Genomic DNA, 144,179 nt, shown 5'->3' with positions numbered 1-144,179 from the left:
AACACAACCAGATTAGATTTCGATAGATAGTGTGCCTATGCTGCTCTAACAACACAATGCCAAAAGAAAATAACTTTACAACCAGCAAAATCTACACTCTAATTCCTAATTTTATTCAATGTATTTATGCGAAGGCCCACAAGAATCGCTCTAAAATTTTCTTTGGATATCATGCACATGTTTGAGAAGAGTGTTGCCTCATTATCACTAGGTGGGTGATTGAGCCCGTCAACTCCTCCAAGCAGCAAGCTTGATTCATCAAATGGAAATGTCTTAGCATGGAAGAAGAAGAACCATTGCCCGGTTTTTCACCTTAAAAAACAACAATCAGTGCAAGCTGGCATTTTGAAGTAAAAGTAATTGCTAAATTACTCTTTTATCTTTTTTTTTTTTGGTAGAATAAATTACTCTTTTATCAATTACAAAAGACAAAGGAAAGGAAAGGTATCTCTTGGAACTTCCATTACTTTTAAACAACAGAAAAACAGAGAGCAGAACGAAGACGAAGAAACATAAACTTCATTAAAAAACCGATTCCAAAACGGCACTGATGATGCCGAAAATCTCACCAGTGAGTTGCACGACGCGTGTACGCTCAAAAACAACACCTGCACAACAAAAAGAAAAGGACCTCACAGAGAGCACCGGTGTGGTGCCGGCCAAATACCCTCCGAAGGTCAAGTTAGAACTTCTTTCAACTCTAGAGTGCTAGAAGGGGTTAATTATGCGTACCTCGGCTCATGAGGGTATTGGGGCTTTTATAGTAGTAGAGGGTAGATCTTCTTCCTTGGAGTAGAAGTCTTTTCCTTATAGGAATCCTTATGCGCGTAGATTGCGGAATCCTTTCCTTATAGGACTCTGATACTGGGCGTGGAACACAAGTAATTTCCCTAAGACCCATGCGTGGTGACCAAGTTATGGTCTTTATGGAACCGTCAGCCTTTCAGCCGTCAGCCTGTACTTCCCTTCAGCTAAGTTACCGTCAGCCTTTATGCTTTGTTCAGTAACCTAGGGGCTTCAAATTACCGTCAGTTGGATTTGGGGAACTTCAGCCCGTCAGTATGCATTTCATGACGTTTATCTTTCGTCACGTCTTGACCCGTCAGCCAGAACAGAAGCTGACGGGTTAAGTTCATGGTAATAATTCTTCCATATCAGCTGCCCCTACTCCATATCTCCGTCGGCTTTACCTGACGGGTTATGGAGTTTGCATTCGTCGCTTCCTGCCACTGATTTAGAACCAGAATCATTACTGTTGACACTTTTAGCATTAATTGCTAGNCTCCATTGTTGACTTGAGACTTACTCATCCAGCAGTAAAGATGAGTGTCACAGAAAAACTTTCCTTCGTTATCCTTAACGAAAACTCGTTAAAGTCCCGTCCAGTAGCTTTAAGGCAAAGAGACCATGGTCTTCCACCCAAACATTTGTGCCCTCATTGTCCACCCCAGGTAATCCATGGCTCAAAATGTGCAACCTCATATAAAACATACTAACTTGACATCAATGGGAGAGTTAACAGAGCAATTACTAAACTAACGTTAATTTAGGCAAAGTAAAAGAAAAGGAAGCAGAAGGAAGAAGACCAAAATGCATTTCAAAACAGAAGTAGCAGATGAATCCATGGGATTGGTATCGCAAGCTGGGTTATAACTTATAGGATGCCGATTCCGTAAAGGCATGGAGAATGTGAGGACCTAGCCATGGTGTGCAAAGAGTGGGAAGATAGATGCGAATAGAGGCATCACAGCAGTTGAGATGAGGCGGAGGATAGATGCGATGGTCTGGCGTTAGCCATGGTGTGCAAAGAGTGGGAAGACTTGGCTCGGCGGCAAATCTTGAGTTTCAGCATCCAATACCCAAAAAATTTAAGTTTACTTGACATCTTTTGTGTTGCAATGGGCCTTTCAAAATATCTTTACAAAATTGCAAGAATTTAAACCAAGTTTATTAGAGGTGATGAAACTAACATATGTATGAAATCAAGGGCGCAATTTACAAGTTTGTATCTTGTCCTTGCTATATGCCAAACAGATCTGGTATAAATTTACCACAGTTATCACAACTGAATCAAGGTTCAACATTCAACTTGACTAATGGCCTTACAGTCACCTGCATTATAGGCCCAGGATTCAACCAATTGTGTTATGTGTATAAAAGGTTTGATAAAATGCTAATAAGAGCATGTGCTATGAAATTGGATATTGTGTGTTTGCTGTTTGACAAAATGTCAAAGTCGCCCATTACTGATAAATGTCAAAGTCACCCATTACTGATCAAGGCGATCGCCTTAAGCCATGAAAAAGGCACTAAGGCGAGAGCCTCAAGTTTTTTTTTTTTTTTTTTAATAAAAGTTTGTTGTGAAACCTATTTTTAGATTATTAATTTCAAAAGGCATGTTAAAACTTACTGTTAGTTAAATTAATTTACGAATTTTTTTGTAGGACTTTTTGTTGTATAGAAGCTTGTTGTAAAACTTATTATTAGAACTAACTATAGAGCCAAAGCATGTTAATCCTTTTTTGAAATAATTGATTGACCCAAACCATGTTCACTAGTCAAAGCTTTAAAAACTACTTTTAATAAAATAACTAATACATATATATATATATATATATATAATAAAAGTAGGTGCTTGTCTTTTCTCATTATGTAAGGGAACAAAAATGTACCAATAGAACTAAATGGACCAAATTTGACAGAAGAGGACAAACAGAACTAAATGGACCAAATAGTCAAAGCCTTAAAAACTACTCCTTCAAAGTCAAAGAACGTGCATTATTGCAGTTAAAATAAGTCTCCGTTAGTGCAATAGTTATTTTCCGATTTTATATATATATATATATACGTATATATTTAAAAAAGTAATCATACCCTCTTTTTTCACAATAATTAAGTCCCGCACGAGTCTTGGTTTTGCTTACTGGATCACCCCTGTTTCTTGTTTCACCTCCGCCTTTCTTGTTTTTTGAAGGTTGAAATAATGAACTCAAAGCCAACCATTCAAATCCATCTTGTATTCAAGAAACAATTCAATTCCCAGATTAAAAAAATCTGGAACATTTTGAAGGAAAATGGCATAGGGTCAGATAAGCTTGCCACTTGGAACCATGATCCTTTTGTGACGGTGGCTTGCATCCCAGCTCCCGGAGTTCCACACCTGGGTCTCGTTTGTGAGACTCCTGAAATCTTTCAAGAACTTGCGTATACTACGAAACGATTCTCGGTATGCTTCAATAAAGGAAAATGTACATTCTACAATGAATCCACTGTTGAACTATCATTTTCTTGTATAAGTTCCAAAGAACTCGTACGATTTCAGAATTGACTACATAAGCATTTAGAGAAACTGATGTACCAACGAGGTAGAAGTATGATACAAGGCTTTGACATGGAATCTTGGACTCCATTATGTCCAGTAGCACGAGGGGTAGAGAATGAAGACATTACAAAAGCATGGAGCCTCATATCTTCAGATTTAGACTTACCAATCATTGCTAATGCAGTTGGATTCAGAGAAGTAATGTTCATTCCCAAAGATGAACGTTACGAGGAATTAAGTTTTCATCAATTTTCCGGGCATGATGGTATCTTTCTTTCCTTTTTCTTTTTCTTTTTCTTTATTATCTTGCTTCAGATTCCTCACATTTTAACATTATATTGCAGATTCCACGAATTCCTGCAACTGTACCATAGTTTGAAAACCTATTATGGGGAGCCTGGTCTTTGGATGTAATCTCTTTTTGGCTCTTTACATCTGCCTCTCAGGTTTTTTACCTTCGTTGTTTTTTGTGTTGTCACATAACATTTTTTTACGAGTGTTTGAGCTATATACAATTGATTGAATTCTTATTGATTGAATTCTTTGGGAGATTTTTGGAGGGGAGTTTATGTATTCATATTGACTATTGAGGAGATTTGTTTAATTGTATTGGATTGGATTAACAATAGCTATCTTTTTCTTTCACATTTCTCTGTTTATGCCTCTCTTTCACATTTCTTTCACGTAATTGTTTATAATACATATTCAAGTAGTATAGAATTAATGTGGAAGCGACTCACCGCATATTAGTCCTGTCAGGGTAAGAGTGAATGGGAAACCTATTTGTTGAAATTAAAGAATGTCAAGAGAATTGTAGTGAGCGGAAACAAATGAAAAAGAGAGAACATAAAAAAATTACGTGATTTGGCCTAGCCATTTATGTTCATGCCTTCATGATTACATTTTATTTTATAGGTGTTGTAAATGTCATGTGGAGTCATAAACGTGCACGAAAGGCACGACCATACCTGAGCATGAACTGAAAGTTGAGTTTGTGTCAAAACTAACGGCTAATGTGATTGCTTCTTCCATGTATAATAATCTAGTGAAATCAGACTATTGGCCATTTGGCCTTTGTTCTCAGTAGTATATGCCCTCTCTTTGTTAGGGAAATAAAAAATCTCTGGCCTTTGTGGTGTAGCCATATTGTACTGTTGACTTAGCTTTTATATATGACTTTTATTAATAAATGTCTCAATGGCACAAGTTATGCACATTTTGAGAAGCACATATAACTTCCTTGAATTTTGAATTATTAACATATCCTACTCGCACATGTGACCGCAAAAATGAGATGTGGTGCGATTATGATTTTGGCTAAACTCTAAACCGTATCATACCGTACTGCACATGTGACCGCAAAAATAAGGTGCAGTGCACTTATGGTTTTAGCTAAACCACACCGCAAAGTGCGGTGCTAAAAATAGCCTAAAACCACACCACGAACACCTCTACTTCTATATGTTGGTAAATTAAGTATTTTCAATAAATAAAGAAATTTGGATGTCAAGCATTTAACATGTTATGGGTGTAACATGGATTTTAATATTGGTAAAGCTCCTAATGCCTGACTCACAACTAATTAGTTAAAGCACAATTTTGAATCCATGATTTTTATTTCCTATTTTAGCTTATGAGCTTCAGGGTTTTCTTAGTTAATTTAGGAAATAAAATTTATTAGACTTAGGTGATCAATCCCACTAATGGTTGGTGATGACTCTAAAAATGAATATAATTAAGGAAGTTCACTCGCACACACTCTACAGCTTTGTTCTCTAGTAGAAGACCTACTTGGAGGCTATGTGGATAGCATTATGATTCTCACAGAACATGTCCATAGGGTTCTTTGTGATTGAAATCCCAGTTTAATTAAGTCAGAGAGATCCAACTCATACAAGTTCACTAATGGTCGATGCCACTGCACAATACTCGGCTTCAGCATTAGATCTAGTCCTTATTATTGAAATAGAAAGGGCCTACTTTTTGTTTTTCAAGGGACAAAATTATCCTATGGTGGATTTTCTATCAGAGGGAAAGCCTGCATTAATACCTTCCTTCAGGTTTAAGAGATAGGGGCGGGGAGTCTATACCACTAGCACTCCACGAGTGGATTAGTTGAGTGACTGAGCTGAGATTCTTATCACCCTACTGTTGCACATATGTTACACTTTTTGCATCGCCAAGTAAAAAACCCAACAATGTGCAGGCAAAATCCAAGACAATTAGCATTACAGATGACAATCAATGCTAATAGTAATACTAATACCTAAGATACACACTTGGTAATGCAAAGATAAAAAAGGAATCAGCAAATAACCATAAAATATAAATATGAATATGATTATGATTATGATTTTATATCCATAGAAATAGTAATATAAATAAATATAGACAAATCATTATACACAAATGGAAGCAAACGATCCATAAGTAGATGACATTCTATGAGAGGGAAGATATCGGAGTCGGCCACCACAGGTGCACCAAGGTGAAAACATCGAATAAATTGCGGTAAGAAATAAAACGATTACGAATTCTTGGCATGAATGGCTTATCATAGACCACCTCCAATGTTTTTCTCCGCATGTCGCATGATATAACCATTAGTTGTTGTACATTATTACCTTGCACCCAAAATTTGAGAAAGTTAATAATCAAATAGACGACGTCCCTGTCGTTTGGATGATAAGCTACTAACATTGGACAATAATCACCATTTATGTATTCTCTGAGCCGAGGATATTTTTCCAAAACCATCTCATCAAAATGCATCTCGTGCTCCAAGCACCATTTACCTCCTCCATTATCATCATAGTCTTTGAGCTCCCAAAGGCGTAAAATCATTTGTGGATTCTTCAAAATTTGACATATCCTCAAGCAACCGTGACACGCTCCTAGTGGATTTTTTGAAATTCGACATCGACGGAGGCAATCAGCATACACTCCATGACATTCAATACTGTGGTATGGATCCAACTTTATAGGGTGCTCAAAGAAACGATAGCATTCACGGCTATATGGATCGAACCAGATAAGGCGTCCACAACTATTATCCCACCAAAAAAGCAAATTCTTATAAGGAACACCACGACGGCCAAAGTCACCTGGACACAACACCATTGACTCGCTCCATTCACCCATTTCAGATATGAATGTCTCTACTTTAATTTCCCTTTCCTTTGACTCTGCATCGTATGGGGGAATGTATACCACCCTATAATTGAGGGTGTCATTATTGTCATAACGGCATATGAACCCGACCCGGTAATCAATACCAAATAAAGGTACAGGAGGGAGTACCACCCATTGCTTAGTAATTGGATTTGCCACATAAAATGTCAATTGAAATGGAGGCTTAAACTCGCTACTGCTGCATAAGAGCAAGTCATTACACGAAGCTTCAACAATGAAAACACTCTTATTGTTGCTGTTGTGTACTGGATTTGGCGTTGCTATGAAATTTGATGATTTAAAGGATTTGAATTCGGGTTTATTGAGAGATAAGAAGAGATCACAATTTCTCTGGATGAGCAAGGTAAAGGGCGGATGTGGATGCATTGAAGAGCAGTGGCTATTAAAGTGGTTAGCAAAATAGGAAGTAGAGATTAAATAGAACCAGCGACTTGAGACGGACTTACATTGAAATACCGACCTTAAAGGTAGCCGAATCAGAATTTCCACTAATACACTGTCATGAAGATCATCTAGAGAAAGAGTTGTTGTTTTTATGCCTTGGTCCAACAGATTGGACCTCTTACTGTGCCTCTTACTGTGTAGAAGAGGCCAAGGCAACAGAGCTGCCCATAACTCTTTGATGCATGGCATCAAATCCATGGCAATATCAGTCAGAGAGCTGAAGAGGAAGCAAGATTTTTTTTTTGTTAACTCAATTTACACACCACGTTAATTATTTATACAAGAGAAAAAGAGAATTCAGAGGTAAATCTAAACCAAAGCGGGATTGGAATAAAATATATATATAGAGTTAGAAGTTGATGCAGATGCAAAATCTTCTATTAAATAAGAGTTGTTTGTATTTTGGAGTCCTTGTTTTTAGTCGGTGGTCCTATTTTTTATGCTTTTGAAACGTTGGTAGATTTGTATAAATTTGAGAAGTTCTTTAGAAATAAAACACTGAAAATTATCTAATTACAAACACCGATGGGTTTAGGATTTCTTGCAAGAAAAACCCTATTACGTTTTTTAAAATTTATTATTATTATATATCATACTATATTATATATAATAAAAGTTAGGCTTAGACGCCGTAGTTGTGTTACATGGCTTTACCAAATTGCAGAAATTTTATTAATATTTTAGAGTTTTAAAAAACTAAAAAGGAATAGTATACTAGCAAAACTCTAATTCATTCTTATATTAAGTAGCTTATCTCAAAAAAAAAAAACTATCATTAAGTAGTTTACCTAAGAAAAAAAAAAACTACTTCACGTTAGTTTATCTCCAAAAAAATAAAATAAAATAAAAAAAAATAAAATAAAACTATCACCGTGACTCTAATTCATTCTTATCATTAAGTAGTTTATCTTAAAAAAAAAAAAAAAATGCTTTATGTCTAAAGTAACTGTATCTCTAAAAAAAAAAAAAATTCTAATAACAATCTAGCTTAACACAATTTATGCCCTTAAAGTTTGGATCAGTGAGAATTACAGTATGTATGGGATGGATATGCAATTCACGGGCCGTGTGCAATTCAACTTTATGCAACAATAACTAAGGTTATAAAAGCACACATTTCCAGTTTCGACACAAAAGCAAAAGTGCCAAACCTCAAAACATTCAAATAGCGTTTTCATAATCTTATTCCAATTCTACAAACTCTTCAACTTCCTCTCTCTTTCCCCAAACAACAAGAAGAAGAAGAACATAAGAAAATTACAGGGCGAAAATCTAAAGAAAGCTGTAAGCAAGGTTTCTGTGTATTCCTTGGCTGCTTTTGGATTCTTCAATAACACGTTAGGCCTTTATTACTATTCTGGTTTTTCGTTATCTGTTTTGAAAACTCTTCCCTTAAAAGTTTAAAATAGCTAAGGTTGTTTTTTGTGGTTTAGAAAAATGGAGGAGAATATTGGTCACAAACAAACTATCAAAACCGAACCCACCGCACCATCGAATGATGATTGCAGAGCTCAACTTACACCTACTATTAGACACAAAATTGTCAATAAATTGTAATTTTCTTCCTTCACACTAAATTTCTTATTTTTATTTTCATATTTAATTTCTTACTTTTTATTCTCAGTCTTTTTTTATAATCCAAAAAAAGAAAAAAAAAAGTAACTGATGAATATTTATTTATTTGTCGTTCTATCAAAATTCAAATATATTGCATTCAATAAGAGTGTGATTGCCTAGGCTTCATTTATTTATTTATTTTCTTTATACTTTTAAAAGTATCTTTTTTATTTAGGCCAAAAATGATTTTAGTACTTCACTAAAGTTTAAAGCTATTGTTTTAGTTCCTAAAAAACTTAAAAAGTGATTGATATTAATTACGATTTATTTTTAGTCCCTATGGAGCATTTTTATTTTGACCAGGTCCTCTAAGGGCTTAAACATAATCACTCTAAACTTTACTGACTAATCATGTATTTAAGCCATTAATTGATAAACATGTGTGTGTTTAAGAATTGATGTATAATTGTGTTTGTGTCATATTTGTATGGTTCATGATATAGGTCTCATTGTGTGGGGTCTTACAAATAGCAACACTCTTTATAGATTTTATGGAATCTCTCCCAANGGAGGTGAGGAGAAAAGGTCAGGGCCTTCTTGTTATGAGCGACCTTGTGAGTTTTATCATGGCAGAAGGTTTATGTTTGGAGTTGTTTGCGATGACGGCGTGGCTGATCTGGATGCGGAGAAACAAGCTAAGAACGAATGATAATCCGCTGCCATGCTCCAGGATTGTCTACTCTACCTCGGCTCTGTTGGCTGAATTTCAGCAAGGAAAACAGAGCTCGGTGGGAAGAATCAATTCCAATCTGGTGCGGTGGCAACCTCCGTCTGGATCTTCTGTCAAAGCTAACTTCGACGGAGCGGTGTTTGGTGGGGATCAAGAAGCGGGTATTGGTGTAGTCATTCGCAACAATGAAGGGCAGGTGTTGGCGGCGCTGTCGGAGAAGGTGCGGATGCCAGTATCGGTGGAAATTCTTGAGATGTTGGCGGCTAGGAAGGCTGTTATTTTTGCCAGGGACCTCGGTTTCAGCCAGATGTGTTTTGAAGGCGACTCTGAGCTTGTGGTGAAGTCCTTACAGTCGAGTTTGGTTTCAAATGCTTTGGTTGGCATTTAGTAAAAGACATTATGTCTATAAGGGGCACTTTCTGTCCTCAAATATCATCCATGTAAGGCGGCAAGGCAACAATGTTGCCCATGCTCTAGCTAGGGATGCTTGTCTTTCTTTTCCTTTAAGGGTTTGGATGGAGGAAGTCCCTCCAAATATCTCCTGTTTTGTTGTAAAAGATTTGCCTTAGTTTAATGCAGTTTGCTCTCCCCGAGTTAGGGGGTTCCTCAAAAAAAAAAAAAAAAACTAATAACGTTGACTATCGACTTCCTCTCTCTCTTGCCTGAACAACAACAAGAAGAAGAACAGAAGAAAAATTACAGGGCGAAAATCTAAAGAAAACTGTAAGCAAGGTTTCTGTGTATTCCTTGGCTGCTTTTGGATTCTTCAATAACACGTTAGGTCTTTATTACTATTCTGGTTTTCCGTTTTTTGTTTTGAAAACTCTTCCCTTAAAAGTTTAAAATAGCTAAGGTTGTTTTTTGGTAGTTTAGAAAAATGGAGGAGAATATTGGTCACAAACAAACTATCAAAACCGAACCCACCACACAATCGAACGATGATTGCAGGGCTCAACTTATGCCTTCTATTAGACACAAAATTGTCAATAAATTGTAATTTTCTTCCTTCACACTAAATTTCTTATTTTTATTTTCATATTTAATTTCTCAATCTTTATTCTCAGTCTTTTTTTTTTAATCCAAAAAAGAAAAAAAAAAAGTAACTGATGAATGTTTATTTATTTGTTGTTTTGTCAAAATTCAAATATATTGCATTCAATAAGAGTGTGATTGCCTGGGCTTCATTTATTTATTTATTTTCTTTATACTTTTAAAATTATATTTTTTATTTAGGCCAAAAATGATTTTAGTACTTCACTAAAGTTTAAAGCTATTGTTTTTAGTTCCTAAAAAACTAAAAAGTGATTGATATTAATTACGATTTATTTTTAGTACCTACAGAGCATTTTTAGTTTGACCACGACATCTAAGGCTTAAACATAATCACTCTAAACTTTACTGAATAATCATGTATTTAAGCCATCAATTGATAAACATGTGTGTGTTTAAGAATTGATGTATAATTGTGTCTGTGTCATATTTGTATGGTTCATGATATAGGTCTCATTGTGTGGGGTCTTACAAATAGCAACACTCTTTATAGATTTTATCGAATCACTCCCATTTTATCCATAATCTTTTGTATTTCATTTAGTTATTAATAATCTACATTATTAATAAAGTTTATGACTCATGAAAGAAAATGATGTTTTAGGTGTAATTTAAGACTTAAAATAGTAACATACTCTTAATTAATACTTTTAAAAGAACAAATTTGGACGAGTGAATCATTTGTTTACTCTAATTTTTTTTTCCATCAAATTGAATAGGTTTTGTGTATTTTTTGCCTTTTGTTTAACCTAATTTTCTTAAGTTTTATCCAATTTATATGGTTGTGATTTGAGAATCAATCATTAAATATGCTTAGACATTTTTGTTTTTTTTTGTTTTTGTTTTTGTTTTTGTGTGTGTGTGTGTGTGTGTTATGACATGGGTTCAATGGTGAAACATTACTTTCATCCTCGCAATTTCGATTTAGAGAACAATCCTCTTTTTAGCTTATTATTAAGCACATATTAATATAAATTTGATATTAAATTGTTCGTTAAATTTGATGACTTTTATCAATCATTAAATTTTATATTATTTTGTATATCATTAATTTTAATAACAGTACTTTTTTTTTTTTTAGCTGTGAGAACTATTACGGATTGCATACTTATATTACAGGTACTCATTTTTTTATGATCGAAGTTTCATTGGATGCACCCTACCCTAAAGATATGTGCTACCCCTTCCCCCAAATCTCAAGAAATTAACATTTAGCTATAAAAATTAAAAAAAAAATAAATAAATAAATAAAACACACACACACACACACACTTCCTATATATGAAAATATATATATATATATATATTTTTTTTTCTGGTCCGTTCACTTTTTTTTTTTTTTTTTTTTTTTTACACTTCAAAATAAAGAAGTAATTCATTTGTAAAAAATAAAAATATTAATTCATTTTTCCAACAGAAAAAGGAAATCCATACTTTAGTCCTTAAATAAACATGCAAATTAGAATTAGAGGGAATTAGTGGAGAAAGAAACAAAACTTTGGCCATAGTGTTTGTTGTTTCGAATTTTGATTTTAGGAGATGGGGTGTGACTTGTGAGATTGTTTTGGAAGATCAAGATGGCACAGTTGGGAATAGAAATTATTATATATATATAATTTTTCACGTCAGTATAATATTTAAATAAATTATCATTTTATTTAAATAAAAGTCTTTTTGTTTAGTTCAAACTTAACAAGGAGTGAAACTCTATCTCTCTAACAAATCCAACTTAAACTCAAACTCTTCATTTTTTTTTTTAACCAAAATTATTTTTGTTTAATCCAAATTTAACAAAGAGTAAAACTCTATCTATTTAACAAGTCTAACTTAAATTTTTACGTCAGCACAATATTTAAATAAAATTATTTTTGTTTCGTCCAAACTTAATAAGGAGTGAAACTCTATCTCTTTAACAAGTCCAACTTAAACTCACACTCATCATTATCATTTTTTTTTAAACAAAATTATTTTTGTTTAATCAAAACTTAATAATGAGTGAAACTTGATAGGCCAAAAACGTATTGACCCATTGTGATTAAATTAATTAATTAATTAGCCAAGTTATTAATTCATCAATTATTCAACATGCAAACGCATGGTAGCACAAACAAATCACCAATAAACTAATTATACAGCATAAAATAAATAACACAGTGATTTGTTTACGAATGGGGAAAACCTGACGGCAAAAGCCCCACCGGGTGATTTTCAAGTCATCACTCCCGAAACTCCACTATTATCACAACAAGCGGTTACAAGTAAAGGAATCCCAAGTACCTTACCAATATACAATTGAACCCTTACCCCAATACCCAATTGGACTTGTTCTGTAGTGACAATTTTCCCTTTTAATGCACGGCTCCCAAGTACATGACTAACCAATGCGCGGATCCTAGTACACGACTTCAATCACCAACTAGAGAAAGTTTATTGGCTGCAAAGTTCTTCAGTTCATCCACGATGAAGATCAAGAAAATGTTTGGTTACAAAACCCAAAGGTGCACATACATAGCAGCTTCTTTGGAAGAGATAAACTAGGACAAAGCTTTGTCTCCGATCACAATTTGCTTGAACAGAGTTTGCTCAATGTTTGTGCAACTTGTGAACACTTTGACGGCCCTTAAAACAATCCTTTTATATGTCTAGGGTTAGGAGAAAAGAAAACCCAAAGACACATCCACAGATCCCAAGAAATCAAATCAGAAATTCTGATTTTATAAACCTCGACATATAGAAGCTGTTGAGATAACTGTCGAGTTACGGGCAAAACAGCTTCCTTAAATCTCGACACATGCTAGCTGTCGGGCTTTAGTAACTTTGCACTTTTAGCTTGTTTTCTTGAGCAGACTTGAAGGCTTCAACACTTGATCTTGAAACATGATTTCTTGAAGTATTTTAACACATCCTAGATCTACCCAAATACAAGTAAAGTGCGTTTTGTCAAAGAATTAGCCAATTACATAAAAGAATGACATATGTTCTTAACAAGTGAACCACGTATGTCCTAACAAAACTCTATCTCTCTAATAAGTCCAACTTAAACTCAAATTCAAACGTTGATAATTTATATAAAAACAAAAATTTTAATAAGACTAAAAAAAAAACAAAGAGAGAGAGAGAGAAGGATTCCTGTTAGGAATCTCTTTTCCCTCCTCAAAATCTTAGCAATTACCCTCCTTAAAACCCTAAACTTAACTTCACTTTAGGATTTTTTTTAAAAAAATAAAATAAAAACAAAGACTAACTTAAAAAATAAAAATGCAAGCAATTTGATTCAACTTTCTTTTTCGATTAATGAATTTTATGTCGAATTTGTTTATATTGTTATTATTAATGAATTTTATCTCTTATGTCAATTTTTTATTTGCTTTCATATGTGCTTGAGATTTTTTTTCTATCTTATTTTTTTGTTATGTTTAGAATTGATTTTCTTTTGAGTATTTGGGTTAATATTCTTATTTATATTGACATTGTTTTCGTGGGTTTGGTTTTTGGGTTTAAAATTCTACTAATTATTTTTTTATATTATATATGGTAGATAAAGCATCTCTATTTTTTTGGAAAAAAATCAAAATTGCAACCCTATGTCTTTCAGCGTACGGAATGATAAATTTTTATTTGGTATGTTATACATAAATTTGTTGAATTTGGTTTGGTTTTGAAGTAGAATTTGGGGATTCTATAAATTTTGAAATTTTAAGTCTTGGGGTTTTTGGTATTTGCGTCTTAGTAGGTTGATCTTAATTTTTCACCTTAAATGCTTTTTATTTAGATTCATGTGATTTTTTGTTTTCTTATTAAAAACTCTGATATTTGGTTGATTAATTATTTGTTTGGATTCAACATAAAAGACAATAAAATTAGGTATTATAATTTTGATGTTGTTCCATATTTTGAATTTTCTATATTGTTATTACTACGAGAAAGTCATATTGCTACTCAAATTTGAAACTTGGTGTGTCTTTCTCATATTATGGTCTTTGTTTATATATTTGCAGTTTATATTAGTTTTGAGTGTATGTGTGTATATAACAATTGAGAGTTTTGCTTTATTAATTTAAGAATTGTAAATTACTTTGTAGGTTTCGAAAACTATGCACTTGCAACTCAATAACGTTCAATGTTAAACAACACTTATAAACTATGAAAAAGTATAGAAGTTAAATATTCTATCATTTTTTTTTTTCAGAGTCAATAGCTTTTTTGTGCATCGCACGGGTTAGCGACTAGTCTATATATATATATATATATATGGTTAAACGACGATTTCATTAAAATCAAAACATTACATCTAGCTCAGTACATAGTCTGTTAAAGAAAACACTAATACAATCATCCTCCAAAGCCTTAGCTAAGTCCACAGGCGGACTTGAAAACAAAATGTACTCTAGTTCTTGTTCAGCCCCTAGTCTAGCCATCAGATCAACGCATCGGCTAGCCTGGCGGTAGCAGTGCTTCAACTGAACTTGCTGAAATTTGGTCATCAAGTGCCTACAATCTTCCAAAATAGGAGATATTATATGATTTACATAGGCTAAATTCCTCTAAAGTTTGAACAACTTTTTTTTTCTTTTTGAGAAGAAAAAAAAAAAAGTTTGAACAACTAGCATATATATGAGATGTATATCTGGGCTCAATGCACCCTGATCTGTTATGCAATAATAGATGTTAATTGTCTCTGCCTGTGATAGACCAAATCTTTTAAGCCAATTTTTATATGTTTTCTTGTATAATTTGGCTGCAATATACGTTTCTCTGCTTAGATTAGGGGTACAAATTTTCTGAATTTTCTTCAAGAATGTGTTATACTCTGGTTTATTCATAGATCTATGCTTTGGTTTTTTTTTTTTTTAATTTTTTTTTTTTTAATGTTCTCCACACAATTGGAAGTCACATGTTAGAATTGAATCCCAACAGTGGATCAGGATCTACCCTTGGATTGGCTTCAAGATGGAGCAGATATTCAAAATATTTATATTGGCATTTGAAGTAGCTAATACAATAGCCAAAAGTGCAACCTTAAAGTTTATAAAATAAAATAAAAGAGTGCAACCTTAAAATGTAAACAAGGAATTTCTTAACAAAAGAATCTAATTGAAAATTCATAATTTAGATATAATTAGCATCTTATCCCAAATTAATAATTCAAATATAATTAGCATCTTGAGGGCTTTATGTAAAGGATTAGGACAATACTTAACCTAAATTTTTAGTCCTACGGATTTGGCCAAATTATGTCATACTAAATACTAGCTCACTAATCCTATAAAAAATAAAAAATTATTAGCTCACTATTTAACTAATTACACCACTTACGACAGGTGAATATTCAAAAAGAAATCATCTAAATTGCTTGTCTAAGTAAACAATCAGTAGTGTCCTTCAAAAAAATCAGCTTCCTAAAGTCACAAATTTAAAAATGACTACTGTTGCTCAGCTAGAATTGAATCTACTCTAAATTATACCTAAGAAAGAAATTATAGAGAAGTGGTTTTTCCACATTTAATGACATTTTCAGGAATCCGAGCTTCATCTTGTATAGGAATGGTTGATGTGTCATCTTGTCCAATTCCTTTGACTCGTATGTACAGCTCTTGCCCGAGATACCAATTCTCTGCATTTTGTGATCTAAGATTCCACATTCCTTCATTGTCCAACTTCACCAATATTGTTGTCCATGCAAGCGGATATACCTGTGCAATTTTCACAATTAAATCAACTGAGAAGTAAGAAGATGATTCACAATTGTTACACATAACTTGCATAATTATAGGATGTCAGTTGCCAAACCTGGATTGTGGAGCGAGAAACAGAATCGAATAAATTATATAATTCCTTCTTACTCTCATCCCATGTTCCAAACCCCATGCTACAAATTAGATAAACAAATTTTCACTATATCAGAATAGAATCACAATTTAGGTGTAATGATCTATCAACCACTACCTAAGTAGTTTGAATCATATAAAAATGTAGGATATGAGTTTCTAACATTATTAGTTATCATGGATGATATCTCATTTCTAATCTCATTAACCATGAAACACCTACTAATGAAAAAGATGCAAAAGACTCATCCCCCATTTGGCATGAACCATAATTCTTTCCATTTCAAATGAGGAGAGTCCATTCCATTGCCCCCAGCAAAAAAAAAAAAAAACTAAAACCCTATTCACTCGAAATGACACAACCCCCCTTGCCAACCTCCATTCACACTGTTATAGACATTGCATTTTGTACCCCTTACAACTCGCGCCCCCGTTCTCCAATGATGTTGGAATTCTAAAGCCCAAGGTTGGTTTAGGGCCCAATTAGATAGAAATTGACTTAAGGAAGTGTTTTTGGAAAAATATAACTCTTTTTGGACTAATTAAGCTTCTTTTTTTTTGGGAAAGTAAAAACTACAGAAGCCCTAGGGCATGCGTACGCATACATGTGTATGTGCAAGCATGCTCAAGCTCTGCGTGCGCATGCTTTATGCATGCGTACACATACACGGGCAAATGTGCGCATGCTAGGGTTCTAGAAACCAAAAAGGAAAGGTTTTCTACATTAAATCTTGGCTTGGAATGAATCCCACATCGTATGGGAGCCACCCCAAACCCCTATTTTTGACTATATAAAGCCTAAAATGGTAGATTTTCAAAGGAGGACGAATTTTGAAGGAAAACACACAAGATTCACTAGAAAATAGTGAATCAAAGAGGGAGTTTTCCATAAAACACCCTTAAGTCAATATTTTTCTAATTGAGACCTTTTCTATTCTTGATATTCGAGTTTCAAAGATTTACTAACTGATTTTAGTTTGGCTGTGACTAGATTGACTGAGGGAAACGGTCAAAATTAAGCTTAGGACCCTTTGTTTGGAGTTAAAGGTTTTAAGCTTCGCCTTTGTTTTCCTCTTGTTTTAATTCTTGGTTTATGTGTTTTATATGCTCTAATATGTTTGTTTGGTTTAGGTTTATTTCTCTTTTCTATATTAAGCATGTAGATTTTAGCCTCTGTTTGTTAGTGTTTCTGTTTTCTAGGTTAGGGCTTAGGGCGTGTATGCATGTGCATGCTTATTGCATACGTAAGCATACACGGGAATATGTGCGCATGCTAAGGTTCTAGAAACCAGAAAGGAAAGGTTTTCTGCATTAAATCTTGGTTTGGAACGAATCCCACATCGTCTGGGATCCACCCCAAATCCCTATTTTTGACTATATAAAGCCTGAAATGGTAGATTTTCAAAGGAGGACAAATTTTGAAAGAAAACACACAAGATTCACTAGAAAATAGTGAATCAAAGAGGGAGTTTTCCACAAAACACCCTCAAGTTAATATTTTTTCTAATTGAGATATTTTCTAGTCTTGATCTTCGAGTTTCAAAGATTTACTAACTGATTTTGATTTGGTTGTGACTAGATTGACTGAGGGGAATGATCAAAATTAAGCTAAGGAGCCTTTGTTTGGAGGTAAAGGTTCTAAGCTTCATGTTTGTTTTCCTCTTTTTTTAATTCTTGGTTTATGTGTTTTATATGTTTTTATATACTCTAATATGTTTGTTTAGTTTAGGTTTATTTCTCTTTTTCTGTATTAAGCATGTTAGGTTGTTAGATTTTACCTTTTATTTGTTAGTGTTTCTATTTTCTAGGTTAGGGTTTAGGGTGTGTATGCGTGTACATGCTTATTGCATACGTACGCATACTAGAAGTATGTGCATGCATACAACTAGGCTGCGCACACATGCCCTATGTATGTGCACGCATACTCGTGCTCAAAAACCCTAATTCGAGCCTTTTTACTTTTGTTTCCTTGTTTTGTTTATACAATATGCCTCTGTCTAAGTTGTTTTTCTTATCTTTAAGCCTCTGTTTCTCTATTTTACTTTGCTTTGTTTGTTTACCCCTTTGATGCTAGTTAGGATTTTGATCGATTGATTACCATGAACATGGATATAATATGAACATGCATTGATGCATTGGTGCTGTGATGCAATGAGGTAAATGATGCATCGCTTTTGAATATGATCTTGCCTTGGGGATGAACATGAACATGTTTGTTTGACTACCATCTCTTTGATGTTTAGGTAAAGTAACATGTTTGTTTGATTCTGCCATGCTGTGTTTTAGCCCTTGGAAATAAGTGTTTAAATGCCATGATAGATGAATGCTAAGTTTTGGGATGATTATGTCATGTTTGTATGTCTTAGATGCATGCTAGGGTATGTGTGAGTTAGAATAACGATTTTGAGCTTGCCTTTAATGGGATTAAGATGTGGAACACAATGAGTGGAAGCTGACCCACAGGTCGGGTAGGGTCAGGTGCCTAACACCTTCTCATCCCATACCTAAACTCCAAACACGTGCTTTGATAATAAATTAGTCTTTCCACGAAGGGTGTTAATATATGGTTCCTAGACCAAATCTAGGTGATGACTCCAATTTTCTCCACCATGGTCCACCCTAGGCCAAGGCATACCCCCCAATGGCCACGGGCACTTACACCCACAATTGTCAACCAAACTCAAAACCCCAATCTTGTTAATTCCTCCAACAAAACCTAAAAACCTTCAACACCTTTCATAAAACCCAAAACCCAAAATGAACCTAAAATCCCTATCAAACACACCACCTAAAACCAAAAATAATTGGCTCAGCTGGCAAGGTTTGGACGCTTCGTGCAACACACTTAGGTTCGAGTCCCGCTACCAGCAGGATTCCGTTGGTGGGTAAACTTGGTGGGGGGTGTACTCACAAATGTGAGGTGACTCCTACATAGGCTGGTACGGCGTGGTCTGTCTGCAATGTCCTCGCCTTACCCACCCCACTGCCACCTGGCTCCCTGCCCGGGGGTAAAAATATAACCATAAAACCCCCCATTTTTAGCTTCTAAAAAAAAAAAAAACCAAAAATAATTGTTAAACCCAACTCTACAATTTGCAAAATAATATTACATTTAAATGAAAAACCATTAAAATCTCTCTCTTATTTTCTCTCATTGTACATAGATGGGCACCTAAAACAAGAACCCCTGTTCACTAATAACGTACAATCAAAAGACAAGATTGAAAGGGGACTCAGGCAATTGGTAATATCTTGCCCAACCTTAGCTTTTCGCTGATTGACTTAATCACTATGTAACCAATCTAGGAATTGGTTTGTCTCTATGTTCTTTGATACATAGAAATCAAGGTAGTCAATTCCATACCAATGGTATTGTGAGGATCCCATTATTTTACTAAAACTTAGGCTAAACCTAATGAGTCTTGGAAATCCTTGGCGATGTGTTGTGTGTGTGAGTGTTTGGAGTCACCACTTATTATGTTATGGAAAAATAAGAAAACCACGAATGAAATTACATCTTTATTGATATTGAATCGAATTATGCAAGAGACCACACCCCTGGCCTGTTTTGGTGTTGGGCCAAACCCACGTGAATGGGTGGAGTCGAGTTATTGTTTCTCAAAATGGAGGTTCGACTGATTATATTTTTTTCCTTTAGATTAAGGGTTTTACAATGGAGTCGCCACTTATTTAATTATTGAAAAAGGTAAGAAAACTATAATTGAAAAATTCATCATTTTATTGATTTGATAATGAATGTACATTGATCATAGAAAATTACATGACTTTGATCCTAGATACAATCTAAGATAAAGTACATTACTTTATTTCTTAGTTACAATATAGAGATTGAAAATTATATAGATAAGCATTTAATCTGCTAACCCTTGATCTAAGCTCGGAGGCTATGTTATAAGATGAGAAGGTGTTAGGCACCCACCTTACTCAATGAAACTGGTCTTCTAGACTATGGTGACCAACATTTATATCATATCATTCAATACATCATCAATCAATTTGCATGTTGAATTTAATATGTATGCATGTGATAATCCCTAATTCCATTTATTAATCATTGCATTTCGATTGAAACATAAATTCTAGTGAATGTGTGTGGATGGTAATATCCTAGATTCAAGGATTTGAGAGAATTATGAAACTAACATGTTTTTCATATTTTGGATGTGGATTTAAGATCAAAGCTAGTGTTATGCATGAACATGTGATGAACAATCAAGAATATGTGAAGAACGCATATAAACATTTAAGAATATCAAGAACATTCAAACATATACAAAGAAATTAAATAATCACCAGCATGCTTTAATCTTAAATTCTCATCATAGCAACATAAAAAAACAAATTAGGGAAAGAAATTATACTTGCATGCAAGATCCACACGATGGAGAAGGAAGCTCTTGGTGGAGGTCCTAAGGGTAGAATAGAGAAGAAGAACTAGGAGAGGAAGAGTAAGTTTTAGTTAATACTTTGAGTCTCAGGAAGACCAAGATATGACAAGACTACTCTACTTCATTAGAACTCAAAAGGGGAGAAGAGAGGGTGTTTCTATGTGCCTTGGAATGAAGGAGGGGGGGGGAGGGTTTATATAGTAACGGTGGAGAAAATATGAATGAAATGACATTTAATGAAGGTTGATAAAGGATAAAAGAGAATCATAAACCTAAACCCTATTTTAGTATTTAGAGAAAACTGGTGCATTAAATTTGGAGGTTGGTGGGAGTGATGAGCAAGCAAAATGACTAAGAATTTTGTTTTTCTCGTAGCTCTTGTAACAGCTGCAGAGCCAAATTCAAAAAATCATATCTTACTTAATTCTGATCTGAATTATCTTGTTCTTTTGCTCAAATTGAAGCCCCAGATGTCTGGTTTAAGGAAAAATTAATCTCACTCACAAATTCAAAATATTTTGAGAGATAGCAACGAAATGGTGAGCAGAGATTATTTGTCAGAAAACAGTTTCAGCATAATTAACATTAATATGCCCCAAATTAGTTTCCAATTAACATTAATAGGCTCGAATCACTTCCATTTTAAACTTAATAAATTCCAAATTTACGCCAATTAAAAAGATAATTACACAAATTACTTATTTGAATAATTAATGTTTGATTATCTAATTAATCAAGTATGTGCAACCTTACCATAAGATGTAGTCCTCTCCAATCAAATTATGACACGTCATTAATTTCAAATTGATTATAATTATAACCAATTGGAATTGTTTATAATCACATATAGTCGAACTCAATTTGTGATAGTGCATCTTAGCCATTAAAACTTGATTTGATGATAACTTTCAATCTGATGATCTGATTAAGGCTTAGGACTAGTCAATTTGATTGTTACAATATCAAGATCATTTTGACGAAACAAAATTAAGGATCTATTTTCAAGGTGAAATTACCTTTTTGACCCCCCGTGTGAGGCTAAATGTGGGTTGCAAAATGGAGTGTCAACAAATTGCATTAATAGATCAAAAGAAATAAATAATTACATGGCTTTGGCCATAGATAAAATCTAAGAAAAACAAAAATTGCATTGATTTTGATCCTAGTTACATTATAACAAAATAGAAAATTACATGGCTTTGTTTCCTAGTTACAATCTAAAAAATAAAAATAAAAAATGATAAGGAATTGGTCTTCAAACTAGATATTCAAATCTAGAGGCAAGCTTGTTATGTACCTAATTTACTCAACATGTTACAATGCATGATATGCATGAATATATATATATATATATATAATCATTTCATGTCGCCAATCAACGTGTTTTGATATATATTATTATTTGTATAAGGCCAGAATACCTTTTTGATCTATATATGTTGGCCCTATTTTCAATTTGGTACTCAAGTTTTCACAACTTTCATTTTAGTCCTTATTTAAACTTCTTGTCATTTTGGTCTCTACCATTATCTCACTTACAAAAAACGCTTGATATAAAAACCTTAATTATCATTAGCCATGTAGGAGTTTTCCATAAGTGAGATGATGACATGTACCAAAATGACAACAAGTTTAAAAATTTAAGAACCAAAATGAAAGCAGTGAAACTTAATAATCAAATTGAAAATATGGCCAAACTACATAAATAATAATAGAATAAAAAATCTTTGTATATTATAGTGGTTGGTGTGTTATACCTGCATGCATTATCCCTAGCCCCTTCAAAGTTCAAACAGCTTGATGACAAACTTGAAGGTGATATAAACTCCTAACAATTGTAGACATTCTTATTTATGAATCTTCCACTTGATTGCTAGAGGTAGAGGGAGTTGTGCATGTGGGTGTTTTGTGAAATGTCGCATGTTGTGCTGTAGCTTTGCTTGATGTGATGTCTTGAAGTATTTGATGCATTCTTATCTATGCAAATGTGTTTAAAGGCTTAATAGTAGATGATACAAGAGCAACCATATGTATCCTCTAAGCCTTTTTTTCTCTCAAAATTTTTACAACACCTCACTACTCTCAATTTTTAATAGCTCTATTGCTGCAAAAAATTAGAATTTTCAAATTCTACCGTTATTTATCAAGGGGGAATGGAATAGATAACATTAATTTCTACTCTATCATTTCACTCTAGGAGTTTTGAACTTGTTTTTATATTTAAACGCATTCAAATTTGGTTTCAAACTGATAAGATACACCAAAACTTTGAATTTGTCCGCAATCAAGACATGAGTGCCGATTGGCTTTTGGGTCTAGAGCACCTTTTTGCTCAAACTTTGTTTGTCCTTTTGGCAGGTTTTTACTTGATTTTCTGATTTGTTTAAGGATAATTCCGTGTTTTTTTCTAGATATTTTGAAGCCATTAAATGATAAGAACATTATCTTAATGATCATATCTTCTAATCTCCAATTTTTCCTTCTCCTGTTTGAAATATCAAAATCTAGGGCTTTATATCATAATTTTTTATTATTATTTTAATTGCGTTATTGTCTTAAAAATAAATCAATGAGATTTTGACATGAAATTAATTCTAATTAATTTAATTAAGTATCCATCAAAATTAATCATCCATAATCACATGGTTTATGCCTTAGCGTCTTAGAATGCATATTAACCATTAAATTTTGATGTGGCTTGATCTCGTGATTGGATCGTTCGATTGACATGTTCTTTATGTCGTTTTGATCATGGTGAACTCAATTTTATTTTAGAGTGAAATTCATGTCTGTCAAATGGTTTGAATGACATTTTTACTCTTGTGATTATTTTAAAATGATAATTTTACCCATGATGGATTCCTTGGTTGCAAAATAGGATGTCTACATGAATATATCATACTGACCATTAAATTGGTACCAGTACTTCTAAAGTATGTAATAGCTATATTAGGGATTTTTTAGCTGTTTAGGTTGGTATAAATAAATAAATTAAAAATTAAAAATTCTATAAAATACACTATTTAAGCTAATATATTGAGTTAACATACTTAGGCTAACATTTGGACTTATAAGATTTATGGATTTTAAATTATATTTTTATAAACATATAATTAATAACTTGTGTTTATTTAGAAAAAAATAACTTGTATTTTTATTTGACGTAATTTGTTTTAATTGGATCCACGGTAAAGATTGTGGGTGTATTTGATACGTAACATCTGGTATGAATGAAAAGTTACTATGATTTTTTTAGTAAAGTTTTGCTAAGGACCAAAATTTCACAAGAAAACCCATTCCATGAAAAGTAAGGAAAGACCATGGGTCTTAACAAAAGAATGCCTAATTCATGAAGTGAAGAAGGACCATAAAGGCCCAAAGTCCCAAAAAGAAAGAAAAAAAAGAAAAGAAATAATAATAATAATAATAATAAAGAAAAAAGAAGAGGATCTCGGTCAGGTCATAGGACGTGCAGCAAGGATCCCAGTCAAAGGATATGTAGCAAGAAGAGTAGCAAGGCCCTAGGACCTTGATATGTCTTTTTGAAGCCTTGAGAAGAGGACCTTGGCTGACACATGAGAAAACCAAGATGTATGCAAAAAGCCATTAAAAATCTAGCAAAAGACCAGGTATTATCTTTGTAACCCATGGTCCAAGCCCGTGGGATCCCGAGTGAATGGTAAGGGAGAAATGGTTTGGTTGGTAGGGGAGTAATTTCTGGTGAAAGGAGGATCCCAAAAGTTTCCCTTGGTTCATATATTTGCTTGGAATGCATAAACCAATAGAAAAACTCAGTTTCCCCATGTGCATGACACGTCCCCACAATTTCCTCTCAATTGTCACTTTTAATTAAAGCTGTCAAACATTGCATTGAGTAGCCCACCCACTCATTTGACTTTCCAATAAGGAATCTTTCATTTATAGCTTAAGCCAAATGCCCATTTTGAGTTATAATTGCCTAAATAAGCTAAACATCTACCCAATGTACTTTTTTAGGTTCCAAAGGACATGGTTTTACCCAACAGACCAAGGGCGTCCTCGCTTGGGGTAACAAACCATGTTCACTATAAAAGGAACACTAAGGCATAGCAGGGGGGGGGGGGAGAAAAAAAGGGATTCAGGGGAAGAGTTCAAAGGTTCAAACCATATATTCTTAGAGCTTTAAAAGCCCAACAAGGGAGGGTAAAGAAAAGAGAGACAAAACAAGAGAGACCCAAGGAGTAGGAATTCGTCCCATATCCTTGAGATTATTCGAAATATCACTTAGCCTCCAAAGAAACATATGCTAAAAAACATGCACACATCAGATATCACTATCTTCCACAAAATCCTTCTCACCTAACTATCTTAGAAGGTAATGCCCAAGTAAAGCCACTTGGACTTAAGTTCCAAATCCCACAAGTCTTGTGCAAAAGCACTAAGTCTGTGAGAATTAGGGTTAGGATCCTCATGGTTGACTCATTCTCATGAAATTCATTTACATATATATATATATATTAAAATGTATATCCTAATCTAAGAAATTAACAATTATTTGAAGATATGTGTATTGTATAATGTGTTCTAATGTAGGACCTATAGAGGTAAAGGGAAAGGATAAAACTCTATTGCATAATAAGCATGAAGAAATATCATATAGTTCAGAGAATCAGCATTATGGGATTACAGGTCTAGTATGTTCGGGGTACCACGACAGCACGCCTAGGGTACCAAGAGAATGAACTCTTTTAGATGTTTATATAATAAAAGATAAGTCTTAAATATTCTATTTCAATCTCTTTCTCATTGTGAATATTATAAATAATTATTTTACTTGTTTCGTAAGAGTAAATGGCCATTTTATGACACCAAAACACTTATAATGATATTTTATTACTTAGGAGGAATCACATTTTTGCTTTGAAGAGCTTTATGTGACTTGCGCACAACTTGGTTTGTAATCAACTCCGTTTAGTTACGATAAACCAAGCTTAGTTCACCAAACAACAAGTAAAGAGCTCAGGATCTTTGTTACTACTTGGGCTTGGGTACTATCTAAAAAAAGAACCCTCACAAGTTTATAGTGTGCTTTTATGTTAAAATCAAATTCTCTCTTAGGTGTGTGTTTGTTTCTTAAAAAAAGAAAAGAAAAAAATGACGGTTTTAAAATGGATCTTAAAAGTCTTGACTTTAGATATAGAAATTCAAAATTTTAAAAGTTAATGGACAAAAATCAAAATGACACTCAAACTTTAGGGGAGAAATTACGATTTGAGTCTAAATAAAATATCCCAAAGAGTGGGGTATCTATGAGCCCTGCTGCTTGCAAGGCTGTAAAACCGGGGATGACCGCCAATGAGATACAAACAAACGTAACATAAAGTTAACGCTGTTCCCAATCCTAGTATTCTCCTCTCATCACGGACACAGCTCATTCTCACGTTCGCATTCTTTGTTGGTTTCTTTTGAAATACTACAGTACTTAAATAAACAAAACAAAACAAAAATAATAACTCAGCGAGGAGAGGAGGTGTTGTAGAAAAGAAAAGAGAGATGGGAGGCAGAGGGGAAGACAGAGAGGAGGGTGAAGGAGTAATGGCTACTGACTTTTTCTGGTCGTACACAGATGAACCCCACGCTAGCAGGCGCCGCCAGATTCTCTCTCAGTACCCTCAGATCAAGGATCTTTTTGGTCCTGACCCCTTTGCTCTCTTCAAGGTTCTTCTTCTTCTTCTACATTCCATTTCCATTTGCTTCATGTTTCAATATTCGTTGCTACCTGCATTGTAAATTCTTTTTTCTCTAAGCTTTCTACTTTTTCCTTCAATTTGGACTTCTGGGTTTTCTTTTTTTGCAATCCTGTTTATCAGCTTTGTGCTTGTTTACAATTTTATTTGATGGGTTTTTGTGAGATTTTATTGTTAGCGAATTTATGGTTGGTGGCACTTTCCAAGTTTCATAATGATTGGTGTACTTTTTGGCATCTGCCATGGATCTGTTTTAATTCAAATAATTTCTGGTTCACGCTAACCAATGGATTGCCAATATTTCGCTTTTTTTTTTTCTTTTTTTTTTTAAACGAATATTAAATTCTAGATTGGGACTTTGATTCATGTAGTAGAAGATATGTTAAAACTATAGAATTTTGCTGTTTTGCATTTTGGTTTTCCTTCATTATGTTAATCTCATAGTCATTATTTCCTTTAAGCCAATGAATGCGGTCTCAAAGAATTCTCGTATGTGGAGTGTGAGGTTGTGAGTTCAAAACCCATCCGATGCGTGTGTAACTTGTCAACTGAAACTACTATTTCATCTTGTCTATAAAAACATTCTATTAGGTATTTTCCCTCTATTGAGTTTAGTATTTAGATTTGAGTTTTCTGTGTCAATGTCTGTCTTTTGTTTATAGTGATTCTGGAATCCACCAAATTATGATAATTTGTAATGGGTTTCATGAGATCTCCATAATATAAGTGCTCTGTGTGTGCATATTTTATAGTTTATTCTTTTTCTTCTGAGGAGCAAAAAAGTCAATCTGCTCTTTTGTGCCTAGTTAGACTCCTGCACCTCTCTCATTTACTTGCACTGGAAGTTTCTTATTGTAGTTTGATAGATGTTTTTATTCTAGATGTGGTACTTAAGAGTAATCTTAACAAGTAGCACTTTAGAATAAATGAGTGATTTGGAACTGAGAAGCTTTTCTCATACGGTTTGAGAAGGGTAATCGTCTATTTATGAGTATGTTTGGCTTAAAAATGGTAATATTATTGAAAATGTTACCTACGCATTCATCTAAGTGTTCTGTTATGTCTTTGAAGCTGTGTAGAAATTTATGAGCTACTTGACGAGCAAAAGGCTGGTTTTTAGTATCGTTAAAATTTTACAACATTCTTTCCTGCGCACACCCTCTTAACCCCAACAATTATGCAGAAAGAAACATGAAGTAGCGAGATTATTGAAAATTTGTTGAACGTCAATAGGATGTTCGACAGTGTTTTTAATTACTGGATATCAAAATTGGTTTATTTGCATTGAAGGCAATTTCAAAAATATATGAAAATCCCTATGAAAGAGATGATGATCGCATTCGGAACCTTTTTTATTTGGTTAACTACACAATTAAGAGAGCCTGTAGTAATTTGCTATTTTTCAGTGGTGAATTTATATAGTGATTATTTTACTTTAAAGTGTATTCAGTCTTACAATACCATATCAGCTATTTTATTACGTTCATGCCCTTGTAATTGTGGTGTTGCAGATTGCTGTGGTTGTTTTGCTTCAGCTATGGACGGCAACTTTGCTCCAGAATGCTGGTTGGCTGAAGATACTGGCAATAGCCTACTTCTTTGGCTCTTTTCTCAACCACAACCTCTTCTTGGCCATCCATGAGCTCAGCCACAATCTTGCCTTCTCAACCCCAGTATACAACCGTTGGCTTGGGATTTTTGCTAACCTCCCTATTGGTGTACCCATGTCTGTCACCTTTCAAAAATATCACCTTGAGCATCATCGGTTCCAAGGTGTAGATGGCATTGATATGGACATTCCAAGTCACACTGAAGCTCATCTTGTGACAAATGTTATTTCCAAAAGCATATGGGTCATTTTGCAACTCTTCTTCTATGCTCTCCGGCCTCTATTTCTGAAACCAAAGCCTCCTGGTTGTTGGGAGTTCATCAACACATTTATTCAGATATCCCTAGATGCATTTATGGTTTACTTTTGGGGCTGGAAATCTTTTGCCTATTTGATCCTTTCCACATTTGTTGGGGGTGGGATGCACCCAATGGCTGGTCACTTCATTTCGGAGCATTATGTCTTCAACCCAGAGCAGGAGACATATTCTTACTATGGCCCTCTGAATCTTATGACATGGAATGTGGGGTACCACAACGAGCACCATGATTTCCCTAGAATTCCTGGGAACAAGCTGTATAAGGTGAAGGAGATTGCACCCGAGTATTATGAAGGTTTAGATTCATATAAATCTTGGAGCCAGGTTATTTATATGTATGTTATGGACCGAACAGTTGGGCCTTTTAGCCGAATGAAGAGGAAGGTAAAGAAAAATGAATAGGTGTTTTCATTTTTATTACCTGTTCCATATTTTTTATCCTCTTTCCCTGGATTGGTAATGGTAATTACCTTTGTAATTCGCTATGTATTTGTAACATTTTTGAAGAGGGCTTTAGTTTTAGGCTAAAAGAGTAGTTGTTTGTTCATTCATTAACAATTCAGAAGAACATCTGTTTACTGATTTATGCCTTTAAGATGTGGGGTATATCTATATTGATAATAATATCTATAGTAATTTCTCTCTCTCTCTCTCTCTCTCTCTCTCTCTCTCTCTCTCTCTCTCTCAGTCTCCAATAGGAGAAGCAAAATGATGACCATCATATACTTTGTTGATTTAAGGTTAGCAATATAGAGGACATGAGCCTGATTTGGTAGGCACATGCTTACTAAGCATGAGCCACATATGATAGACAATATTTATTACTGTTCCTGAAACATGGATGTGGTGTTTTAAATATCTAATTTGAGAAAAAAAATTCTTAAAAAACTCTCTTCAGGAGACTTTTAAGAACAGAAATCGTGTTTCCAGGNTCATGCACACAGCACGCACACGCACACACAAACACAGAACTTGTGAGTTTCTTACTCGTATACTTGGCACTAAGTAAGCTTTAGTGTGCAGTTTCATTCTTTTGCTTTTGTATGTAAAGTGCTCCTTTCAATTCTTGCAATCTAGAATTTGTTCTGACTGGAAAATTGAAATCCAAGCAAAATTTATGGTGGCAATTTTTTGGCTCAATTAATACATGTTTGCATATAATCTGGAGTCCTAAAGATGTAGCTGATGCAGGCAAAATAAATTACTTGAGATCTCTGTATTTCAGAGGTTTCTGGTTTGGTTGTGTTATGATATAACATAAGTATCAATAATTAAATTTAAAGGGGTTCATTCAACAAGCCTCCTGTTGTTTTAATATTTCACAAAATTAAAAACATTTTCTACATAAACATCCCAGATGTATCAAAAGGAAAATAAACAAACTTGGGAGTGTGAAATCAATGGCTTAACATGTAAGTGTTCTTTATACATAGTCAAGTAGATGCTCCAGGCGATCAAATCTTGATATTTTCTTACGTCAGAGTCTTATAGCTTGATCAATTCCACACCTTAATTATACCATCAAACTCAAATGCTCACTAAAGGAGATAAGGCCACCAGTGTCCAAAATGGCAGTTGCATCTGTCATATGCTAATTTTGTGAAAATTTGACACTGCTCTTCTTACTTTGCCTGAGAAGGAAATCAAATTGAAGGGGAAAAAAATCATGTGCCTGTAGAGGAAACTCAGAAGTAAGCTATGGATTATTGAATTTGAGAAATAAAACTTACATTCCAGGTGTCACTTTTGGAGGAAAACCGAGGGTCAGCTATGACATTAACATATGGTGGTGGTTGAACTTTATTATTTATAAGTGGAAGCCTCTCGGAGCATAATCCTCATCACTGTCATAATTAAAATAGGATTTTTGGTTTGGCCCAAGAGTTCTTAGAACCAAGGATAATAGAATCGAAAATCCCTGCAGGTAAAACCATCATTAAGGAAATATTTACTTTTTGTATAAATCAGCTTGGAAGCACTACCCAGAATTTTTTTTTTAACAAGCTAGCATGGATGATGACACATAGAAACTATGGAATTTGCAAGTTGGTATGGTTGTCATATTTAGCCACTACAACTACCTTATTCTGTTAACAGTTTTATAGGATGAATCAACTACTACACCAAAAACCAGCTTAACAAATTAAGCCTATTGAAATGGTCTCTTTTTTTTTTTCTTTCTTTGATTGGCCTAAATGAGTGTAATTCTGGAAATAAATTTCTGTACAATAAGCACAGTGGACTTTGATCTTTTTTAAACCTTTAAATTAAAGCCAACTGTTCAGTCTGACTTTCAATCAACACAATCACAGATTCGATTAAAATACTTGTGAGATGAACTACTCTATTTTAGTTTAGAGATCATTAATTTTGGAGCCAATATCTTCATTTCATAAATTATTATAAAATTTGGTTAAACTTTGCATTTCCATTTTTTTTAAAGGGTCAAATTCAGAATTCGCATATCAGAAACTTATATCCTTATGTCACTGTCTAACTTTTTCAATAAACGGTCCAAATTTATTTATTTTCTCTTAACAAATACATTAAACTAAAATATATTTGTGCTCCTACTTAAGAAACTGGAACCTTTTTTTTTTTTTCACTAACACATTTAAACTCAAAATTACCTAAATTCAAAAAAAAAAAAAAAAACTCAAAATTACCTGGGCTAAGAGGATTAACAAGCATATCCATTTGAAGATATCAAAGTTTGATTTCACAAAATCCTCAAAATCTCGGAATCTTCCAGTTGGATCCTCAGGTAAATCCTGATGTAAGTTTCAAGATAAGAACCAAGTAACATGTTAAATATATGGGAAAGTGAAATTGGATAGAAAATAGGGAAAAATAAATTAAGGTAACATCACCTTTTCCCAGTTGGAATTTAGGAGTATATCTGCTGCCATTGCAGTCTCCAATAGGAGAAGCAAAATGATGACCATCATATACTTTGTTGATTTAAGGTTAGCAATATAGAGGACATGAGCCTGATTTGTTTTAAGAACAGAAATCGTGTTTCCAGGAACATGGACACATTAATGAAAACAACCTGAAAAACTGGCCAGAGTTATACTCATAATTATTAAATACATTTCTAAAAACTGCTTGAAAAGGATACACAGGAAAGGCAACAACCATGGACACTATCAGCAGCAAAATGACCTAGGCAAGTTATCACGCCTAAGATAACACCAGTCCCCAGAAAAGTGTATATAAACCTGCAATTGTTCAAAAATAACTGTCACCAATGTTGTGTTGAGTAGAAATAAATCTTATCAAATAGATAATCATTAGGATTTCCAGAATTTAACCACGTCAAAAACAAAAAACAAAAAAAAAAAACTTAAAAACAAATCCTAGGAATCTTATGTATCATCATCCTTTAGGAAGAGGCTGAAGCTCCTAGGAGCTAGCAGAGTGAGTTGTTTTCTTACTTGGCAATTGGCTTAAACAACCCACATCTTTCTTCTTAGAAACATGGTTAAAACTAGTCTACATTTTTTTCTTCTTCTTATTTTACAACTTACAAGCCCATATAGGCTTTAATTCATCATGAAGAACTAACTGTTGTAGAAGTAAAATCTTCAAACTAAACTAGGTCCACAAGCAGCAAGCAAGAATTTTCTAATGCTAGAGGGCCAAGCTACCATTTAGCAAGATTTAATCAAGTACTGATTAATCATAATCAGGCAAACGCAAACACAAACTGAAAGAACTCTAATATGATAAAGAGCTTACCATGGACCTGTAGAATTAAAATCAACATATGGGGATCCGTCAGTGTCTCTCTGCCAAACTCTAATCATCCACAAGCCATAAAAAATCATTGCAATTCCAAGTAAACCCATCATGGAATTGACAAATTTCAGCAATGATCGTAGGCAAGTACTTGCAATTCTTCCCATTATCCGAGCCAATTTTCTAGACAGTTTAAAAGAAGTGAAAATCCCAGTAATGCAGTCAATCCTCAAGTCATAAGAGACTTAGCTGACTCAAGATATGGGAAGCAAAGACAAGATATGTCTTCTTGATTAATATTGCTATTCAATTCTTTAAAGGTGTAAGATATTCCACATGACAAATGTGGTACGTTCATCAGGTAGCATGGGATGAAATATTGGTCGTGTTTGCCTTTGGGAGAGGGTTAAATTTTGAGATCATAATCACTTTTTATAAAAAGACAAAACCAAAATCTCCACAAAAACTGAGCCTCAACTGTTGAATTTCTTTCTTAATCAGCGCGGATGTCCCTGGCTACTACATTGAAACAATAAACCTGATACAAAATGTTGACAATTTTGTTTTTGTTTTTTGTTTTTTTTTTTGTTTTAATCAACTCTTGACATGCAAATGGGTTGTTGGGATCGGTGGATAATAAAATTAATGCCACGACACAAACACAACATTTTTCACAACGATTAACATAGACCGATATAATTGAGCCAACATTACTTTCACATAAGTCCATTATTTCTTCTATAAAAATTTAAAAAAATTAAAAAAAAAGTCTATTATTGACATGATTTTTAACGTGCACAAATCACAATAAATCATATTAATTGTGAAAAAAGAAAATTCCCGAGATAATTGTGAAAAATATAGGTTAACCGTAAAACTTTTTCTTTTTGAAAAAAAATTACGCACTTAGATTTCTTAGTGTAATGAAAGTTAATATTGGACTCGTATTAAAATAGATGTTGCTCAAATCAACAGTTTAACAAATTGCAAAAAGGACTGAAATATTATAGGCATAACACTGCTCATGTCGAAATATTCTTTGTTCAAAAAAGTTATTGCCACAAAGTGTGCAAATCATAAGAGCCAAAGCATAATGGAGATGAGAAATTTCGTAGAAACTGTCTCTGTGTCTTTTTATAAGGTTGGCCTGATAAGCTTCCCGTACTTAGCGATAGTGATTTGACATCTCAATCTGTCTTGACGTCGAGAGAAATTTCCTCCCTTTTCACTTTGGTCGGGGTGGAAAGAATTCAATTCAAAGCTAATTGAGGCATTGAAAATTTGGAAAGATGTTGGGAACTTAGTTAATTAAAATAAGAGTTATCATATTTATTTGTTACGAACTTACCAACGGGGTTGCTGTGGTGTAGTGGTTATCACGTTAGTCTTACACACTAAAGGTCCCCAGTTCGATCCTGGGCAGCAACATCATGAATTTTAATTTTAAGTGCATTTTTTTTTTTTTTTACACTCATACACATATTCATTATCAACGAAAAGGTGCCTTTTGCAACTTTATTGATTTTGCATTTTGAAAATGATACATTCTTTTGATAAATAGTTGTTAGTTTTAGGCTAATTCCGTGTAATAACAAACTTGTGTCAAGATGCTATTGTAGAGAATTTGAAGAACATATTTTTACCCTAGCGAAACTCAAACTTGCTTGATTGAAACACAAACGAAGAGAGAAAAGCTTCAGAGAAGATTGCCATTCTCATAGCCATACCAAGTCAATCTAGAAAACATTATCGTTGAGCTTAAATAGAGAAAATTCATCTTTGTGCTTTGATCATATTTAGTAAAAAAAATATTGTGATCTTGATATACCTTGTACCTAAACCATTCTTCAAACCCAAAGTTCATTTCTCCAACAATGGGTTGTTGTTACTAAGCTCCGAAGTTCTGAGTTGCAAACACGATTCGTTCATGGAGGAAACTCCCATAAAAGGATTCTAGAGGTTCTAGAGTTACTATTATGACAAGACAAGTGAGTTATTAAGGTTACAATACAAAGTCTAATTGTGTGAAGGTTTTGTAAGTAGGGGGCTGTACCTAATTCTAATAATAAAATTCCTACAGAATTGGATTCTCGAAGTGGTTTATATGGTGTCCTTATAGAATGCATTTCTATCAAATAATAACTAATTTTTTAAATAATAATTTATTTATTCAATTAAATAATTTAATTACTATATACTCAGCTTACACTCTTTCAACCACCATCTAGTTGGCAAAAATTGAAATTGACCATCACTTGTCAACCAACAAAAACCCTTAATCAACCTTCTCAAAACAGACAGTGAAAACCCAAATCAACCACCATAACACGACCAAGCAAAAACTCAAATCGAACACCATTAAAATGTTAGCCACCAAAAACCAAACTAACTTCCCATAACAGGAGTTTTTATTTTGTGCTAAATATTCGGTTTTTGAAGATTATTTTGTTAAATTAAAAGTTTCTATTGCAACTTATTTACTTATGTATCATCTTTTTGGAACTCAACTTTCTCAAAATCAAATTCAAAGTAAAACTCTATTTCACCAAAGTCGAGTTCTATGCAATTTTGTTATATGTGGCTGTTGTGAATTGAGAAATAAAAGATAGTGTAGCCAACTCCTACTTAAATGTAAATACAAATTGAAATTAAATCCTAGTCCTCATCCTAACCTATTGCATAATTTTATTAGAATTCTGTTCAAATTCAAACTTCTTCAACTACTTCAAAATTATTTGCCATTTGGCCTTGGGACACAACATTCCCTTCCCTTTCAGATGAATCTTGTCCTCAAGATTCTACAACATAGAAATTAGCCCTTGCTCACATTGATTGGAGAATACTTGGCCTCATATTTTGAAGTGTTGAAGGAAAATTATGACCATGGAGAATTGCACAAATTCTTTAACCATTTTTTTGAGCACTAGAAACGAAAATATCTTGCTTCTCATACCCTTGAAGTCATCAGGAATGACAAATTCAGTGTGTGGGATTGAGATCGACTCTTTTGAATTCATGAAAAGATCCCTTTGATCAACATTTTCCACTTCATTGAACCTTTGATCTTCAAACTCATTTTTTGTAGAAAGTGCACCCTCCAGCATATTACTTTCTTGAATTGTTGGTGATGCTTAGAGTACATCACTTTGATTCTCCGAAATTTCATGGGATCCTTGATCTTTTAATTGTTCTTTGAGTTCCAAAAGAACATTGGATTGTTTATCTAAGACCTCTATCATTTGATCCCAAGAATCTTGCATCTTTGCTTCCATCCTTGCTATGATTTTGGACATGTCCTTGGTAATATCTAACATTCGGTTGACAATTTCCGACATGCTCTCCATTCTTTGTTTGCTGGGATTGACACTCTTGATAGGTAGATGTGTTTTTTTTTTTTTTTTGGTTGGGTGTCGCAGCGGTTGCCTAGAAGTATGTTAGCTGTTGTTTGCCTTGGGTTGTAGATTGGAGGATAGTATAGGATGAGAATATGATTGAATTTTTTTTCTTCAAGAAATTGGATGGATCTACTGGCTCTAATACCAAATGTTGTGAATTGAGAGATAAAAGATAGTGTAGTCAATTCGAGATGACTAATCTCCTGAACTTGAGAGAGGAAATAGACATTTTATGATTAATTTTCTGCTTGCTTCATTCATAATTCCTACATACATAAATACTAGTAAGGAGATAAGTTTCATCACAACCAAGTCCTAAAACATAGGATCCAACTCCTACTTAAATGTAAATACAAATTGAAATTAAATCCTAATCCTCATCCTAATCTATTGCATAATTTTATTAGAATTCTATTCAAATTCAAACTTCTTCAACTACTTCAGAATTATTTGCCATTTGGCCTTGGGACACAACATTAAAAGTCAAGTTCCATTTTTGCCACATATCACTGAATTGTATAGATCTCAACTTTGGCAAAATCGAGTTTCATGTTAGAACTCATTTTTGAGAAAGTTAGGTTTCAAAAAGAGGCTACATAAGTACATAAGTTGGGACAGAAACTTTGTAACAACCAACCAAGTTGCCACATCCATCATAGATCAATCCCCATTGCAAATCAACCAACCACCACCACCACTACCTCCTTGTTACTCCCTTAGAAATCCATTATGATGCAAAATTGAGCTCTATTGCAAGTCAACCAATAAGGGCCAAGGGTTTCTAGGGGTTGGGCAAACTCTAGTTTATATTTCTAACTAGACATGGCAAAATGGGTTAGAATTTTTTGACCCAACTCGCCCCAACCCGAAAAATACCCAGCCCGAACACCCTTCCTTTTTTTTTACCCCAAGCAAAAACAAGTTGACCCGTAACCTAACCTGTGTTTTTTTTGTGGGTCAACCTGACCCGACCCGCAGCCCGAACCATTTTTTAAAATTTTTTTTTTTTTGGTAAAAATAATAATAAAATTAAGACAATATTGGTTTAATTTTTTTATGTGAGTTTTAAGGAAACAATTAAGACATTTACATAACTGCATGCAAAGGGATTGAAAGATGAATGGTTGAGCATTCTGTAATGAGTAAAAATTTTTAGATATAAAATAGTAAAGTATGTGCCAAGATAATCTGGTTACAGTAAAGTTAAAAATATAGATTTAAAATTGTAGACATGTGTGAGAAACATTCATAAGTGTGAAATTAGTGAAGCCAAAGTATTAAATTAGTATAAATTATGAATGCTTAGACTTATTTTTTAAAAATTTATGTCCAAAATAAACGGTCTTTCAAAATAAATTATGATATTTCCTAGAGTATGTGTTGCTTAACAATGATATGGTATCAAAGAGACCATGTATAAATAAGTAAATAATCAAACTTTAATTTATATTCTCAAATTGAAATAGAGTGTCAACCACAATTGATAATAGATTATAAAATTAATTTTCAAGATTGTAAATTTCTTATATGTTTTTATTTTTTGTCAAATGAGTTATCCAATAAGTCATTTGTAATTTTGTTTTATATTTTGGGATGTTGATATTGAGTAGAAATAAAACTTGTTATTTTTTTTTTACTTATCTTTGTGTTATTTTGTTTTAGTTTGCAATGTTGGGATTTGTATAATTTTAAAATTATTGAATAAGTATTAATAAATTTAACTGAGTTCATTCTTGATATAAGTGGTGAATTCAAAGTAATGCATTTTACATCAAGTAATTTGTTGCATGGTTTTCCAAATGGCAAATACACGTTGTTTTTTTTTTTTTTTTATTTTTAAAAAATCATGTGAAAAATACGAGTCAACCCGACCTGACCTAACCCGTAACTCAATTGACCTGAACCTGTTTTTAATCCGCTTAAAATGACCTGTTTTTGACCTGTAACCTGATTGACCCGACCCGCTGTTTGCCATGTCTATTCCTAACATTGCTCTAACCTATTATCTAACTTTCACTTATGACTTATGAGACTACCCCCAACCAAAGTTATTAGATATAGTGTGTTTTGGCCAAAAAAATAATACTCCCTAGTTAACCGGTATGATTTTCCCTTATTCCACATCAACTTAAATTACAATGTGTTTCTCTAAATTTTGGTCGATATGATAATTTCAACCAATATGTGAGTAAAACATTTACTTTTTTCTCTTGTTCTTTTGTTTTTAAATTTTGTTCTTAGAATATAAAATTTGATTTTTTTTTCTTTTTTGAGAAGAATATAAATTTGAATTCGATTGTTCTATTTGATATTATTGCTATAAGCAAATTTAAACAATATGAGCTATTGATTTTATTCATCATATTTTTTTTTTCCCTTTGATTTGTTATTTGAAATTTGGTCTATTATGCTAAGGTTTTAAGTCAGGCTAAATTAATGAACCCCACATTCTCAACAAAAAATAATAATAATAATGAACCCCTTGCTATGTAATGAGATATTAGAAATTTATATGTAGTATATTAGGAACACGTATTGTTTGGTTTTGAAATTGATAATTTAGTTGGAATGAAACTATGTGATGAATTGAAGATTAGGTATATTTATTTTGTGTTTATAACTTTATGTATACTGAGCTATTGATTTTCTTGCATCATTCATATCATACTGGAATTTTTTTAAAGAGAGATAACAACATTGTAATTTAATGTTTACTATTTTCAAGAAAGAAAGAAAAAAAAGTAAAAAAAAGGTCTTTTCGGTCATGGCCTTTAGGGGGGAGAAGTTATACCTGGTGCATGATATATACGACTTACAAACGTTAACACGTGTGGAAGCCCAAAAGCTAACTAAACGGAGCCAACCAATCCCACATCGTCTAGTTACACAAAGCTATGATTCTTTATAATAAACAGCAAAGCAACTAATCAAGTCCCTTCGGGGACATCCGATAAAATTGGAACGATACAGAGAAGATTAGCATGGCCCCTGCGCAAGGATGACACGCATAAATCGAGAAATGGTCCAAATTTTTTTTCTTCTTTCTTCCAATTTTCGCCTCTTGCTCATCAGGTAAGCTGCTCGTGCTAGTTTTGGATTCCAAGTTAAATCAATTTGGATGGGTTTTTTTTTTTTTGCTACAATTAGTTAAACTCTCTTCAAATTTGTTACATTCTGCTGCAATTGGGTTCACCATTTTTTACAAACCCTCAAACCTGAAACTTAATTGGGTTCACGCCTTTTTATAGGATATCCTCAAAGTTGACATCTTTGTTAATAATTAGTTTAATTTTTTCCTTCTTTTCTGCAATCTACAAATTGTATTTTTTTGCGCCATTTTTTTTACTTCAGAACATTATAATATGTAGAGGAATTTTGAGCCTTGCTAGTTTTTACACTTTAATACTACAGCTTGAAAGCTATTTTTCCCCACCCTTTAAAAACTGTTGAGTGAGCTTATGATTATAATAGGACCTCCATCATATGAAACCTGTGAATTGCACTTAGATTGGAATATAGAACTTCCTCAAGTGAATTTCAATGTTGTAATATCCTTTTCTTAAAGTCTGGTTGTTCAAAGCCATATATTTCTTTGCATTTAAAAATTCATAAAATAAAATAAAATAAAATACATATGAAAGATAGTAAAACCCCAATTTGTAGTTTTTCCTCTGTCCAGAAAAGAGAAACAAATGATGACATTATGCCCAGCCCGTTAAACACATGATCACTTCTTTGGCTCTCAATGAAGCTAACCAAACTGATTGGATTTACAATTGAGTCTGCGTTGAAGGTCATAGAGTGATTATAGGCTAAGCCATTTAGCCACAGAAAATTCTAAAGCCCACACAGTGAAGTTTCCTAAATACAAGGTCATTAGCATTCCCCTTCATGAAGTCCAAGGTATAGGTAGAACCCTTTGTGAGGGTTGGAGTGATTAGGATTCTGGAGTATTGTTTGAAGTCTTGTGTCTGTATCTCACCATCCTTACGAGTTATGACAGAACATTGGTATAGTCGATGTTGTGTTTGATTTGGCTCTTCATTTAGATGCACGCGTAGTTTTTGAGAAATTCCATGGAAATTGATTGTTAACTGGCAGGTTCCCTGCAATTGAAATGAAAAAAATTTAGTATTAAGTGACCATTTAAGTGATTAAATAACCTTTTCTGTTTTCCTAAATGTCTGGTTGGGAAGTTCTAATTTGGTGTTTACATGCTTTTGATAGTTGATCTAGGCTCCAGACAAGTCTTGGTGAATGGTGACACTAGTGGAATATACAGTTTTAGTGTGTTCTTCATTTGGGCAAAGATTTATGGTTTAAATCAACACTTAAAACTCCTTATTAGGCTAGAAATTTCTTAGGTATGAATGCTAGCTTGGATCATCATGCTTTAAGAACTTGCTTTAGCCAACTGCTTCTGTAGCTGGGGTAGTGCAAACATTTTAAGAAGCTGCTAAAAATTTGTCAACAAATTAAAGAAATACAAGTGAATAGATATATGAAACCAAGAAATCAGCTATACAGTATGGTAGAGGTAAATTTGCTTGTCAAAGTTCACTATGCTGATGAACGTATGATGTGCCTAATTTCCTCAGATCACTTGATATGTTCATTTTCATTTTAAAGAGAAGGGAAAAATTATGATATTTTTCCCATTTAGGAAGGCAGAAAGATAAGATAAGATTCCTTAGTTTTCCCTCCTACAGATTAGTGAATTATCTATGTCTAATTACTGTTACAACATTAATTGTTAGCTAACTTAGCTCATTGTATTTTTCTTTTATATTTTGTTGCCATTTTTATTTTGCATAAAGAGTCGGACTCCTTTATGTAATCAGCCACCATTGCTGCACAGATCAAACCCATTTTTAAATATCATTTCAAGTTCCCACATCAAACCCTATGGAGTCAAAAAGTTAGGTCCGTGTAGCCAATTGGTAGCCAAATTTCCTGACAAGGGATGTATCCGTGAGGTCTCGTCACAACTATAGAAAGCGTTCATCTTAGTGTGATATCCTGTCTAGGTCATGCACATATGCGAAGAAGCTCAGTTAGGCCAAGTGGGGTCCTAGATGTTGCCTTGAAGTAATTTTTATACTGCACAACAACTTGAAATTGCAAGGATGATCAGTTGTTTACATTTAGCTAAAGCTTATTTCACCCTCTTCCTGGACTACACTCTTTGCGCATTAATGTGTTAGTAAATGAGAAGATGTTAAACTCGATAAATAGGTCATATGAATTTACCAGTGTAGGTGCTGGTTCCATGTATACATAATTTCCTTTGCACGTGGAATGGAGTCCCCTTACCCTAACCCAAGTGCTATTCCTTCACAATCACCAACCTGCAAAAGAGCCCTCCTCTTCCTGAGTATATAATCAACCTTGCAATTTTGCCAATGTTGCTGCACTTCTAAAGCTGGTTGTGGGCAGGCAATAGGCACAACAAAACTTTTAACTTGAGAGTGCTTTCAACCAGGATGGAATTAAATTTGATCTGGAGGAAGAATGGATGGTGATATTTGCAATCCTCTTTGGTTGGATGAGACTCAAAAAGTCTGGATTCTCAAGTTGATTTGTTAAGGAAAATTTGTGACTAGTAGTAACTAATAAGCTTTCGTAAAAATTGGATAGAATTTACTTGTGAAATTTTAAATTATTACCTACAGATGACATTGATGTGAAGAGGAATGGCAGGGAAAGCATTGCACGAGCCATGCTAAGAAAGAGAGTGGTCTGCTTGATGTTTGATTGCATTGTTGTTTTGGCACTCGTAACGAGTGTAAAGTTCTACAGGTTTTTTTTGGTGTACATAATATTCCTGTATTTTAAACCTATTGGGATGTGATTAAGATGTTGAAATAACACACACATAAGAACTTCTTGTGTTTATATGTGCTTGTCTTTTGGTAAGTCTATTGATTTTGCATTTTGAATTCTTGTAGAATGTATTATAAGTTTATAACATAACGCATTTTAACTAGTATCGTCCACCAGTGAGTATTGAATGATCTCACCCACAAGGTTTCCACACTTCTATAAAGTGAGGAAATACAATTTGAAGTAAAACTTATTGGCCACAGACCTCCCATTCATTATTGTGAATCATATCAACCAATATGACAAACTTACATTAACTTTTTTTTTTTAATCTAAAAATATCCTTCCTTTATTTTGTCTAAAACGTATTGTTTATTTTCATTAAATACGAGATTAACTCCAATAAGCTGTATCCATATCAGAAGTAGCAGAATGATCATCCTGTCTGCCTCCCCACCGACACCCCCCCCCCCCTTCACCCTACCTTCACAAATCACAAGTATTACATTTTCCAGTTCCCAATGCCTGAGAAATTTCAGCACGAAGGAATGTTGGGATTTGAAACTCAACTCATTTTATAGAGTACAACATTTTTACAATCTGATTGCAGTGTATAATTAATCCTCTCCATCTTTGGTATATTCACAGCATTTTTCCATGAAGACTCAGTCTTTATTGGCAAATCCAACATAACTTGAGCAAAAAGGAAGATTCTGATATTCGACAGCCCCAGAATGTACACAAGTAGCATGTTTCATGTATATTGCTCTACCTGACTGCTTGTATTGCCAGTAATTCTTCATCAGGAAAAATTGTAATGATATCTGGCCTACTTTTGACCACGTAAATGGTCTCGCATATGGATGTGTATTTCTGCCTTGACCACAAGACGCATACGTTTTGAATCCTCCCATAGCAACCCATTCCACTCTCGTGCGTGGTCACAAGCAGCCTCAAAGATTTCCTGTCAGACAAAGGATACAATCAGATCTGGTCATGGGAATATGAAGACGAACAGATCACTTAAGATATTTTTACCCTAGAAGGAAATTCATCATAATAATGTGCAGGAGTCATCTCAACCCTATTCAGATCTGATTCCCACAGCCTAATCTGCCACAGAAGAGTGCATTTCAAAATGTCAGAAAACAAAGAAAAACACAGCAATTCTAATTACAATAACCAAGAAATTTCAGGAACTTTGTTGTTAAGTAAAATAGCATGGCCAAGTCTGCTTTTAATGGACTGCCGGTGGTTACATACAATCAAATAAATTGAATCACAAGAAAGGAGCTACAGTATATTCGTTAAATAAAAATATGAATATAGAGAACTGAAACCTGATCTGTGACATTTTCTGGTACAGTTGGTATTCTCTCTGCTACGCGATGATGAGCATTCTGCTGAAGAAAAGAAATTATCTGCGAATGTAGTTCAGGAGTTAATTGAAGCAAAATATCTTCCAGAAAGACAAAATAATGAGGGAAAAGATATTAACATTTTAGCCTTCCAATATTGCAGAAACAGTACAAATGCAACAACACTTTTTGCCCAAAAGAATACCAAAATTAATGTGAAAGTAATTTGTGGGTGCATCTTAAGAAAGGGAGGACTGTAGCAAGGTGTTCTGTCCATGTGCCAACAAGTTTTTATTTATTTATTTAAACAATTGAAACTGCCTGTGTCTCTTCCATGGTGGTACAATAGTACAAACCACCAACAGATCAAGACACCTACATTATGTGCATGTTGAAAAGAGCATACCATTATAGCGATTTTCAGCATTTGACCATCTCTTGGATATCCTCATTGCTAATAGTTATATTCCACTTATTTGTTATAGATTATTCAACCTAATAGGCAATATCTTTCAAGCCATAAGAAATGCTGTCACAATCCCTAAATAGCCATTACAATTTCTAGAGTTGACTGAAGCACTGACGTGAAAAACAGCGCTGTGCTTGTGTCGGACAAGGATACCGAGCTGACAGGCATACGTCTGTGTCTAGTACATATCCAGAAAGAAAAAATTTAAAAAAAAAAAAAAAAAAATGGGACTCGGCACCAACACAGTCAAGACAAGGCTACATAAAAATTGAGAAAAAAAAGAAAAGAAATAAACAAAATTTGAAGCCTCAGATCTCGTTGGATCTCCACTCCAATTACTCATAATGGTTGGATTGACATAGATTTCGCTGGTGCATCTTCGACTTTATACCCAATAGATTGTTGCTTCTCTCTAATTGTTATGGCTGTGGAGGGTTCTTATATGGAGTATATGGTGCAAAGAACAGTGACGAAAGATAATATTTAAGAAAACGTGGCAACAATGAGAGAGAGAGAGAGAAATTGGCCACAAGAGAGAAATAATAGAAGATCCATATTCCCAAGATAATTTCATCAAAAGCACTGACTCTTCAAATAATTTTCCAACTGAAACTAAAAAAATTAACAAGCAGTAAGATCCCCAAATGTCAATTCAGATTGACCATCGTGCAACTTCCTAAGTGAAATGGTTAAATTAGCCTCAGTTAAAAGGTTCTTGTGGGCTTGGATTAACTTATTCAGGCAAGGGATGAAAGAAATACAAATTACTTTATTGTAAACTAAAAGGATGATTGGAGAGACAAACAGGGACATGGAAATAGATAGGTTTGAGTAGCGTACAATAATCCATAATGCTAATCCAATTAGTTGGGATAAAGACCAAGTTGAGTTGTAAACTAAAAGGTAGATGAGAGTGGACTAGAAATCAATACTTGCCTGATCTGCTGCAATACCATTTTCAAAAGCATTATACAAACTTTCTTTTGTGATTGCTCCAACTATAAGATTCGGAAGTTGATACTCTACCCTGCATATATAATCACAATACTTTTCATCTCAAAGATGATTAACATATATAAAATGACCACCTGGATTCTCAGGCAAGCAGGATGGTGGTAAAGATCGAAATGCATAAATAATAAGTAGTCAAACTCCACTGTATAAACAGATAGGGATAATTACACATAACCCACCTGTGGTTTGGGCAAAAATCACTTTGCCTACCCGTGGTTTGAAAAGTATCAATTAACCTACCTGAGATATGTTCCGTTTGTTTTCCGTAACCCACCTCTGTTAAAATCATGGGTAAATAGGTATTTTTGCTCATATTTTATATCTCTCTCCTCCCAAAAAAAAAAAAAAAAAAAAAAAAAGACACTAAAACAAATGAAAATAAGATCAAAAAATGCTATTTGCAAGAATTTCGAAACTTGTCTCAAGAACTCCAATAAATCACAAACTATATTTTTGTAACACACTCAAAAGGAAATAACACAAAAGGAAAATTTTATTCATCACATTAACTTATTTTCTTCTCAATACATTAATTTATTCCTCACGCAGACACACAAGCAGAGAGAAAGAGAGAGAGAGAATATCACAGTGAGACACAGAAGCAATGAACCCAACCCCTGAGCTTGAAATCGACCTCACCAATCTCACCAACCTCACTTTGTTGTACGTCTTTCACTCTCCGAGACACACAAAAATTTATTCCTCACGCTTTTTCTGCCCCTCTCTCTCTCTGTTCTGTCCATGTCTCTCTCATCTCTCACACTCAAGTTCAGATTGTCGGTAGCTTTGGGTCGTGGTGGCTTGGGTGATGACTGTGGAGGAGCACGAGTTGGCTGTGTTGGTTGGGTATGGGTTTTGAGGAGGAGCACAGTGTTGGATTGGGTTTGGGTTTTGAGGAGGAGCATGAAGTTGGGTTGGATCTGGGTTTTGCCAAATGTCGTTGTAATCGACTCTCCCATGTCAGCCAAGTCTATCTCAGTGGCAATGGCAACGGCAAAGGCGACGGCAGAGGCTAGAAGACTAACGGCGATGGCTTGAAGATTGGTCATTTCTGGGTTTATATCGCGTGGGTCTTGGATTTAGATCAATATTTCTGTGGTTTCTTGGTTTGATCGATGGTTATATCGTGTGGGTTATGGGTCTTGGGTTTGATCGATGTTTCTAGGTTTTGAAGATTGGTCTTGGGTCGTGGTTTTTGATTAGCAGTGGTGGCTGGTGATTCGGCGGTGGGTTTGGCAGTGGCAATGGGTGTGGATCTTGGTGGTTGTTTGTGGTTATGTGGGTTGGAAATTTTGTTGGAATTTTTGGGTTTGTGATGTGTTAATGCTGTAGTGGTGGTGGCAGGTGATTTGTGGGTTGTTGTGGTTCGGTGGTGGTGGCCGGTGTTGTGGTTTTGTTTTTTTTTTTTTTTGGATTTTGTGGTGTTTCAATGGTAGTGGTGGTGATGGCTTTGGTGGTCGGTGTTGTGGTTTTGTTTTTTTTTTTTTTTGGATTTTGTGGTGTTTCAATGGTAGTGGTGGTGATGGCTTTGGTGGGTTCTTCATGTTCATCATGTTCAATATTTGTATGAATGGAGAGAGAGACAAATACCAATTTTTGATCTTGTTTCTCATGCATTTTTGTTCTATTTTTTTGTTTTGGGAGGAGAGAGATATAAAAATGTGAGCAAAAATACCTATTTACCCCTAATTTTAACAGGGGTGGGTTACGGAAAACAAACGGAACATATCTCAGGTGAGTTAAGTGACACTTTTCAAACCACGGGTAAGCAAAGTGATTTGCCCAAACCAGAGGTGGGTTATGTGTAATTATTCCAAACAGATATAGGCAATTCAAGACATAAATTCCATTAAAGTAAAACAAAGGAGAGAGAGTTGATTTTTAGACATAAAGACAATCTATATCCCATGATTAAAAATAAAAATAGATAAATAAATTGATATCATAAAAGCTATTTATCAACACTTAGTATTTCTTTTTTTTCTTTTTTTTTTAATGACTTCAAATAGCCATAAAAATCATTTTTGGGGTCAGTCATGGATCCTCAACAAACTCGCTAGGGTTGGCCATATGTATTCTTTTTTTTCTATTCTATTTTATTCGAAGTTGTACTCTGCTACTTCCTTAGTTAACATGTTCTTTTTTACTACTTCTATTAATGTTATTTTTGGTCTTCCTTTATCTTTTTTGACTCCATAACTTGAATCAACTCACTCTTTTTTTCACAAGTGCATAAATCACTCTTTTCTGATGATCAACTATCTCAAGCGACTCTCCCTAATTTTTTCATCAATAGGGATCATCCCTATCTTTAAATGAATTTCCTCATTTTGAATTTTGAATCTTATCTTTTCTTGTATTTCCAGTTATCCATCTTTAACATTCTTATTTTGAACTACACTCATTTCATGAATATTGCTTCTTAACAACCCAAAATTTAGTACCATAAAGTCTAGCTAGTCCTATAGCAATATTTAAAAATAAAAAATAAAAAAGAGAAAAAGAACCTAATAGGTATTCTACTATCACACAATACTCAATCTCTCCATCTTTGTGAATTATTGCTCCAAGATGTCAAAAACTATAGCTCTTTGGTGTCTTTTGACTATCAAATCTTATAGTACATTTATCTTTGTTTCTACTTTTTATTGGACTTACATTCCATGTACTCTATTTTTATTCTACTCAATCGATTTAGTGAACTCATTCATCGCTAGTGCAAAGAGATATGGACTTAATGTCAATACCTAATGCAAATGTCTTAACTGTGATGCCTCTACTTGTTCTCATACTAGTTGCAGCCCCATCATACATATCCTAAATCAACTTAATATAATTTAGAGGAACTCATTTCTTTTCCAAAACCCACCACATAATTTCACTAGGGACTGTCTCATATGCTTTCTCCATGTCAATAAAAACCTTATAGAGATCCTAGATTTTTCCATTAGATGTTTAAGTAAGGAAATAGCATTCATTGTTGACCAGTGACCACCCTAGCATATAACTAAATTGATTCTCCAATATTGTTGTTTTGCATCTTAACCCATGTTCAATTACTCTCTATCAAAGTTTCATAGTGTAACTCTTAAATTTAATTTCACAATAATTTATAAAGTTTTAAATATCTCCACTGTTCTTGTAAATAGGTACCATATTCATCTATTCCTCCTCCCAGTACTTTTAGACCTCATCCAGTGATAATTGAAAAGATAACAACAATCTCATAAAACACTTTAAGACCATTCTAACAGTCTTATTAAAATTAATAAGCCCACAAATCAAGCTTGCTTAGGAGAAAACATTGAACCCTTTTTTTTTTTTTTTTTTTTTTTGACAACCAAAACCCTATCAAGCAAAATTGCCTGGCATACCTTGAGAAAAGACGTAGAATTTCACAATGCAACTTTGAAGTAGAGTACGCATACAACCTAAAATTGGTTTCCACAACAACAAATCCCTGGGCAAAGAGAGAAGCAAGAGCTGAAATATTAATTTACAAATTTTTATCCACTACATATTTATGGAAGTGAGGACTGAGGAGAAAAAGACTACTATATTACAAGCTGAACAAGGGAAAAGAAATATAATCAAAGTAACAACAGGATTTTATCAAGTCTAAGGTTTATATGAGACAAAAAATATTCACAGGAAGAAAATTATGACAGGCAGAAGATCTCAGATAAATGACTCCCTGTATGATGAACAAAATAGCTCCAACAAACCCAATCCATCCTATCAATCAGTTTTCAGGACTGTGAATGCCAGAGAGGCTAAAAATCCAAAATAGCTCAACAACAGAAACAGGTATGTAATAGAACAAATCAGCCATAAAAATGTGAGAGCAAACACCCAGCAATTTATGGACCACATTTCGGGACACCATCATAGAAAATGATGGAAACTACTAACGGTGCCAACAATTAATAGCTAGGACAGATATTCAAGTATATAAATTATTTGTTAAGAACATCCAAATCCCACGTTCATAGAGATATAGGAACTGTGATAATCTATTTTTGCCTTCTCCAACAAGTTTACTGTACTGTTTGTGGCTATAATGGTACAAAAGAACTGATGAACAGATACAATCAGTTTTGAGGCTTCATCGGAAAATAGAGCAACACCAGGCTAATTGCAGGAGCTAGTGGGGCGCAAGACATGTACACAGGATATTACAGAGCCAAGCCAGCAAGAGCATACAGGCACAGGTAACATACCCTTTGTCACAAATCAAAACAATAATGCCAATCATATGCATAGAAAGTGTAAGTTGGTTATTGTCTTCTACTCAGTAGTAAGGTTATCAACTGGGGGACAGTGATATCACAAACATACAATAATGATGAGTGGAATCAAATGCAACCACAAAGACAACGGCAGACAAACAACAAAGGATAAATCTATTGATTGAACAATAATTCCTGACTTCACAAAGAACATACTTGTTTCCGTGACGATGAATCTGTTAAGCTCACTGAAAGATTGGTAGCTAATTTAGTAGGTATAAACCAACTCTCTTTCCTGCCCTGTACACAACACCAAAAAGAAAAAAGAAAATCAAACCTCTAGCAAAGCAATTATTGATCTTTCAATGAAGGATAAATGGCACATTCTACAGCAAGAATAGCAGAAAACAGAATACCTGCTGAAGTTTTACCAATCCCAAGTCTGTTAGGTCCTTAATCGTATTCCTTTGAACTTCAGTCAATGTGTTACTATTATATGCCTAAAACACAATAAAAGTGAACAACATTACACCAAGGTGAGATATGCAATAAACAATAAACTTCTTAGAAAGAAGGCAAAAAGGCCTCAAATTTTTTTTTTTTTGTTGATAAGTTCAAAAAAAAAAAAAAGGCCTCGAAATGCAAGAATAGCAGAAAACAGAATACCTGCTGAAGTTTTACCAATCCCAAGTCTGTTAGGTCCTTAATCGTATTCCTTTGAACTTCAGTCAATGTGTTACTATTATATGCCTAAAACACAATAAAAGTGAACAACATTACACCAAGGTGAGATATGCAATAAACAATAAACTTCTTAGAAAGAAGGCAAAAAGGCCTCAAAATTTTTTTTTTGTTGATAAGTTCAAAAAAAAAAAAGGCCTCGAAATATAACATAAGAAAAAGAAAAGATACAGTTATTTTTCTTTTATAATAGGTGAAAACATCTCACAGACGTGCAATTAAGAATCTGTAATCTCACTCTTCACCCTTTCTTTACAGGGGCAGTAGATGTTATTTGGTTCAAAGTCCATTCTCACAAAGATACAAAAACTAGTTAAAGCAACTCTAAGGTATATCAAGGTATATCTAATACCTCACCAGTGACATGAAAGCTAAGCTCTAATAGGAATGAAATTAAATCAGCTGGATCCACACCTCTCTCCTGAAACAAAATTAGAAAATCCAGATATAAAATGGAACACTGGTTTTAGAGATGGGGGAACTATTAAACAAAGGAACTGGGGAGTGAACTACCAAAGAAAATCTCACTATCCATACCTCAGAATTAGAGATGTATTCTCTGATGATATACCAAAGTTGTGCATTGGTGTCCATCAGCTGTATTTTGCACAGATCAAAAATATTTTCAAGTAAAACACAACATAACAAGTGCAAGCACCTCATGAATCATAAGATGCATACCAAGAACTGGAAACCACTTTCAGTTAATCGTGGAGCTTCTTTATCCCTGTACAAATGCACATACACAGCACAATACCAGATATGTAAGCCCATACTACACAACAAACAGGGGAATGTAAAGGACTGCAAGAAATTAAAATAATATGAGAGAAGACCTTTGACTCAAAAGGCCTCTCTGGAAAACTTTCATCATAGAAGAGCTGATATTTGATGGCCTTTCAGCTTGAGCCGAGCTTATAAGTTGGAGCAAGAAACACTAATTTAACACAATAGCAAGTCACAAGAGAGTCTAGCTTTAATCAAGAAACTGAACAACAGGTAAATTCAAAAAGTGAAATTAATTTCACTCACACAGAATAACATGGAAAATAAGAGTCAAAGAAAATTTTCAAATACATGCACAAATAAAACAGACAAAAGAAACATATAGTTGAGCTTCACACCTCCCATTGTCCAATGGCATATGCATCAAGATCCTCCACGCTTGGGAGCCTCACAGTTATGTTAGAAGGCATTGGTTCCCTAGGCAAAACTTCACTGCCATATCAAATGATAAGGTCATGTGCCAAATAAGATTAAAACATCTTGAGCACTGTAATTAGCCAAACATAATTGAATTCAGGATCATATTTTTAATTTTATTTATGTCATTGATAAAATAAGATTTTAGGCATTCAATTTAAACTAATATGGTAACTATAACAACCTATAAGCAATCTAAGGCCATAAATTAAATACATTCATGACCAAACATAGCAGCAAATGGTGAAAGTAAAAGGAAAAAGAGCAGTGCATGTTATATTTTACAAAGATAAACATCCAAGGTTGTGATTTGTATTCTATGGGGGGTGGATGGAGGAAAAACAGGAAAAGAAGGTTTCTATTTCATAGCTTTTGTCAAAACTTTAGCCTGAGTTGAATCCTTTACAGCTCCATATTTTAACTAATAGAGATCATGTATGACTGTATGAGTGATGTACAGCATACATGAAAAACGGTAGATTTATCTTATTTTCTGTAATTATTAGATTCTCAAGTCCCAACGACTCACAACCCACAAAAGAATCCCCAAAGGAAAGAAATGCATTCATTTTAGCTAACCAATATAGAGAATAAAAGTCAGATTTATGAATCTAAACTCACCCATGTGTTAAAAGCTTTTGGAGGTTTGTCTGAAATGTTGGATTGATTTTGTAAGTTGTTTCCTTTCTCCTGCCAGTAAAACATGAAGTTCATTAACAATGCAGACAGAATAGATTTTGATTCAAAACTATACTCCAATAACTTAAAAATGATTATTAGAAAGATAATAGTGGTGAAAGTCATTTCAAGAGATATATACAAATTATATGGCACATTTATCAAAAACAAAAACATTCAAAAAAAAAAAACTAAAAAGACTGGAAAGTTGTGGCATTTTATAACTTCTAACAATATGCAACTCATCTAAACGTACTTATAATTCCAAAAAAATTAAAATTAAAATGAAAGTGGACAACCTTTGGGAGTACTCACATTATGAGGGAGAACTGAAAAAATTATGCTTTCATTCTTTGGAAAAAAAAAAAAAAAGGGATGATGACATTTCAAGCAATGTCATGCAGTCAAGAGTAAATCTCAGAGATCGGGAAAAAAAAAAAAAACTGAAATCCAAACATGTTTTCTTTCTCATATCCCCAGTTTCCCACAAAATAAGGCATTGCAATATGATGGGCAAGCGCATAGATGTCCATTGAAACTAAGTCAAACTCAAATATTTCAGAACCTCATTGTAAATGTTTTCATGGTACAGAAAATATTCCATCCTAAGAGGTAGTATGTCCCGATAAACTCATTTCTTGTTTCCATGTTTTAGGACAAATTTGGTTCTTATTGGAGTGAGAGGAGGGGGGGATGGGGGGGAAGATTAAAAGAAAAAAGGTTCTTAAAACAGTTAATCTCTTCGGCAATCTAACTCTTTTATTTCTAATCTCTCTTTTACAGTTTCAAATAAATAGGAAGACACACACATATATATCAACAAATTCTTCCATTTTCAAATGAAATGTTGTGTAAAGAGAAGCTGGCCGCATACCTGTCAACAGTTTCAGTGAATACCCTTAACTGGATCAACCTATCAATCGCAACTCTATGCTTTGAGGACCCATCTGGAAGTACCCACACCTCCATTGACTTGGCAGTTATCGGAGAATCAATGTATAACATTTGTAAAACATACTTCTTGGCCAAAGGTGGCAGAGACCTGAGAAACTCACCCAAACACAAAAAATGGGAGGGGAGATTAAAAGAAAAAAGGTTCTTAAAACAGTTAATCTCTTCAGCAATCTAACTCTTTTATTTCTAATCTCTCTTTTACAGTTTCAAATAAATAGGAAGACACACACATATATATCAACAAATTCTTCCATTTTCAAATGAAATGTTGTGTAAAGAGAAGCTGGCCGCATACCTGTCAACAGTTTCAGTGAATACCCTTAACTGAATCAACCTATCAATCGCAACTCTATGCTTTGAGGACCCATCTGGAAGTACCCACACCTCCATTGACTTGGCAGTTATCGGAGAATCAATGTATAACATTTGTAAAACATACTTCTTGGCCAAAGGTGGCAGAGACCTGAGAAACTCACCCAAACACAAAAAACCCACATATGTCTCAGAGAACTTGGCATTTGACATCAACTTCATAACCCATTCAGCAAAAAATCAAAATTTGCACAATAATTCTCTAGGACTGAATGCTACTGATGAATAAGGAGTTTCCTCTTGTTCTTGGTTTTTTTTTTTTTTTAATCAAAACATATTAACTAAAACTATTTAATCCCAAAATCAGGAATTGATATTCAAGTCATTCGTGTGTATATGTATATATATAAATAAAAGATAAACTAGGTCTGAAGCAATCACATTATTAAAACTGAAGAAGCAAATAGCAACAAAACCTGTAAAAGTAAAACCAAAGTGAATAAGCATAAGTGAAGTGAATGAAAGGGAAAGGGAAAGGGAGGGACCTGAGAATGGCTTCGCAGATGAAAGCGTTGTCGTAGAGCTTGTCAAGCTTCATGGCCGGCAAGGACGCCACCATGTCCATGAAATTCTTCGCTATTATCTTTACCTCTGGCATTCTGATCTCTCTCTCTCTCTCTCTCTCGATCAAGCTTGCTTAGGGTTTTGAATGAAGCAAAAGGTTTTAAACTGTAGAAAAGTGAGAACTTGAGCGACCGATATCGTTTCGGAACTCTGACTTATGATGCTTCTCTTCTCATCACTGTAAGACTATAAAGACTGTAACTCTTAAAAGGTGTTCGTTCTATATGTCCTGCGTTAATTGCGAGATGGGGAAGAAGGAATTTTCCTTTTTTTCTTTTTTTTTTTGGTGAAAGAAAATTTACCACTGCTACGTAAAAGCCGTAATTGCGTAATGGCTATTTTCTTTATGACAAGTTTTTTAAATTTTTAATTATTTTTTGAGTAAGGACAAGCATTTAAACTTTATAATAATTGATATTTGATTAGTGACCACAATCCGTCTTCTTATAACTGCTCTAAAAATAAGCTCTTATTAAGTGTGATATCAAATATCATAAAAATTTTGAGTATCTTTTTTATTACCAATTAGTTTTGAGGTGGAGTGGCATAACTTATAGTTCGACAAATGATATCAAAGCAAAGTTATGATATCAAATGTCATTAAAAAAAAAAAAATTGAGTATCTTTCTCATCACCAATTTGTTTTGAGATGGAGTGGCATGACTCATGGTTCGACAAATTGTATCAAAGCCAAAGTTATGAATTCAAGTCACAGGAATGTCATTTTAAGGGAGGGATTGTTGGGGCTCATAACATCAACCACAATCAAACAACCTAGGAGTGAACAGCTTCTCACCGTTATGGTAAATTCTAAATTCCTTCAATAAAGAAATAGAAGTTTGGGATTTTTTTTTTTCAATTTAACAACAAAATGCTAACAATTTCGTTAGATAGCATCGTTTCCAAACTATTTAGGAAACTAACATATCAAGTCTCTTAGACTCAAGTTCTTTGTAGCAAATCTATCCTGTAAGACTCGAGTTCCATGTAAAACTTCCTTCAAATCCAAATATCCCACCACAGACAGACCAACCTAGAGAACACAAAAAAACAAATCAGAAGACAAACCAAAACCAAAAACACAACAAAAAAAAAAAACAAATCTTTGGTGCCGATATCAACAAACCCAAGCCACTCCAATTCCGAGATTGTCAAACCCAAGCTGCTCCAGTGCCAAGATCATCAAACCCAATGCCAAGAAAGTGATTTTTGAGTTTGGGTTTTTGCTTCGATTCCAAGATTGTTATTTTGGATTTAGGTTTTTGCTTCGCTTTTGAGATCGTTATTTTAAGGGAAGAACTGTCTTGAGTTTTAGGGGCTTGGAAGAAGAGAGTGGAACAGCAGTGGAGAAAAGGGAAAAAAAAAAAAAAAAAGGAATATGGAGAGAAGAAGAGAGCAAGAACTAGAGTTTCTTAAACTCAAATTGTTAGAGTAACTAGAGTCTAGAGACTCGAGATGCTAGTTTCTTAAATAGTTTGAAACGTTGCTAGCTAACAAAATTTTTAGTAAAATGGTGTTATTTTGAGAAGGAAAAAAAAAATCCCAAAAGTTTGTACTTAATTGGCACGAATTATTGCTAACAGTGTTGTTGTTGGTTTTGTCTGTCTACAAAAGGGGAAATGATAATTGGGTCGAGTTGAGATAGGTATTATGCAATAACTATCAATAGTTGGAATTGAGGATTAAAAAAAAAAGGTAAAAAGTAAAAATGATAAAAATTTAAATTAAAAAGAAAAAGAAAAAAAGAAGAAGAAGATGTTTATAAGTTGAGAGAAGGTAATTGTACGGCCCGATCCTAATCCCTATTGGTCACCAATTTGTCAGTCACCACTCACAAGTCAAGATCTATGAAAAGAAAAGGTAAAGTGTTTCCGTTAGAGACACAGTCAAGCAAGAACTATTCACTATGGTCGTCTCCTGGCAACAATTAGCAATCCCCTGTTTCATTCACTCTTTTCAAAATTATGATATAGCATTTGATACTAATTAAAAGCCATTGACGAACAAGCTTAGGTGAAGACTATCTTTAGTGAAACCATTTTTTTCTCATAACTAGAAAATTAATTAGCCGTGGCTGCTCAACCATGAACATGTGCTATACACATTGCTATGTTGCCCTGCACTGAAGTTAAATCTCACTTTAACTCTAAGGATGATTATATAACATGATAGTGACACTATAACGATAGATTACACCCCACCCTACCACCAAGGATGACTAGATTACATGATAGTAATTGCTATAACGACATTTTACACTACCATGACATTGCAGAATGCCGTAAATTGCTTGAAATGTCCATTGGGATCAATTTATAGTCAGAGGAGTGAGGAACTACTATCCACGCTGTAAATCGGATCCAAATTGAATGAAACTCCTTGGTAATATTTCTAAGCTGAGAGCTTAGGCTCTACAGAATAAACTCAGCACACAGTGCTGAAGTTGAAGCAGGGCTTTGCAAGAAATCCCACTATCTGGATGCTACTGAAATCTCCAATATCAGCATTGAGCACTGCAGTTATCATAAATTAGGATTAACCTGGCACACAATCACAATCCTTTGAGTAGTATAAGTGCAATATCTATTGCTGCAAAATTCTTTAACTTATCCAACAAGCTTACAAACTGTCACCACCATTTAGGGTCTGTTTGGAATCCGCTTATTTTGCTGAAACTGAAAACTTTTTGCTAAAAGTGCTGTAAATAAATGTAAAAGTTAGCTGAAATAGTACGGTGAGATCCATGAATAGTACCAAAAAGTGCAGTAGGACCATGAATAGTAGCAAAAATATGCTAAATAGTAAAATAAGTTGGCAAAAATAATATTTGCCAAACAGACACTTAGTCAATGAATCTATTGAAGAACAGTCTCAATGTATCTATTAAAGTTAAAGAGATACATTCTAAGCTTTTCTTTGATTATATAATGAAACTTGCAAAAGGATCCATCAGTGACTTCTCTCTCATCAATATTGAAAGAGCCACCCATATTACACTCTGGTTATCCATGGTATGCTATCATAAGAAAAGGATTGAGTACCGGTTAAGTGACATACGAAGCTCAAGGAAACCGATGAGGGACAAGATGCATAAAGAAACTTGTGTTCCTGTAAACAAAAGGAGCCTAAGACTGAACTAATCTGCAAAAAGGATATTCCTACAATGCTAAAAAATTGTTAGGGTATGCATTTTGTCTTAAAATTATGCTTTGCTTCTCACTATGCAGAAGTGCTAGGAATGTCTTCAGCAGTCTCTATGTGATCAACAGATGGTCTGGTTGGCTTTGGAACAGGGGGGGGAAGCTTTGGTGGCCTATTTGGACGAACTTTATCGACTTTTTCTGAGTGCATATCAAACTGCAATTAAGAAAGTTCCCACTAGGTTACATGGAAATTTTATGAATTCCTCCATCTAATTTATGGGGAAAAACTAGAAAAATACTGCACTGTAATATTGATGATTTTCCTGTAGCAGCCAGAAGTTATGGAAATTATGCAAACAAAAATCCCAATACATACACACCTATATGTATGCAAGGTTTATATATGTGTATATGGTTTTCTTTGTATTTATTTTCTCCCCAGATTTGATAAAATGTGTACCATACTAGTCCTCAAAATTACAGCATCATATGAACTAATCAATTTATTGTGCATCTCTTGCAGTTGTGCAGATGGGGATATGTGAGGGAGGACAAAGGAAAACAAGGGAGGGGAAGAGGAGGAATATTCATTCAATTGCTACCCAAATGTTTGCAACCAAGCTTCTTATAATACAGGATTTAATTATATCAAACTAGGGCATATATGCATGTTTAAGCAAGGTCATCAAATTGACATTAAATGTAGTTAGACAATTGAGCCCATTGACTATGCAAAGGACACCATCCAGGCAAAAGTACTTGAACAATGGACATTGAGAAGGAATTACATAAAAAGATTATTACAATTTCAAAGAAACCTTTCATATTTAATCCATTTTAAGACACGCAATCATAAACATGATGCAATGCCAATTTCAAAGAAGCATAAAGACCTCACGCAACTAGAGAGCCAACAATCTCAAGCTTAATAGATTTAAAATCTTCACTAAAACCAAATGCTTAACTCATTGAGCAAAAAACTAACCTTGTAACCACAGCCAGATACACAAGCACGGAAACATTCCTGTATACAGAAACAATCAATATTCAAAGAATTGATAAGATAATCACATTCAACCATGTTCGTGCTCTTTTCTTCCCATGTTATGCATTTCCATAATCTAAAAATTTCAAGAATGTTAGCAGAACATCTAGGACAACCACAAAGTTCCACTAGATATATTTTAGTATGTGGTTCGTACAATGCATCAAGAATTACATTATTATTCAAACAATAAATTCCAACACTAACAGCATTTCCAAATAAAAAGAATAATAATTGTGAAATTTTTATACCGGCTCTCTCCTTCAAATCCAGAGCCTAGGAATTCATGCATAAATTAGAATGTCTTAAACTTACAATCATAAAGTAAAGCAACTTAATCTGTTGAATATGCTTTAACAAAAAGAGCAATAATTACAGTAGGTCATTAGTCCTTTTTCTTACAAACTTTTGCATAAACTGGGGCTGTTAAAAAGCTCTCATTAAAAGTCATTAATTCCAAGACAAAGATAACCACAGAGTAAAAGGCATCCAACTTTCTGGTGTTGTAGCCAGGAAAAAAGGACAGATCAGACAGGGCAGCACCCCATGTGAAGTCTGGGATTAAAATGCATTTAAAAAATGCACCCCAATATGCAATTAAACTCATTTGACTGTCCCTCGAGCAATCTCACAAGGCACCACATGTCACTCAAAATCTTTAATCAATTGCACTCACCACCATATCACTTCAATTTTATAATGTTGCTCAAAATCCTCTTCTCAGGCAGTTGAATTATTTGGAACTTGCAAGAGTTCAAGACCAAAAGTTACAAGGACTTTTTGTGCCTACAAGTTCTGAACTTTAAAATTTATCTAGTGTCTGTACTTACTGTATTATTATTGTTCTCTACTCCCCCCCCAATTGACTTTCAAATTGTAAATTTAAAACAAGCAGTGCCACCATTGGCCATTTTCTTCCATTATAGCCATAGAACATCTTCAAATTGAATATGATTGTTACCTATTCCATTTTGATTGAAAATTAAAAATTACGAACAAACTAGTATGTATGAGTACTTTAATAACCAAAGAGAAAACCAAAGAGGATGAATGCCCATCTTCAGCAGGCACCCTTATGTGAAGGCTTTAACTATAACAGCAGTATAAATATTAAATTAAACTGACGCATTCAGTGTACTGAAAAAAGGAAATAAAATGTGAAAGAACCATAGGTGAAAGACGAAGTACCTTTGAGTAGGTGGAATGTCCAGGAGAACGGTCAATGTAGGAACTCCATTGTTGGTCCTTTAATACAGGGTCCTTATAGCATATCTCATTGCACTCCTCCAAGCCTTGAAATGCAATACTCTTATCATATCAGGCTTACAAACGAGTATAAAGAAAATATTGATTCCATGTATACACTCCTTTTGTGTTGGCAAACTAACTCTCCAAACCAATGATTCATTACATATAAAGGTTTAATACATGGCTAGATCGTTCAAATAAGAAATTGATGAGCTAAAGTGAACCAAGAGTTTTTGAAGTCATAATTTTCAGGATGCAGGCTAAGCCACATGCTAGTGGGCTTTGTAGCCCAAAAATTCTCCTCTTTAAATAGAGAATTCTAGTGCACAATGCCATCATATTCATAGGAAATTTACAGAATTTTGAGGACTAACCCATAGTGTATCTAACTGGTGGCCCTAGAAACCAGCGCCCAATCCACTCCCCCTCTCCCCCTCTCTCTCTGAGAAAAGAAGGGTAACTTTGCATGGTCCATTATTGTGCATCACTTCAATAAGTTCGCATATTTTATATATATTTGATCAGTGTTAAATGAACGTTTCATTATTGTTAACGCATCATGATAATGAAACTTTCTCATCAAAATCCCTTTGTAAATGGACCCAAACTGCAGTGCTAAATATACCAAATTTTTTATCCAACTTAACTACCACATTGACACCTTAAAAGATTTCAATCAAACTCCAAATATTTGATGCACAAAAGGAATCAAAAAAGTAAAAAGCTAAGAAACAACAAAGTCTGGCAATGCCATACCGATCAGCTTGAGAAAACTGCAGCACAAACAAGAAAACTAAAACTTACATTCTTCCCATGTCTCTACATCAGCATCACAGCCCTTTTTGCAAAATACTCGCCCTACAAGAACCCATGTTGGACCCAATTCAGTAATTATAGATTTTAAAAGGGCAATAAATAAATAAATAAATAAAAACAGTGCTAATCATGATTCCAAAGGCAAAGCAATGCAAACCCAACATATTCACAAAGGTTAATGGGAGGAAAGCATTTCAAAATTCACCCAAAGATCCCTACAACAAGCATTGGTAAAGAAAAATGACAATGTAAACGCAATGAATATCATAAATACTTTACAATCATTGCAAGAAAGTGCCAAGTAGAATGAAATCAGATCATCTAAATATTGAATCCTTCGGTTAGAAATTGGTCGAAATCCTTGTTCTCATCACTAACATCTCTTTCTACTACTTATACCTAATTAATATTTTAAATATATATATATATATATATTTATATGTTGCAGTTTTAACATATAAATATTTTTCTACTTTGTATGTGTGGTCATTTAGTAACCAAAAAACTCGTCATATATGTACTCAAAATTAAACTTGGTACACATTTTGAAAAATCAATTTTTTACAAGCGGGCTAGGGGAATTCAAACCTTGGTTCTCCTCATAAGGAAGACCAGGCAATGATACTGAGTTACTCTTGACTACATTTCATACGCTTGCGTTCCAAGGAACAACACGCGTGCTTATTGCACAAGTACATTCCCATATTGTGTGATCCTTACTACAATGTGTTACAATTCAAATTCAATTCTAACTAACTAAACTCACTTCCAAATTTAATGATGAATTAGACTCATTTTTTTCCTAAAAATTTTGACTTTTTTTTTTCCATTTTATTTTATGGAATTCTACATGAGGACATTGTCTGCGTTACACTTACATCTAAGCCAAGACACTCAAAAAAAAGACACATAGTGATAGAGCGAGCAACAAGAATTATTCACAGATCAGAGAAAAAAAGAACTAGAGATGGGAAGTGTTGAATAATTACATGGAATCTGCATCAGTGCTGCGTATTTGTTGGTGCACTGGTTTCCACAAGGCGACGCCCACTGCTGTGGTAACATTCTCTTTCTCTCTCTTCTTCTTCTTCTCACTTCTCACCCAACTCTCAAGTATATTGATTCCATGTATACACTCCTTTTGTGTTGGCAAACTAACTCTCCAAACCAATGATTCATTACATATAAAGGTTTAATACATGGCTAGATCGTTCAAATAAGAAATTGATGAGCTAAAGTGAACCAAGAGTTTTTGAAGTCATAATTTTCAGGATGCAGGCTAAGCCACATGCTAGTGGGCTTTGTAGCCCAAAAATTCTCCTCTTTAAATAGAGAATTCTAGTGCACAATGCCATCATATTCATAGGAAATTTACAGAATTTTGAGGACTAACCCATAGTGTATCTAACTGGTGGCCCCTAGAAACCAGCGCCCAATCCACTCCCCCTCTCCCCCTCTCTCTCCGAGAAAAGAAGGGTAACTTTGCATGGTCCATTATTGTGCATCACTTCAATAAGTTCGCATATTTTATATATATTTGATCAGTGTTAAATGAACGTTTCATTATTGTTAACGCATCATGATAATGAAACTTTCTCATCAAAATCCCTTTGTAAATGGACCCAAACTGCAGTGCTAAATATACCAAATTTTTTATCCAACTTAACTACCACATTGACACCTTAAAAGATTTCAATCAAACTCCAAATATTTGATGCACAAAAGGAATCAAAAAAGTAAAAAGCTAAGAAACAACAAAGTCTGGCAATGCCATACCGATCAGCTTGAGAAAACTGCAGCACAAACAAGAAAAGTAAAACTTACATTCTTCCCATGTCTCTACATCAGCATCACAGCCCTTTTTGCAAAATACTCGCCCTACAAGAACCCATGTTGGACCCAATTCAGTAATTATAGATTTTAAAAGGGCAATAAATAAATAAATAAATAAAAACAGTGCTAATCATGATTCCAAAGGCAAAGCAATGCAAACCCAACATATTCACAAAGGTTAATGGGAGGAAAGCATTTCAAAATTCACCCAAAGATCCCTACAACAAGCATTGGTAAAGAAAAATGACAATGTAAACGCAATGAATATCATAAATACTTTACAATCATTGCAAGAAAGTGCCAAGTAGAATGAAATCAGATCATCTAAATATTTAATCCTTCAGTTAGAAATTGGTCGAAATCCTTGTTCTCATCACTAACATCTCTTTCTACTACTTATACCTAATTAATATTTTAAATATATATATATATATATATTTATATGTTGCAGTTTTAACATATAAATATTTTTCTACTTTGTATGTGTTGTCATTTAGTAACCAAAAAACTCGTCATATATGTACTCAAAATTAAACTTGGTACACATTTTGAAAAATCAATTTTTTACAAGCGGGCTAGGGGAATTCAAACCTTGGTTCTCCTCATAAGGAAGACCAGGCAATGATACTGAGTTACTCTTGACTACATTTCATACGCTTGCGTTCCAAGGAACAACACGCGTGCTTATTGCACAAGTACATTCCCATATTGTGTGATCCTTACTACAATGTGTTACAATTCAAATTCAATTCTAACTAACTAAACTCACTTCCAAATTTAATGATGAATTAGACTCATTTTTTTCCTAAAAATTTTGACTTTTTTTTTTCCATTTTATTTTATGGAATTCTACATGAGGACATTGTCTGCGTTACACTTACATCTAAGCCAAGACACTCAAAAAAAGACACATAGTGATAGAGCGAGCAACAAGAATTATTCACAGATCAGAGAAAAAAAGAAATAGAGATGGGAAGTGTTGAATAATTACATGGAATCTGCATCAGTGCTGCGTATTTGTTGGTGCACTGGTTTCCACAAGGCGACGCCCACTGCTGTGGTAACATTCTCTTTCTCTCTCTTCTTCTTCTTCTCACTTCTCACCCAACTCTCAAGGCAAGGCAGAAGAAAATGGAACAGTGTTGCTTAAATGTCCTTCCTCTTTATGTGAGGCTATTTTCGTCATTTTCATTCTTTTCTTTGTACAACAATACGTTTCGTTTCGTAGACTTTTATCATTGCCTTCGCCCTTTTCCTCCAAACAAAAAAAAAAAAAAATAGTAATTAAAATAAAAGTAGGAGTTTATTAGAATTAGGAAGACATATTTCAATGTAGAGGTAGAAATTTTTTTTTTTTTTGGTCAATTTACTATTTTAATCCCATTTTTAAGTTTTAGGTAGGAGTATTTTTTACAGTTAAAAAAGTAATAACTAACTTTCTTTTTTCAATTTACTATTTTAACCTTATTTTTAAGTTATTGATTAATTAATTTAGGAGTATTATTAACAGTAAAAAAAATAATAACTAGCTTTCTGAATCCTCTTAATATATATAGAAGATATAGCGACAATTTTAGTGAGTGCCACACTGCCACCTGCCTAATCTGTTTTTTTAGTTTTAGAAACAATAGTTGCCTCAAGTGGTTTTACCAAATTATAAAAAAAATTAAATTAAATTTTAAACAAAATTGATATAATTTTCTTCTCCCATAATTTCTAAGTTGATAAAAATCTTAATCTTATTACAATCCAAATTCTTATCTAATCCTCTATAAAAAAATAAAAAATCTTAATTAAAAAAAAAATAGCAACAAAGTACACGTTTTAGATTTAGATTTTTTTTTTAAATAGATATAATTTTTTGGGCAAATTATAACTTACCCACATGTGATTTGGCTGAAATTTAAATTGCCTACTTGTGGTTTGAAATCCCTTCTTAAGCAATTTGGCGAAGGTTGGAGTGATTGACGCCAAGCCTAGGACGAACCTCTGGATGTAAAAAGACTTTCCCCAGAAAACTCTTCAATTCCTTCTCTATGGCAGGCGGCTTCATGGTTGCCATAGCTATGGCTTTGGCCATGTCCACGTTTATTCCCCTGCCGTGGACTAAGAATCCCAAGAATTTCCCAAAAGACACTTTGAAAGCACACTTGACGGGATTCATTCTTAGCTTGAAAACTCTGCTCTTTCAAACACCTTTCTTAATACTTTGACATGGTCCTCTCATCTCCTCAACTTTACAACTATATCATCCACATAGTCTTCTAGCTCGCGATGCATCATGTTATAAAATATGGCGGTCATCATGCGTTGGCAAGTTGCACTTGCATTTTTCAACCCGAAGGGCATCACAATGTAGTAGAAATTGTCTATGGGTGTTCTGAAAACAGTTTTCTCCATATCTCTTGGTGCCATTCGAATGTGGTTATATCCGTTGAATCCATCCATAAAGGAGAACATGGCGTTTCCTGTTGCAGAGTCTATTAGTAGGTCCATGTTTGGCGCCAAGAATTCGTCCTTCAAGCAGACTCGGTTGAGATTTTTGAAGTCTACTCTGCATCTTATCTGCCCATTTTTCTTCTTCACTGGCACGATATTTGGACAACCATCATGGTGCTGGATGAAACTAGCGGCCAATAGCTTTTACATTTCTTTTACTATATGTTCTTTTATTTCAGTATGAAACACTCTGACAGGCTGAGCTACTAGCTTTGCCTCGGGATCTACGTTGAGCGTATGCACTACTAATCCTGGGTCTAGCCCAAGCATCTCGTTGTAGTCCCATGCGAAGACATCTTTGAACTCTTTCAACAACAGTATCAATTTTGACTTTTCTTCCTCTGATAGTTTTGAACTTATCAAAATGGGTCTTGGCTTCTATGGGTCGATGTCCAAATTGACTTCTTCCAATTTCTCTTCTGCTATCACCTGTGTATCCTTTTCTACTGTAATTTCCTCCTCATTTTCCGTATTGCTTTCTTCTTCCGAACTTTCCTGGGTTACATAGCACACCAAACTTTTATGCTCTAGCCCTTATCTAAGACCCCCTTGCGCATCGCAAATGGGCCCCATGCACCTTCATAACTTGTAAACTATTCTGCCATCAGGGGTTCGAACCCTGATGTATCATAGTGCATCACTTAATGCCAAAGCGGTCGCTTCTTTCCTCTTCTTCCTTCGCATTAGCAATCCCCTCAGATCAAGTTCAGGGTCATCTTGAATATCCTCCCACCTGGGGAGGAAGGTGGCTTATGGTTTAGACACTAAGCTTTCATCAGATGGTGCCCACTCATCATAAAATATGGTTTCTACTAGATGAGCCTCTACTTGCTCGAAGGGTGACGAGTTTGCTGCTATCTGTATCATTCTGCTATTCAGCCTTCCCTTCACGCATTGATCGTAGGTAGATGGGACCAACCGGTGTTTATGCAACCATGGCCTTCCCAATAATATGTGGTATGAGACTTCCATTTTCACTGGCTAAGGAGGCTATTAGTACTACTTTCAACCACAACTGGATATGGCCTGTGGTATATTCACTTCTTCCTCCAAATCCTATCACCTCTATTGGGCACCCTTGTATTTTCCTTTATGAAATTCTTGCTGCTTGCAATGTGCCCAACGAAATGAGGTTTACCGAAGTGCCTGTATCAACTAAGGCCCTTTTGAGGATTTGGTTTAGGGAGGCTGCTAGGTAGAGGGGCCTCCTATGATTTGAATACCCCATTTCCATGTCCTTATCACTAAAAATGATCTCGTTTGTATCCTATAAGAAAACTTTGTCAGCTTTGGCTTTTGCCAACAAGCATTCTACTCCTGCCCCTGAGGCAATGCTTACTAAAGCCTCTGTGGCAATTCTTCGCTCATTTACTGTGAGTTCCAACCGATCAAATAGATTCCTGAACTTGGAACTTTTCTGCAAGGTGGTAATTGCTGTGGCAGGCAAGGCTGTCCTTTCCTCATTGTCTTCCCCTGAATCCACGCAAATGATAATTGTTGCCACTCCCTTTCCCTTGTGGTTTGGGAACGAGTTTCTATGAACTTCTGGCTGAGAAAACTCGAGAGTTCTTTCTTTGATTCTTTGATATACCAGTCTACTAAGCGCCTAGCATTCTGCGGTAGGGTATTGCACATAATTGTGCAAACGGCAGAAATGCGGGTCTCTCCGCTCTTCTTTGGTAGGTTTCTTGGAAACTTGGTTGGGCTTGAAGATCTCATTTGCAATCATTTTATCTAGGCGCACATCTAGCTCCTTCGGTATACATGGCAATGGTGGAGGAGTCTCGTACTCCTTCCCATCCGATTTCCTTTTCCTTTTGCCAGTAGATACTACCATGGCTTATGGAGTGGTCTTCCACTTTTTGGGCTTGTCAGAGCTTGACGTTTCTGATTGGGCGGTCTTCTTGGATTTTTGCAGCAACTGTTCGAATTGGGAGATTTCTAAGTTCTCCAAAACAACTCTGTATTCCATAATCAAGTTACCCATACACATCTCCATTAATGTCTTTTCCTCACAATGATCATAGTAGTTAAGAGATATGTCTCTGAATCTCTTAATGTATTCCATTAAATCTTCGCCGCTTCTTTGCTTGGTTGCTTGCAAAGTTGCAAGCGTTACTGTCTCCTCTTCATGAAAGTATTTAGTACAAAACACATTCACAATGTCATCCCATGTCAGGATTGACCCTGGTTTCAAACTGGTGTACCGAGTGTACACACAGTTACATAGGGATTTGCAAAATTCCCGAAGACATGAGTCCTCGTCTACCACATAGGGATCGAGGGAGTCAATAAACTTGCTCACATATTCAATAGCACTTCCTCTTCTACCATCGTATTGTGCAAAAGTTCGAGGTTCATACCTCTCAGGAATGGCTTGTTGAGTATTCTTAGCGGATAAGGAGGCCTTCGTGCATAAAATATTTTCTTAGGCGCTTTGGTCCTTTCTTGTTCTAGAAGCGCTGCAACTTCGGCCATGGTAATAAAACACTACTTCGCATTCTGTGGACCACCTCCCGCAAGGGTTTCTTCCTTGTTTGCCGCATGCTTTGGGTCATGCCAGCTTTATTTTTCTTTCGTCTTGTCTGCCTTCTGCCTTCATTTGACAAATTTCTTCCATTATCTGCTGCTGGGATGTTGCATAGACTGCAACACCTCAATGAAAAAGTTGGCATTATTAGTGGGAACACTTTGCTGTTCTAAGGTCCAGCCCCCACTCCGTTGACACCTTTCGCCTGGTTGGGCTGGTGCTAGTGGGGCGTTGCTGGTCTTGACTCTACCTGTAAGGGCATGGAGCTCATGTTTCGCGTCGTCTTTGATCGTAGGGGCATAGCTTGCAGGGGCTTTATCTACCTTCCCTATCTTTTTCCCAACTCCTTAATGGAGTCGTCAATTTAAATGTGGTAGGCATTTTTGCATTATGGGCTGGACTGTTCCTACCATACTATGGCCTAATAGTTCTGGGGTAGGAGTGTCAGGACTAGCTCAACTGAAACCCACCTTAAGCCAACTTGTGCACAAGTCAGGACCCCTTTATAGAGATCTTAATCACATGTCTACAGAAGGGGATACTGTCATAAAAATGTTATGGCATGAGAGACATAATATAACATGGTAATAAAAAAAGGCATTCTAACTAAAGTGCTTGCTGTCAACCAAAGATAATATTTAAACAACTTTGCAACAGAAAAAACGTGATAATATGAGTATGATAGAAATAAGTTAGTAATAATGGAAAGAACAATGTTAATGCTTAAACAATCATGATAAAAAAAGGCGAGGGGATTAGGTTGCTAAACCTGGCTCTTTAGCAAATTTTAAGTCCAAGAAGGGAACCAATCTCCAATATGGGCAAACTCACAAGGAAATCATGCCAAAGAAATTGCCCACTTTGGAAGAATGGACCTAAGTGGCTTAATCTCGAATCCTTTAACTTACTAGAGAGTAGGCTATTGAGAGAGAGAGAAGGGAGTAGCCTATTAGTACATGCCCTATCACACTTTTGTTTTTCTCACTTCACTTCTTACTCTCTTATTTTCTTTCTTTTTGTTTATCCTCTTTGTTTTTCTTTGCTTTCTATTTCTCTCTTTTTTTTTTTCTATGTTTCTTGTTGTTCTCCTGTTGTTGTTTACTGTGCACAACTAAGGCATTTTTATACTGCTTGCCATTATAAGATTTATCATTTTACCCCTCAACTGCTTTTGGCCTGTTGTGGGTGTCCTTCCTTAGCACCCACTGGTCTGCTGGCTGCCTAACTACCACCACTACCCTGTACTGGCTACGCCACGTTCCATTCCCAGACAAAGAGAGTTTTGTTTTATTTTCTTACTTTCTGTAGCATTCCCATCCGGATAAGGGTTGGGTATTTTCTCTTACTAACTCCTATAGCATGCAACTAGTGATTCCAGTTCATCTTTCCCTCTTTTGGATGATATGTTATCTCAGCAGGACATCTCCCCTAAAAGAGCTTGAGCGGAAATCATAGAATAGACTTCCCCTTAGCTTCTCCCCACTGCTAGACCATACCCTCTCTTACCTCTGACTCGTGGCCCACTGCCCCTGTATTGGCTGGGTACAAGTGGGTGGTGTCTGGGCCTTGTGCGTGCTCCACTCTCATATGAATTTATGACTTGTCTACTGTTCATGTGTTTGTCATTGCATGCAGGTTTGTCTGGTCTTGCTGTGCGCTCTGCTGCTTATTTTTAACTCTTTGTGGCATGGATGAGTCATTGGATCTTCATTCTTTGCATCTCGACTCTTCTTTAGTTGGGTATTGCTTGGGCACGAGCCTTTTCTTCTTTGATTCAACCCCTATCTCCTTTTACTTTCTGGTTTGTGGATCAATTGGTATTCCTACCATGCGGCTGCACTGCTTCTGCCGTGGTATCACTTAACTTGTGATTGCTGGGCCTCTTTTGGGCCTGCCATGTATTATTCTTTCTCTTAGTTCAAGTTGCCCAGTATTTCTGTTGGGTTAGTTTTCATATCATCTTGGGCTTCCTCAACCCATTTTATTCCTTTGGACCCTGGCCCACTCCATTCCTTTGGGCATCCTTGGTCCATCTCATTCTTGCATTCCCATAGGCTTTTGCTAAATCTTTCAGGCTTCCCTAGCCCAATTACCATATTCTTTACTTTTGGGATTTGTTGGCCTTTGCACCAATCTCATTTACTAATTCCTTTCTTAGGCTCCTCCGGCCCATCTTTGCTTGTTTTCTACTTTTTTCGATTCTCATTGGCTTACTACTTCCTTCTTTGGGGCTCCCTTGGGTCTATTTGCTTTCCTTGGGGCCCTTTTACTATTTTGTGGGGCTGTGTACTGTTGTTCCTACCATTTGGGCCTAATAGTTTTTCTTACTTTGCTAATTCTTCTTTCTTCACCCCTTGTTATATTCTTGAGCTTTTTCTTGCCATTGGCCCTTTTTTTTTTTTTTGCCAAAATGGGTCTCAACACATACATTTGTTAAAAACACGGCTAAATATATAATTTTGCTCTACTTTTATGTTTCTCTCCTTTAAAAACACAATAAACATAAAAATACAAGATCAAAAAGGATCTAGTGGAACACTTCTATCATGAGATTTCAAACTACAGGTAGGCAATTTAAATTTTGGTCAAATTTTAAGTGGGTAAGGTGCCAATTTCAAACAACAGGTAGACAACTTAAATTTCAGTCAAACCACAGGTGGGTAAGTTGTAATTTGCCCTAACTTTTTTTATTCTTAAGTTGATAAAAAGAAAACAGCAAAAAACATGCAAATAAAGCAAACAAGCAAAGGAAGGGAGAATGCTAGAAAACAAGCAAAGAAGGAAAGCATGTGAACATACAAGCAAGCAGTTAAAGAAAAAAGTGTCCTCAAGGGACAAATGTAGGTTTGGATTTGGTGTTTGTAGATCCGTTGAATTGAATTACGAACGACACATGTGGCCACAAGCAAGGCTCCTATAGAGGAACTTAAGATTCCATGTATATAGATGGGCATGAAGCTGCACAAAATCAATATTTGGAGCAATGCTTGATGACAAGAACAAACAAGCAAAGACACATGCATAAGCAAGATAAATATACAAAGGATGCAACCAATCGCATGAAAATCATACATGATGGGATAAAGTAAGCAATGCAAGCAACACAAAAGGAGACAAAGCATGTAATCACATTCAAGGATAAAAGCTAATCGTGTCATAATGCACACTCAAGGCTAACATGAGAAACCCTAACCTGCAAAGCTATGCATGAGAGAGAGGCAAGAATAAAAGCATGCCAACATCATCAAGATAAGATCTCATACAAGTGGTTACATCCAAACAACCCACAAAAGAGAAAGATGCATCCAGACTAGACAAGAAAAGCACAAAATGCGCAAACAAATAGATGCTAAAAGGAGAATAAAGCATGTGAAGCATGGTAAAGATGCAAGAAGCTAAATCTAAACATGCAAGCATGGATCTAAACGATGAACACGGATCTAAGCATGGAACATCCAAACATGGCATCACAAGATGATTGATCTAATAATAAAAGCAAGTAAAAGCATGGACAATCAATAAGACCCTAATCCAAATCCTTTATTGAACTTGGGTGTTCGGATGTGAACATTGACTAATGGGTCAAGATCTACACCCTACCCATGACACAAATAAAGAAAACAAGGCATAGACAAATTAATTAAAGCTAAAGGCACTCAAGCATAGCATCCAAACATGTAGATATGGCATAAAGAGTAAAATCAAGAAATTTAGGCATATCTTAGCTCAAGAAGGCTAGGCCAACATCATCAAAGCCATAAAAACATGGTAGGGAGACCAAGAATGCAATAGACATGCTAGGAAAATAAAATAAAGCAATAAAAGTGCTAGGAATTAAATGGGTGTAGATTGTAACTAAAAAGTAACATCTACACCCTTCTAACCTCAAAACCAAGGAAGATGGACCAAGGAGGAGGAGATGGAAGCAAGAACACTACCTCTTGATGTTTGGAGGATGAGAGAATCAAGGATTTGTGTGTGTGTGTGTGTGTGTGTGTGTGCGCGCGTGCATGTGTGGGAGAGAATTTAGGAAAAGAGAGAGAGAGAGAATTGATCCAGAAAATGCTCCAAATGCCCAAAATTTCTTCTTCTTCTTTTTTGGGATTCTAGGAGGTGGGAGGGTATTTTATAGTGAATTTGTGATGTTTTGCTTAGTGCACACCAGTTCCTTTTGCTAACGTCAACAATCTTGTCTTTTCCTACAACAATTTTAGTCCCAACTTCAGTCGCTCATTTGAAGGCCTTCGCAGACAACGATTGACTCGATTTTGGTGTCATTGGAAAGATATGGCTGTCTAGTTTCCAAATCACTTTGATTTTTGAAAATCAAACGGTCAGATTAAAATTTATGGCCTTTGGAAGTGAGTTGATGTACCTAGCACAGTTTTCAAGATATCTCAATTGTTTTAACTTTGATTTTGACCCAAGTGTAGTCATTTGAAAGGAAATTCGATATTATTTGCAATAAAGTTGGTTTTATCCTAATTGGACATTTGGATCAATTCGATTTTCAATCATCGTCAAGAATCAACTTCACGTCAAATTTGGTCAAAGTTAATAAAAATCTCTAATAGCCTCGAGTTTGAAGTTAAAATATGAAAAATGTCATTTTGGTGGATTTTTGACCAATTTTGACATTCGATCAGGTTGATAAGAGCATTTTGGTCATTTTAACCTAAAATGACACTTTGAGTGCTTCGATGCCCAAACGGGTTAAATCATGATGATCCAAATGTTTCTGTAGTCCTTCGGTGAGAAAATGATTTTTTTGAAATTTTTAGGGTCTGACACGCAAAACAAGTGTGGACAAAAAATGGTATCAACAAAGTAGTTAGAACTTAAAGTAGAAAATGGCTAAAAGATTAAGGTTATGTTTGGTTTAGTGGAAGGGGAGGGAAGAGAAGAGAAATGAAAAGGGAAGGGAAAGGAAAAAGAGTGGGGAAAGAAAGTACTTCCTCAAGTGTGTTTTGATAGAAAGAGGAAGAGAAAAGAAAATGTGAGGCATTTTACACTTTTATCCTTTTAAATTATAAATTAATAAGGATATAAATGTCATTTCACAAAAATAGTCAAGACCTTTTAAGGGTATAAGACTAATTTTTGGAGAGAAAAAATAATGGATTCCACAAAAACTTTTTCCCTCCATTTCTTCCTTCTTCCTATTTTCATTTCTAACCAAACAAAAGAAAGCAATTCATTCTTTTCTTTTCCTTCCTCTTCCATCAAACAAAACAAAAACTGACTTTTAGGTCTTTTTTTTGGGAGGGGGGGGGGGGGGGAGTTTTAGGTCTTTAAGTGTTTACTTGACCAATTAACCAATTAAATGCCTAAACAATCACTAACTTTACAATATTTTTTTTCCTGAATTACTAATTTTATAATAAAAAATTATTATAACTTGATAACAATATACATATAATAAACTTTTTGTATTTTTAATTATTAAATTATATAAAATTATATTATATTATATTTATAATAGTAAGGCTTCCAATCCTCCATATTCATTATGGCATCAAAAAATTAAATGATTTTGATTTTTTGTAAATCTACTACCATAACAATTTTACAACTTTTGTCATACCTTGCTTACGTGGTGAGTTGTAAGTAGTGGAAATAAAATAGTGAGTTTATATGGGTNAGTTTTAGGTCTTTAAGTGTTTACTTGACCAATTAACCAATTAAATGCCTAAACAATCACTAACTTTACAATATTTTTTTTCCTGAATTACTAATTTTATAATAAAAAATTATTATAACTTGATAACAATATACATATAATAAACTTTTTGTATTTTTAATTATTAAATTATATAAAATTATATTATATTATATTTATAATAGTAAGGCTTCCAATCCTCCATATTCATTATGGCATCAAAAAATTAAATGATTTTGATTTTTTGTAAATCTACTACCATAACAATTTTACAACTTTTGTCATACCTTGCTTACGTGGTGAGTTGTAAGTAGTGGAAATAAAATAGTGAGTTTATATGGGTTCATGATTTCATCACTCACGAGTTGTCATATGAAAAAATTGAGGCAAAATTGTGAAACGAGTTGTAATACTAGACTTAACTTTTTTTGATTTTACATCAAGTACGCTATCTATGCATTTATAGCGGTGAATCTTCTGATATAATATAATTGAGTGCTGTATGATTGTATATTCCTTTATAGCTTCATTGTTTTTCGACTTTTTACTTGAATTGGCCTGTTAACAAAACTGAACGAATCTTCTCCACCATTCGGGGACTGTCCCACTAGTGATTCCCAAAAAAATCAGGAAACAATACAAATATAATATAGCCACACCCTCTACCATAGGTAAAGTGCTCCTGGTGAGTCCACTAGACCCAAACTCTCCCCTTATTAAAAAAAAAAAAGTGCTGGAAAGATAAATACTTTAGAAAGCTTCTTTGAGTAATTAATATAACATATAAATAAACATTTTAATCTAAAAAGCCTAAGTTCAATAGATATATATTCAATCATGTTATATTAATTACTCATACTTTTCATTATTATTCCATGTGGGACTTTACCCACGTATATAACCCAAGAAATAACCCAGGCGAGTTGGCTTAGTGGTTTGGCATTCGGTCTCAAAATGACTGTCTCAAGTTTGACTAGGAGCTCCCTAGTTCAAGTTCGGGTATCAGTACTTTGAAAAAACTCTTTGGACCAACAATTTTTTACTATGGGCTCACTCGTCGTGAATAGTAATTAGTCTCTGGTTAAAAGTTTTGAAAAAATAAAGGAGAGAACTTTTAAAAAAAAAAAAAAAACCCCGCGAAAAGAAATGAATATTTTTTTAAAAAATCCTCAATTTGGTTATAAATTTGTCACAATGTGATTGGGCATCGTTCCAACAAATGCAAGTGGGCCTTTAAGTATTTCCCTGAAAAAGTTGCCACTGACAATCAATATGCCGGAGCCATGTCATTGGTAGGTGACACTAACTACCTCCCCCACGGGTGACAGTAAAAATACTGCTGACTCTCCAAAAGAGCTCTGATTATTCTGTTTAGGCATGAGGAGTGGAGTTTGTGCGTGACAAGACAAGACAGTGTTTTCAAAAAAACGATTTCACGATTTAAGTGATGAGCAAAATAGCGTACTAAATCTCTAAGAGGCTTCGTAAGACAGATACAGTAGTTTTTGTGACTTTGTGTCTGTCCTCTGTATGTGTGAGAGAGAGAGAAATGGATTATATGCTGTAATCGAGTCTCAAAGACTCGAGTTATGTGCCAAAATCGAGTTTTTGAAACTCGAGGTGCTAAAAAAAAATATAGTTTGAAAACGTTGACAACTAATTATATTGTTAGGATTTTATGGTTAGTTACCCATTTCGTCCAGATGTTACTAAATTAAATAGTTTCCAAACCGGGCCAACTAACTAGATAGTTAGAGAAAAAAAAAATACTTACCTATTTCCTCCCCAAAAGAGCTTTGATTATTCTGTTTAGGCATGAGGAGTGGAGTTTGTGCGTGACAAGACAAGACAAGACAGTGTTTTCAAAAAAACGATTTCACGATTTAAGTGATGAGCAAAATAGCGTACTAAATCTCTAAGAGGCTTCGTAAGACAGATACAGTAGTTTTTGTGACTTTGTGTCTGTCCTCTGTATGTGTGAGAGAGAGAGAAATGGATTATATGCTGCAATGGAGGGTGTTGCCTCTGCTGACACTGCTCGCTTCTTTTTTGTTCTTGTTCTACGTCCAGCACTCTTCCAAGGTCGTATATTTTGTTTTTCTTCTTCTTCTTATTGTTATTAATATTAGTTTGCCATTTATATATTGCTCCTAATGATTGATTTATATCATCCATGGTCTGGTCGCTGAGAAAATAATCAGAGCCTATTCATCCAAATAATTTTTTTTTTCTTTCTTTCCAAAGATCGTAATCAGGGTCTTGAAGTGAGTCGGTATAGCATTGGTTTTTGTTTATTATTTTCGAAAATAGAGGAACTTAATTAGGATATTAGTATAGTATAGTATAGTATATTTGGGTTATTGGTTAATTGAATTTGACGTTTCATGTTTTGCAGTCGTCTCACAAGGAGTGCAGCCTTCTTCCTTACCAGCACTATTGGATAACCAGCAAACGCATTGTGACACCACAAGGTGTCATTTCTGGTTCAGGTTTGTTTTAGTAGTTCATTAATGATTAGTCCCCCAAGAATAAGAGTGAGAAAAAATAGAGAAAATATAATCAGGGTTTGTGGATTGTAAATTATAGAACCTTGTTAAAATCTACTTGTGTCTAGTATAAAAATGTTGCTTAGTAATTTGTATGACATTGGATAGAATAAAACGATGTGAAAAAATACATGTGACTCTACTGAGATTCATAGCTAACCCCAAAATGTTGGGACCATGTTATATAGTTATTGTTGTTATTTTGATGCTAAATGCTTCATTCTACCGTGATTGTTCGTAATTATCATTTTACCACTTTATTAATGCATTTTTTATTTATTTTATTTATAATGAAATGTTAAAATGAGCAGTTGAAATAAAGGAGGGGAAGATTTTATCAATTGTTAAAGAAGAGGATTGGCAGGGGAAATCCAAGGTGGGGCATATAGTTGATTATGAAGAGGCTGTTGTCATGCCTGGCCTGATTGATGTGTAAGCTATAAAATCTATCTCCTTCTTGTGGATTTGATTATTGAGAAGGGGAAATATATATTAGAAATAATGACGGGAACTGCAGGGATATAAGTGTTAAGATGCTTATTAGACTTGGAAACATATTCCCATTTATGTGTCCCCTGTTTTCATATTTAGGAAACTGAAATCCAGGATAATCTATTTCCCGCTGAATGCCTGAATAGTTGCATGCAATTGGTGGCCTTATTTTGGGTTACATGTAATGATGTATTGATTTGCAAACTTTCTATGTCTCATGATAGGTGATATTTGGGCATTGTATTTTATTAAATTTTTGGCAGAAAGAATATGAGATACTGCAATTTTTTATTGTCTTAAAAGGCAAAACAGAGTTTACACAATTGTTCTCCACCAATTAGCTATTGCTTGCAAGAATGAATTGAACTATTATGCAGACTTGCTGGAAGTTATTTTTTCACGTAATTCTTTACTTAGGCTGTAATTAGCAGTGCATAAAAGATGATTTGATTTGAATGTCTTAAAATAGTGTTACTACGGAATGTATAAGATTAAATATAATTGGGGTATTTTAAAATACAAACTCCAGCTTTAATTTTAAGTTCAACAAGATAACTTTATTTTTATGAACATGAACATGAACAATGACAAGTATTTGTTTTTAAATGAACATGAACAATGCCCTTTTTCCCTTAAATTTATATGATTTGGATCATGTTCAAGGCAGGCATGCCCATCTTGATGATCCTGGAAGAGCTGAATGGGAAGGATTTCCTTCCGGGACTAAAGCAGCTGCTGCAGGTATGGCAATCTCTGTCATCTATACTTGAGTTTCAAGATTGCCTTTGGTTGGAAATGATTTTTTTTTTTTTGGTATAAAATTTCTAATTGCTATTTTTTTTTTTTTTGTGAGTTTACTGGATTTCCTAGATAGCCGGGGTCATTGAATATCATTTTTTTCCTCAATTTTATTTCTCTGTAAATTTCAGATAATACTCATGCAGTACCAGAATTCTTTGATTCTTTTATGTTGATCTCTTCTCTTCTTATCTATTTGCTTCTCTCTAGTCTATAATATATGTACGCCCAAATCATTTGGCATCACTGTGTTTGTACAGGTGGTATAACAACATTGGTTGACATGCCTCTAAATAGTTTCCCATCTACTGTGTCTCAAGAGACTTTGAAACTCAAGGTATGGACAGAAAAGCAGCCGTAGATTACTTTGTTTTTTATTACAAATAAATTTTTATTGTTTTATTATTACATTCCTGCACAACACAAAGGAGAATTTTCTTTGAGTCCTTAGTTCCCCCCTGATAAAATCTGTAAATTTTTTATATTGTCATATCCCATCCATCCCTCCTTATTAAGAAATGAACTTATGAATTTTAATGGGTAGTAGCTGCAGATAAGGTCAACTAACCACTGCTTTTTCTTTTTGACTTTTATGCTTCTGCTTAACAGATTAAAGCTGCAAAGGAGAGAATTTATGTCGATGTTGGTATGCTTTCGAACCTGTACCTTAGTCTACTGATAATTCTAGGACTAGTGTTTTTAACTATACTACCAACAGGTTTCTGGGGAGGTTTAGTTCCGGAAAATGCATTCAATGCAAGCGCTCTTGAGGCTCTCCTAAATGCTGGTGTTCTTGGTTTGAAGGTAAGTATGAACCATTATGCTCTATTTTCCTTTTCAAAAAAGACATGCAAAAGGTTGGATAAAACTTTCTTAGATTGAGAACTAGAGGGGCTGAACTGTATACTATCTTACTGAAGTGATCTGAGACTCAAAGCTTGAAAGCAATCTTTGCGGACCGCACTTCCATTTTGAAATATCTCCAGTTCTCCAGCTCTGCCTTTAAACTTGTGTTGTTCTATCAATATTTCCTTTCCACAGAATTTCATGCATAAGGGTAATTGCAAGAGCTGTCTATGTTTCTTTCATGGAAAATAATAGCATGTTAAGTATGCCTCTTCAGATGCTTATTGAGAACCATGGTTGCAACTAAGACTTCTTTAGTGAGACTACTTCTCTGTTGAAAAGCAGGACCTCCAATTCCATATTTCCCTCAATTCATAATTTGCCAATTTTAATGTATACCTTCAAAAAAAATTACTTCCAGAGTGAGATGACTTATTTGGGTGGCTAATGAAGGATTTTCACATCTGAAGAGGGAGGCATCAATTTCCTCTTATCTTTTTATTGTATTAGATAATGAGTAACCTAATCTTCTTAAGATGACAATGATAGTACTCTATAGCTAGGGACTGCAACTGAAGATCCACCACCAATTCATGGAACCTAAGTTTCAGGAGTGTGGTTCTGTAGTGTTATTGGACTTATAATATTTCAAACTTCTATATGAGTATAGCTGTTTCATGTTTGAGCCTGATCTTAAGTATTAATTGATTTTTAGAGTTTTCATCATCATTGTAGCAATGGCTCCATAGACTAAAGTTGGAACATTTTGGAAATAAATATCATGTAGGTTTCTGCTACCATCATCATTGTTTAATTTGATAATACATATAAAGTATGGCTATTGTATTTTAAAAATACAATAGCATTATAAAGTATGTGTATAGTGTCTATCTAGACCATCATGACTCCAACTTTTCTTTCGTCTAATAAGTATGATCTTGGAGGTCATCTGATAAAGTTTTCTGTGCTTTTTTATAGTCCTTTATGTGTCCTTCGGGGATCAACGATTTTCCCATGACAAATGCCAGTCATATAAAGGTTTGTTTCCTGAAATTTTGCCCAAATGTTCATGTTAACAATCTACCTATCTTGCAAATTCAGTTACAGTTACAGTAAGTGACTTATTGGAAGATCAAAATGCTGCATTTCTATTTTTCTAATGTTTTGATATTCTCTTCCAAATAACAATTTAATATTTGATGCATAAATAATTGTGGATGTCACCTTTATTGCAATACATCACATGCTCACTTATTCTCTTCTACTTCTTCCCCAATACCTTTTAGTTTTCCTTTTTCTCTTACTTTTTCCTGGTCTATGCTTGCCAGTCTCGCAGAGATGATTTTTGGATGAGTCTCTCTCTTGCAGTGCTGATGTGTTTTTGTATATTTGCAAATGGTTTGCAATAATTTGTTCCTCAGGAGGGACTATCTGTCCTGGCAAAATACAGAAGACCATTACTTGTACATGCAGAGATTCAACAAGATTCTGAAATCCACTTGGAAGCTAAAGATGGCAGTGATGATGCTCATTCTTACTCAACCTATCTGAAGACTAGGCCACCTTCATGGTAAGATATTTCTTATGACATCATGAAGAAGTAAGCAGGTTATTGAGCTATTGCTTGAATTGTACTTCTAGAATGGATAAAAAAAGGTTTATGAAAGAGGATACATTCTGATACTGATGCATATATTGGTTTGGTCAATTGCCCATTCGAACTTAATGCTGCCATCTAATATACATGCATTTGGTATCAAACTGGCTAATGTGTCTTGAATCTTGATAATTGGCTGATATTTGTATGTATAATGAGTCAAATTATAATTTCCAGAGGACACCCAACAAGTATCAAACACGATGATTAACAAACAAGAACCACAGAATATTTTCAAAATAGTTTTGACCACCTTTTGAAATCAGATCAATACTTCTTTCTAAAATTATCCATGCCCTTTTCAATATGCAGAACAGTTCTTAACTATTTTTTCACCCTTCAAGGGCTTGATCTCTATCAATGTTACTTTACATGATTAATGATATTCTTCTTTGTTTTTAATCAGGGAGGAGGCAGCTATTAGGGAGCTTGTAGCAGTGACAAAGGAGACAAGGATTGGTGGCCTTGCAGAAGGATCTCATCTTCATATTGTTCACTTGTCTGATTCAAGTTCTTCCTTAGAACTTATTAAGGTACTCTTTTATACGTATGTAGTCCCAGTTGGCATGATACTTAATAAAGAAGATGCAAATTGTCATTGCCTTTATATGCATCCACTACCAAATAGATTTACCAATCATTGATGACTTCTAAATATACATGCTTTTAGTATATATAGATAATCTTGGCCATTAATCAATGTTCAAAGTCCTTGTGACTGCTGTTCTCTTCCTCACCTCAACTCAATTCAGTGGATCCTTCACTTTAGCTAACTGAGGTTGGCTACGTGATTTTTCTTAGTCATTCATTTCTGTTAATCCGTAGCAAACTGTACTCCTGCATGCAAAGCAAATGCTTTCTTGTTTTTGACTGAGAATATTACTCACTTCAATGTTCTGCTAAAGGAAGCAAAAAATGGTGGTGACAGCATAACTGTTGAGACTTGCCCCCATTACTTGGCCTTCTCATCAGAAGAGATCCATGATGGAGATACTCGCTTTAAGTGTGCTCCACCTATCCGTGATGCAGCCAATAAAGAAAAACTATGGGAAGCTTTGTTGGTATTTTATATTCCATGATCCACTTATATCCCATGGTTTTGTTATACATCATCAATTGTTTCTACATAGTTTCCATCTATTTTCAGGAAGGACATATTGACATGTTAAGTTCTGATCATTCACCAACAGTGCCAGAGCTCAAGCTGCTTGATGATGGTAACTTTTTGAGGGCTTGGGGTGGCATATCTTCTTTGCAGGTTGGTGGGTTTTCATTTAGGGTCAACCTCCTTGCTTTCTAACGCTTTGTTGAATTTGCTTATGTGGTTTTAAATAACAACAGCTTAGTCTTTGATTGAGGAACCTTGTTATTATTGATGGTAACCAAACCTTGATTAATATACAAAACTGTTTGTCTGTACCATGGAATAGAATTTTCAGGATTGTAAGAAAAAAGAAAAGAAATGGAGACATGAATTTACTCCTTAGTTGTGTGTATCTGTGTGGGGCATGAAAATCAACTATTTTCTATTTAGCTCTTGAGATACCCAATCATCCACCTCTGAACAAAAAAAAAATAAAAAATTGTGTGCGCAACAGGTTGACTCCTCACCTGAACAGCCCTAAACGTGCCGGTGCAGACACTAGATTTTTGGCTGATTTTAGCTAAATTTGAATTATGTAATTGATTTGAACCTTATTTTTTTTATTGAGAATTTGGTATGGTTTATCTATGTCATAATTATGGGTATTCTTTCTTTTCCTTATTAATGTAATGTAACCCTGGGATCCTTTTTTTTTTTTTTTTCTTTCTAAAAAGCTCAACTTTGATGTTATGTTGATTTTGATAAAGTTTCGAATTGTCATACCCCGTGCAAACCCTCCCCAAATTGGTGCTGCACCAACTGTTCTTAATGGCTTTAGTAGGTTTTTTATATTGTTCAACACATTAATCACTCCCCAAACCAAGCAGAGAACAGACTAATTTGTTCGAATTCTGATGTTGAATATATGCAAGAAGAGAACGGCCTATTGTGGTTTCAATAACTAACTGGTATTTTTTTGGGAGCATCTGTAGTTTGTTCTTCCTGTGACATGGTCATATGGGCGGAAATATGGGGTAACTTTGGAACAGTTAGCTTTATGGTGGAGTGAGAGGCCTGCCAAACTTGCTGGACAAGAACTAAAGGTGATAACTTTGATTTTGCTTCAAATTCATAGATGCGATGTAATATTTAGGAATATATTAAGTACAGTGGTGAGAGAGTTGCATTATAAAGTCAAATTTGTAACTTAAAACTGACATATACTATCTTAGTGTCTCTTGAAGTGGCATTAGTAAGTTTGAAACAATGGAGTGTTGAAATCAATGAGCATGTAAGAATATTGGTGGCAGGAGCCAATTTTTATGATTGCTAACAATTACCTGCTGAAATAGTTCATCTGAGTTTTAGATATAATCATGCAGGGTGCAATTGCTACTGGAAACCTTGCAGATATTGTCATATGGGAACCGGATGTGGAGTTTGACCTCAATGATGACTATCCTGTATTCTTTAAGCATCCTGTATGTCTTTCTTATATGTCTTGTATTATGTACATTCAGTCCAATTCACTTGTTTATATCTTTCTTTCGTACATGAGATTTTCCTGTTATAAAATCTTTTAACTTATACTTATCAAAAAAAAAAAAAAAAAAAATCTTTTAACTTTTAGAATTATACTCGACCTTATTTCTGTGAACGCAATCAGTATTTTTGAAGTCACTAATATATGTTCCATGTTCCTTTATATAGAGTATCTCAGCCTATATGGGAACAAAACTGTCTGGAAGAGTGTTGGCAACTTTTGTAAGAGGGAACCTTGTGTACAAAGAGGGGAAGCATGCTCCTGCAGCCTGTGGTGTTCCAATCCTTGCAAGATAAAGACCAAAAAATGAAAACCTGTAACTATTATAAGTTTCTAATATCCAATGGTTTCTTGATGTTTTATTTCTTTCTTCAATTGATTTTCTGACAATCACTCCAAACTCTTGCCCATTACAAAGCCTGGGTTTGGTTGAAGGTGGGCCAGTCATCATTGGGGGGCAAGAAGCAATGTTGCAATACGCAATCACCATCAGCTTTTGCTCAACTTGGCAGTATTGGTCATGGGACTCAAGTCAGGTTTTACACTTTATTGGTGATGATATTGATTTCATCTCAAGGCATGGATGCACAGAGTTCATCGCTTATAGAGTAGATTTCTGAACTTACATGGACAAACTGTTGCTGTATATATTTAATATAAGTTATCATCAGTATACTTTTTATCTTGTAAAACTTTATTTGAACATTTCTGTTGATTGAAAAAGAATAATGAAAAATCATGCTTTTGTTTGACTGTGACTTTCTAAATCTAATGCACCAGAACCTTCGGGGGCTTGGTTGTGCAGAAAAACAAAGTAGTGGATAAGCTAGTGCCAACTTTTACCTGGTTAAATAAAGTTGGATGCTTGTTGTTTATGCTTCCATAGTTCCATATATAGTTCTTATGGTACATAGGCCAGCTGATTTATTTATTATTTTTTAAAAACATTAAAAAAAAAATTTGCAGCAATTTTATTATGAAAAAGGGAGAACTTTACACAGGAATAACATTGTCAGCCAATAGCTGAGCCAACATAGGAGGGTCTACTTGCACCTAAACATTAGTAACTTTATTACAAAAGGCATACTGGGCAAGAGCCTTAGCAGATTTGTTAGCTTTATGCACACCATGACTGGCCTCTATACACCACACGTGTGCAGAAGTAGTTAAAATTTATGGCCTCATGCAGAGAGGGAAGGAACTGGACAGATGTGTTCCTGATAAACCCACAAGTTTGTGCTTTCCAGTATAATGTTTGATTAACCCAACTATAGATTTTCCATGTCACGGTACAGAGTAGTCTTATATCTTCAGAGGAGAATCTGTTTTGGATCCACTCCACCAAATCTCTAAAAGACCCAAGTTGATTCCCTACATTCCTGATCAAAGGGTAGAGTGCTTTGGACACATATTTGTTGAGCCAACTTACATGACCAAAGGGCATGCAACTCGTACTCTTCACCATCTCAGCATTATTCACAGCAAGACTCCCTTAGAATCTAGGGCCTAATGAGGTTCTGCTTGGTAGGCAAAACTCCCTGACAAGTTCCCCATATCAGGGGATGAAAAACTTGCCTATTAAGCAAGATGTCACTTGATTCAATGCCATCAAAAGGTAAGTAGCAGTCTTCTAACAAATTTTACATTAAATTCTCGTTGGGTTTTAGACAAAAGCCAGATAAAGATATATTAAAAAAGATTTAAAAAAAAAAAAAATTTCAGAACAGAATTGTCCAATAGACCTCTCAGTTAATACTTCTTAATTTATCGACATCCTTCTCTTAGAATGCAATAACTTTGGGCAAAATTTCTCCTGTACCCATTGGACATTCATCATCAACATTGCAAGCTGATTGAATAGGCTAACAACATTGCAAGCTGTTAGCCTTGTTAACATTGATGCAAAAGATTAATGATTGAAAAAGAAATAACTGAATTCATTATTCTGCAATACATCTACTCTTAGGACTAAAATTCAAACCCATTACTTGCAAATCCATGAACCGGCCTTGCAGTGAGAGTTGAACATATTTTTATTAGTATGAGAATCAGTTGCATCCCCATTTCTGATGCAGGACAATTAATAGAGAAATAAAAGAACAAGAAAAGTAAAGGATAAACCTAAGAATCAGCATGTAGGTTGCTTGGAATCAGCACCAAGTTAAACCCTTAGGTATCAACACCTAAGGACCCTTAGGAATTAGCACCTAAGGTGTTTTAGGATTCAGCACCTAACAATTGTAAAAATATCCAATCTGAATTTCATTAATCATGTCTATTCCAAAATACAAATAAACTAGTCTCTTATATAGAGCTAGAACTGGAAAATAAAGAGATAAAGATAAAAACATACCAAAACTAATCCTAACTAAACTCTATCCAAATAAAAGTTTACAATTATCCAATTTCCTATAAGATAAATACAAAAATCTAAAAATGTAAATTCTAAAATAATTTGCTTTTGCCCCTGCATCATACTCCCTTGGTTGGAGAAAACTTGACCTCGAGTTTTAAATCATTGAAGAATGAAAAATCTGGCACATAACACTTACTGTAGTTGAGGAATCGTTTTTGGGAGCATTGAAAATAGATAAACCTTGTACACTACCTCAGGTAACTTTTCTGGAATTACAAACTCAATGAGTGGAATTTGAGTATCAACCTTTTCGACTTTATCAAACTGTAGATCTACATGCACCATGTATGATTCTTCAAGTATAGAGGCTTCTTGTTGTTTTGCATGAACATTGAAACTTCGGTTGATACTTGCACTCTGTTGTCAATATCAAGGTCTGATGGTACTTGATTTTCCTTCATTTGAGTAGTCAAGTCTTGAAAAACCTTCATTTGATTAGCCAAGTCTTCAACAGTTTTCATTAGATTTCCTAAGTCTTGGTGTATGGCAGATACTTCATGAATGAGCTTTGCATTGTTGCACTGCCTCATACTTGTTCTTTGATATTGTAAATTGCCATGAGAAGTTTTTTGTAGATCCTTGTGAAAATACTGTGGGAAATATTCAATACAAAGATCTTCTTTCATTCTTTCCCTAGTAATTTGAGACCAATGGCATCTAAAGTGAAGGCTCTCATAATGATTCCAATACTCTAAAGTTCTACCAGCAACTCTTGTTTTGGCATACCACATCTTTTGTTTGTCATTTGATAAATGCACTTGTGCAAAGAATTGTTCCACCTCAAATATCCAACATTTGAAAATCCATGGGTCTTGATTTTTATATCCATAAAAAATATGTGGCTGGGGGTACTACCATGGTTCTCTTAAAAAAAAAAAAAAAATTTTATAGGTAATCAAAGAAATATTATTAATGAAAATAGAAAGAAAAAAAAAAGTTGTTCATGATGATGAACAACAAGAAAAGGATAAAACAAACAACAAATAAGAGGGAAATTATGAAACTAATCTAAGAGAAAGCATAAACTTAGAGAGAGAAGAACAATTAGTAAAACCCTAACAACAAGACCACTCAAAAAGACTATGCTGGCATAAAACCTTTAACTCTTCCAAAGTCTTCTCAGTGTCCTCAAAAGGAACGACGATTTCGTTCTAACCAAGCAATCCACATCAAGCAATCTGGAATCAAATTCCAAATATTTGCAGTATGATTCCCAAGCCATTGATGCCAACAAAATAACAATCCAGCCACCAATCTTGGCATAACCCAATGAATACTAAAGGCCTGAAGCATAAAAGTCCATAAGGTATATGTAACTAGACAATGAAGAAGAAGGTGGTCTACTAACTCCCCATCACAACAACACATACAACACCGATTTTCTAAAGAACAACCCTTAAGCATGAGATTATCCAAAGTAAGAATCCAACCATGAGTAGTTGTCCACAAAAAGAAAGCCACTCGCTTAGGAACCTTTGGTTTCCAAACACCCTTCTAAGGAAACAAAGAATCCTGAGGTCCCCGAATTGCATGGTAGAAAGACCGGGTGTCAAACTTACCATCTTCTTTGAGCCGCCAACAAAGAGTGTCACTCCTTTCACCTCGAGGAATACGACATTGGATAAACTCAAGGAGAGAATAAGATGCAACTAGCTTCCAGTCTTCAAATTCTCTATAAAACCTTAAATCCCAAACTCTAACAGTACCCCTCCAAAAGCCGCAACACCTCAGAAATACAAGCGTCATTGTCAGCTGAACACAAGTAAAGCTTAGGATAGAGAAATTTTAGGGTATTATCACCAATCCACCTATCATGCCAGAAGCAGAACGAGTACCTTCACCCACTACAAAAGACAAATGCTTAGAAAAACTCTCCCACCCTTCATGAATGCTTCGCCAAAGACCACATGCATGAGCCCTCCTACATGCATTAGTACTCCAACCCCTTGACCTCACCATATTTTGTGGAGATAACTCTTCGCCAAAGATGGGTAATTTCAAGACCATATTTCCATACCATTTCCCTAATAAATCTTGATTAAAAGACACTACACTTCTTATCCCCAAACCGCCCAATTCAATGGGTAAACACACCTTTTCCCAAGCCACCAAAAGGTATTTGAAACTCCCTCAAAAGACTCCCAAAGAAAATTCCTTTGAATACTTTCCAATCTAGTAGTCACAGCTTTAGGAATAGTAAAAAGAGATAAAAAATACGTTGGGAGACTTGAGAGAGTACTTTCAGAAACGTGAGCCTACCACCCTTAGCTAAATAGAGACGCTTCCACCCTAATAATTTCTTCTCCATTTTCTCCAAAATAGGATTCCAAATTGAAGCTGTCTTAAACGAAGTTCCCAACGGCATCCCCAAATATTTCATAGGTAAAGTGCCCACTCTACAATGAAGATATTAGCCAGAACGTCTAGTTTATTCCCCTCCCCAACAGGGACAATCTCACTTTTCCCAACAATAACCTTCAACCCCGTAAAATCTTGAAAAGAAGACAAAGCCAACCTTATGGGCAACAGTTGTTCCCTAGAAGCGTCACAAAATAAGATAGTTTCATTAGCGAACAACAAATGGGAAATACACACACCGATAGAATTCACTGCTCCCACATGAAAACCCCGAATTCACTACTCCCATATAAAAAAAAATAAAAAAAAAAAAAAATAAAAACTTCAGCAAAGAATTTTAAAAAGAACCTGGATTGCAAAATTTGCTGCTTAGAGTCATCCTGTGCTTCACAGGGTGTGGTCTTGTTGTAGCCTGGACTTCACGGGGTGGTCTTGATATCAGGCAGATGGTTTACTATGGTTTAATGGGAAACATGACAAAGATTTTTTTTTTTTTTTTTTTTGGGAATTGGATCTGTTTGCTCTGATACCAAAATTGATGCAGAGAATCAACATTTAGGTTGCTTGGAATCAGTACCAAAGTAAACCCTTAGAATTAGCACCTAAGGACCCTTAGGAGTCTGCACCTAACAATTGGAAAAATATCCAACTTGAATTTCATTAATCATGTCTATTCCAAAATACAAATAAACTAGTCTCTATAATGGGCTAGAACTGGAAAATAAAGAGATAAAGATAAAAACATACCAAAACTAATGCTAATCCCTATCTAATCCCTATTCGAACAAAAGTCTACAGTTATCCAATTTCCTATAAGATAAATACAAAAATCTAAAAATATAAATTCTAAAATAATTTTTTTTTGCTCCTGCATCAATTTCACTTCCAAGGAAATTGGAGGCCAATTCTCAAGATCCAACAGCTTTCATCCAACTATTCAAGTACGAAGAAGAAAAAGTAGAGAAATAAGTGAAAAATGAAATAACAGTATAACACCCTTTGGCAAAACATGAGTGAACTTAAAAGGAACAACTATGCTCATGTTAAAACTACAGAAGCAGACCCACATATAGTATAGCTAAAGTAATGAGATAACCAGTCTAGTGAAAGTACAAGAACGGATTAGGTAACAAGAACCCAATAAAAATAAATTTTGTTTCTTGATTCAAGATCATTTTAAAAAATCCCCTATAAATATCATTAAGTTTCCATTGATGTTATGCAAGGCAAATTGAAAACCATAATATCAGGAACAAGTAAGAAAACCATTGTTGTTATCCTCAATCAACAAACAAAGCATCTTTATTTCTCCCTCTAGGACAGAAATCCTCACAAGTACTGTTGAATTTTGAAAATGATGTAGGAGCATCTAAGCCCAAAGCAAAGAACAATTAGTCCATTTTGCTTAAATTTATTATAAGACTAGTTTTATTTTTTATTTTTATTTATTTATTATTACTATTTTTTTTAAAGTTTTCTTCTAGGTATATATGACTAGTGTTTTATTTGCCTACGCTATTTTTGGTTTCTTATTTTGTATATAGCATGTTATAATGTCATTTTAATTTACATATTCATTTGGGATGTGTGTGGTACCCCTATATCTATGTAAAATTACTTAAACCCTACTCATCCGCTTAGTGATCAAACATAGGGTAGTAAAGTGAATGAGTAGGGGCAATCATGCTCCGTGTGTCTTTGTCTCTATTGGATTCTATCTCACCATGTATACTAGATGATTAGTTGATGAGGAATAAACTGATTAAACCCCAAAATCCCTTGGTAGGGAAAAGGCAACAAGTTTAACCCCTTCAAAAAAAAAATATATATATATATATATAAGTAAAATTTCTTTTTTGTATAAGTCAAGTATACATCACAATAAAAAGGTTCATGCATGTTAAACTACTGATTGTCTCAAAAGTTTAAGCTATTGGAATATGGTAAATTTAATCATTTCACTACACAATTCTAACAATGCACAATCTCGAAACTATATATTTTTTGTAATAATACATTTCCAAAATTCACAAGTTCAAACAGTTACTACCACCAATCTTTTTTTCTTTTAAGTATAGTCGTTTCTTAATGTAGAATCTTCAAGGAAGCAACTATATCTTTGAATGTTACACTTGCTTCATTTCCGCCATCCTAGGTACAAAAAACTAATGATTGTAATGTTAATTCTTAGGTGCAAATCAAATAGGAGGACTCCTAGGGCATGGAGGGAAAAAATTGATAGTGAGTCCTTTTAGAGGACCCACACGATAAAGGGTTATGTTTAGAAGGCGATTGGTTAACTTTTTAATAAGATTTAGCCTCTTAGCATCTTGTAAATGCTTGGGATCTTGCAAGATTAATTATCTAGGTCTGTTTAGAAATGCTGAGCATAATATCTAATTGTAGGCTTTGTAAGATCATTTATGTAGATATCAAATAGGTGTTTATGTTGTAAATGCTAGCCAAAAACATCAAATGCATTTGGTCTCACTATCTATTTAAGCACTAAAAAAAAATAATAATAATAAAGAAAGAATTTTTTTTTAATGAAAAAAAGGGTCTCGTGCCTGTGGTCACCAACCCTGCCCACTTAAACTTGGATTCAACATGGTGTGGGGCAACCCTGGGTACATTAGGGCTATTCACATCATGACAACACAACATTTTTTCGCTGAAGCATGTGACTCAAACCAGCACACCCCTGCAAGCCAATCCAGGACTCCTACCAATGCACCTCACCCCCGGGGGCAAAGAAAGATTATTTGGAATGTATAAGGAAAAAGGAGAAACGTACATCAACATGTTATTGAGGTTGTGTATGTTGTGATCCAAGGGATACTTTTGGATGGACAAAATGAAAATAGCCAAGTTCTCCTTCTCATCACTGACATCGTCGTCATCTTCATCAAGGGGTATTGTAGAAATGTCAAGTATGAGATAGTTAAGGTTCCTTCTTGAAATTATTAGGTTCTCATCTATGATGTAGGGGGAAATGAGAAGGCAGAATCTCTGGTCACCTAATTGTAGCATAGTAGGTGTACAAATGGATATTTGAAAACATTTTCAGCCTGTTCAAGAATTGGGCGAACACGTTGAGTAGAGAGTATTACTAACAGCAGAAGGTTTTCCCCACTCAACACATCAAGAAACTAAGTGGAGACACAGTTAGTGTTGTCCAACATTATGAGCATAAAAATGTAGCAGAATATATATATATATAGAGGTATATACGTGATTGCCCTTAGCTAAAAGCCTACAATAATCAATTTTTTAGATTCAAGAACTATACGGGTTAATGTCAAATGGAGATGGAGGATTGGGCAGGTATTCCCATGTTCTTCTTCTTCTTTTTTTATTTTTATACCAGAACAATAAGCCTTTAAATTTTACTATTTATTTTACAGGCCCTTTTCTACGTACTTTCTTTTTGTCGGCCCTCATATTAAGACCCTAAAATTTATTTATAACCAACAACAACGTTAATACACTGTTGCTCTTCCTACCCAAAAAAAATTCTCTCTCTCTCTCTCTATATATATATATATATAGGGTCATTCTACGGTACCCATGTAAATTTGACAGTAATCTTGACCATTTATTTATTTTTAATGGAATACTTATCACTAGTCAAGTAGGTAATATAAAAAAAATAAATAAAAAAAAAATTGCTCTCGTGTTCTCTCTCAGAAAAAACAGAAGTACCCCATTCTCTCCCTCAAATTCTTCTCTCTCAAACTTGTTTGATCAGAATTGGTTTGTTATATTGAAGGTAAGGATGAAAATGACAAAACCCTAATTTCATGCAAGTTGTGAAATCTCTGAATTAATTATTAACAGGTTTGTTTTCTTTCCCCAAGTTGTTTTCTTTCTCTGGATTTTTTTTTTTTTTTTTTCTGGTTAAATTGATTAGAGTTTATTGCACTCTAATGATTGATCCCTCTCTCTCTATTTGATATGGCTGAAGTCTAATTTTGTATTGGTGGGTGGGGAGGAATTTATGAATTTATGATTCATATCCCTTGTTGGGAGAAATCACCTTCCTACATATTTGGATTTATAGGCAAAATTTGCCGAATAGTAACTTTTTAGAAAAAAATTTGGTGAATAGCATGCGGCTGAAGTTAATTAGTTATGTAGACTGTTTTTGGAACTCGAGTTTGTTAAAATCGAGTTTAGAAAACTCGAGATCCAACTAGTCTAGATCTGACGTGGAATTATAATTTAAAAAAAAAAAAAAAAAAAAAAACCACGTGGAACTTGAGTTCCAGCTCGGTAAAAAAAAGACAGAAATAACAAGTTTGCGAAGCCAACTACTTTGTGGGAAATGGGAGTGCATTTCATTTGGCTTGAGATATGGAAGAACCTGATGTCATACATATTATCTTTTTCTATGGAGATTGAGCCACGTAGAGGACACCAAATATCAAATCCCATTGAAAACTCAAAACACAATTAGGACTTCAATAGAGTTAATTGAGGAACATTTCTTCTTGGGCTAACAAAGAAAATAATGGCTTAACTTCTTACTGGTATGTTTAATGCCTGGAACTCAAGTTTAGCAAACTCGAGTTCCAAAAACAGTCTATTTACCTAATTAACTTCAGCCGCATGCTATCCACCTAAAATTTTTCTATAAAGCTACCCTTTAGCAAATTTTGCTTGGATTTATATGTTCTCTTTACAATTAAACTATAAGCCCTAATTTTCTTTTGTAATATTCTAGATTTGCTTTCCTATTACTGCATTAATGGTCTATACTACCCATTGTTAACTAAAGCAATCCAAACTCATTGATTACCATATTTCTCAACCCCTATACTTAAAGATTGTTTGTTAAAAAAAAAATGACAGGTAAGACTCTTTGAATTTGTGCTGGATTTCCCCTGTTCTTGTGTAGGGGTTTATTTTGCTTTAGGTTGGTCTTTGTATTTTAGAGGTCTGATGGTTTGGTTGATTCAGGTGTGAGGTCTGATGGCCTAAACTTTGTAAAGTTTCAAATTGATACCCTTTCGGTTAATCAAGAGAAGAAAGGCCTAAAGCTTTCAGATTACTTTCTGCAAATGTTGTCTGTGGACCTTGAATGTTTTGATCTTTAGGATGCAAATATGATATGGCTTTTGGTAGATAGCCACAACAAGCCAATTCTAGTTATTATGGAGATTCCTTCCAAAGAGGATCCTGCACATGATTTTGTTCTTTTAGGAGTAAAGTACCTATTCTCTGCAGAATCAATGGCATCTAGCAAGCACTAGTCACAGATATTTGCTTGATGCATCACTGTCACATCATGTTTTATCCCTCTTCCTAAATTGTACATTAAGATGTTGTCTTGAGTTACACCATGCCAATTATAAAATTCCAATTTACATTTCTAATAATTTGGATGCATGTTGTGATGCTTATTCTAATAAATGATATTTTAAAAAATTAGGAAGGCAGAGTTCTATTTGCGTAAAGTCTAGAATGCCTATCATGATTAGATGTTCAATACAAGGTACTTGGCAAGAGAAGTTTGGGTGACATCAAAATGGTGTTATATGGATGGTTGTTCCTCATTGCTTGATGTGGTGCATTTGGCTAAAAAGAAATAATCGGATTTTTGAGAATACTCTTCTTCAAAACCTTATTAGATTGGTTGTCTGTAATAGGTAGTCATTCTATTTTTTGGTTTTTTCTTTGATGGATGTTTGTAATTTGTGTGTTTGATTGTTTCTTGTCCCTTGTGTATACTTCCTGTATACTTGGGTGACTATTTTTTTGATATGCTAATAAAATTTTCTCATTACTTGTAAAAAAAAAAATGTCAAACTGATTGCATGTGACCTCAAAATATTGTCAATGTTAACAGCATAAAATATATAAAATAAAGAAGAGCCAGCACTTAAACCAGTTTGAAATGCAAGTGTCAGCAAAATTTTAATTCAAATACCTCTTCTCTAGGAATGTTTTTGCGTTTGAAACATTCTTCCCCACTGCTGAGGCCTTCCATGAGAAATACAAACCCGACGGTTCCATCTACATAAAAATATATAATAACAGATCCATCTACAGAAAAATATATAATAACAATCAATATTTGCAGAATTAACTTTATATGCCAAAGTAATTGAAGAAAAGATGTAATTTTACTTTCATGACATAATTATACGCTCTTTTTATGCTACAACTTAAGTGGAAATTTCACATTTACTGCTAGTCAATATTAGTCACTAACAGCATCAATTAATATTTTAAAGAGCAAACCATACTACAATTGAGACAAGGCAAAGACAAAAGAATTTTATAAAATTTAGTGTAAAAGAAGGTTTCTGTATGCCAACATTTTCAGAGGCGCAACCCATTAGATAATCCAGTCATAAATTGCAGCCAGTTAGTAACTATAATTTAAAGCATATCAGAAAAACAAATACCTGGAATAATTGTGATCCATAGTCATCAAACCCAGCAACCAGCAGAGATACTTCAAAGGGCCTTACACCACTAGCAAGAAAAGGAAAGAATCAACTATATTGAACTTCATAAAAAAATAGATAAATAATAAACATGCTTTCCTAACTTTCTGATGCTTCAAAAAATATAGTCAAACTTATTTAAAAATAGTTCCATTCCAATAACAAAAGCAAGGCTGGTTGTTGCCTTGAAATAAAATAATGAAAAAGTCAGGGACAGGAAAGTCAAATAACTTTAAATTTCTCAAATTTAATAATGACACTAAAAATGCAGGTTCTAGGAGCATTCAAAAGTTCTACAATTTCAAAAAAGAGAAAAAAAAAAAAAAACATTTATATTCCCAGAGCTTGCATCCTTTTTCTTCCTTTTCAAAATAGGTAATTCTGACCTATGCCAAATATTTTGGTTTGGAAAAAGCTAAATTTATAAATCTCTATACCAGGCAACAACAACAAAAATGCAAACTCCAACATTATGCTTTGGCATGGTCACTTGCTCCATTCTAAGCAAACAAAGCATCACAAAATCTTTAAGGTCCTAGCCAATGAGCTCTAGCTTAAATGGCACTTCTACTTCCAACAATAACGGAAAGGAGTGTGAGATCATGATTCAAGAACCATTGAGTGCATGTAAAACTACTTACCAACCCAAAAAATCAACAAAACTCTAAGGTTTCATTTGTTTTTGGCATAAACTGTTTTTGTGTTTCCAGGTATTTGGTGCGTCTGAAAATTTTAGTCAACGGAAAATTACAGCAAATAGGCATAAAACATTTAAGGTCCGTTTGGATGAGGAGTGGAAAATTGGAGGAGGATGGAAATTAGTGGAGGATGAAAAGTAGGAGGATAGAAAATGTAGTTTATATAAATTGACTATTATACCCTTGTTACATAATATGTAAGAAATAGATTTATTTGTACTTATTAAATAATATTGTGAAAATATTGTAGTTAATTTCTCAAAATTTTTTATTCTTTATATCATTTGTCCTTTCTCAGCCTTCTTCCCATCCATACTTTTTCTTTTTTTTTTTCCTTGTTTTTCTCCTCCACATGTTGTCCTTATATCTTTATCCCCTTCTTTTATTTGCTTTGTCTTCCTCATCAGAACGTTCTAGGCTTCCAGCTAGTGCAGGTGCAGCTCTTATTCTCCAGTGCTCTCTCTCTGTTTCTTCTTCTTCTTCTTCTTCTTCTTCTTTTTTTTTTTTTTTTTTTTTTAAACTTGATTCTAGAGGGCATTTGTGTAAAAATGCCATAAGTCCACTTTTCTGAGTTTTCTCACCACAATTTTCCTCCCGATTTGGGAGGATGAAATTTGTGGGCTCGGGAGAGAAAATTTTATCCTGGGTTTTCCATCCTCAGTGTTTTCCTTCTTTTGCCAAACAGTGGAAAACACTGTTTTCCACCCACTTTTCCTCCCTATGTTTTCTATCCTCCCTAAAATCACCCCAACCAAACACAGTGTTACAATTTTTTTTTTTTTTTTTTAAATTGAAACATTTACACTTTCTAAAAAACATAAACGGTTTTAAAAAAAAAAGCCTTGCATCCTTATCCCTTTTAACTCCAAGTGACCTAATAGGGGCCAAATAATTTTTCCACACACCTAATACTCATCTCTCTATTTCAATACAATACTAGAAATGATACCAACCAAAATCGAATGATGATTAAAACACATTTGATATCATATTAAAGATATTTTGATTACCCAAACTGAGTGAACTCCTTCATAACAGTTGCAATTTCCCTTAAAAGTTGCGCAACAGGAATTGGTTCCTACAAGCATGACATTTGCACACAAGTTATAATCTTCGTTGTATAGAAAAGAATTGTAAGCGATGTAGAATACATAGTACAAAATTAAATCCTTCCACTCCAATTAGTTGCATTGATTTAGCAAAGTATATAGAGGTAAGGAATAAAAAACACAACCAAATGCTATAATTGAAACCAAAACCACGGTAACTATGTCCAAGAAACCTCTTAATGACAAATCATCATGACCCAAATAAGATATACTCTATAATGTATATAAAAAGCATAGTCTTTGACTTTTGTTGATTTTGAAAGCCCAAAATTTTACGTCATTCTTCTAATTTTTTTTTTTTAAATGAGTTTAAATTCTATAAAGATTCCTTATAAACCTCATATATTGACACCATCCATTAGAATATTGCCACATTATATTTTCTATAAATAATAGAATAAATATTTTTATATGCAAACACAATCATAATAACTGTCATAATTATCAGATTTTATATTTATAAATAAATAAATAAAATATCGTATTTGTTGAATTTTCTCATGCATTGCGTAAGTTACTAGCAGTTGTGTATGTTCATGAGTGTCATAAGAGATTTAGTACTTGAAAAGCAAAATACCAGTCAGCTGTATGCCTAAGGCAGTTGATTAACAGGGAATAGACTGATGATAAAGTAGTTTATAAGAGCTTCCATCAAGATGATAAACATATGTCATACCACAACTTAGCAAAGTATTGGAATGGAGACCACATACTTTATACAATCTATGATATTGTTCTACCTACTTCCTACTTTTTCGAACCAAAACTTGAAAATCTGAACCCATACCACTGCAAAAGGCTTTGCATAGACTTTAAATTTAGGCAAGAGAAACTGAATAATAAGCAAAGGATATATAGTAATAGGCCCAAAAAAACCACTCCATAGACTGAGGTAGAAGTAGTAATAATGTCTAGATGCTTGTTTGGGAGTAAATTTTTTTTTTTTTTTTTCAATAAGTAAAACTTTATTAAAAATATAAACATCACCTTGCACACAAGAAGTAGATGCAAGTGGTCAAATGAAGGGAAATTACAATCATCAAGAAACTGGAGCAAATTAGAACTTGAATGGTATGATAAAACATTCATCCATTCATATATGGAATACAGTAAAAGCATCCTAAAACCTGTTGTGGACCATTCTAAACCTTCAAATGCTCTATTGTTCCACTCTCTCCGTATAGTCTACATAAAACCTAAAGGTACAGCCCTGTTAATTAACTAAATATGTGTTGCCATCTTTGTTTACTAGATCAGCTGGTGGGTATTGCCTAGTTGGTTGGCTGACAAAGGTGCTTCACCCTTTTGAGGTGTCCATGTTACAAGAAAAAGCCAGATCAAGCTGTTTGCAGATTTATAAGAAAGAATTTAAAAGTCAAAACCACACCTGAATACTCCTAAGTAGTTGATTCACCAAAAGTGACACGTTATGGGTTTGAGTCCGGGAATCAGCATCTCCAAAACAATTGAGGGTAAAACTGCCTACCATGACCTCTCTCAAATCACACAAAAGTAAAGAGCTTTGTGCACTGGGTACAACCTTTTTTTAGCTAGGTGTTTATATCTCCCTTCACTAATCACCTAGCTCTAATCTGTTAACAAATACAACAATGTGGCAAGACTGAATACCCTTTTTAAGAAAAATAAAAGCCATATGAAGTCTCACAACAAATATGAAGTATATAGGAGATTGTATTAACTAAGTTGACAAATGAAGTTTTAGCTCATCATCAAAGGCACATTCTACACTGCTCCCATATCATGAAACTAATGGAAATATTACAAAGTAGCACTCTGATTTGAAGCTATTAGATCAAAGCCCATGTCAAGAGATCAAAGGCTATGAGTTGTTGCTCAAAGAACATGAAAAGTAAGGGTTATATGAAAACCATGAGACATTAGATTTATAACTACTTCCAGAAATTTAATGCAACAATACGCTTTTAACAAATCACAGAAGTAAAACTTAACTTTCAAAATTACAAATAAACACACAGAAGACAAACCTGTAAACAATTCCAATGTTTGATGCGAGAGACTGTATCTTTTGAACCTGAGATGAAATAAAATCACATATTAATTGGCAGCCAAAATGTTAGGCGGTTTGAATATTGAAAACATTGAGAGGAGGGATGGCTTTGAAACAAAGTAGCCACAACATTCTACAAAATTAGAGATAACTCATATTTAGAGAGAAGATATGTTTAAGCCTATGAAGAGACAAATAAACTTTAGAATTGGTTTTCATGTATCATGTTAAATTTTTACAAGCCAGTGCCTCTAAACACTACATCACTAGAAGTACCTACCATAAACCAATACAAGAGAGCTAATAATAAAAATATGGAGTGACAAAACCTCAATCCAGTGATTATAAACTTAAGAGTTACTCACAAATTCTTCATTAACCAAGATAGAAGGAAGTTCCTTCTCGGTCACAATAACAACACCATTAGCAGCTGCAATACACAAATATATCATCAGTAAACAAATTTAAGATAAAATAAAATACCCACATTCCACATTAATCAATATCTTAAGCATAAATGCAGATAACACAAATCAGTATATCTAATACTATATATAAAAGCAGAAGCCTTTTCCTACAATTAAGGAGGTGCTGCCATATAGGAAAAATGCCCATCTAAAATTAAGCCACATATAAGTTAAAAAGCGATAAATTATGTTGTTTGGGAATGCTACAACACCGTTTAAAACCCTCCTATTATAGATAACAAAAAATAACCTGTTAAAATTAAGTGTACACCAAAACAGAAATAGAGAGAGGCAATGAGGACACAGAGAAAGAAGCAGAGAAAGGGAGAGGCGATGAAATGCGACACGGAGAAAGAAACAGAGAAAGAGGCAGAGTTCCTAAGGCTGTCCATTGTGCGTTACAATCAAAAGGGAAAGAGAGCAGAGTTCGTCTAAACCATACACCGTCCGTTCCCTTGCCATATTTAGACCACCAGATCGCCGGAACTAACACTGACAACGATACATTTTTTTCTCAATTTTGTAGGTTTGGGTATAAAACGTTACTTTTGGGTTTTTTTATTGGGTAGGTTTAGATTTGATTCATTCTTTGTTTTGGGTTTTTGGAGTCTCTATCAAAATGATTGTTTTCTCAATTTTAGATATTTGCTTTTGTTTTGTTTTTTGTTTGTTTTTTTAGATTACAGAGATCACTAAAAATATTGATTTGGGTATGAAATGTTACTTTTGATTGAGTTTTCCTGCTGGATATGTTCAGATTTGATTTTTTTTTGTTTCAAGTTTTTAAAACACAAAATGATAGTCCTACACCATCAATAGCCTCACCATAGAAGAAAAATCTATGGACCATCAACACCGTAAGACCATTTAGCAAAAGAGTGAGAACTACCACCAGTAGTTTTCTTTTTCCTTTCTTTCTTAGATCTATAGGTATGAAATATGAATTAGTTTTGAGAAATTTGGTACTCTCTAGTCATTCTCCAAATTCTTTTCATTCCAAATTAAATTCGTTTGGTTTAAAGTCAGGGTTTTTGAAATTTCAGTTATAGTGCCTGATAGCTGTTTGATGCTGATTCTCAATTAATATATATATTGCACAACTTCAACTTTCCCCTATGATAAACAAGACCCTTCTGTCTCTGAATTGGATTTCATCTCTTCGTTATTGTAAACACACACACACATGCAAAAAGAACAAGCATTGTTTCTTACCAATACACTTGAAAGTTAAGCAAAAAGATAACAATAAAGAACCGTAATAATCTATCAATAACATTTACAATGCAAATATGTATCACAAAGTTCAAATTGCAAATTGTTGCAGAGAAAAGGTTGAATTACAAACTATGGCAGAGAATGGATTAGTTGCTTAGGTCCAGAAAATCTTGGCCCCACCCGTACACTATATTATTATCATTTATGTTTATTGAATTGAATTTTAACCTCATTTGCATTTATAAGACAATAATATGTCTGATTGTTTGATATTCTTTAAGGTGCATTATATTTGTTTCTCTTTTCTTAGATTTAGTCATGTACACACTCAAATGCTCAAGGAAAATTGTCAACCTGCTATGAATGATGTATATAGTGTGTGAAGGGCGGTTACCATTAATTGGTTGTGTCAAAACCATAATAATCTTTGCAAAGCTTTTAAGTTGGTAAATTTCTATAAGATGCTATGTATAGAATAATAGGGAAGTAATATAATGTAATGTCCATTCTTATCTTTTAAAATTGTTGAAATTTCCTTATCTCTTTTACTCTGTTCTAAACGAAAATTGTCTTTTTGAATATCTTTAGTTGTGCCAAGAGGGAGAGTTGTGAAACCAAGAGATAGTTATGTTGAAGACAATGGAAGAATAAGTGTATTTCCATAGTTTCAGAATGAACAGGAGGTAGATGTGAAAAACACACCAGCAATTTCGTTGCCCAAGAAGAATCATGATTCAGTCATGAGCCGAATTGATATGGAGCCACCACGACTTCCTCCATTTTATCCTTTCGAGAAGGTCTCTGTGGAACCGATGGTACCTTTTAAAGTAACTACAAGTATACATCCTTCAAAGAGTCCGAATGCAAGTTCTGCAAAAGTTCACTGTTGTGTTGCTTCAGCAGTATACAATTAGCTTTTCTCATGAAAATTTTATTGGTGAAGGTATGCTTGGTAGTGTTTATAGGGGTAAGCTGCCCGATTGAAAGGTAAGATTCTTTTAACTTAATAAGAACTAATTTGCCAGGATGATGGCGTGGTTGTTTGATTGTGTGGCTTCTACTTCAGAATGCCTCATGTACTTTTGTATTTGTTGTCTTTTTTCCCCCTTCATCTTCTCTATCCTCATTAGGAGTAGGAGATTAGTCGAGAAAGAGCCATAAACAAATAAGAAAATGCATTAGTGAAGTTTAGAAGAATGCAAAAATTGTCAATATCCTTATGCTTCAAAAAATTTATGAAAAAGGATTGTGCTAGAAAGCATCAACCAAATGTACATGGCTTAGGAAAAGAGTAGGTAGCTGTTAATTTCTCTATGAGATTTCACAAATGTAACTTTGATTTAGTGCCACCATCTTTTAGTTTTTTTATGGGGCAGTATAGTGATTGGTATTCATAAAACTCTACCATTTAACTTTTTCAAGAGTTTTGTTTTTTTTCCCTACCCCAACAAATATCTTTTGTGCGGTTTTTGTATGTATTCTTGAAATTAGTTGTCCTCTGTGTAGTTTAATTTGGATAGCTATAATAAGAATCCTATAATCGTGACAACATAGTTTTGTACAATTGAGGTTTTTTCTATTTTCTTCATTTGACCATATTTAATGCATAAACACACCTTCAATTTTAAGGGAGTTTCTCATCATTTTAAATATAAATAAAAATAAATGGGAAGTTTTTTTCCTTTTTCTTTTTTTCCTTTTCATTTTCTTTTAAAAAAAAGTAGTTTATTTAATTTTAATTATCTATGGAGTTGTCATAATATTTTTATGATTTTACATATTTTTCCATGAATAATAAATTAAAGTAGTCTGCGCATTGCGCGGGTCATATGCTAATATATATAAAAGTAGAGACCTCATATAAGAGCGCATGAGCTTTTACCATATGACGCTGTAATATTACATTTAACCTTTTTAACCTCTTCTCATTAAATTGTTTTTATTATCCAAAAAAATCAAGTTAACTTCTTTTTACTATTATCTAAAAGATGAGCTGTTGTTGAAAATTAAATCAAACCTTACGAAAAGTTCAAGCCCACTTATTCCCTTACGTAGTATGACCTAAGCATGATCCTTTCCCATGTGTAGATGAAAGCCCAGATCCTAACCAACTTACAAACTGTCTTTCTCCTCTCCCATGCATAGATAAAACTTAAAAGCCAAGACCTTGACTCACTTAGAAACTCTCTTCCTCTGTGCAAGCTTCCCTTCAGACTACACACTCTTCAACTTCTTTACAAACAACGGTTTGTACTTCGGATTCACTGACCAAACCAACACTCCTCAACTTCTTTACAAACAATGGTTTGTACTTCGGATTCACTGACCAAACCAACGTTTCTACTCATTTTTCAAGTCTTAATTCAACCCTCTATGTAAATAAATGGAGATGTATGGTCAAGGAAGATATATAATCACGCTAAAAAATAAAAATAAAAAAGGAAATGTACAGTCTAACCTCAATAGCAAGGTTTCAAAAATCGGACCGCCCGATATGACCAATTGACTCGGGAACTAGCCACTAGCCTGGTCCAAAAAAAATACCTAAAACCGATGAAAACTGGTCAAAAATTGGAAAAACCAATCAAAACAAGGAACTGGAGGCAAATTCAGTTTTGCCCCTATTCTAGTTTTTAAAAACATGCTCAACAGTCCCACCACTCTATTTTCTCTTCCTCTTCCAAAACTTCTCTCTCTCTCTCTCTCTCACATTTTGAGTGCTATATTAGGATTCCCCAAATTGAAGATAATATTCAATCTTACCAATGGGCTACACATCAAAAGGATTGTCTACTAAGATAACGAGTGCTTCTCTTATTGTGTTACAAAAGTAATTCTAAGGTACTCCTAAAGTACGGTGAATAGTACTCCCTTATCTCACATTTATGGTAAGGTCTACTCATTAAATACATAGTAAAGTCCATCATGAATGTGAGAGGAGGGAGCTCCATTTTATTATACTCCGAGAGTATCTAAGAATTTTTCTTTGTTAAGGAAAAAATCAAATGCTATGTGATATGGCATAGTCACCAATAATCATATAGCATTCAATTATATTCATATTAAATTTTGAGTCGTCTATGATGCTATGGTACTAGGTATGAAAACCAATTTGTTAACGACTTTTGATATGCTCCTACAACCAATTAAGAAATTCACAAGAAGTTGGATCAAACTGTTTGTGTGCCTTTAAATTGCAGTTTTTTTTTTTTCCACGAATGCATGAAAGTGGTAGGTCCATCATATGCATAAAAATGATCATAAGTTCAGATATTGACAAGCAATTGAGATTACTACGGTTGTAGATTCTAATAGCATTTGTCCTTTCTTAAAATCTAAACAATTTATAGGATTCTACCCACAAATATTTGGCATAGAATCTATGATGCAAAAATAATTTTGGTATCCCACAGTAGAAACAAGAGAAGACTACCAAAACTTTTAGTTAGATGCACACCAAATTTTTTTTTTTTTTTTTTAAAGTCTTCCTGTAGTAATTATTGTTTCAGCTTGAGATCAATATATTTTAATTATACTTTTTATGCAAAGCATGAGATCAACATATTTGTAGGCAAAGTTTTCCCGTGCATTGCACAGTTTCCGACTAGTAATCACAATCTAAAGGATCAAATCAAATTATTTCCCCAACACCAAGGACTATCATGTATTTATTTAAAGAGACTGACTTTAAAAAATGCGGAAACTACTACACATCCATGATTTTTAAGCTTCATATTAATAGGGGCGTGATGCTAGTAATACTACAAATTTTGCTACATAATTCTTACAACCCGATGTGTCCCCAATCACAAAAAATTAATTTAAACATTATTTATTGTGTTGTTGAAATGGCACCAAATACCAATCACATTTGATTGTTATGTCATTTTGTAAGCATTTTGTAGTGATAATGGTGATACCTTTAGCATTTTCGTTCATAAAGAAGCAAGAAGTTTTTCAACCAAAAATCTGTGTACTTTTCTCCAAATTTTGCACCACAATATAGAAACCCACAACATAAATTTGTAGCTATAACACAAATTTCTTAATTGATGGGTAAGAATTAATTATTTGAAAAATTAAAATTTGCAGCAATTGGATTAATCATTCATGGTTCTGGTCCAAAATGTGACCTTTATCAAAGATGGCATGTCAGACTTGCGTATGAATGCAAACCAAGATGACCCCTTACAATGATGTTGAAGATACATGAAAATTTTCAAATGGGTATAAAAAGATGTTAAAAGATAGTACCTTTAATCCCAAGAGAGGTTTGGCCGGATCCAATGGCAGTCAAGGCATGTTCAATTTGCACTAGCTTCCCTGAAGGACTACTCAATAATAAGAAGAGGTATACAAAAACATGAATAGTGAAAACAAAACACATTGAAAGTATGGTATAGTAACCTAAAAGTGTTGAGAGAATGAGTACTGACTGTCACCCATGCTGTCTTTTTTTGAGAGAGAGAGAGAGAGTTCAATTTAATGTTTCACAGACTTCAAGAAGAGAGAATGCCAGTGAGAGATTTCCTTTTTTCCTGTGACCATTCTTTCTTGTCGGACAAGAAGCCTTTTTTCTATTTAATAATAAAATTAAAATCGAAAATTAAATCCCTAAGTTTTGTAATTCAATTTAAGCTAATTGTCAAACACATTCTACCTGAAATCATGTTTTAAAACTAAAGCATAATTTCAAGTGTTTTCTCATACACAGTGTTGTTTTTAAAACACGATTTCAAGTGTGTCCTATACATAGTGTATAGCGATCATCACTCTCTAATTTAAACCCCATTTAAGAGAATTGTATTTAATATATCCTAGGGCAAAATTAGGTGTTAAATGAGATGATTCTCCCAAAAAAAAAGTGTTAAATGAGATGAAGGATGGTCAAGTATTGAGTGCACTCGATCGAGAGGAGAAACCTGCTCCAACAAAATAATAAAGGTCCAAGAGTTTCTGTCTGTCCCCTCTCTCAAGCAAAGTTGTAGAAAGTTGTTTTCCTATTTCATTTACAACTTGGTTTTGTGTCATCTTTTATATCCCCTATTTGTGTGTCTATGCTTTGGTTTGCACAATTTTCAGTAAAGAAAAGAATGCCACATGATGTGCTATTCATAGAAAAACCATGTTTCTATACTCACTCTACTTGTGATCATTGAACATAAAGAAAAAAAAAATCCTAATACAATTCTAACTACCTTAATATTTGCTAACAGCTACTGGCTAACTATTACAGCAGTACATCAATAAGTATTGTTGGAAAGGCACTCAAAATGCTGGAATAACATAATATTCATTTCAGTGATGCATGCACCATTCTGAAACAAAATAAAATTCTCAATATTCTAAATTTTTTCAGCAGAGGATTACCAAAATAGGAATGGCACACAAGTTTTGAAACTGAGACATAAAAACCTTTGCCTAAAAATGAACAATAATTTCGTATAAAAAAATGCAATACATGCACACAACAATCAATGCAGAGAAAATTGATCATGCAATAAAACAAAGTTGGCATCAAACATTAGACTTATCACAAATCTAATTCAAGATTTTCGAAATCTCATAAAATAGGACCAACAGAGCATTTAATTGCAAAGTTTGATTACTTTTCTCAAATTCAAGAACATTTCATCTTATGCAATTTTTTTTTACCAAATTCAGAAGTCACTATCACACCATATCCATCAAATTTTGATCTGGTTAAGCATTAGAACACAAACATTAAAATATGGATCTGAAATTTTATGGGAAAAATATTGTCTACATGAAATTAACATTCCAAAATGTGCACCACTTTCTTCTACCTTAAAGCATAAGAACCTATGCCATAAACATGTAAAAAAGAACCAATATAGATAAAAAAAAATCCCACAGAGAGTAGAAGGAAAAAAAATTATACCTTCAAGATGCAAAGCTTTGACTTATAAAACCAACCTTTCTTGCAACTTCAAGCAAAGCTGAAACATCAACATAGAAAACCTAAATTTTCATAATTTTCATGGGTCAAATAATTTGATTAAGCATTACACCACAACCATTGATTTAAGAAAATAAAATATAATACGAATTTATAATAATGCAGACAAAAAAAAAAAAAAAGAGTTTCTAGTCCTCTTTAAGTTTTGAATTATAAATTAAAAATTCCAGAATGTCATCACTTTCCTCTCCCTTACAGCATAAGAACTTGTGTTATAAACATGTAAGGAAGAATGAATATGCATAAAAATATGTATATCTCATGGAGAGAGAGAGAGAGAGAGAGAGAGAGAATTATAGCTTACAAATGCAAATTTTTATGCTGTTTGACTTAAGGTATCTCTAAAATTAACTTTTCTTGCAGCTTTATGCAGAACTGAAACGCCAAAACTGAACAAATGGATAACAAACCAAATTTAGGTCCAACTGGTGAACATGGGCATCTACCAGACAATTATATGGTTGAAATCTAATGAAATTCACAACAAAAATTCATTAAAAAAAAATGCAGTACCAATAATTTTTTTTATATTCATAAAAAAGAAAAATGCAGGTAGTTTATTTTATATCCTTTATATATAGAACTAAACTCTATGTTTTTGACCTTTTGTTATGCATGTTGCATTTTCTCAATCCAGTATAAAAATAAATAATCCAAATTTCCCATATCCAATCCCATCATGCCAACTATTTTCAAAGTACTTCACCTCTCTCAGACTCGCTTGAACAATGAACTCTGTTTACTTCTTTTTCTTCTTCAACTCGCTTGAACAGTCAACACGGTTTACTTCTTTTTCTTCTTCAGCGCACATCTCCCAACATAAAGTCATACTGTTTTCTCTCTTTCCTTAGGCTGCCGCAACTCCCTCTCTCTCTTCCCTCTATTCTCAAGATAAAATGATAAAATAAAACACAAAAATTAAATAATTCACAGTTGCAACCAAATAAATTAAAAGAGAGAGTTTGTAAATTACAGAATAACTTTTCTCCACCTTGCTTTCCTCTCTGTAGATATAGACTGCAGCTTTGATTTTTCACCAAAAATAGATGCGCTTCATCTGCCATATCCAATATCAAACAATTAGGAGAAATTTTCAATCCAATAACCAAATTTTCTTCTAAAAAGCTTGCTGCAAAGAGCAGGATTAAGAGGAACTGTAGCCACAGATGTATCCATTGAAGACAACATGGTGGCCCGTCACTTGAAGCCAAAGTGGGGCTGGAATGGAGGAGAGGCAAAGGGTTTGGCTGAAAGAGAATAACATATTAGTGGGAGAGGGGAAAGGTCTGCTGTTTGCAACAAAAAAAAAAAAAATAGAGGAGAAATTATTGAATGGTAGTAGAGACTGGAGTGAGAGAGAATGAAGCAATTGAAGATTTATGCGAGTGGGTCTAGGGTTCTCAGTTTGGAGATTTTTCAAAAACAAAACAGAGGAGTTGGGTTGCTTCTGGATAGTAATTAGTTAATACAATAACAGAGGGGATTTTGTAGTGATTGTATACCCGCCTTCATGTGGCAAGCTCATCTTTTTCATGATTTATCAATTTCCATGAACCATCCGCTTCTGCATGATCCATCAATCCTTTTGCTGAAGAGAGTTAGGAGAAATTATGACAAATAAATGATGTTGCACTCTATTAAAATCAGTAAAACTTCTCCACAAAATCGACAAAAAAGCCTGATTGCACAGGTTAAAATTCAAAATATCGATACAAATAACATATGCCAACCTCCAGATCCTAAACTAAATTGCAAACACATAGTTTGACAACAAATCCTCAAACTTCCATTCCAACCACCACCAACTCGACAACTCAACAGCCATATAGGACCCAAACCAGAAGCCCCAAAATTCCAATAACTCTTGAAACACTCAAAGACGACAAACACAACCTTCCAGATCCCCATTTCGCTTACAAAGCCAGATGAAAAATTAAAAGGGATATATTTAAGATAGTGAGAGCTTAGATTACAATCAACCCCATAAAAGTTACAATAAAAACCCCTAAAATCAGAGAAATTTAAGAGATAGAAAGTAATAAAAATGATCTATGACAATTACATTGCATATTGAATTGCTAGGTTGAAAGCTAATAAAAAGATCTATGCTTGATCTACAAAACAAATGGAGAGGAGAGAATAATTTGAATTTTGTAGAGAGAGGACAGAAAAAAATAAATAAATAAAAGATTTTTGCTTTGATATGCAAAAAATACTCAAACTAAAGCAATGAAAAACATTAACGGATTAGTAAAACTAATTAAAAGTTAAAAAAAAAAATAAGAAATATCTGATGCATTGAAGGTTAAAGAAACTGTAATACTCCATTTATCTATACTAAAATGGATTCAGTCAGAGAGAAAAAGAAAGAGTTACCTCTTTGACAGACTTATCGCTCTGGGCTAATACAGTAGCTGGGGAAGAGAGTGGCTCGAATAGGAGATGAGACTGAGGAGCATGAAGTTCTTTGTGACTTCTTGTGCTTTGTGGGTTTTTGTTTAGGGTTTTTCAAAGACAGAGACATCCTTTCTTTTCGTAGTCATGGGCATTTGGCTCGAAATCAAATGACTTCTTTTAATGAAACTAAAAATTAATTTATAAAAGAGCAAACTTTAGAATCCAAATGGCATTGGTTTGAAATAGAAAAAAATGTTCCCAAATTCAAAGCTGGTGTGCTTTAGTTTGAAGTTCTCATAGGCAAAAATCTGTACAACACCAAATATAGAATTTTGATTACTATAGAATTTTGATTACTACAAAAATCTGTAAAACCCAATCAAACACATTTGATTACTATAGAATTTTGGAAAAGATTTCGCAATGAAAAAACAATTGTGGTAAGTAGGACTTTTAACGTGCCTAACCTGGTGTGCTTTACTTTGAAGTTCTCATCGGCAAAACACCAAATATTGGAACTCCACATCTGCCATCACCAAGAGTAAAATCATCTACTTGGATCATAAAGTTGGAAACAATTCTATGAAATGTGCTCCCTTTGTAGTAAAGAGGCTTCCCACTCTTCCAAATTCCTTTCTCCACTGTTATGAGAGGGCTCATCAAATTTGAAACAAAAAACATAAAAACCTACTGGACATGGTAATAAATACAAATCATAAAATGGCACAGCAAAGAGAGAAATAATCCAAAATATAGAAGTAGATTTCATCTAATTAAAGATATAAGAAGGGAGCAAAAGTTACTTGCCTGCTCGTGCCAAGAGCTTAATTTTCCTTTAAAGAAAAAATGTAGAAGTCAGTAACTTCTAGTTTACTTGGGAACCATACCTATAGTTTTAGGAATTGTATTACCAAATGAGCATTGGGGAACCTTGGAGGTTGGAACAAAATGTAGGTGATGCAGTCTATAATCTGAGTTCCTATGTCACTATACATTCAAACAGTGTAAGAACTATTACAATTATCCAATATCGACATATGTCTGACCAGTTAATTAACAAAACTATACAATAAAACAGTGTAAGAACTGTCACAAATATCCACTATAAACAACATATGTCTGACCAGTTAATTAACAAAACTATACATTCAAACAGTGTAAGTAAGAACTATTAAAATTATTCAAAAAATAGAACTTGCTTACTTAAAAATCATATCAAAGGACTCGAAATCAAACAAATCCATCTGCAAATCACAATTTCTCATACAACCCACTATAAGATTCCACTTATAACAACCATACATCCAGTTGATGAACAAAACTACATTCAAAAATCGCTTAACATTAGTAAAAACAATTAAAATCATTCAAAAAATAAGGAGTGTCAATCAAAATTATACGCAATTGAAGATTTGTGCATGTGGGAATAGGGTTCTCAGTTTGGAGATTTTTCAAAGACAAAACAAAGGAGTTGGGTATTTAAAGTTTTTGGGCAGTATTTAGTTAAAAAATAATAATAATAAATTTAATATATGCATATTTGGAACCCAAAAACAAAGGGGAATTTCTGAAACCTTAAACGATCGTTATAAATTTTTAAGCCTAAGAGACTAAGCCTAAATTGAAATACCAAAACCTAACTAAAATATTATCAGCAAATTTTTAAAACAAAATTAAAAACTTTACCAGTAATGTTTCCAAAGGTATGATGGTGGCTTGATGCTGGAAAGCGGAGGGAGACCAGCTTAAATGATGCTTTCTAGCCCTAATATTTGCTGTTTTCTATTTTAAAAGATGCTTGCAGCAAAGCATTCATAATAAGGGCAGAGTTGCAGAGATAGAGAATATTGAGGGAAACGAAGGAGAGAGACTTTAAAAAACAAAAATAAAAACTTTACCGGTAATGCTTTTAGAGAAAGTCCGGTCTGACCACGGTAAAGTTGATCACATGTTGTGCAGGACACACCGACTGCAAAAATAATATTGAAATGAAATACCCTTTTTTTTTTTTTTTTTTTTTTTTTTTTCACAAACACAAACAAACAAACGGCTCTTTTAATGGCCTAAGGAAAAGGCACAATTTTTCGGTGTTTTTAAATGTAAATCTAGCACAAATTTATATAGTCACATGGCACAATAAAGAGTGGTCAACAAAATGTTAAATGTTTCACTCTTATATTATACTAGTCGTTAACCCGTGCTTTATCTCTTCTTTGAGTAATTTTTGTTATAAAACATGTGAGTTCAAGCTAATAGAGCACGTTCTCAGCATCCATAAAGCTGCCAATAAGATACAAACCTCTGCACCAAAATAGCCATTGTTGCTAATTCTACATTACAAGATCGGAAATGTAATATGATTCTAGCTAACACGAAGTTAGCTGATGAAAGTCGTATGAGATGTTTATAGATTGAAAGCAAAGAGGAAGAAGAAAGTTGATAGTAAATTTTGAATAGAATAGAACTCTGTTTTTGGTCTACTCCCACTAAAAAAATGAGAAAGCTGATATTATATTTTGGGTTTCTCTAACAGACTTATCATTAGCCCACACAATAGAGAGCGCATAATTATATTCCTGAAAAGGTAGATGATCACTTAATTAGTACTTCTTCAAAAAGACTGTTCCAAAAGAAAAAATGAAGCTTAAAAATATTGTGTTGTGTAAAGGAGCAGCTTGAACCTGTGTTACCACAAATGCACATAGCTTAATAATGATAAAGATATATCTAAGCATATCAGAAAGTGGTAGACCCTCTGACCACATCGATGGCTTGAATATCTGATGCACATTATATATTGCTCTCATTTAAATTCACAGAATCACCATTGCAGCTTTCTTTGGCTGACTACAAAGGCTGAAGCATTACTTTGATTTAGAATGATTTAAAACGAATTAAAAGGTGATAAATATGTTAGCTTAGGATGTGCAGTAGAATGAACATAAGAAATGCAGCAACATGGCATACCTCATAGAGTTCATCTGATATAACTATCAAATAGTGACCAAATGAGATTCTTGAATTATCATCAACAAAACCATCCGTCTTTAGGTTCCCAAGCACATATCCCTGTTAGAATTTTGAAATGCTCATCTTTAATTTGAATACAAATAGAAAACTAATAACAATAAGATTAGAAGATTGCATTTTCCTTTGCTCCCTCTGTGACTTAACAGATCATTAGGCATTACTATCCTTGTATTTAAAATAAAAATATATATATATATATATTGCTGACAGTGTAAGACAAATTTATTGGACAGATTAAGTTGAAGTTCTTGAATAGGAATTATACACTCAGATTCAAATTCAGCTCCAGCTGCGTTACTTGCATCAAAACCAAACTTGGCTCAACAAACAAATAAAATAATATACCACAAATTGACTGAAGGGTCTTTCCAATGGAGGAAAATGGTGAAAGAAAAGATGTTTTAGAAAGCTAAGTTGCCTAGAGAAAAGAATGAATGAACTACCTCTGCAAGAGTCACACTCTTGGAATAATACCTCATAGGTAGAGATTTCTTGGATTCAAAATCAACTAGTTACAATGAGGGCAGCCTTGCTTATTTATAGTTACATAAACAAGCTGCTGAGTTAGTTACAAGAACCCACCATGTGGCTGCCATGTGATTGGCCAAAGCCTAACAAACTTCTCTAACTAACTAATTGGCTATTGCACTTATCACTAACAACCTATCAGCTAGCTAACTTTCTTTTACAAGTGATAAAGGCTATTAAAAGTAAAAGGAACTACTTATCATACAACATAAGCTAGTAACAACTAGCTATAAAAATGAACTCCACTTTCAAAAAAGGCCAACTAACACGATAGAGTTTGGTAAGTATAAGTAAAGCAGCAAAGAGTTTTTAATCCCTACCAACTGAGAAGAAACAACCTTACCATGGGGCTAAGAACCATTCTAAGCAGTAGGAACTCGTATTACCAATAAAAACAAATAAATAATCCAAAAATTGATGGCCTTTTTATAAAAGAACCAAGATGCAAAGAAACACCAAAGTCCACCAAAGGAACCAAAATCGAGGCCTTCAAGGTAAAAATGAACCTAAATATCTATGTACTTCCTGTACAACAGTAGCTACTTCACTACTTGAGTCAAAGACAACAACCCCAATTTTGCTTCAAAATCCAGATGAAAAAATAAATAACACAAATTTCCACCTTAAATCGCTAGAGCGATAAGCAAAATCACCATTTAAGATCAATAGCCAAAAGGGTGTTCCAAATCAAAACCCAATAGTTGTAGTCCCCATAAATTAAAAGGCTTCAAAGAGGTATGTGAGAGTAATTAATATTACTAGAGAATTGGAATGGTTCAAAAAATTCTTGGAAACTTGGAGTTGGTAGAATTGGCGAGAGAGTAGAAGTCATTCAAGAGATAAGGAGAAAAGCTGTAGAACGAAATTGAACAACACAGACAGAAAAAATACCAAATAAAAGAAACAAACAAAGATAAATTGACCACCTCATGTAGCAACCATAGGTCCATAGTGACTTTTCTTGCCGAAAAGTGTGACCTTTATCAATCAACAACACAAAGTGTGAGATTAACGTAAATCTTATTATAATCCCAAAGAAAACATTGCAATTTGCATATAAACCTGTAAGCTTATTATCCACAAAAACGCTTGTCACTCTCTTGAATTAAAAAGAGAATGAACTCAAATTAGGGTTTCGAATCTTTCGACCATTGATAAAAACCATTTCTAAATCAAACCTTAATTAAAACCAAATCTAACCCAATTATGTAAATCAAACCAACCAACCCAAAGCTAAATACTATTAAATGCCCAAACTTTAATAATAGAAAGAAAAAAAAATTTACCTATAGACATTTGGGGTCTAACGTGGGAAACAGATGGCAAACTATATCTCTGCGTGCATAATTATGTTGTTTGGCCAAAAAGTATCTCAAGCATTTAGTCAAGCTCATATACTAATGTTTGTTTGCATAAGTAGCCACTTTGCCGATTCTCAAAAAAAAAAAAAAAGTAGCCACTTTGCCAAATGCAATGGTAAAATTGACCAAAACATCAATTACAGGTTTGCAGATAACATGAAGTGCATATATAGCATCTAATACTGAATGATAGTTGTCCACAAAATTGCATGGGAAAAAATCATAGGCTCTACAAATTAATCATACGCGACGGTTCTTCCCAAATGATCTCTAAATATACCTCTTTTGTGTAGCCCACAGTCTAGACCAAATTCCTATATAATACCAGAACCAAAACCACAATTAAAGTCCAAATTTTAAAAAATGAATACAAAAACCTTACCAATGGTCTAACGGTGGTAGGATCCTGAACTTTGGTGGGAGGCCTGACAGTGGTGGCAGCTCTCAAATTTTTCTCATTATGTGTGTACCTTACGGATTCTCTCTCACCCCATACTTAACCAATTGCAGAGAAATTACAGAAAGAGATAATAGAATTCATACAAAATCAAAGCTTTCAGTTGCTAAAGCAACATTATGAAAAAATTTCAAAAATTAAAAATTAAAGCTTTTAGACATACACTCATACATAAAGCGTAAGTTCTAGTGACTGGTTACTGTATCAATAAGTAAATACATTTTGCAAATTTAATTAGCAATTTGTTAATAAAACCAAAAGAAGAGCAATGAACCTTTTTTTTTTTTTTTTAAGTACCATACCTGTAAAACAACACAAGTTTCATCCAAAAGGTTCACAGTGATGTCCATGACAATTGGAAGAACTGCAAAGTTACTTATTAACTCTAAAAAACCCAAAACCAATAATGATCTGTCAAACAAAAACATAGTTCTATATTGCAAGATTCAAATTTTTTTATAAAAAAATCCCTCACTTTGACTTCTCCACAACCAAAGTGAGAAGGGTGAAGAAGAAAAAAGAAAAAAGAAAAAAAAAAAAAAAAAAAAGAGAGAGAGAAAAGAGAGAAGGGAAAAGCAAGCGTACCAAGAACCAGCAATGGTGGAAACTGTGGCTGTTGAGTCAGGCTCAATCAAAGTCATGATTTATGCAGATGTGGTCAGGTTTTCTGGGTTGTTGTAAATTGAGATTAGAATGAGAGAGAAGGAAGCAGTTGAAGAGAGTTTTCTGTGTGTGACTAAGGTTTTCAATTTGAATTTTTCAAAGGAGAGAAAAGATCTTGCGTCGGGGTTTTCAAACTTCAAACCTTTCGTGCAGTAAATATTTAGTTAAAAAAAAAGTTTTAAATGATGTGAAAAATTGTGAGGCTTCCAAAGCTTATGCAGCAAGCTCTCATGAGGTCAACAACAAGTCAAAGGCTTCAATTATATAGTATTTAGAGACTAGTCACAAACCCATGCAATGCACGGGTAAACTATTAAATATGAGATATTAAAACAAGTTGTTGACTACATTAAATATAACATTTTGTAGATTATCTACCAGCCTCGAAATGCTCTCAAAATGCTGAAAGAACATAATATTCACTTCAATGACACATTCACCGTTTTGAAGTAATGTGAAATTCTCAATATGCTGAATTTGCTCTATAGAGGATCACCAAATAGGAAATGGCACATAATTCTTGAATTTGAAACCACAGCCTAAAAGTGAACAACAATTTCATTATCAAAAAGCACAATATATGCACACAACAATAAGTGCAAAGGAAATTGATCATGAAAGAAGACATATATTGCATCAAGTTAGGCTCACCTTCCACTTAAAATTGAAACTTACCAACATAGACTTGGCATACTGATCAACTGATTCAATTCAGTCATTTGATAAAGCCAACAAAGATTGTTTCAGAAATAAAGAAGGCCCAAACACATTATTAATCGTAGGCAGCCTGAACATGGAACAATACGGGCAAAATCTAGGCTATGTATTTTAGACCAAGCCTTTAAGTCAGAATCAAGCCAGACAGTTAATCAACATTAACCATCAACTAAGTCAATGAGCTCTAATTCAAATGGCACTTGCTTGTCCCATACAAATAGATGGAAGGTGAAGTCGTGGCTTTAAACTCCATTGGGAGCATGTGAAGCATACCAACCTAAAAACATTAATCATTAAATAGAGAAGTTCTCTGGTTTTTACATCAGTTTGGACTTTTATCTTTATTTTAGCATGTCATATAATCATCAGCCAATTGGACGGTAAAACCATTACACCTGTGACCAATCAATGAGGCAGAGAGGTACAAACTATCACAAAGTAATCCTTTATTAGTTCAAACTTTGTTTTCTATGGGGAATTTAGTGAAGTGGGAAGTTGTGAGGACCAACCAAAAACTGGAGAGCCAGTCATAAAGACCTCCAGAGAAATTGTGGGGTTTACAGCCAGTAGGCCACTAAAAAAAAGCATTCAGGGCATACCACAGAGCCATCCATAATGACCATGCATATCCTACCAATAGCAATGTTTCTTTAATCTCTTCTTTTTTTTTCTTTTTTTTTTTTGGGAGGGGGTGGGGGGGGGGGTTGTAGGGGAAGGGATAAGTGGGGTGCAAAAGTTTTCCAAAATCATTGTGCTATGCCCATCTGTAATTCATTACTCTTGGAGATTACTAAGTTGAGACAAATCTACAACAATAAATAATCCTGGATAACATCATCAATAACATATTAGCAAGCATATGGATACGGACACCAGTAAATTGAAATACAAAATGCACATAGACGAAGGAACCAGAGAATGGGAATAGTGACTGAAAACTCAGGAATCTTTTGTTTTCTATGCACACAAGATTGGTCAAAATATATAAACATGTTGGAAAAGAATAATAGAACTTACGTTGAAGCTGGAGTTGCCTGCACATGAATGTTACAAAGCTGCACCAACAAAACCACCCACCACCCCCCCCCCCAAAAAAAAAAAAAAAAGATGCACTGAGGCTAATATAAAATTCACATAATTGCCAAATAAAATTATTGCCAGTTCTAAGTATCCTCATTACCGATATTTAGAAGTCATGCAAGCCTAAAGAAATTTTCTATAGGGTGGAAATAGTATTCATAAAAAATAATAATAAAAAAAAAAAAAAAAAAAAACCTATTGGGAATAACACTCCATGAAAGTGTCTAGTTGGTTTAGCCTTTTTTTGGTTATTTAGCTTGTGTACAGGTTTTTAAAGCCTCACTTTTTCTAGGTTAGATTGAACTTTTGCCCAGCTTATATTTTTAAACAAGATAAACACGTTTAAAAAAAACGATTAAATCATTTCACAACAGCTTTAGCTTTTAGGACAAGTAGTAATTTATCATGGTATCAAGAGCAAGTAGTCCTAACTTCGAACCATGTCTCTCTTGTACCTCTTATTTGAAAAAAAAAATAAAATATATATATATATATATCAAGTTAAAAACCTCACGGTGGGGACTCACTTATTAAGGGAAAGTCTAGCTTCATACATGAGAGAGAGTATTAGAATAACGGTTAAATGATTCAATTTACCACTTTATAACAATTAAAACTTTTGGATAAATGGTAATTTATCAAAACCAATAATTTTTATTTTTAATAAGAAATAAGTTTTATTTTAAACAAATTCACTTAAATTCCTGCACATGATGCAAAAATATCCCAAGTCATTCATGAAAATCAGTAGTCACACTTGTATAACCATAGGGTCAAATGGCCTGAGCTAAATCTTAATTTTGTAACAGATCTTAAAAATACAAAGTCTACAGATGCCCTTTTTCTTTTTTCCTTTTTGTACAAAGTACTACAGATGGCTTAACATGCAACATAATCATAAACCATTCCTATTCCAGCACAACCAAGAATGGAATCATAAGTGATAAAAATATGTTACCAATAGGTCTTTAATTGTCTCTACAAGTAAAGCCTGGAAGGATGAAACTGCCTCCTTCCTACGAACTTTCAGCCACACCCTCTCCATTTCATGTTCTTCTCTTTCCTTTCTTTTCAGCAATTCTCACTCCCTTTCCTTCATTTTTTCCTGAAATCAGTATAAGAAGGGCAAAAACTTAAACATTTTCCATACAAATTAAAATTCAATAAATAAAGGTCATATAGGTCCATTTTTAATTATTTAAAGTGCTACAAACATCTCCAAATATATATATATATATATATAAAAATAATCCAAACCACTAGCTCCCTTGAAGTAATAATCAATCAGAGATACATATATTTGTGCATAAGTACACAAGTGCATATGCAATAAACAAATTTGAGGGCCTTCCCTTGTCAACAGGTCCATCCATCTTTCTTTCTTTCTTTTTACCTCCCAATTTCCCTTTTTTTTCACACTTTACACATGTCTCCCAATTTCCATGTAATTCCCATAAAGCCCAAATCATTCTAGAGGAGGAGAAAACCAAACCTGTATTGAGTTTTCTCGACAACCATATTCAGGTCACACTGTTATATTACTACCCCATCACACCACTAAGAGGTATTGTTGGATTAGCATGTGAATTCAATATTAAGGTTGCCAACACACACAAAATGATCAAAAACTAAATAAGAAAGCAAGACAAAAGCATAAGAATTCAAATAGAAATATCAACAACAGACTTGAACAAATAATCCTAACCAAAAGACAACAACAAAAAAAAAAAACCTAGGAAAAGAAATGAAACACCCGAGTATTAGAAAGAAACTAAAACGAGCAAAAAAAATTATCCTTAAGATTCTTATGATCATAGGAGAGAGAGAGAGAGAGAGAGAGAGAGAAAAGGGTAGGAAAGGAGAGCTTAATTCCAAATCAGACTCCATCACAAAGCAACACAAAAATCTTGCTTCCTGCAGATGGACAAAAAGTAGCAATCCTAACTGGACATGACGAGCAAAACAGGATAACCAAGTTCAACTAAAATCAAGAAAAAATAAACAAAAACGAGACAATAACACAATTGTACAAGCACCACAGGAAAGCACAAACCCTTTGTGGCATTGGCAATGACTATAAGAGTATATTGAAAATAACAAAATACCAGCAACACATTTAAGGACAGCTTTAAATTAAAGAATTTTTAATTCAAAAATAAATAAAGAAAAGAATGAACAGGAAGACTACTCAAAAGCATTTTTCATCGAGAAGCAAAAAAATCAAATCAACCTTAGTTAAAGAACTGCAAATGCATTGACCCTAGAATTAGGTAACTTCTAATAATGCATGCTAAGAAAACTCAAATTAGGTAACTTCTAATATATATATATATATATATATAATCCAAACCGCTGTGCTCCCTTGAAGTAACAATCAATACATAAATTTGTGCATAAGTACCCATATATTTGTGCATATGCAATAAACAAATTTGAGGGCTTTCCCTCATCAACAGGTCCATCCATCTTTCTTTCTTTCTTTTTACCTCCCAATTTCCCCTTTTGTTACACTTGACACATCTCCCAATTTCCATGTAATTCCCATAAAGCCCAAATCATTCTAGGGGAGCAGAAACCAAACCTGTATTGAGTTTTCTCAACAACCATATTCAGGTCACACTCTGTTACGTTACAACACCCCCCCCCCTCTCCCCCAACACCACTACGAGGCATTGTTGGATTAGCATGTGAATTCAATATTAAGATTGCCACCACACACAAAATGATCAAAAACTAAATAAAAAAGCAAGACAAAAGCATAATAATTCAAATAGAAATAGCAACACTCACTCGGTGAGACTTGAACAAATAATCTACATCAGAAGGCAAAATCAAAACCTAGGAAAAGCAGTAAAACACCCAAGTAATAGAAAGAAACTAAAATGAGCAAAAATATTATCCTTAAAATTCTAATGATTGTAGGAGAGAGAGAGAGAGAGAGAGAGAGAGAGAGAAGGAAAAAAAAAAAAAGAGGATAGGAAAGGAGAGCTTATTACCAATTCAGACTCCACCGCAAAGCAACACAAAAATCTTGTTTCCTGCAGATGGACAATAAGTAACAATCTGGACATGGAAAGCAAGTACTAGTGCTGGAATTACTAAAACACACATATATGAAGCCTAAAATATAGACAGTACAAAGCACCAATTATCGTTTACAAAGTGATTTTAATTTTTTTGAAACCATAATCCAATAGAAGATAACAAAATTGTTCCAGAAAACAACCAACAAAAATTATAAAATAAATCACATTACAATTGCCTTCCAGAAGATATATCAAGATCAAAATTAAGAAACATTGTCCTCACAAGTTTATAAAGATGTCATGCTTCGAAAAAAATGTCATCTATTCACTTACTAGCAAAAAATGACTTGCAAATAACCAAGAAGATTCCAAGATTAAGAATTATGATGCACATCCAAAGAAATAAGTTAAAGCAATTTAATCCCAGAAAGCCCAACTGAAGCCAAATGTCAATCATGACATGAAAAGGCAAACACCTGTAATATTCTTCTCTTGGAACCATATTTAGATCACAATCCCTGTTAATCTAACTGCCCCACCAATAAGAGGATTACCGCATTCAAATTAGATATGAGCCAACAACAGGACAAAGCAAACTATGGGAGAATTAAGATCAAAAACCCCAAAACATCCCCTAGCAAGGTCCAACAATCCAAGAAAAACTCATACAAGTAACAAGAAATTTGAAACCATTTATAATGAACACATACAGAAGCACACGTTCACTTTTTGTACCGCATAGAAGCGCAAGCCCTTAGTGACGTTGGCAATCACTTTTCGCATGAGCAAATTGAGAAACGCAATCCCAGCTACCCAGTTTAGGACTACTTTAAATTACAATAAATTTGTTTTTAATTTGGAAAAGAAAAACCAACAAGACTACTCAAAAGGATGTTTCATTGACAAGCAACAAAATCAGATCAACCTTAGTCAAAACACTACAAATGCGTCAACGCTAGAATTAAGCAAACTCTAAGAATGCAGCCTAGGAGAACACAAATCCCAAGCTCCAATAATAAAATATAAATTAAAAAATGATTATGTAGAAATTAACAAAAACATGCCTTAAATAGCACAAATGCAGTCTAAACTCATAATCAATTAAAACCATGTTGAGAGTGAAGAAATTAATTAAATTAAAATCACACAAATGCATAAGAGGGGCAACATATTGATGAGCTTAAGTTCTAAAATGTTGTGAGAAACATGCTGGGCAGTGCAGGAGAAATGCAACCTGAAGTACAAACAATGCAAGCACCAATTATACATTTACCAGCAAGCACCAAGTGAATGTTTAAACTCTTTAACACATAATAATCAGCCAGTAAGCAATAAAGGAAAGAAAATTTTTACATATATGTGCTAAAAAAAAAAGAGAACCAAATTAAACTAGAAAAGTCAACTTTGCCACAACATACATATATCTCAAAAAAAAAACTAAGAAGCACCAAAAAATACATAAAATGAATTGAATGAAATGGGATAATATCATGTTTATGGGAAAAGTAGATTAAAAAATCTAAAAGCATATGGTGAGAAGCCAAATTTGCAGCAACAAACTCTTTAAAAAGTGGAAGCTGACAAAAAGGGACAGGAAATAGCAGACAAACACCAAAATCTATAAAACAAAAAACTGAACAAGGGTTAGAATCACAAAAGATTGAACGTGGTGTCAAGCTTGAAAGACTCATTAGCAAAAAGTGACATCAAGAAGAGAACCAAATCAATCCAGAAACCAAAATCTGTAAAAATATATCTTAACAAGGAATTGTATAGTATCATGTTAGAAGGAATGGTATATCGAAAGAAAAAGTGAGGTAAAAAAGAATTAGAGAGGAGTTAATTCAAGAGTTTACCACAAATAGGAGAATATCAACACTAAATCAATCACAAAACAAACATGCTGACTAGTACTTAAAACTACACAAATACACACAAATTTTGAAACTAGAAAGAAAATAATTCCATATTTACCAGCAACAACAGCATATTGAAAAGAAAAGTGAAATCAAAAGAATCTTATAAGAGAGTGAGTGAATTCAACAAGCTAAGAATCTTAAGCATACAACAATTTAAATGCAGACCCCAAGCCACAGCCCCCCAGGCAGAGGATTATATTAACCTAATACAAACAAAACAAAAACAGAAAAAAAAATCTATTTATCGAGGAGTGATGTTTAGTTATTGAACAAGAGACTCAAAAGCAGAACTGAAAAAAAATAAAATAACAAAAGGCAGAACTCCACCACCAACATATGATTGTTATTTCTAGCCCCCTTCCTCCTCTTACGACTACCCCTGTAAGAATTTGAAAGAAAAAACCTCTAGGTTAGGCAGGGATCAAATTTCAGATCCATACATTTGTTAAACATAGTAGTCTCCACAATGCAATTGCAACCACTAATCTCCCACTGGGATATTTATAATCACTTTGTGACCATGTGCACTTCCCACTGAACTACAAAGGCAATCTGCTTATTATTATTTAATCAGTTTATTTTGTGAAAGTACACCTTCAAAAAGGTAATGCTTTGAAAATATGCACATTCCTTTCTTATGATGAAAATAAACTATGCTGCTTTTTTTTTTTTGGGGGGGGGGGGGGGGGGTAGAGAGAGAGAGAGAAAGATGACACTTCAATTTTAAGGTGGTCAATGAGACCTCTGATATTTCATCCAGTAATTGTTTAAACCCTTCTATTGCAACCTTCTGAGCTGCTCATTTTTCCTTGCGTTCCTCCTCAGCACATGTTTTCACATGGTGTTCATACTATGACCTCCAAGCAGAATAATTTGGAATTGCCTGCAACAGGACAGACATTTCACAATAAAGAAAAGTAAAAAAGAACTACTAAATTAATGCTTGGGTATTACAATCAGTTCTGATGCGCGCCAGCTTCCATTGTTGCTTCCATGCTCCCCCATCACCAATGTGCTAGCCCAAGCTTGGGGCAGACAGTTTCAGTTTCAGCTTATTCCTTGCTCTTAGGAGAGGTGGAAGAGCCTTGACCAAGCCAAGCCATGTCCATGTGAGATTTTGAAACATAAAAGAAGTTATGGTAGAAACATGAGTACACATTTGAGACTCAATTAAAAAGAAGCCCATGCAAATGAAACACGTAATTAATGCAACACTAGGCTGCATCAAGAAAAACCATGAAAGCATGTGATATGAGGCGTCTAACATTTTTAAGTAAGGTAATAAGGACTAACTAGAATGCATATGAAATGGAATACAGTCTATCAATGGATTTATTCTGGTCAAGGAAAATGGGATCACCAATACCATTCAAAAGAATCATGATGCACCCACTTTAGCATCATATTATTGTATTGGCATCTAAATCATATAAAGAGACTACTTTCATCTCTATGAATTTAGTTGACCAAAGAATAAAACTTTTGCGCTACATGCACAAGTGCAGAAAGGATCAATCAGGAAAAGGAATCTCTCCATTTGAAGGGTTGTATCCATTTCATCCATTTCATGGTTCATATTTTATTTTACAAATTTAAAGGTGTATAGATAGACTACAACATCATTTAAAATTTTAAATGATGTGGCAGTCTGTACATTGTTAGATGCAGAAAATGAAATCTGAACCATGAAATGGACAGGATTTGAAATGGAGAGGATCTTGTTCCGATTAATCATATAGAAAAAATGATGATGACAAAAACAAGATAAAAAAACACAATAACAAGCGCCCAAACTATTCTCTTAGACTATGGTATTCTACAATATCATTAAATTTAAAATTCAACAAACAATCTGTACCTTGGTTTTGTTGTTGTGGTAATATTTTTTTCCATCACTTGTTGTGACCATTACCCAATCAGTACCAAATATATTAACCCTGAAGACAAGAAACACCACTCAACTTTACAAGGAAAATTTTTTATGTGCTTTTGGACAGCAAAGATCACCTGCAACAAATCTAATAGTTAAATAAAATAGATCCGGTAAAAAAAAAAAAATAACTAAAGAGACCTTAACAATAATATGGCACTAAATATATCACAGCACTTCCCAAAATTTACAGAAAGCCAGAGGACCAAATTTATAGAGATCAATCTATAATTCAAATCAGGTATTTAGGCTCTTAAATGACAAAGAAGATTGTCAAAAATAATAATAATAAATGGGTCCATACAGTCAAAGAACATAGAAGGAATGACTTGCCTATAGTATCCATGAGATAGAGTATCAATATGCCCAAATCAAAATTTAAATACTTTCTTCTAAAGTTTTGGACAAACAAATATCAAGCATAAAAGAGACAAGCATTTATTTACCAAGAGAGCTTCTTGCCTAGTAGGTCTCTGCAGGTGGAATCTAAAAATGAATTAAGCAGCCATAAAGGGCAAACCTTCAATGGTCAAGCTGTAAAGGGCTAGCCTTAATTACTTTAGCACCCACAACAGCTCCAATTACTTTAACACTCAAACTTCTTTCAATTGACACTTTACTTGATTAGACATATGAATCTTATACCAGAACATCACTTAAAACTCATTTTTCTTTTCTTGTCAATGCCCCTGACACCTTCAACTTTAATTAGAAGGGGAGAGAAGAAAATTTAAGAAAACCTTGACAAAAGAATGAAGGAAAAATCAGACATTGTTAAGAGAAATTTGGACTTTTTGCAGAATTAACCAATAATTAACAAACACCATCTTCATGACCAATTCAGAGGACAGGAGTGGAGGCTATATTCAAAGCCACATAAGAAAGAGAATTCCACAACAAATCTAACGGGGTTCTGTACATGTTCAGTACCATACCACCAAAATCCAAATAAAAAGAAAATTTCAAGGTTGGCTGGGGTAACATACAGCAGGTACAATGCAGAGAGAGAGAGAACAAGAACCTACCATAGGGTGATTAGGCATCAGTTCTAAGATTCTTTGGATCACTCCCAAGAAAAGATGCATCAGACAACAAGCAATAGTAAACTTGGATGCAAGCAAAATTGCTAGGAAATCCAACAAGAAATTTAAACCAGTCAAGACCTACTATAAATGACTAGGCAATATTTTGACCAACCAAACAATTTTTTTTTTTTTTTTTTGGATATGTAATTTTTATTGCCATAAAAAAAATAGACACCCAAGCATATAGGGAGTATACAATTGGGGACCATACGATTAATCACACAAATTACATGAATTTATCAAAACATTAACAGACCATAACGACTGACTATGCAAAACTAAGATCCTACTTATCAAAAAAAAATTGCAAAACTGACATCCATTCCAACAAAATCTTAACCCAACTAAACACAACTTGTGAAGCAAATCTATATAAGACTGCCCTTAAACAACAAAATTACAATATTTCCATATAGCTATGAACCTAAAGAAAGTCAAACTGTCTTATTTTATTAAAAAAAATTGGTACTATTCATGAATATAAATTCCATATATGTCAGGCCTTTTAATCTGACATGTATTATACTACTTACTCTTTAGGATTGCTCAAATGATGACCTTTATTTCTGCAAAAGAAAAAAAATCTCAAGTGGCTTGGTCTAGTCCTTCCTCACTTATTATCAACAGAGACATGGCATACTGATTAACTGATTCAATTCAGTCATTTGATGAAGCCAACAAAGATTGTTTCAGAAATACAGAAGGCCCAAACACATTATTAATCGTTGGCAACCTGAACGTGGAACAATATGGATAAAATCTAGGCAAGGTATTTTTGGTCAAGCCTTTGAGGGCGTTTGGATTGAGATTATTCTCACGGCGCGTTTTCATTTTCACGTTTTGACCTTTTTTTTTTTTTTTTTTTTCAGCCGTGAGAGGGAGCAAAGCGGAACTGTGCGCTACTGTGCGGCTACTGTTCACATGAACAGTAGCCACATTTGTTGACTTCTGGCCATGAACAGTGCATTTGTGCACTGTTCACAGACCCACAAATTTCATTTTTTATCAACTTTTTCATTAAAAATGGGTCCACGGTACTATTTACACATTTAAAAATTATTTTGCTACAGTGTTTTCAGTTTTCAGTTTTCAGTTTCAGCAACAATAAGTTCAATCCAAACGGACCCTTTAAGTTAGAATCAAGCCAGGCAGTTAATCAACATTAGCCATCAACAAGGCCAATGAGCTCTAATTCAAATGGCATTTGCTTCTCCCATACGAGTAGATTGAAGGCGAAGTTGTGGGTTTAAAACCCCATTGGGTGCATGTGAAACTTATCAACCTAAAAACATTGATCATTAAATAGAGAAGTTCTCTGGCTTTAACAACATCAGTTTGAACTTTTATTATTACTTCTAGCATGTCATACAATCATCCAAACAATTGGAAGGTAAAACCATTACACCTGTGACCAAACGTTGTCAAGGATCAATGGCCCAGAGGTATAAAATATCACAAAGTAATCCTTTTATAGTTCAATTTTGTTTTCAATGGGGAATTTAGTGAAATGGGAAGTTGTGAGGAACAACCAAAAACTAAAGTGCCAGTCATGAAGACCTCCAGAGAAATTGTGGGGTTCACACAGCAATTAAGGCCACTAAACAAAAGTATTCAGGGCATACCACAGAACCACTCATAATGACCATGCAAATCCTATTCCTACCTATAGCAATGTTTCTCTAATCTCTTGTTCCCCCTTTTTTTATTGATATTTTTGTTGGGGAGGGAAATGGGGAGTGCAAAAGTTTTCCTAAATCATTCTGGTATGCCCATCTCTAATTCACTACTCTTGGTGATTACTGAGTAGAGACAAATCAACAGCAATAAATAATCCATGATAGTATCTTCTATAGCATATTAACAAGCATACGGATGCTGAAACCAGCAAATTGAAATACAGAACTAGATGCTAACTGTTGCAAGCTTCCAGAAGGGGTGGGAGCATTTGGAAGCAAGCACACTGTATGAGAATGAAGGTGCAGGAATTACAAAGCCAGGTGCATTAGCATATCTTACTTGGGCAGGTCCTTGCATTAAACCAGGTGTACCTGCACCCGGAGCAGAAGCAGCAGCAATTGGAGTTGAAAGGCCGCTGCTAGATGACACTCCAATAGGCAAACCAGATACAGGTGCTTGAGAAGTTGGTTGCTGCATTTCCTGTGTTAACCAAGCTAAGAATCTTAAGCATACAATCCGTCCGTCCGTCCCACACACCAAGTATGCATATGTATATATATGGTTAAAAAGAGAGTTTTAATTTTGAAGGCTTGGGAACCACCAAATAAGGAAAAAAAAGGAATGTGCATCTTTTCAAAGAAGGTGTACTTTTACACAATAATAAGCAGATTGCCTCTGTAGTGCACATGATCACAAAGTGATTATAAATAAATATCCCAGTGGTTGCAATTGCATTGTGTAGAAGACTATTATGTTTAACAAATGTATGGGTCAGCCTAACCTAGAGGTTTTTTCTTTCAAATTCTTACAGGGGTAGTCAGTAAGAGGAAGGTGTAGAAATAACGATAATACGGTTTGGCTATTAGTTATTATATATAATCATATACATACAAAATTAATATAAAGCAAAAAACTGATTAAATTTTAAAGCAGAAAACCAATTAAACAAGTGTGTCTCTCTCAAGTTTATGAGGTGATTTCAAATCAGGGCACAAATCAGACTTTTATATGATCTTTGACAACCTCTCTCAATTTTTCTAATATTCTAGCAAAATCGACACAAGCAAATTAAAACCCTAAATAAAAATCTGTAAAACTTAAGGAAAGGACAGATATTTCAATAAAAATACCAACTACAGCGGCCAAAGTTTCTCTAAGAATTCCTGTACCAAACAAAAAATTAAAAAAATAAAATAAAAAATGTCTAATTTTATTGAAGCGGAAAGAAAAAAGATAGGGAAAGAGATACTAACCAGAGAACAGACGAAAAGGTTCTCAAAACTCGCTTCACTGACTCAGTAGGCCATGGCGACACTACTCGTTGCCTGTCTGCATGCCTAAATGGTAAATGCATGATACCCTTATACCAATACCCACTGTGCCACTTAAAAACGGTACGCTTTGCTTCCTTTGGTGGAAAATGGAATTGTATGGAAAATTTTAAATTCCCTAAACTACCCCCTAAAATTTGAATTTTATAGCTGAGTTTCATAATTTCAATTTTAACCCTGAGTATATTTGCTTTTTTTTTTTTTAAGAAAAAGATTTGCTTTTAAGTCATACAATAAAATGTCACTGATGGTTATATAAGAGATCTGGAGTTCAATCCCTGCCTACACCAAAAACTGATTGGTGTCTTGGCCTGATGATAAAAAGTTATCATCAGGAGTAGACGTCATAGGTTAAAACTCTCTCAAAAAAAAAAAAAATGTCATTTTCATTATCTCATGTCAATAAATTATTTAAAGTTTTCTTAGGTTACAAAGATTGAGAAATGCCACAACATTTTCACAACAAATTCTAAGTGAAAAGTTGTTAATGGTTGTTATTGTTGGAGCAAAAAAGTAAATTCAATAGTAGGTTCAAATTTGAACCAATAACAACTAACCATCTATGATTTTCTTTTTTTTTAGAATCAACCATCTATTATTTGTTGTGAAAATGTTATGGTCGTAGCACCTCTCTACAAAAATAACGTGACATAAAGAAAATAATGTGATGTCATTTTATTACACGTGGCAAGCTTATGTGACACTTACTCTCTGATTGCTTTAAAATAAATATATTTTCCAAAAAATGTTATCTCATTTTCAGGTGCTTGTTTGCATGTAAATAGACGAGGAATTGCTAATGCAAACGTAATATAAATCTAGAGGATAAAATCCAAATTATAAAATTTTAGAGTATAAAATCCAAAGCCCTTCAAACTTTAGGTGTGTAGTTTGCACTTTAACCTTGATTTTTTTTTTCTTTTCGTGTGGTGGAAATGAGGGAGGATACAAAAGGGTGTGTGTGGAGGGGAGGATTTAAACCCTAAACGTCTCTTTTGAAAATATCAGAATGTGACAACCAGTTGAGCTATAAGACTCTAGGTTATTTTTCCCAATCATTTTCTATCCTTTTATGATACAAGAATATCGAATAAAAGAGCCAACAAACCCAACTCATGCTGTCTTACAAACCCAAATAAAGGAATCCTACGACTTGGACTTGGAGGCCTAATTCTAGCTCAATTATCCATAAATTGGTCCTACTAGCCAAAGTCCATTAAGTATGGTCATACAATGTTTATTTAGTCAATGTTGATGTATGCTAGAGTAATAATTTAGGGTAAAATACTATTTTAAGAATGTTCATTTTTCGTCTCTAAACTATTAAAAAAGTTTATATTTCATCCTTAAACTATTGAAAATGTTTATTTATGTCCTTAAATTTTACTAGAAACTTGTTTTTCATCCCTAAACTATTGAAAAAATTATTTTTTCATCCTTATTTTTGTCTTTATATTATTCAAAAAACTCTTTACAAAGTTTAGAGATGAAAAAAGAACTTTTTAAAGTTTATGGACAAAAAACAAACTTTTAATAAAGTTTAGGGACCAAAATAGTATTTTACCCAATAATTTATTTTCATTTGTATTTTAGATGTCGTGGAAATCATGGAGTCATTTAATTCTGATGGGGACTAAGTTAAGGATATCCATCCATAGTGGTCATCCACAGTCACCACACCCATAACTTAATCACATCCAGAAAGCCTTAAGAAGAGGAGAACAAGGACATTGTACTTAGGAACAATACATGTCCCTTTGTAACAAGACTAGGTTAGTTGTCCATAGCACAAAAGTAAGGACGACCAAATAACACTTGGTGAATTCTACAAAAGAACTCATAAAGTTCCTTATTATCTAACCATAGTATGCTACTTTCAAAACGTGGAAGGAGTTCCTCGAAATTCGTTCCATGTACTCCATTTACCCATTTTCTCCATTAACTACTCACATCGCCCACAATGGTGGTAGATCCGAACAAGTAGACTCACTCTAAACTCTCTATAAAAGAAGCAAGTCTCATTCACTTGAGGTAAGTTCTACTATTCACAATTTCTCATCCTTGTGTTCTAGAAATAAAACTGACTTAATCAGCAAAGGATCCTTGGCCAGGTTACACCAGTCACCCTTAACAGTTCTTTCTTTCTTTTCAAGATCAAAGAGCCGCCACCATAGTTCAAAGTATTCTAGCCTACTAATTTTCGTGCATCATCAGTTGGAGCCGTCTGTGGGGAAGACGAGTTAGTTAATTTTCTAAGTATTAACTTCTTAGATTTCTAAGACAAAATGGCTGCATGGTTCGAACTAAGCCAATGACCACTAGTCCAGGACAACAGGAGAGTAGAAACACCTCCAGTCACCCAAACCGTGCACTAGCACCCCCATGACCATCCAACAACAGTTACAATCCATGGCAACAGCAATGGCAACTGACTCAACAAAACAAGAAGTTAACTAGAGAAGTTAATAGATAGTGTCAATAGTGACGTGGTGAAGAACAAGGCCAGAATTCAGAGAATGAAGGGGTTAAGAATAATGCTGAAGGAGACCAGTCCAGAGGTACCATTACTCGAAGAGTACCACATTTGGAAAGGGAGATGGACCAGATGAAAAGAGCCATGGAAGAGATGAATGATTCCACGAGGAGAGCAAATCATGTGAATGACCTCGTCCACAGGACTGATTCCCCCTTCATTGTGTCTATCACGAGTCATCTCTTACCTTCCAAGTTCAAAATGCCTACCTTAGTCTCATATAATGGGACACGTGATCCTTGTAATCACATTGCCATGTTCAAGACAACCATGCATCTCCAAGGTGTTCCAGACGAAATCATGTGCAGAGCCTTTCCTACTACATTGAAAGGCCCGACCAGAGTATGGTTTGGTAAACTACCACCAAACACCATAACTTTAATACATGAGTTAAGTAAGTTGTTCGTCAACAACTTAGTAGGGGGACAAAGGTAGAAGCGTTCCTCGTCCAGCTTGTTAAACATAGAATATGGAGAAAACGAAAGTCTATGTACTTTCATTAACCGTTTTAACAGAGAAGCCCTGTTGGTGGATGAGATGGATGACAAGATCCTCTTAGCAGCTTTCTACAATGGTGTCAGTTTAGACTGTTTTATCCATAAGTTGTACAACTAGGAGCCGCAGACAATGCTTGAATTGATACATTTAGCCCAAAGTTTCATGAACGCAGAAGACGCAATCACTGCCAAGAAAAAGAAGAAAGGTGAACGGTTGGACAATGGTTATATACATCATCTAAAGTAAGGTCCTCATCCAAAGAAAGCCAAAGTAGGGGAGAAAAGGGATCACGATGGCAAGAAGGCAGGGTCATCCTCAGGACGATACTCCAACTACACTCCCTTGAATACTCTGCTTGACCAAGTGTTAATGCAGATCAAAGACGATCCATCCTTGAAGTGACTCGAGAGGATGAAAGGTGATCCTAGCAAGAGAAACAAATGCAAGTACTGTCGTTTTCACCGCAACTATAGACATGATACGGACGAATGCTATAACTTGAAGCAGCAGATTGAAGCTCTCATTAAGAAAGGAAAGTTACAAAAAAAAAAAAAAAAAAAAAACTTTCTTGGGCAAGACCATAAGGACGAGAGACAACCAATGAAAGACAAAGCAGAAGAGCCAACACGTCAACTACTTGGAGAAATAAGGATCATTGTGGGGGGTACATCAACAGGAAGCTTGTCCAAAGTTAAGAAGACCTATTTACGGGAAATCCAAAATGTTCAAATATCTGGACGACCGTCGAGGATGATCAGAGCAGATGAACCAGCCATTGTTTTCATGAACGAGGATGCAAGACAGCTGCACCATCCTCATGAAAATGCAATAGTCATTACTTTGGCAATTGCAAATTATACAACTAGAAGGGTGTTAATAGATAATGGGAGTTCAGCAGACATCCTCTACTATCCAACCTTCTAGCAAATGGAGATTAACAAGGAATTACTTCATCCAATGAATGTGCCATTGATTGGGTTTGGAGAAATGAAGGTTCTACTAGTAGGCACCATCTCCTTGCCAGTCGTGGTTGGCTTTTACCCACGGTAAATGAATAAGGAAGTAAATTTCCTTGTTGTAGACTGTTCATCCTCGTATAATGCCATTATTGGATGACCAACTTTGAATAGTTGGAGGGTTGCAACACCCACCTACTACTTGTCTGTCAAGTTCCCAATAGAGTATGGCATTGGAGAAGTACAAGGAGATCAATTAGCTACTAGAGAATGTTACTTAGCAATGTTAGCCACGAGCAGATGCAGACAATGAACATTGAAGAAAGAAGAACATTGGCTAAGCCAATTGAGGTATTGGAAGATTAACTGTTGGACGAGTCTAACTCAGAGAAATTTACCAGGATTAGGACCAATATGGGGGAGAAGACGAAGCAGGATCTCGTTGGATTCCTCAAAAAGAGCACAAATGTTTTTGCTTGAGCCACGTGTCAACTTCCTTGGTACATCCCCTGAATATTCCTTTAATAAGTAATTAATGATTAAAGAAACAATGATGGCATGGACGACACAAAGACAAGGGGGCAACTCATGGGGACTAAGTTAAGGATATTCGTCCATGGTGGTCATCCATAGTCACCACATCCAGAAAACCTTAAGAAGAGAAGAACAAAGACATTGTACTTAGGAACAATACATGTCCCTTTGTAACAAGACCAGGTTAGTCGTCCATAGCACAAAAGTAAGGACGACCAAATAACACTTGGTGAATTCTACAAAAGAACTTCTCATAAAGTTCCTTATGATCTAACCATAGTATGCTACTATCAAAACGTGGAAGGAGTTCCTCGTAATTTGCTCCATGTACTCCATTCACCCATTTTCTCCATTAACTACTCACATCACCCACGATGGTGCTGGATCCAAACAAGTAGACCTACTCCAAACTCTCTATAAAAGAAGCAAGTCCCATTCACTCGAGGTAAGTTCTACTATTCACAATTTTTCATCCTTGTGTTTTAGAGAGAAAATTGATTTAACTGTTGGAGGGTCCTTAGCCGGGTTACACTAGTCACCCTTAACAGTTCTTTATTTATTTTTAGGATCAAAGAACCACCACCATAGTTCGAAGTATTCCAGCCTACTGATTTTCGTACATCATCAAATTCTATTTAATTCTCCCATGTTCAAAGGGTTGTTCAGAACTCTATAAATGGATGTTCATGTAATTGGAATGAAGCCATTAGACTGTGAGTTTTTTACCAAAGTTCCAAGTGGCACTTATTTCCTATACAACACTGCCGATTGACACTTTTGTCTCTATGTAAAAGTGTCATTTTTTGTTGAATTTTCAGATCTGCAAATGTTTATATATTTTGGCTATAACTGTTGACTCATACATCTAATTTAGGTGAAATGAGTGGTTTTAGAAAGATAATTCAAAATGCAACAATTTTTGTTGAAATAGATTTTTTTCCTAATTTTTCACATTTAGAGCACCAACATTAGTGAATGCAAAATATTATAAGAATTCATTTTTGCACATTTAACCCCAAAAATTACTCACATTAGTTTAGCGAAACTTGTGTGAAATAGCATCAAAGCTACAATAACCGTGCAAATATACAATGTTACTATTGATGCATAAATAGATAAAGAAATAATAAAAATATGAGAGAGAGAGAGAGAGAGAGAGAGAGAGAGAGAGAGAGAGAGAGAGAGAGAGAGAGAGAGAGAGAGTATAATTTAATAAAATGTAGAATAAAATAGGTAATATTTTTTAAGAAGAAGTAAAATAGATAATTGATATAGAATGTTTTGAAAAGTGGTTTTATAAAATAGAAAAAAATTGTTTTTATTCTTAAATAGATAAGAGTTTTTGCATGAGCTAATGGTAATGCTTTTACCATCCCAAATTGCCTCCACATGGTAATGCTTTTACTATCCCAAATTGCCTCCACAATATGAGTTTGAATACTATTTTTCAAATTTTGTACATTTTTAACTTGATTTGTTTAAAGATAATTACAAACATTATAATGCACAAATTTCCCAATTTGAACCTTGTTATCTACGCATAAAAAATACAAAATTCAATCACTTTTTTCTTTACCTTTTTTATAATTATAAAATTAAAATCCAAGCATAATTCAGTAAAAAAATCCTAATCATATTCTATGATCACACAAAAGTAGCCTATCAAAAGATAAATGAAATTATGGTAATTACACAAGTAGAAAGGAACCCTTATTCTCAATAAATTCCACAAGAAATATTAAATGAAACCAAAATTACAAAATAATCAATCAATTTTCAGCATAATAGTAAAAAATAATAATATTTTCCAATATTCAAGAGATTAAGATTTTATTTGAGGACAACAATCAACAACAAATTATCAGAAAGCAAAGAAGGCAACACTTGAGAGGAGACAAATTAAGACCGCAATAACAAGAAGAAATTAAATCTGAGTTTGTAAAAATAAAGAGTAGCATTATTTTTTTATTAATTATTGTTTTACACAGCTGTAACAAAGCTTGGAAAATCTTGTTGTGAAAACTCAATTTCAATTATAATTGTAAATTAATGAAATGTGATTTCACAATTTAATTAAAATTTTATTTTTAAAATATAATTTTAACTAATGTGGCTCAGTGTGCAGTTTTATTTTATTTATTTTTTAATTTTATGGGAATGCCTAAAGCATTTTTAACTAATAGGCTAAGTGTGCACTTTTTTTTATGTAGAAGAAGTGAGCGACCAGGGTCTGATTTTAGTTTTTTTTGAATGAGAATGAAGTCATAATTACGTCCACGGGAATTAATTCCAAGATTTCAATGAATACCCTGACCTAAAAAAAATTATATATAATATTTTTATAATTATTTTGTTTTGACCACTCTAAATTTTTTTCTTTTTGACCACCCTAACAAATTTAATGAATACCCTAAATTTTATTTAAGCCCAACTAAATTAAACTTAATTGGTCCCTTAGACAAAGACAAAAGGCGTAAGAACAACCAATTAATTTTCTTGCTCTAAAATCTAGAAAGAAAAGAAAAACCTATGGAAGCCCAACAATAATCTTTGAAAATCAAACAAATAAAAGCCCAATTGGACTTACTCCAACATTCCTTCGTATGAAGCCAAAAATGATTGTCAGTTGATAACCCCGCCGTAGCTTATGATGAGGTCATGTTTCATGCAAAGATGAGAAAAAAAGACATCAGAATGGCGTTAGCCAACGGTTCTCTGATAATAAAGTCAGTAGAATTCTCAATATCTCTCATAGAATAAAAATGTAATTTTGTATGTTTGAAATTATGTACCTTTCTTCTGGTGCTCTTGGTAGCTTATTTATAGTCTTAGTACAGTTGTTGGGATCATCATTATGAGTGTAACCGTTGTTGGCCTCTTAATGGCTCTTTTGGTTGTTTTGAGTAACATCTACCTGAACTTAAATGGAGGTTTGATTGGCTCATGATTGGTCTTTCTAACTGTTGGAGCCCGTTGGTTATAAAACCTTTAATGATTACACCATTAATGCTAAATGGTTGTCCTCTAATATGGCGGCTCATGGATGAGATGCTCATCATCTATTATGACAATCCTGTAGATGCAATACTCATTCATTGCTTGGACGATCCCATAATTTTAGTATTCATCACCTTCGCCTGGATTAAAATATATTGGCAGTTTGGCACAACATAAATAACCAAATTTAAAAGAAAAAAGAAAAAAAAGAAAAAAAACAAACAAACAAACCAACCTAAGAGAGAAGTAAAGAATATGCTTTGTTCCAATTAGCTCAACTGGTAAAAAATTTTATGGTTGAATAAGAGATTTAAGGTTGAATCCCTACCTACACCAAAAATCGATTAATGTCTTGGTCTGATGATAAGAGCTATAATCAAGAGCGGATACCATTAGTTAAAACTCTCTAAAAAAGAGAGTAAAGAATACCCTTGCAGCTTGCCTCCTTTTCCAGTTTTCCTTAAAACCCTCCTTTTCCAATTTTCCTTAAAACCTTCATTCTACTTTATCTCAGTTGCAGGAAATATCGCATCGCCTCTCTCTCTCTCTCTCTCTCTCTCTCTCTCTCTCTCTCTCTCTCTCTCTCCTCTCTCTCTCTCTCTCTCTCTCCTCTCTCTCTCTCTCTCTCTCTCTCTCTCTCTGTTTTGATTTCTCACTTTGTCTTTGTGGACTGTGACTTGACATTGGATTATTGGACTGAAAGCTAACTGTGATATCTTTGTTGGATTATGAGTCTATGATTAAGTGACTTTTTTTTTTTTTTTTTTGTTGAGAAGATATGACTAAGTGACTTTGTGGACTATTCTAAGTGTGTGTTTGGCATGGCTTAAAAAGTCAATTTTTTTTTACTATTTAGCTTATTTTTGCTACTATTTATGGTTCTATTGCATTTTTTGGTACTATTTATGGGTCTTACTGTACTATTTCAGCTACCTTTTTAGCTTTATTTACAGTATTTTAGTAAAAAAAATTCAATTTTAGTTAAATAAGCTGTTTGAAATGGAGTCTGAGTATATTATAATTCATGTTAGTGTCATAGTACCAGCGCATAGTCTTATAATTATAAGTATTTGTTTAGTGTTATGAGATATGAATAATTAATTTGCTGAGAACTGAGTGTTCTCATGGGTCAGACCAGTGGAACTGTGGTCTTTAGAAAAGCTTAAAGACTAAAGAGTAAAGACAATTTTTTTTTACTTGAATTCTTAATAAACTAATGTTAAGACTACTAAATTGAGTTGATTTGTTAAATAAAAGAATTATATTATTTTTAATTGAATTGTTGAGTTGAATTCTTAATAGAATAATGTTATAGACACAACAAAAAAATTTTCTTAATATAATTACAATGACAAAAATTCTTTTTTGATTGAATTGTATTTTTTTTTCTTTTGCTACTGCTATGGAAAAATACCTTATAAGTAAAGGTATACCGAAAAATACCTCATAATTTTTTTTCTTTTATTATATTTTGTATAATTTAAATTTTGTAATGACTATCTTGAATAAAATTATTAGAGCCGTCACTGACCGTTGATTAAAATTGTAACTAGCTTCAATTTAAATTTAACATGAGATTCTCACAGTTTTAGACTTCATTAAAAAAGAAAAGCAAAAATTAAAATTAAAAATAAATTAATATAACAAATTAAGCTTGCACTTTATTTAAACCTCAGAAATATATTCCACTATTTCTATCTTCTTCTTTTTCTAATCTAAAAATACAACAGAATCCTTTTTTCAATAGGAAAAAAAAAGTAAATAAATAATTTGTCGGTCCAATACATGTTTTTATATATTAATATTATCGACATTCTATCTATTACCCAAACCCTAGCCTAACCTGCTATTAATTTCAATTCATTCTCAAAAAAAAAAAAAAAAAAAAAATTGCTATTTCAATTCGATCGGTTTGCACTTATTTTTAGTTTTTCTTTTTACGACGGCAAGTTTCATTCTCCAAATAAGGGTGGGAGAGTTTTCTTCCAAGATATATATTAAGCTCTGCTTCCATCCCTACTCCTTCTACACATCTCTTTAATTTCTGCGCTAGCTCTCTGTGGTTTTTTTTTTTTTTCATTTAATTTGCTGGGCCCACGATGATCATCAAGAGAAGAAGACTTGACGGAGAACTGGAAGCAACTACTGTGTTGCGGGAACGAGGCCCGGCCAAGATGAAGATGAGTTGTGGAGCGTTATACTTACCCAAAGACGAGGAGGATAAGCCATTAGGCGAAGATGCACACTTCATCTGTGCAGAGAAGCAGACCATCGGTGTCGCTGATGGTGTGGGCGGCTGGGCCAAAAAAGGCGTGGACGCCGGAGAATACGCACGTCAACTCATGAAAAACGCTGAGATCGCCAGCCAAAAAGAATCCAACGGAGACGTGCAACTAAAAAGGGTTTTGGGAACAGCTTTCTTGAACACCAAGGCTCAGGGTTCACCCACGGCTTGCATTGTGACTCTCAAGCAGGATTATTATCTACATGCTATTTATGTCGGTGACAGTGGGGTTATGATATTCAGGGACAAGAAGTTTGTGTACAAATCGCCCATACAACGACGTTGTTTTAATTGTCCGGGTCAGTTGGGAAATAGCAATAAAAGTGATAAGCCATGTTCGGCTATTGAAATAAAAGTAGGGGTGGTACCAGGAGACATCATAGTTCTCGGCACCGATGGGCTTTTAAATAATATGTTCCCTGCGGAAATCGAGGATGTTATCAAGAAAACAACTTTAGAAGAAGGTGTAAATCCAGAGAAGTTGGCTTTGACTATTGCAGATTTGGCATTGTATAACTCGTTCGATAGATTTTTCTATAGTCCATATGCAAGAGCCGCTCGGAAAGCAGGAAAGGAGCACAGAGGAGGAAAGATTGATGATATTACTGTCATTGTTGCCCATATTTTTCCATATGTCTAATTCAGGTGTTTTTCTATTCATCCACAGAAAAAAACAAAGAAGTTTAGTTTATTAGGTGTTTTGTTATATTTTACCTTTTTTTTTTAAAAAAGATTGTATAGAAAATTTTCTGAATTGAAACAGTCCCTGTGTATACACTTGGTCTTGTGCAAAACATGTGAAAGATTAATTGTTACATTTATGCTTGATATTGTTCTTATGTATTACTCTCTTTGTTCTTCTATCTAATAATGTCGTGAGCCTTTTGGCTCTAATCTTTGCTTTGGTTTTTTTTTTTTTTAATCATCAATAATTCAGCCAAAAAAAAACGAAAAAGAAAGCTTAGGGCACGTTTGGTATACTGTAATAAATACTGTAATGTAATAAATATTCCTATAACATAACTATTCGGTTGTTTGGTTATGTTTTTATTACAATGAATAGTTATTCCTTATGAATAGCTATTTTTCAAAATGAGGAATAACTATTTATTCTCAAAAGTACTAAATGCCTATTCCTTCACCTTATGTAATAACTTTTCAAAAAAATTTCTTAAAAAACCATTAGTTGCCACATCTTCTAAAGGAAAGAAAATAAAATTTCCTTATTATTAATTATTAGCTCTATTTTAAACATCCTAAAATAAGTGTATTTTAGGAATTTTGACTTAAAAATGATTTAATTACTTCTTCTTTTTATACTCTACTAAATTGTAGATACAATTTTAAATTCTATTCCTAAATGGTCATCAAACTAATGAATAGTAATACTTATTATATTCCAACTTAATGTATTCTTTGTAATACTTATTCCTATTTCCATATAATAATTATTACAGTGTACCAAACGTGCCCTTAATGTTATTTATATTCCGGCGAATCCGGCCATCACTTGTTGTTCTCAATTACATTTTTTTTTAATAATTTGAATAAAACTGCGTGACTGGGAATTAATAAACTCTCCACTTATGAAAAGCTAGGCTTGATGGATATAAGGAAAGGAACCACTAAATCATATTCTTTTTGGTTTTTCTTCACGTCTCAATTGTTAAAAACATGGTTTTGTATCTTGTACAAATCAATATACCAGTAGCAACAAAAGAATCTATTTTGTTCACAAGAAATAACATACAACATTGAATTCTAAAACAAATAATAGAAAACATACCATGATGTAGTGATTCTTAAAACAAACTTAAAATATGATCTTGAGAAGTCTTTCAATTTTTACCTCAATTCCACTTGGTATCCTAAAACAAATAATAGAAAACATACCATGATGTAGTGATTCTTAAAACAAACTTAAAATATGATCTTGAGAAGTCTTTCAATTTTTACCTCAATTCCACTTGGTATCCAAGATGTGTGGTCTTTTAATCAATTCTTTGTACGTAGTTTTTTTTTTTTTTTTTTTTGTACCAGGAGACATCATAGTTCTCGGCACCGATGGGCTTTTAAATAATATGTTCCCTGCGGAAATCGAGGATGTTATCAAGAAAACAACTTTAGAAGAAGGTGTAAATCCAGAGAAGTTGGCTTTGACTATTGCAGATTTGGCATTGTATAACTCGTTCGATAGATTTTTCTATAGTCCATATACAAGAGCCGCTCGGAAAGCAGGAAAGGAGCACAGAGGAGGAAAGATTGATGATATTACTGTCATTGTTGCCCATATTTTGCCATATGTCTAATTCAGGTGTTTTTCTATTCATCCACAGAAAAAAACAAAGAAGTTTAGTTTATTAGGTGTTTTGTTATATTTTACCTTAAAAAAAAAAAAATTGTATAGAAAATTTTCTGAATTGAAACAGTCCCTGTGTATAAAGTTGGTTTTGTGCAAAACATGTGAAAGATTAATTGTTACATTTATGCTTGATATTGTTCTTATGTATTACTCTCTTTGTTCTTCTATCTAATGATGTCATGAGCCTTTTGGCTCTAATCTTTGCTTTGTTTGTTTGTTTGTTTGTTTTTTTTTTTTAATCATCAATAATTCATCAAAAAAAAAAGGAAAAAGAAAGTTTAGGGCACGTTTGGTAGACTGTATTAGACACTGTAATGTAATAAATATTCCTATGACATAATTATTCGGTTGTTTGGTTATGTTTTTATTACAATGAATAGTTATTCCTTATAAATAGCTATTCTTCAAAATGAACAATAACTATTCCTTATTAAAAGTACTGAGGGTACGTTTGGTACACTGAGGGTACGTTTGATATACTGAATGTAGATTACATTATGAATAATAATCTTTATTATTGGGAATAGAAAACATTGTAATGGAATAATTATTACTATTCATAAGTTTGGTTGTTACATATGGAAAACTTGTAAAAGAATATGTATAAGGAAACTTTACATTTTTTGAAATATATTAATCTTAAAACCTATTATATACACTAAGAAATAACTATTACATCCATTTTAAAGAGGAATAGCTATTCTTCAATTTAAAGAATAGTTATTCCAATGTAATAATTAATCAATGTAATAAAGATGCAACCAAATGACCGAATTGATATTACACATGAATAGCTATTCCATTACAGGAGCTATTACAGCGTACCAAACGTACCATAAATGCCTATTCCTTCACCTTATGTAATAACTTTTCAAAAAAATTTCTTAAAAAACCATTAGTTGCCACATCTTCAAAAGGAAAGAAAATAAATTTTCCTTATTATTAATTATTAGCTTTATTTTAAACATCCTATAATAAGTGTATTTTAGGAATTTTAACTTAAAAATGATTTAATTACTTCTTCTTTTTATACTCTACTAAATTGTAGATACATATTTAAAATTCTATTCATAAATAGTCACTAAACTAATGAATAGTAATACTTATTACATTCCAACTTAATATATTCCTTGTAATACTTATTCCTATTTCCATATAATAATCATTATAGTGTACCAAACGTACCCTTAATGTTATTTATATTTCGGCGAATCCGGCCATCACCTGTTGTTCTCAATTACATTTTTTTTTTTTAATAATTTGAATAAAACTACGTGACTGGGAATTAATAAACTCTCCACTTATGAAAAGCTAGCCTTGATGGATATAAGGAAAGGAACCACTACATCATATTCTTTTTGGTTTTTCTTCACGTCTCAGTTGTTAAAAACATGGTTTTGTATCTTGTACAAATTAATATACCAGTAGCAACATAAGAATCTATTTTGTTCACAAGAAATAACATACAACATTGAATTCTAAAACAAATAATAGAAAACATACCATGATGTAGTGATTCTTAAAACAAACTTAAAATATGANGGCTAAATGCAAATTATATACCTTAAGTTTGACTAAAATTTATTTTAATCTTCTAACTTTATTTTAGTTCAATCGAGTCCTCTAAGTTTCAAATTTATTAAATTCAAGCCTTTCGTCCAATTCCATTAAAAAAAATTGCAATTAAGTATGCAATTAATCAATGAAAAAAAATTGAAAAAACATTCTCACATAAAAAATCTATAAAATATTTTAATTAATTTTATAGGTTTTTTCATGTGGCTTGAGATTGGACCAAAATGGCAAATAAGGCTCTAGTTTCAATGGTTTTCGGGCTTTTTATCAACTTTTGGTAAGTCCAAAGTTACTATTAATTATATAATAAGTAATACTATGAAAATATATTTGCATTCTAGGCTTTATTAATAAATTATATCTCAAGACTATTATAATATCATAAAACAACTATCACTTTGTAAATCACTATTTTAATCCTTGAGACTCTAGTTTAATATTTCAATTATTCTCTTATTTTACGAAATTTAATCTATATATATATATATATATAACCGAAGCTTTTGAAGCTTCCACAATTTTCCACATCAGCACAATATTTAAAAAAAAACAATAATAATAATAAAACTTTTCTAAACCCTAAACCCGATGCTCTACTTCTCTATATAAAATTAAAAAAAAAAAAAAAAAAAAAAAAAAAACAACTAGAGAGAGGGGGAGATATAAAGAGCAGAGAGCTTTTGTGACCGTGAAACACACAGAAATCTGATAAGATGCAGAGAGTGTTGGAGAGAGAAACTTGAGGGAGGCCTCTTCACTACTGTTAGACCGAACTCCCTCCATCTTTCGGTTCCACACAGTTGTCGATAAGTTTCAGTTTCATGTTCTGTTCTATTTTGTTTTTTATTTTTATTTATTTGGCTTGATATCTGGGTTATAAGACAAGAAGGTAGTGGAGCAAACACAGGCCACGAAGGGAAAAGATATTTCAAATCCACAATGTTTCTACTCTCTCTCTCTCTGAATCTTTCTATTATTTGACTTCAGTTTTTCGGTTTTTGATCTTAGTTTCATATTCTAGGGTTTTTAGGTTTATTGTGTTTATGCGATCAAAATTTGGGCAATCCTGATTGATTTATAATTTGGGTTTGCTTTCATTTGATTAAAAAATGGGAAATTTCGTTGTTTTTGTTGGGAAATTTGGGTTTTAATCTATGACTTATTATCTGATTTTTGTTTTCCTCCTTCCTTTTTGGATTTTTTTAGTCAAAGATAGATTTACTAATTTCAATTTTCGCTTAATTTCCGATTGTTACTAAGGAGTTTTGTGTTTTTTTTTTTAGGCTAACTTTATAATCTACTTGATAATTTAATGTGCTTTTGATTTTAATCCTATCAAGGGGTTTCTCTACTGGAAAAAAGGGTCAAAATTAATGAAGATTTGATTGGTTGGTTTATAATCTGGGCGATTTGGGTTTTATATCTATGAATCATTATCTAATTTTTATTTTACTCCTCCCTGATTTGATTGTTTTAGTCAAAGTTCTATTACTTAATTTGATTATAGCTTAATTTTTTATTGTTATTCAGGAGTTTTCAGGTTTTGTTTAGGCCACGAAGGGACAACTCATTCCCCAACAGGTATTTCTCTTGAAAATAACAATTTTGGTATTTTCACGCTATGTGAAGTCCTTGCTTTTTATGAATATAGGTATATGATGTTTAGTGCTTCCTCTAACTTTATAGAGTCTACATATAAACTATTCACCAACTGAACACTTCTCCTAACTTGTGTGAAATCCACCTGCTAGGGGCTTGAGTGAGTTTGGATGATACCATGGTGTTATATTAACAACAAATTTGAAACAATAACCTTTGTTTTGACACTGAGAAGAAATGCAAGCCTTTTGTTGTAAAATTAGTCTCTGTCATGTTCTAGAGTTGGTCATGATAAATACCTATAAGCCATTACTTTTAGTTGTAGAGAAATTATGAATCTATTGACTATCGAACTATTTGACTAAGAACCCATTTGGATAGGTTGTTTACAAAATATTAACATGCATTTTAGACAAAATGTGATTTGCCAAATTGTTTGGCTTCACAAAATCAACACGTTTGCGTTTTCAAAATCTAGATTTTTCACGTTTACAAAACACTGCAAAACTTTGCTTTTTCAGAGACACAGATGGGCTAACCGCTATTTTTTTCTTTAGAAAATAAAAATAGCGCGATTGGAAATATCAACTTTATCACTTCCCCATGTATACCGTAACAGAACCTTGGTCGGTACAGGAATTATTCCGGCAATATCGGAGAGAATATCGAATTTTGGATACCAGATTTCTAAGAAATTGAAGGTCTTTGAAGAAGAATAAAAATCGAAGAAGCAATTGAGGCTTTTGTGAATCTTTGAAAAAAAAATTCACCTGTTGTTGTAGATCAATCAAGCTATTGCTTCTTCTCATTTCCCTGATGCTACCTCATGAACTTCTCCTTCTTTTACTTCTAGCAAATTCCTTCTCCCCCACTTTTATTTTTCTTTGTTTTATTTGGCTGTGAATCTCAATGCAAAATTTTGAAACTTGTGGTCAGTGATGGGAAGTGAGAAAGACAAGTCTTCAAGTTCACTTTTTACCCATCCAAATGGTCATGTCACTCACGTGGCCCATAGATGGTGTATTTTTTATTCCCTTTAATTGTGTTATAATACTACTCTTTAACTCAAAAATAAAATAAAATACAATAGTATATATATATATATATATACTGGTTATCAAAAATATATATACTACAATAAACTATATATTTTGTACATTAGTTAAATAGTATCAGATATTTGTCAACAATGATTGTTATTGGCTCATTGCTGCTAAGAGATTTTGGGAAAAAAACTTTACCATTGTTGGTAGAAGTATAGATTCTTTGATGAGGTTGATAAAAAAAAAAATGACAACTTTGAATACTCACTTTTTTGAAACTATATGGATGACTTAATAACAACCCGAAGGGAGCAGCATAATTAGTTAGGGACCTTTGCCTCATGAAGTGGAGGTCACTACTATTCCTCTTCTTTGGGGCCAAAACTTGTTTATCTTAAAAAAAATGGATGACTTAATGACAACATTATCTACCTCCACTTTCAAGTCTCAACTCTTTGTCAATGACTTTGATGGGCTCTACTTATTTCATGATCTTAAATTTACGTTAATACTTGTTTGATTCCCTTGAGTTATACCAATTAGCTCTACTTATTTTTTTTAGTAATTATTTTAATATAATTATTTTTCTAATCATTTTAATATCTTCCTCTTTATGGTTTTTTTTTTCAATTTTAAATTATATAAATTTCTCTCCATGATTCCAACAATGACAACATCATTATTGTTATTATTATTAATATAACTGTTAGGCTTAATTACATATTTTCAATAATAATTAAAAAAAAAAAACACTGATTAAAGGAAAAATGACAAAATAACCTTAACAAAATAGTTAAGTCCTTTTTTGGAATTTACACTCCAAATAGCCATTTTTAAAACAGCTTATCCAAACGCTTAATATAGCTTTAAAAATTAAAAAAACGCATATTTTTACATTTTTACCAAACGTTTATCTGTAGTTTTTAAAATGATGTTTTCAAAACGCACGTTTTTAGAACGCTCATTTTTAAAACGCACCTTTATGAACAGCCTATCCAAATAGGCCCTTAGAGTCTGTTTGACAGTGGCCTTTAACATTTAGGCCAAAATGTAAAACCTATCTTCTAAGTTTCACAACTTTTCATTTCAATTATCTAAGTTTGCATTCGGTAATTTCAATCATCTAAGTTTCAAAACTCCTCAATTCAGCCATCCATTAAAAAGCCATCCATTTCTACCGTTAATATCCCCAAAACGACGTCGTTTTGGATTGGTTTTAATTTAATGATTTATTTCTTATTTATAACACATTAATTAGAAAAGCTAGAAACATTAAATAAATATAAAAAAAAGGTCCCTCCCAACTATCATTAATGGTCTCCATACCTAATAAGTCAACAGTGAAATCCCAACAAAACTATATAAATCCCAATACCTGATCACCATTACCATCTCAATTTGACCTTTTTCTTCTATATACTCATTCATCACTTTGCATTTTCACTCTTATACTCTTAGAACCCAAAACCCAAAATTCCTTTTTTATCTTCACCACCATGGCTATGAACATTTTAGACCACGAAGTGAATGAAGACACCCATGACCTCTTCTAAGTCACACTTAGACTCCAACCAATTCCAAACTGTGGTCACCCACACTCCCCACACATGGTTGACTTCTGGCTCTCCAACATTTACCACATGCATCGCCTCATTGTCGGCCTCCAATCCCCGATTCACCAAAGCTACTTTGTTTCACAATCGTTCTCTCTCCTTCCCATGCTTTCTTGGTCATCATCTCCTTTTCTCCCTTTAGCAAGGGACGACATCGATTGGGGTTTGATTTTTTTTTTTTTTTAATTTATGGGTTTTTATTTTTTATAATTAACATATTTTAAAATTACGAAATAAATAATCAAATAGAAATTAAATTTTAAAAGCATTCCAAGACAGGCATCATTTTGGGGTGTTAATGGTAGAAATGGATGGCTTTTTAATAGATGATTGAATTGAGGAATTTTAAAACTTAAAGGACTGAAATGATCAAATGCAAACTTAAAGGACTAAAATGAAAAGCAGTAAAACTTAAAGGGTGAGTTTTGCATTTTGGCCTAACTTTTATGTACAACTCCTTAAAAAAAAAAAAATTATGTACAACATTTAAACCTCACTTTTCCTACTTTTTCACATTTTTTTCAAAGTACAAGCTTTTAGCAAAAAGCTAGATAAGTTGTTTCCAAATGGACACTAAATCTTAAGACGAGGTTTCCTGTCTCCTATTGAGGTTGTAGATTTTATCTAAAGAATATGTATTCCTTCAACAGTACGTGCGGTTGCTTAAAATAATAAGATTTTGACTGTTAGATTAGATCTTACTCTTGATATATCAAAGTAACCTACATTTTATGATCGGGTTCATAATCCTCTTAAGATTAATAGTCTATGAAAATAGAAGTTGTTAGATTTATTATTCAAATAACAGTTGTTAATTGAATAATTAATCTCACAATAGTCTAGTTCAATGTTTCTTACACACTTAAGACACGCTAATACAAGCCAAAACTACTCTATTTTTTAGCAAATCTACTGACCATGATATGCGGCTTTCTATCAAGGAGACTTTTGGTGTTCCTGTGGTGTAACAATATGAGAAATACCTTGGCCTTCCCTCTTTTATTGGCAGGAAGAAAAAGGACAACTTTGCAAATATCAAACAATGGATTTGGAAAACTTTACAAGGATGGGAAGCAAACTCTTGACCTAAGTGGGGAAAGAAATCTTGATTAAATCGATGGCTCAAGCCCTCCCCATGTATACAACGTCATGTTTCAAGCTTCCGATAACATTATGTCATGAAATTGAAGCATTTATTCACAAATTATTTTAGGGACAAAGAGGTGACAACCGGAAAATTCATTGGCTGATGGAGGCTAAAAATCCTAACAATGCTTCTTATGCTTGGAAAGGCATTCTCAAAGGCAGTGACGTTATCAAGCATGGAGCCTTATGGAGAATTCACACAAGTACCTCAGTTAATATTTGGAGCGACAACTAGCTACCAACAAAATATAATCCAGGGGTTATTTCTCTAGCAATGTTGGGTCTGCCAGCAAATAAGGTTAGTAACCTTATTGATCCTATGCAACAGGTTTCGAAAGATTCTATTCTTGATAGGTATTTTTCTAAGTTTGAGGCAGCAATGATCAAGAGAATCCCCCTCTGCCAATCTATCCAAGATGATGTCCTTATTTGGCCATGGAACCTAGATGGTGAGTATTCGGTAAAATTGAGTTATCAGTTCTTGCAGTGTACTTCTCAAGCCCAACAACCCGGTCATTCTATGGTGGACAATTTGAAGCCTTTGTGGAATAAGATCTGGGGACTAAATGTTATAGGAAAATAAGGCTAAATGAACAAGTTTGATTCAACAATACAAACCCTAAAAAATTAGCAATGACAAAAATAAAT

The 144,179-nt window shown here is 33.9% G+C and overlaps 7 protein-coding genes, 1 long non-coding RNA gene and 2 other non-coding genes across 36 annotated transcripts; 6 read left to right on the top strand and 4 right to left on the bottom strand.

Annotated features, from left to right (window-relative positions):
• The first annotated feature begins 25,917 nt into the window (after positions 1-25,917).
• Positions 25,918-28,832, top strand: LOC111989675 (sphingolipid delta(4)-desaturase DES1-like). Its single transcript, XM_024021466.2, has 2 exons — positions 25,918-26,229; positions 27,770-28,832. Exons 1-2 carry the CDS (start codon positions 26,065-26,067, stop codon positions 28,586-28,588), a joined length of 984 nt encoding a protein of 327 aa, XP_023877234.1. The 5' UTR covers positions 25,918-26,064; the 3' UTR covers positions 28,589-28,832.
• Positions 28,833-29,473: 641 nt separating this feature from the next.
• On the bottom strand, positions 29,474-32,300 carry LOC111990158 (tetraspanin-19). The gene is made up of 6 exons (XM_024021955.2): positions 31,928-32,300; positions 31,308-31,407; positions 31,057-31,137; positions 30,853-30,957; positions 29,917-30,104; positions 29,474-29,817 (listed from the first exon to the last, which is right to left on the bottom strand). Exons 1-5 carry the CDS (start codon positions 32,092-32,094, stop codon positions 29,994-29,996), a joined length of 564 nt encoding a protein of 187 aa, XP_023877723.2. The 5' UTR covers positions 32,095-32,300; the 3' UTR covers positions 29,474-29,817; positions 29,917-29,993.
• A 982-nt stretch (positions 32,301-33,282) lies between these two features.
• On the top strand, positions 33,283-33,355 carry TRNAV-UAC (transfer RNA valine (anticodon UAC)). The gene has a single exon. It is a non-coding gene; the product is annotated as a tRNA-Val (tRNA).
• A 4,834-nt stretch (positions 33,356-38,189) lies between these two features.
• Positions 38,190-41,308, top strand: LOC136061605 (uncharacterized). 2 transcript variants are annotated; one of them, XR_010623451.1, is made up of 2 exons: positions 38,190-38,394; positions 40,995-41,308. It is a non-coding gene; the product is annotated as an uncharacterized LOC136061605 (long non-coding RNA). The 2 variants fall into 2 exon arrangements; XR_010623452.1 differs by having other exon boundaries at positions 40,576-41,308.
• LOC112004226 (U6 spliceosomal RNA) lies at positions 38,254-38,356 on the top strand. The gene has a single exon (XR_002882065.1). It is a non-coding gene; the product is annotated as a U6 spliceosomal RNA (small nuclear RNA).
• Positions 41,309-41,678: 370 nt separating the features above from the next.
• On the bottom strand, positions 41,679-53,031 carry LOC111989971 (general transcription and DNA repair factor IIH subunit TFB2). Its single transcript, XM_065759582.1, has 15 exons — positions 52,649-53,031; positions 52,087-52,254; positions 50,781-50,849; positions 50,081-50,174; positions 49,793-49,893; positions 49,638-49,683; positions 49,494-49,553; positions 49,309-49,377; positions 48,882-48,965; positions 48,432-48,515; positions 47,361-47,446; positions 43,909-43,999; positions 42,486-42,566; positions 42,184-42,258; positions 41,679-42,109 (listed from the first exon to the last, which is right to left on the bottom strand). The coding sequence occupies exons 1-15, from the start codon at positions 52,759-52,761 to the stop codon at positions 41,975-41,977; spliced, it is 1,356 nt and encodes a 451-aa protein (XP_065615654.1). The 5' UTR covers positions 52,762-53,031; the 3' UTR covers positions 41,679-41,974.
• A 1,819-nt stretch (positions 53,032-54,850) lies between these two features.
• On the bottom strand, positions 54,851-60,089 carry LOC111990087 (uncharacterized). Of its 5 annotated transcripts, none has more exons than XR_002880600.2 (6): positions 59,969-60,089; positions 58,968-59,021; positions 58,104-58,207; positions 56,856-56,894; positions 55,351-55,425; positions 54,851-55,240 (listed from the first exon to the last, which is right to left on the bottom strand). XR_002880600.2 is itself a non-coding variant. In XM_024021908.2 (5 exons), exons 1-5 carry the CDS (start codon positions 60,042-60,044, stop codon positions 55,199-55,201), a joined length of 315 nt encoding a protein of 104 aa, XP_023877676.1. In that variant the 5' UTR covers positions 60,045-60,089; the 3' UTR covers positions 54,851-55,198. The 5 variants fall into 5 exon arrangements, 3 of the variants coding, with proteins under 3 accessions (XP_023877676.1, XP_023877682.2, XP_023877647.1); XR_010623450.1 differs by lacking the exon at positions 54,851-55,240 and adding an exon at positions 55,769-56,084 and having other exon boundaries at positions 55,247-55,425; XM_024021908.2 differs by lacking the exon at positions 55,351-55,425.
• Positions 60,090-73,322: 13,233 nt separating this feature from the next.
• On the top strand, positions 73,323-81,224 carry LOC111989946 (allantoinase). 3 transcript variants are annotated; one of them, XM_024021738.2, is made up of 16 exons: positions 73,323-73,582; positions 73,896-73,989; positions 74,358-74,478; positions 75,206-75,279; positions 75,597-75,673; positions 75,946-75,982; positions 76,055-76,140; positions 77,161-77,220; positions 77,604-77,752; positions 78,246-78,372; positions 78,745-78,900; positions 78,987-79,097; positions 79,916-80,026; positions 80,306-80,404; positions 80,634-80,782; positions 80,902-81,224. In XM_024021738.2, exons 1-15 carry the CDS (start codon positions 73,493-73,495, stop codon positions 80,760-80,762), a joined length of 1,521 nt encoding a protein of 506 aa, XP_023877506.2. In that variant the 5' UTR covers positions 73,323-73,492; the 3' UTR covers positions 80,763-80,782; positions 80,902-81,224. The 3 variants fall into 3 exon arrangements, with proteins under 3 accessions (XP_023877506.2, XP_023877514.2, XP_023877498.2); XM_024021746.2 differs by having other exon boundaries at positions 80,885-81,224; XM_024021730.2 differs by having other exon boundaries at positions 80,634-81,224.
• Positions 81,225-82,727: 1,503 nt separating this feature from the next.
• LOC111989760 (proteasome subunit alpha type-2-like) lies at positions 82,728-124,422 on the bottom strand. Of its 20 annotated transcripts, none has more exons than XR_010623434.1 (25): positions 124,314-124,422; positions 123,400-123,540; positions 120,227-120,305; positions 119,111-119,452; positions 116,420-116,461; positions 114,382-114,528; positions 113,361-113,398; positions 108,555-108,656; positions 107,486-107,556; positions 106,499-106,574; positions 106,055-106,420; positions 105,567-105,895; positions 104,693-104,778; positions 104,182-104,247; positions 103,897-104,070; positions 103,495-103,579; positions 103,113-103,170; positions 101,465-101,541; positions 95,894-95,958; positions 95,506-95,552; positions 93,401-93,468; positions 91,651-91,720; positions 91,170-91,285; positions 85,589-85,866; positions 82,728-85,418 (listed from the first exon to the last, which is right to left on the bottom strand). XR_010623434.1 is itself a non-coding variant. In XM_065759580.1 (8 exons), the coding sequence occupies exons 1-4, from the start codon at positions 101,595-101,597 to the stop codon at positions 93,441-93,443; spliced, it is 273 nt and encodes a 90-aa protein (XP_065615652.1). In that variant the 5' UTR covers positions 101,598-103,097; the 3' UTR covers positions 82,728-85,418; positions 85,589-85,866; positions 91,170-91,285; positions 91,651-91,720; positions 93,401-93,440. The 20 variants fall into 20 exon arrangements, 1 of the variants encoding a protein (XP_065615652.1); XR_010623432.1 differs by having other exon boundaries at positions 106,055-106,574; positions 119,111-119,251; positions 119,323-119,452; XR_010623442.1 differs by having other exon boundaries at positions 104,164-104,247; positions 106,055-106,574.
• Positions 124,423-134,008: 9,586 nt separating this feature from the next.
• LOC112001957 (probable protein phosphatase 2C 55) lies at positions 134,009-134,833 on the top strand. The gene has a single exon (XM_024034133.2). It carries the CDS (start codon positions 134,009-134,011, stop codon positions 134,831-134,833), a length of 825 nt encoding a protein of 274 aa, XP_023889901.2.
• Positions 134,834-144,179: the final 9,346 nt, after the last annotated feature.

The sequence above is a fragment of the Quercus suber genome, unplaced genomic scaffold (assembly GCF_002906115.3).
Source record: "Quercus suber isolate HL8 unplaced genomic scaffold, Cork oak 2.0 scaffold_333, whole genome shotgun sequence".
Classification (NCBI taxonomy): domain Eukaryota; kingdom Viridiplantae; phylum Streptophyta; class Magnoliopsida; order Fagales; family Fagaceae; genus Quercus; species Quercus suber.
This window is presented reverse-complemented; position numbering and strand designations above follow the sequence as displayed.

What these genes read in the sequence shown, in the direction of transcription:
- LOC111989675 (XM_024021466.2), top strand. Translation starts at nt 26,065, where the DNA reads ATGGGAGGCAGAGGGGAAGACAGAGAGGAGGGTGAAGGAGTAATGGCT. An exon ending in ACCCCTTTGCTCTCTTCAAG is followed by an intron (nt 26,230 to 27,769) that starts GTTCTTCTTCTT and finishes GTGGTGTTGCAG; the next exon opens with ATTGCTGTGGTTGTTTTGCT.
- LOC111989946 (XM_024021738.2), top strand. Translation starts at nt 73,493, where the DNA reads ATGGATTATATGCTGCAATGGAGGGTGTTGCCTCTGCTGACACTGCTC. An exon ending in AACTATGGGAAGCTTTGTTG is followed by an intron (nt 78,901 to 78,986) that starts GTATTTTATATT and finishes ATCTATTTTCAG; the next exon opens with GAAGGACATATTGACATGTT. An exon ending in GTGGCATATCTTCTTTGCAG is followed by an intron (nt 79,098 to 79,915) that starts GTTGGTGGGTTT and finishes GAGCATCTGTAG; the next exon opens with TTTGTTCTTCCTGTGACATG.
- LOC111990158 (XM_024021955.2), bottom strand. Translation starts at nt 32,094, where the DNA reads ATGGGAAGAATTGCAAGTACTTGCCTACGATCATTGCTGAAATTTGTC. An exon ending in TTTAATTCTACAGGTCCATG is followed by an intron (nt 31,408 to 31,927) that starts GTAAGCTCTTTA and finishes GAACAATTGCAG; the next exon opens with GTTTATATACACTTTTCTGG. An exon ending in ATGGTTGTTGCCTTTCCTGT is followed by an intron (nt 31,138 to 31,307) that starts GTATCCTTTTCA and finishes AAATCAACAAAG; the next exon opens with TATATGATGGTCATCATTTT.
- LOC111990087 (XM_024021879.2), bottom strand. Translation starts at nt 60,044, where the DNA reads ATGTTACCACAGCAGTGGGCGTCGCCTTGTGGAAACCAGTGCACCAAC. An exon ending in AGCACTGATGCAGATTCCAT is followed by an intron (nt 59,022 to 59,968) that starts GTAATTATTCAA and finishes GGGTTCTTGTAG; the next exon opens with GGCGAGTATTTTGCAAAAAG. An exon ending in TGTAGAGACATGGGAAGAAT is followed by an intron (nt 58,208 to 58,967) that starts GTAAGTTTTAGT and finishes TTGCATTTCAAG; the next exon opens with GCTTGGAGGAGTGCAATGAG.
- LOC112001957 (XM_024034133.2), top strand. Translation starts at nt 134,009, where the DNA reads ATGATCATCAAGAGAAGAAGACTTGACGGAGAACTGGAAGCAACTACT.
- LOC111989760 (XM_065759580.1), bottom strand. Translation starts at nt 101,597, where the DNA reads ATGTGTTTTGTTTTCACTATTCATGTTTTTGTATACCTCTTCTTATTA. An exon ending in TCTTGGTTAATGAAGAATTT is followed by an intron (nt 95,553 to 95,893) that starts GTGAGTAACTCT and finishes ATTTCATCTCAG; the next exon opens with GTTCAAAAGATACAGTCTCT. An exon ending in AACATTGGAATTGTTTACAG is followed by an intron (nt 93,469 to 95,505) that starts GTTTGTCTTCTG and finishes TCATGCTTGTAG; the next exon opens with GAACCAATTCCTGTTGCGCA.
- LOC111989971 (XM_065759582.1), bottom strand. Translation starts at nt 52,761, where the DNA reads ATGCCAGAGGTAAAGATAATAGCGAAGAATTTCATGGACATGGTGGCG. An exon ending in AATACATCTCTAATTCTGAG is followed by an intron (nt 49,378 to 49,493) that starts GTATGGATAGTG and finishes ATTTTGTTTCAG; the next exon opens with GAGAGAGGTGTGGATCCAGC. An exon ending in CAGAAAATGTCACAGATCAG is followed by an intron (nt 42,259 to 42,485) that starts GTTTCAGTTCTC and finishes CTTCTGTGGCAG; the next exon opens with ATTAGGCTGTGGGAATCAGA.